This window comes from Ornithorhynchus anatinus, chromosome 16, assembly GCF_004115215.2.
Source record: "Ornithorhynchus anatinus isolate Pmale09 chromosome 16, mOrnAna1.pri.v4, whole genome shotgun sequence".
Taxonomy (NCBI): Eukaryota; Metazoa; Chordata; class Mammalia; order Monotremata; family Ornithorhynchidae; genus Ornithorhynchus; species Ornithorhynchus anatinus.
Window position 1 is genome coordinate 10563921 of NC_041743.1, and position 121896 is coordinate 10685816.

Below are 121896 nucleotides of genomic sequence, written 5' to 3' on the forward strand. Positions count from 1 at the left end.
CTACCAACTTTGTTGTATTATATTCTCCCAAGCACTTAGTACAGTACTCTGCACGTAGTAAGCACTCAATAACGATATTGATAGTGATGATCTACAGACTGGAGTGAAAATCTTTTGGGGCGGGGGTTGGGAAGTGGGCAAAGCAGAGGAGGGGTAGCTTCAGCTGCAGCTCTCTCTGTCTCCCTCTCCCTGTCTCTCTCTCTCTCTCTCTTTCCTTGCTTCCCTCCCAGGTCAGGTCACAGAAAGTTCAACTGAGGGCTGTGTGTTTGGCTCCTCTGCCGAAAGAAACCTCATTCTCGCCTATTTGAATTCTGCCCATGTCCCTGATTATCTGTTTATCCGTTTCTAAAGTATTTATTGCCATATTATTTTAGCATTCACATATCACCCACGGCTGGGACGTAAAAATGTACACAGTCTGGTACAGCATGTGAACTGTTTTAACTTGTTCCTTGGCCTTCTTTTAAATCTCTGAATCCTACAATAAACAATACCCTTAGGAACATTCCACCAGAAAAGGTTTTTTTTCTTTTCTCCTGTTCTTTTATTGTAGCCATGGAGATCCCAAATTTTTGTCACAATGAGCAGAACAGAATAGAATCCTGCACAGCAAGACATATTTTTGAAAACAATAATAATACTTTCTATTTATATAGTTCTTATCTCTGTGCACTCTACAGGGGCCAATCACCTCATATGACCTCATCATTGCAGTCTGGGTAGATAGAGCCCCAGGCAGAACAGGGACTGGATCCAGCCTGATTATCCTTGTTATCTACACCAGCTCTTGGCATATAAAAATAATCATAACAACAATGTTAATGATAGTAATAATAATAATATTTGTTAAGCATTTACTCTGCGCCAAGCACTGTACTAACAGCTGGTGTAGAGACAAAATAATCAGGTCCCACATGGAGGTCACGGTTTCAGCAGGTGGGAGAATCATTTTTATTATCACTTTTAACTCAGGTGAAGTGACTTGCCGAGAACAAACAGCAGGTCCCGATGCTGGATCTAAGATCCACTTTCCCTTCCATCCCCACGCTCCCTCATCTGGGCAGGATGATACCAACTGTCACCAAGATCCTGCCGCCTCGGGGATTAGTGCAGGCGTTGGAGTGTCCCAGCAAGGAGACCTCAGTACTGAAACTGCAGGGTCGAGAACATGCACGAAGGAGGCAGTTATAGTCCTAGTGGTTTGTGAAGTGCCACTCAGTTTCTCTCACCCACGCTAATCATGTTCCCACTGGGGCACAGGGCTGCCATGAGCAAGGAGAGATGCAGCAGGCTGCCAACTGCACATGAAGATCCTTTCCTCCCAATATCTCCATCCACAGCCGAGGTGACCGCAGCATAGTGCCGCTGCTGAGTCAGTCTCATGGATGGGACAGGTCGACCCCACAGGACAACCTGTAGAGAAGCAGCATGGCTTAGTGGATAGAGCACGGGCCTGGAAGTCAGAAGGACCTGAGTTCTAATCTTGGTCTGCTGTGTGACCCTGGACAAATCACTTCACTTCTCTGTGCCTCCGTTACCTCATCTGTAAAAATGGGGATTAAGATTGGGAGCCCTTTGAATGACATGGACTGTGTCCAACCTGATTATCTAGTATCTACCCCAAAGCTTAGTACAGTGGCTGGCACACAATAAGCACTTGACAAAAACCATAAATAAAAACAAAAAAAACTTCTCCCCTTGTTCACCATTGCCAGAGGACAAAGAAATGCAAGTCACCTCTCTCAGGAAAGAATGTGTCAGGGAGGATTTTTAAACTATTATAATCCAATGTATTTATCAACTGCAACATGGGAAGCGGCATGGCTTAGTGGAAAGAGCACAGGCCTGGGAGTCAGAGGACCTAGGTTCTAATCTAAGATGCCAGTTGTCTGCTGTGAGACCTGGCAGGTCATTTAACTTCTCTGTGCTTCAGTTTCCTCAACTATAAATTAGGATTCAATACCTGTTCTTCCTCCTATTTAAGATAGCTTGCAAGTCATGTTTCTCAGGCCACTGGCTCTAGAATCAATTCCCTGCACAGGTTCTCAGTCCTCCAGAAGCTTCATCCATCATTCCCAAAGAGAAACTCCACTGTCATCATCAGCTCTCAAGATGTTTGTGGCAATTTTATTTATTTATTTATTATGGTATTTGTCAAGTGCTTTCTGTGTCTCAAGCACTGTTCTAAGCACTGGAGTAAGTACCAGATAATTAGGTTGGACCCAGTCTATGTCCCACGGTCTTAATCCCCATTTTGCAGATGAGGTACTTGAGCCTATCACACAGCAGGCAAGTAGCAGAGCCAGGATTAGAACCTAGGGCCTCTGACTCCCAGACCTGGGCTCTTTCCACTGGCCATGCTGCTCTTCCAACGTGTGTAATGCAATTTCTTAGTGAATATTTTAGTTACATAAAAGTTCATTTTTTCAGGAAAATTAATATGAAGCTAGGTATTTTAGTAGTCAAAAAACAATTCTTGGTACTTTCGATTCTCAAAAATTGAATACTGATGAAGGTCCATTAAAACACCAGTTTATAATTTTGCATATCATTAGATTATATATATAGATTTGATATCATTTTGAGCTTTTGTTTAATGAATATTTAATTTAGAAACTTATGAAATAATAGGTAATTAGAGTTCTACAAGAACACATATTGACATGTAGTTTAAAAGTAAGAAGAAAGCTTATGAAAGGTGCCCTGTTCTTGGAGTGAGTTTATAATTTAAACACAATGAAAACATTTAAGGCTGCCAATCAACTGTTCATCAGTATCCAAGGTGCATGGAAGATCACACTTTTCCAGTATATATATGCAAAGGAGAAACTAAAAATAACAGATCCCTATTTGGCAGATCTTGTTTAGGTAAAAGTCTCATTATAAAAGTGAGCAAACAGGGAAAAATGACAAAGTAAAGTTTCCCATCTTGGAAAGTGAGAGAAATCCAATAGGTTAGAGTCTGCTTAGTTACAGTGCTCTGCACACAGTAAGCTCTCAATAAATACGATTGATTGAATGAATGAACGCCTAAGTAGAACAGGAGCAGGAAAGGGTAAAGTCCTAGGAGAAATCAAGTCAGGATTCTCCCTTTCCGGAAAGCTTCTGAGAGCAATGTAGGACTTCCTAGTAGGAGCTGGTGAGGGGGAGGTGGGCAAGGAGATGGGCAGGCCATTTTCCCAGGGAAAATATAGCAAAAAATGAAAAACATCTATCCATAATACAAGGTCCCTGTCCATTTTTTCCCGTTGCTATTTGCTCCCCACAAACTGCGCACACATTGCAGCACAGTGAACCTCTGAGGGGTTCCTGGTCTAACCACAGCCACCAGGAATCAGAAGCCCCATGAACAATGCTGTCGCAGAGGCCACTCAGCGCAGCTTTTGGTTGTCGCCTTTTTAAAATAACGTGTGGTGGGAGAAAAGGGCTGAGTGGAACTCAGGGGCCAAAAATGAGCTAAAACAGACAGCGATGGAGAAAGAGGCACAGACACAGAATTGTCACCCAGCTCCTCCGACATCATCAAATTCCTTGGCTGAAAGGAAAGTGAGGTGTTGTGCAGAGCCCATTTCAAAGCCAGCTCTTAATGTCATAAATGAATATTTATAATAAATGGTCATTCCAAAACTATTTTCAATGTTACAATGAAGAAACTAGAAGGAAAGCAATGAGCCTACTCCTCCTGAGTGACAAAACTGTGAATTACACCCTTGCCTGAAAGGAGTCTCAGTTTGCAGAAATTCCCCCTTGTCCCTGAGAAGTCCATTGGGCAAGATTTTTCAGACCATGGGCTAATTTGCCCTGCAGGCTTCTAAGGTGGCCAAGACAACACTCAAGAATACCAGAAAATCTTGTGTCAGATCCTCCTCCTTTTTTTTATGGTTTTTGTTAAGGGCTTACTATGTGCCAAACGCTGGGGTAGATACAAGGTTGTCAGGTAGATTGGACACAGTCCCTGTCCTGAATGGGGCTCACAGTTTTTATCCCCATTTTACAGATGAGGTAACCAAGGCACAAGGAAGTTAAGTGATTTGCCTAAGGTCACACAGCCAACAAGTGGCAGAGCCGGGATTAGAACCCAGGTCCTTCTGACTTCCAGGCCTGTGCTCTATTCACCAGGCCATGTTGCTTCTCAGCACTCCTTCTCACCCCAGCACCAGAGACGGTGAAAACCAGGCTGTTGAGTAAAAGCCAAATGAATAGCCACCTTATTTTTCTACCTCTTTGAGCGTGTCCATTGGCCCTGGCTCGGATCTTTCTTTCCACCCTGTGACCTGTACATGCAGTAGTGAGAGACCTTGCAAAAAGCCCGAAAGCTCTCAACAGATGGTCCCGTTAGTCACAAAATTTAGGAAGGATTAAATGGACTGTTGTTTTCTAGGTCCAGCAACCTGGATTCCTGAAACAGCACAGGCATTTATTGACATTTTTTATATTTCTCTGGTTTTCAGATTAGCCAAGTGAAAAACATTCATTTCTGACTGCCTTGACGCAGAAAACATCTCCTCTGTCTCTGCCCTGAGCCCAGGATAGCCTATTCCTGTCTGCCTGAGAGATGACAGGAGATTGCACTAGCCTCCAGAAACAAGAATACATTCTGTCAGATTCCAGGCAAAGTCACTTAATCAATCAGTCAGTGCCATTAATTGTTTACTGTGTGCAGAGCCCTTTGATAAGCCCAGGGAGAGAATACATAGGTGGGAATTAGACATGGCCCCTGTCCCTCAAGGGGCTCACATCTAAGCACTTGAGCCCTAAGAAAAGGCAACTGTTCCCTGCCTGACTGGTGACCTATGATGGAGTCTGCTTTGTTATCTCTTTTCACCTCTTTCTGTAAAAATCCCTCTGTTTAAAGCCACCCAAGCAAAGCTGGGCATTTTGGTAAAATTCTTTAACAATCTCAAAGAGGAGGAAGAGGAGGAGGAGGAACTCCAAATCTAGGTTTTCTACCATTTTCCTATATAGTGTGGTATTGCTACTTCAGGGAGGGAAGGAAGATGGCTCACATCATTTGTGTTTTTCTCCTCTCTTCTTTGAATGTGATCCCTCAGCTTTGGCATATTTATAGTAAATGTCATTTTCCTTCTTTCTGGCCTTGTCTAGTAGGCCTCCTCTTCACCTTCCTCTGGGTCCCTGACCAAAGCAACTCTGTTCTCGTCCTCCACCGGCTGCTTCCTGCACCTTCCCAGGCCGTTTGCGGGTGGAAAGCGTTACCCAGCAACGCCACCAATTACCGAACTATAAACCCAAGCCGGCCCTGAAGGAGAAACTGAACCCAGGGGAGATCATAGGAAGGAAGAGGAGTAGCTGCTTCTGGCCCATCTTAAAAAAGGCTCTTTTCTCCCCTCCCCCTAACTCTCCTATCTCGGGCCACTGACTCCTCTTTCTCCTCCCTGGGTAAAAATAGCTTCCACTCATGGCTCCTGACAACTGCCATGGAGAACTACATGCGCTACAGTTTATAAGAGATCAAATATTGACCTCTCCCTGACTGGAAAAGCAGCATGGCCTAGTGGATAGAGGACTGGTCTGGGAGTCAGAAGATATTGGGTTCTAGTTCTGGCTCTGCCACTTGTCTGCTTTGTGACCTTGGACCAGTCACTTAACTTCTCTGTGCCTCAGTTACTTCATCTGTAAAATGGGAATTAAGACTGAACCCCATGTGGGTCAGGGACTGTGTTCAACCTGATTAGCTTATATCTACCCCAGTGCTTAGGAAAGGACCTGGCATACAATATTATTATTATTATTATCAGATGCTGTCAAGACGGTTTTGATTCATAGCGATTCTGTGGATACAGTTTCTCCAGAACATCATATTTTCTGCCATAATCCTTAACTTTGCTGATGGCTCTTCCCTTATTATTGTTATGGTTTCTCTATCTAGTTGCTGGTCTGCCTTTTCCACATTTTCCCTATACTTTTCTCCTTTCTTTTAATGGTATTTGTTAAGCATTTATTATAAGCGTAGGAAAAGTCCAGGCATATAATAAGCACTTAACAAATTCCATTAAAAAAAAACCTGCGCCAGCAACCAGATGCTGATTTGGGCTCAAGACTGATTTGGGTCACTTCCGGTTGACCTGGCTGTGGTGTTTGACCGATTTCAGAACCAGACTGCCAGTGGGCATTGTAGGTCCATTGTCAGCTTCCACTGTCGTCTCTTGCCTCTCACGGATCACGAGGGATATGCTTTAGCCTCTGATTTGAAAGAGGAAGAAATGCGAGCACAAGAGCAACCTGAGAAGAGGATAATTGGGCCAGGCCAAAGCGGCAGAAGAGGAATGAAATTTAGGACAGGGGATTGATCAACACTGAGGAATCAGATATGATGGAGCCCTCTGTGCAGAGCACTGTACTAAGCACTTGGGAGAGTACAACACAACAATATAACTATATAACAGAACATTCCCTGCCCACAATGAGCTTAGGGTCTAGTGTACAGTCTAATACAATAGAGAAACTTTTGCTTAACAAAGAATAAAGATAAAGTCATTTATAATATCCAGGAAGATTCTTTTCCTTGGATTGTCACCTTCACTGAAACCAGTCCTGCCTGATTGTACACCCTTTAAGAGCAGACATTGTGTCTACCAACTCTGTTGTAGTGTCCCAAGTTATTAGTAGAGTGCTCTGATTGACTACTGTGTCTGCTGATGCAGTGTTAAGTACCCACTCAAAATGCACTTAATAGTAGACAGATAAAGTAGAACTGGAGTCAAAGATCCACCCTTTTCACATTTGCTGCTATTCCCAGGCCCTGCTCATAATATGTGCAGGTGAGTCCTTTAGGGTGGGACATCTTGGCTGGGATGAATTTGTCTGGCAGAGAAAGTAGTGGCAGGTCTTTCCCTGCACTGTTATTACTTCAATTTGTGAATCTTCAGGGCGTGGGACGGGGCCAGAGGGGAAGGATAAGACTGATTCTGTGATTCAGTGACTAGGGATGACTAGGACGGACAGTGACCTTGAAACTAGGGATAACATGGATGATGGGAAAGACTGAAGCCAGAGCGAATCTTGTGACGTCATTAGTCTTTGCTTTCAGGGAACTGCATCTTTCTATCGAGGATCCATCCATGTGGGAGGAGGGGAATGGCATTCATTCTCTACCGCTCAGTCATCCTGGGAACGAGATTGCTTCATAATTGACACCCTGCTGATTCATAACCATTGCAACATTCAGCTGTACAAGCTTATTGATCAACAAACTGATGTTTAAGGGCTCTTTGGAACAATTTTGAACTGTTTAAGACTCCTGAGAGAAGCAACATGGGGTTGTGCCCTGCCTCAGCTTCACCACTGGCTTACCATGTGACTCTGAGCAAGTTCATAAATTATGTTATTAATTATGGTTTGTATTATTTGCTTACGATGTTCCAGAAGCCAGGCTATCAGGTTATCAGATCAGACACAGTCCTTGTTCCCATGGAACTCCAATCTATTTCATCCTCGTTGAGGATCAGGGAGGTTAAGTGACTTGACCAAGGTCACTGAGCAGATCCATGACGGAACTGGGACTCGAAATCTGGTCTTCTGTCTCTGTCTCCCGTTGCTGTGTTCTTTCCACTAGGTCCCTCTATGTCTCAGTTTCCCCATCAGTAAAATGGGAAATGTTCCCTCCCTGGTGTTGAAATGCCACATGTGGAACCATGGGCAGGCAGTGTTTGCTGGACATATAACAGAAGACAAAGGGGAGCAGCTCTTGAACCCTTGATCTCAGCTCATCATCAGCCTCACAGCACTTAGGTACACATCTGTAATTTATTTTAATATCTGTCTCCCTCTCTAGAATGTAAGCTCCTTCTGGGCAGGGATTCTGTATACCAAGTCCATGGTATTGTAGTCTACCAAACACTTAATACAATGCTCTGCACATTAATCGATTGCTTGATTGATCTACTGCTGGGCTACTTACCCCGGAGTGCATTTTGAACCTTCTTCTCCTTACCCACATCAAGGAAAAGTACAAGTTGAAGGAAGTAACCTCCCCCTTTACTTAATGTTCCTGCCTCCTCCTTGAAGTACCAAGATGGTGTCATTGACATTAGATTGTAAACTCCTAGATGGCAGGAACTTCATCTTTGACCACTATTTATTGTATCTTCCCCAGTTCTTAGTACAATGTCTTGCACAAAGTAGGTGCAGCCACAGAAGCAGCGTGGCTGAGTGGAAAGAGCCCAGGAGTCAGAGGTCATGGCTTCAAATTCTGGATCAGCCGCTTGCCAGCTGTGTGACTTTGGGCCAGTCACTTAACTTCTCTGTGTCTCAGTTACTTCATCTGTAAAATGGGGATTAAAACTGTGAGCCCCACGTGGGACCACCTGATCACCTTGCATCCGCCCAGCGCTTAGAACAGTGCTTTTCATGTAGTAAGCGCTTAACAAATACCACCATTACTATTATTATTATGTTGATGATGATGAAGATGATGATGATGATGATGATGAATGAAGGTGGACAAAGAATTAAGAGCCACGAGACAGTTGAAATTAGAATATTCTAGAAAATGGTTAGCATGACTAAAATTGGAAATATTAACTAGGGTTTGTTTTTGTTTTTAAAGGCTGGCATATTTAAACCAAGGGTGAGGCAGGATATAATGTCTGTTCATGTGCATATAGGTTGTTAAGAACATTTTGTATTATGTATGGAATTGGCATGGCACCTCTATTAAATATTTTAATAAAAATACTTGAAGATTAATGATGGGATGATTAGGGAATACTATGAGTTTTTTATGGTATTTGTTAAGCATTTACTATGTGCCAGGCACTGTACTAAGAGCTGGGGAAGATACAAGATAATCAGGTTGGACATAGTCCATGTCCCACATGAGGCTCACGGTCTTAATCCCCATTTTAAGGTAACTGAGGCACAGAGAAGTGAAGTGACTTGCCCAAGGTCACACAGCAGACAAGTGGCAGAGCTGGGATTAGAACTCGGTCCTTCTGAGTCCCAGCCCGACACCCATTCCACTAGCCCATTCCTCCATGCTGCTGGGTTTCCTGAAAAGGAGAAGGATTATTATTAATCTTAACCCCAGGGAATGTTCGTTTTGCACCAGTCAGGGAATGGATAAGATCATCTTCTTCTTCTTCTGTCTGATCTCTGACTGAACTCTCACAGAGAATATACTTGGCAAGTTGAGGGTTCCCAGTGGAAGAATGAGGGGGCAGGTTGGCAAGAACAAACCACATGGGGAACAAGCTACCACTTTTCTCAGGAACTGTAAGTCAAGATCCTCCACAATGATGCAGGAGGTGTCGAGTTCCACCTATTGTTTCCCTTTGTAAATACTGCCCCTCACCTCACTGGCCTCATACTCCCACAGGCTCACATCACACATCTCTTACATCAGATGTTCTCATGAATAGATTTATATACCAGCGACTATTGCCAATGAATTGCCGATTGATAACTCTCTCCGAGAGTGGCTTGTGCATTATCTCTCTGCTGTCTCTCCTTCTCTCCTCTCCCTCTCTCCCCCTCTTCCTCTTCCCCTCCTTTTCCTCTTTCTCTGCCCACCCCTTCCCTCATACTTACATGTTTATAGTGATTTAATCTCTTCCCTGATGCTCAGAGGATTTTATACACATTTGCATTGATAATCAGAGCACCCTGGTGAGGAAAATGGTACCTTTCATTTTCTTTGTTTTTGAGGTAAGGAGGAAGTGCACAGAAAGGTGTACATTTCTGCAACTTCGCAAAAGAGGCAGGGATATCAAATTATTATTTTTGGTATGGCTCTTGATATTGAATATACATTAAGCGCCCACAAGCCATATACCCTGTTGTATGTACTTTCTAAGCACTTAGCACAGTGCTGTGCACACAGTAAGCACTCAATAAATAAGATTGAATGAATGAATATCCCGAGAGTTTCTGCCCTCAAGAAGCTTCCATTCTTAAAGAGGCTAAGCCAGATCTCAAAACATCCTACACCACTTGGTCCCCTCTCCATCCTAAAACAATAAGGTTTGGGATTTTGCTTTATATGTTTTTCCATTCTTCCTTATTTTCTGGAAAAGGAGAGAGGAATTGGGGGCGGGAGGGGGGAGATGGAGAACAGGGGAGAGAAAAATGAGATATTCAGAGCAGAGGAAGCATGCGAAGGAAAGAAAGAAGAGTGGGAGGATTAAACGGAGGCAAAGAGAAGTGGAGAAAATGTAGAATGGGAGGAGGGGCAGGCAACTGACAGAATAATAAAGCCAATTATAGGTAGTGTTTTGTGGGGAGCCATGCCCCTGAAAGAATTTCTGCTTGTCAGCTCCACCCCAGCTCCTGTGCCCCTACTCACCTGCTGATATTCCAGGTTGAAGTCAGGAGGCAGTCAGTTGAGGTAGGGCTTTGGATCACCAGACTAGCCCTCTCTTTCTCTCTCTTTCCCTCTCTCTCGTTTTCTCTCTCTTTCTCAACTGCTAAGGCTACCAGGGTCCTCTGAAGCCAAACTTCCTGGGCCTTGTAAGCTGGTTCCCTGCATTCAGTTGAGCACATGCCAAGTTCAAGGCCAGAACCAGTATCTCCATATGGCACCCCATTTAGAATTAACCTGGTCTAGTAAACAGAGTACAGGACTGGAAATCAAGAGACCCAGGTTCTAGTCACAGCGCCTCCACCTGCCTGCTGGACGTGTCACTCAACTGTTGCGTTCCTCAGTTTCCTCACCTGCAAAATGGGGATGAAATTCCTGTTCTTTCTCCCTCTTAGACTGTAAGGCCCATGTGGGACAAGGGACTGTGTCTCATTTGATTATCTTGTATCTCTTCTAGTATGTACTATGGCCCATAGTTAGCACTTAATAAATACCATGATTTTTGTAAACATAAGCTATTACCTCAGGGGAGAAACCACATCTCTGTCCTGTACATGCCTTCAAACACTGCCCAGAATTATTCTAATTAATGTTCCTCATTTTCGCTTTAGGACATGAGTGGCAGATTAAAATGAACCTTCCTTAGTTTCAATTTATGGATTAAATTCCAGTAGCAAGTATTTTAAGCTCATTGTGGACAGGAATAGCATCTTCTATCCCTATTGTTCTCTCCCAGATGCTTAGAACAGTGTTCTGCACACAGAAGACACTAAGTAAATATTATTGATTGATTGCTTGATTAATGAATGTATTGGACTATAAAGGGAAATGGATTTCAGTTCCCAGCTTCAGGGTAGATAAAGGAGAAAGAGGGAGATGGGAGCGAGATTGGGAGAGGAAGGGCTTAAGAAGACCCTGATTCCCTGACCGTGAAAGACGAACAAGAGGCAGGAACAGTAACGGAAGTTCCACAATGAGTGAGGAACACATTACTCATGATGCCGCATTCCGGTTTGTGGAAAGAGGTCGAGTGGTGCAGGGAAATAGGGGCTGTGGTCAACTGAGGTTCTCTTCGTGATGGCTAACTCCTGATTTTTCCCCATTCAAAATCCTTTAGTTTTCTAAGAATAAGGAATCATCTCAGCCGTTGGTGTTCAGACATCCGTTGCTGAAAATTGAACATGTCCCAGCGAACTGGTTCCCTCCAGGAAATTGTCAACCACCAAAACCAAAACAGGAAATAGTCTTGATTCGATTCCGGATTTGTACCTCAACAGCTATGCTGCCTTCCTGTCACCCCACCGATCCCACCCTTCAGGCCTTTGCTTTCAGTGCCGCTGACACAAATCACTCACGGCTCACAGTTCATAGTCCAGTTCACGACAGTCAGAATTTCCACTTTCCTTGGAACTGATTTTGTTCTCCTCCCAAGAGGACAAGTGCGTAAAGAGTTATACAACCTGCCTATTCCCTCTGCTCACATTGGGCTTTCTCCCCACAGCCCCCAGGGACCAGATAGAATGTCCAGACCTGAAGGATGCATAAATTGATAGGAATCTCGTCACTCTTCTCCCTAAACTGGATTGCTCTTCTTCTTAGTTCACAGTCCACAGAAAATAGAACGCTTCCACCCAGAGGGACATTTTGACTTGTAATAGCTGAGGTCAGAGACTCCCCCGACAGAGCCACTCCAGGCAGTTGACTTCCCTGAGGAGAGGAAAAATTCACTTGCCCCCTCCTTCTCCATGACATCATTATGTTACCCTGTGCATCCCCGCAGCAAAGCAGAATTCCATCCTATTGAAGTTTGTCCAAACCCCCCAAACCAATTGCATTTCTGCAAGGGGAGGGCAGGAATCCTGTCTACTAACTCTATTTTACTCTCCCAACTGATTAGTCCTGTGCTCTGTCCACAGCAAGTGTTCAATAATCACTATTGATTGACTGACTCCCCCTGACTCTCCACTGCATTCCCCTCCCAGGTCCCTGTTGACACAGGCTTTGCTTCTGACTCAGGAGGGAACTTTCAAATTTATAACTGCAGCCGCCCTCCTGACAGGGTACCTATAAAATGGCTGCCTCCTCCCATCTAAATAATGGTATGTGTGAAGTGCTTACTATGTGCCAAGCCCTGGAGTACATAGAAGATAATCAGATCAGATGCAGTCTTGGGGACTCAGTCTAAAGAGGAGGGAGAATAGCTATTGCAACCCTATTTTACTACTATTACTGATAATAATAATAATAATTGTGGTATTTGTTAAGCACTTACTATGTGTCAAGCAATGTTCTAAGACTTAGGATAGATAGAAGTTAAGCAGGTTGGACACAGTCCCTGTCCCACATAAGGCTCACAGTCTATGTAGGAGGGAAAACAGGCACTGAATTCCATTTTGCAGTTGAGGCACCTGAGGCACAGAGAAGTTAAGTGACTTGCCCACGGTCACACAACAAGTAGGTGGCAGCACTGGGATTAGAACCCAGGTTCTCTAACTCCCAGGCAGCGTGGCTCAGTGGAAAGAGCACGGGCTTTGGAGTCAGGGCTCATGAGTTCAAATCCCAGCTCTGCCACTTGTTGGCTGTGTGACTGTGGGCAAGTCACTTAACTTCTCTGTGCCTCAGTTCCCTCATCTGTAAAATGGGGATTAAGACTGTGAGCCCCACGTGGGACAACCTGATTCCCCTATGTCTACCCCAGCGCTTAGAACAGTGCTCGGCACATAGTAAGCGCTTAACAAATACCAACATTATTATTATTATTATGCTCTTTCCACTAGGCTGTGCTGCTTTGGAAGAAAACGGCCCAGTTTGACATGATTTGTTCCTTTCTGCCAACAAAGGAGGGAGCCAGCCAAACATAGACATTAGTGTCAAGTGTTTATAGCCAATGGTCATCATAACCCCTAGATGGTCCCTTTTAACTTTCAAAGATATTGTATTTCTTCACAGTTCAAATCTTTCTTGGAGTTGTGTATGAGGAAACTCTGAGTGTAATTGGCTCAGTTAGTTCTGAGCCAAATAAGCCTGGATAAAAACTCCAAAAAACTTCTTGAAATGCCTTCTCTCTCATCTTATTTGCTCAGGTTCATGACAAAGCACTTATTCCTAGAAATATCATAGGGGTCAACTGAAGAAAAATGCAAGCAGAGGGCATATGGGAAGGTTGCGAATGCCTTTAAAACTTCTTAGAGCCTATCTTCGCAACCACCTCCACTGAGCATCTTTCCGGAGTTCAAGGCAACCTGGGTCACCAATGAGGGCACTTTCCAAAATAACCAAAAAGTCTGAGTTGTTTTTTCCTTCCCTTCCATATGTGTCTGGGATGCAAAGATGGAGTCTTGTCAAGTCGAACCTGGACCATCATCTCACACAGGAATTACCTGTCTACAAACAGAAGCAGGAGAATGTGTGGGTGAATGTGAATGGCTGTTTTGTGAAGTCTGAACAAAGGCTTTGACTCAGAGTCACTTTCCTCATTCTAGCCTTCTGTTCTCTTCCAGGAGCTTTCCTCACACCACTTCCTCCCTGGACCATGCCTGTGGCCCCTGACCAAATCCTCACATGGACTTCCCCCGCTTGTTCAGTGAAACTTGCCCCTTCCCGAATCAGGAGGAGGAACCCAGATGGCCCCATTATACGGCTGGTAATCAGAAGGTGCCTGGAAATCTGGAAAATAATTTCAAGCAGCAGAAACCATCGGAACCCTCTCGGGAGGACGTGAAATTCATCAGAGGGCCATATCTACCCTTGTTTTTTTCCCAACAGAAGACAAGATCTCTGTGCAGGTAAGGCCATGAGCCCAGAGCAAGGATTTGAAGAAAGTAGAAGGGGGAAGAAATGTTCAAGAGCTCTGGCAAAGGAGCAAGAACTGAGAAGGAAAGTGGCAACACAAAAAGAGAGAAGAGAAGAAAGGGAGAGGTGCCACAGCCCTGGAAATGTGTCTGTCTCTTCTTCCCTCAACTGGTTAGAGGGTGGGAAAAAAAGATGGACCAGAGAGAGCCGAGCTAAGGAGTAAAAAGGCAAAATGAGAGAAAAGAGGGCAGGTAGAAATATGACCCATGGAGAGTTTAATAATTTCCTCCCTGAGAATTAAGCTTTGACACTGCAATACAATAATCCACATTAGTCAAAAAGCACTTGGCAAACATTTAAGGTCAAGTGTGATTTCTGATTGTCTGGGGGTAAGGAGGCAAGATAGACAAAGGAATGTTGGGAAAACTCAGAAGTGATTCAACAAAGTAAGAATGAGATGGTTGCACAGAGTAAGGATGGGTAGGATGGCAGTCAGATGCAGCCACTGCTGGCAATTTACCAGTGGAAAGTGAAGTTACCACTGAGAGGATGCAGTTAAACATAATTAATTATTGTACTTGTTAAGCACTTCCTAGGTGCCAAGCATTTTTATTAAGTGTTGGGGTAGACCCAAGATAATCAAATCAGATGCAGTCCCTGTCCCACATGGGGCTCCTAGCCTAAGTAGGAGGGAGTAGGATTTAATCTCCATTTTACAGATGAGGAAACTGAGGTACAGAAAAATGAGGTGACTTGCTGTCAGGTGGCAGAGCCATGATTAGAACCCAGTGCTCTTTTCACTAGGCGGTCCTAATTCACCTCTGGATATTCTCTCTGGGAGTAGAAGAGCAGTGAGCAATGTGTTGTACATGGGGCTCAAAAAAAGCATCCTGAACTTCAAAGGCAGGGTTGTAGGTACTTAGGTGGGGAAATGTGCTTTACTCATAAACTAATTGTTGTGACTGTTATGAACTTGATTAAATCCTATTTTTTTGCTCTTTAGAAGAGGGGTGTGCCTACTTGATAGGTAAGATGTGAAAAAGGAATCAAACAGCCTAATAGAGTTCAAGAAGCTTCGATGCATTATCAAAAAGCCAAAAAAAAAGGGACCTCTTGCAAAGGGATATTTGGGAGAAGATAAGGGAAAGGATGAATTTATGAAAGTAGAAGTAGGCAGACTAGCCCCCATAGTCTGCTTAACAAATGAGCAGATAGAGTTTGGAAGCAGAAATTACAGGGTGGGTGAATAATAAAGCAAGTGCAGCGAGAAGAAGGAGCTCTCTTGGAACTGATGGGTTAGCAGCAGAATGCTATAAAAAATGTGCTAGTGTGGTGAGCAAAGGATACAATGCAATGTGGGAGGAAGAGAGACTGTGGAGAGCAATGACACATAGTCTTCCTCACAATTTTAAATAAGGGAGAGAAGAGGATATTAGGAGTTGGCCACCACTTACGCTATTGAATGCTAATTACGAGTTCGAGGCAGGAATATTATTACGTGGGTTTGGGCAGGGGTGTTGGTGATACTGTTTGGTGCACAGAGGCACAGGGAAAGACTGAGCAATAATAGATCATTTAGTTCAATTTCAGGAGGTCATGGAACATGCCAAGGACAGGAGGTGAAAAGGCTATCTAATTTCCACTCATCCTTCACTTTCAGAGATGACACTAATGACTATGACATTTACCTATAGTTGTGAATGTGGTAGAAAAGATGGGTGAAGGATTTACTGTGTACACAAGTACATGGCCAGGGAATAAGTTACAATCTTTTGGCAGAGTAAAATATGTGTTTTTGATCAAAGTACATGGAGAAGCAGCATGGACTACTGGAAGGAGCTTGGGCCTGGGAGCCAGAGGACTTCAGTTCTAATCCAGCCCTGCTAACTGCTTGCTCTGTGACCATGGGCAAGTCACTTAACCTCTCTGTGTCTCAGTTTCCTCAACTGTAAAATGGAGATTCATTACCTGTTCTCCCTCCTACTTAGACCACGAGCCCCATGTGGGACAGGGACTGTGTCCGACCTAATTAACTTGTAATAATAATGATGGTTTTTGTTAAGTGCTTATTATGTGCCATGTGCTGTTCTAAACACTGAACCTACCCCAGTACTTACAACAGTGTTTGATACCTAATAAGTGCTTAACAAATGCCATTAAAAAAAAGGTACTGGAAACTGAGAGATCGTGGCCTATCCGCCCACCTCTGGGGATGACACTGGAAGTGATTTGCCCAAATGAAACTCCATGTGGGACAGGGACTTTGTCTGACATGATTAACTCGCATCTATCCCAGTGCTTAAAACAGTGCTTGACATATAATAAGCATTTAACAAATACCATAATTATCATCACTATTATTATTATTATCATGAAATGACTAAAGACAAGACTGCCAGAGAAGAATTTAAGTAGTCTCCTTCTTCCCCACAACCCCAGTTTCCCCGCCAAGCCTCACGTGGCTGGATTCAACACCAGAGCAGCCTCCAGCACTGACTTCCCACAGATGCCAAGGTCAGCTGGTGTTGGTGATTGGTGACTTATTGAAGCCACCGGAAGGCCTCTGACTGAATCTTTAGAGCCCTCAATATTGCCCAATCCCCTGGAGTGGACTAGAAGTGGGAAGCCATTGAGAAAAAGGCATTGGCCCAAGGATAATCTAAAAATAGCAGACCTTTTAATAACAATCCTTGTTCAAGAAAAATTTATATTGAGAAAGTGAAGAGATGACAAAATGAAGCCTTTCCCAGCACTGAAAATAAACTAATATATCCTGGCAGCATTTCATCGGGGCCAGCAGGCCGGGGTGGTGGGGGTCGGGGGAAGGGAGGGGGAAGGTGGGAGGCCCTGGTAAAAACATGGTTCAAAGTTCAAAGGGCCTTTATTCCGCATGCAGTGTCCTACAGCCCACCAAGCAGATCCCCACATTATGGAAAATTAACTCCTTAACTCCCACTATGGGAACACCCGGAGTTAATATCCCTTGTTGGCTTATTAACCAATCTTTCCCCCATTGGATGTGTTTGAAGCGATCCCTTGGTGAGATTTTGGGGTCCCTGGGCGAAGAGGCAGGTGTGGATTCTTGATTAGGAATGGTAAGTTTCAGTTTGATGGCTCTCATTTTTCTCTGCCAAACATTAAAGATTAAAAAGGATTCATCACTATTGAAGCTCCAGACATCACACCCCATTCCAACTGCTGCAGACACAGAAACTCAAATCCTGCTCATAAATAACATTCAGGAAATATCACAGTGTCACAACACTATATGCACATATTCCAGTAAAGCGAAGTGGCAACTGTGTATTTCCACAACATGAAGTGCTGACAATTAGGTGTCTCTAGTATTTTCTCAACTGAGGGGCTCTAATGATGTGCCAGGAAGTTTCAGCAGAAAAGCATCTGGTTTCCCAAATGACTAAGCTCCAAACTGACATCATACTCGAAATTCCAATCTCCCAACTGTGCCCATGATGTAAGTTCAGTGCTCTGGGGCTGAGCACACTAATAATAATAATAATGTTGATATTTGTTAAGCGCTCACTATGTGCAGAGCACTGTTCTAAGCACTGGGGTAGATACAGGGTAATCAGGTTGTCCCACGTGAGGCTCAAAGTCTTAATCCCCATTTTACTGATGAGGTAACTGAGGCACAGAGAAATTAAGTGACTTGGCCACAGTCACACAGCTGACAAGTGGCAGAGCCGGGAGTCGAACCCATGACCTCTGACTCCGAAGCCCAGTCTTTTTCCACTGAGCCACGCTGATTAAGACTGTGGGCTCCTTGTGGGACAGAAACTGTGTCCAACCTGATTAGCTTGTATCTATCCCTCCACTTAAGACAGTGCCTGGCTTGTAACCACTTTGCTTGTAACCGATTTGCTTGTAACCACCCCGACACTTAGAACAGTGCCTGGCACATAGTAATCACTTAATGAATACCATAATTATTATTATTATTGTTAGCAACTGCCACCCAGCTGTCTAGCCCAGGTAGAAGTCCTGAGGTCAGACAGCAACAGCACCAGAGGGTGGAGGAACAGAGGGAAGACAGAGAAAAAAGTAGGCTCCTCCTCAGTCTTCTCTTTAATCTCCTTCTTTCGCCCCTGTTGACTCTCCTTTCTTTTCTTCTTTCCTCTCTTTCCCTATTTCCCTCTCTCCCTTTTCCCTTTTTGTCCTTTCCTCTCTACCTACCTCTCAATTCCCCATACTCCTTTCGGGAGGCTCCACTCCCACCCCCACCCAAACCTAAGATGACCAGATTTCCATTCACTCCTGGGTCCACTTAGCATTGCCTCCACCAGCCTCCAGATACTCTCAGCTGGGCTTTTCTTCTCCAAATAAATGGTGCTCTGTCAGGATCAGGGTGCTCCCTCTCGGGATCTCAGCCCTGCCATCTGACCCAAGGGTAGTATCTAAAACTCCCCTGGCTCCCTCATTCACAAATTCTCCTGGGTGAACTTGAATCCCGGTCCTCCTTTCCCACATCCTTAAGAGCAGACTGGCCTTAAGCCCAACAGCGTTCCAGGAAGGGGAAAACAGGGTGTGCAAGTTTCTGCCCCCACCCCCTTGGGTAACCAGGTGGCTGGGAGGCACGACCCTGCTTTTAGAGAGTAACTCTCTGGAGCCTCTTCAAGGACAGGCACTTCACCCTCCAGCTCCTCTGTCTCTTTTGGAAGCAAAGGATTTTTCTAGAAAGGTTGGAGTTGATTTCCCGGCTCTAGAATGCTAGTGGAACTTGGTTGTCTACAGTGGAACTTGGGAATCTACAGTGGAACTCAGGGGTTTACAGTAGAGGTCAGTGATGAGCAGTGGAGCTCAATGATCTACAGTGGAGCTTGGTCGTTTACAGTGAAGTTTGGTGGGGGGGGGGTTGGGGGTCTACACTAGAACTCATGGAAACTTAGTGGTCTCTAATCCTGAAAAAGATCGCACTTCCCTTCACTTTTCACTGGAAAGGTTCCTTTGACCAGAGTCCTCAATGCACTTTCAGACTTGGTTTTGTAATTTCAAATCTGATTAATATTGAATGCTTCTGGGATCTCCACTCACCACACCTTAATTAGGCTTGCCTTCTTTCTTTGTGATCAACAGTCTACTTTCTACAGGTCATGGTTGTAGAGGCCTGAAAATGTTTTTTCCACAAATGACCGTCAATCAACCAATCAATCAATCATATTTATTTGGTAGTTACTGTGTGCAAAGCACTGTATTAAGCATATGGGAGAACACAATATATTAAACTTGGTAGACATGCTCCCTGGTCACAAGGAGCTTACAATCTAGAAGATGAGATGGACATTAAAATAAATTACAGTTATGTACGTAAGTGCTGTGGGGCTGAGGGTGGGGTCAGTAAAGGGTAAACTTTATGTGCAACGGTGACGGAAGGGAGAGGGAGTAGGGGAAATGCGAGCTTAGTTGGAGAAGGTCTCTTGGAGGAGATGTGATTTTAATAAGGCTTTGAAAGTGGGGAGAATGGTGGTCTGTCAAATATGAAGGGGGAGGGAGTTCCAGGCCAGAGGCAGGACATGGGTGAGGGGATAGAGGCGAGACAGACAAGATTAAGGTACAGGTGAGTAGGTTGGCATTAGAGGAGTGAAGTGAGACCAATGAGGCCCTTGAGACCAATGGTCTTCTTTCTCATTCTTCCTGAGCCTTTCTGGAGTGAGAAAAGAGAACATTCATCCTACAGCTGTTTTCTCCTCCTCATCCTGTCCAACCCATATTTTTTACTCAGTTTTCGATTTATAGTTGCCAAACACAGGTGCAATGACATGATGGGAGGTAGTCCGCATGATATACCTTGAACTGAGGGTATTGGGGATTTGGGTGTCTTCCCCACTAGATTATAAGCATCTATGGACAGGAAAACTTTATGGGTACACATACCAGAAATACACATTCCAGAACAACATTATGACAGAAGATGGGACCTTCGGAAGAGGGTGTGTCCATGGAGCCAAGGATAGGGAACTCATTACTACTCCTAGTTCTGCCACCAACCAGCTTTATTGCTTCAAGAAAGTCACTTCAAAAAAAGACCCTGTCCCTCAGCACCTGAAAAATAAGAATAATTCAACTTGTCACCAGAAAAACATGTGTTTAAAGTGTTACAATCCACCATTAAAGGTACGGTGTTGTTACAAGTGTTAACAGAATTTTTGTGATATTTCTACTGAGGAATTTCACAGTCACTCATCCCTAATGATGCCTTCATCTTTTGCATCTTTTCCTCTATTGAAACAGGTGTCATGCTTCAAAATGAGTTTATTATTTTATTCACATCAATATAATGAATGCCTCTGGTTGCCTCATACTGAAGCGTATCTGCTGACACTATGATTCATGTTTTACTTCCCAGTATGTGCCTGTAAACTAAAGTCGGGTACAGCCTGTTGCACCATTTCTTTACCTCTATTTAAATTGTCAATTACACTAGTTGTTGTGGACGTTGTGTCCTTTATGGAATTACACTCCAAGTCAATAATAAGGGCAAGGCCTCTCCATGCACAACACTAACAAAATCTAGCGGCAGCCTGTCACTTTCACCCTCGCTATAAACATTTAAGAGAAATGTTGAATGGATTAGCAACATTTCTCTGAATTGGAGATGAGACAAGTGAAATGTTCTGTTCCTTTGTACCACCTGCCGCGCCCCTTGCCCCAGCTAATCGATATAATTTGGTATCAAATGTTCATATATAAATTGTTCCCTTTCCCTTTGCTACCTTAGTGCTTATCTAGGTGACTGATTATTGTCAAGTCCCTAAATGGCTTAAAATGCCCCAAAGGTATCAGATTTTCCTCTCTCTCCCATAGACTGTAAACTCGTGTGAGCAGGGAATGTGTCTGTTATACTGTTGCATTGTACTCTCCCAACTGCTTAGTACAGTGCTCTGCACACAGTAAATGTTCAATAATTATGTTTGACTGCCTGACAGAAGACACCAGCCACAAGCCACAGTCTTTTCTCTAATGCTTACCTCCCAGACATCTGAATGAGAAAATCTTCCAGACCTGAGATCCTGACAAATATTCTCCCCACAAACATTAAGCGGAAGAGTTGTGAGAGGCCCATTCTTTAGCTCAAATGGGACTGTTAATTGATTTTTAATTGATTCATTCAATCAATCAATAAATCAATGGTATTTATTGAGTGCTAACTGGGTGCAGAGAACTGTACTCACTTGTTGGGGGAATTCAGCTAACTCACCGATTTCTGATTATCTACCTTTTGGCTAATCTTCCTTATTCTCCCTTTCAGTCACCCAAGTCCAACTTATTTTATTTGACTCCTTGTTGATCATCCATCTTCTTTAATCCAATTGAGAAGTAGATGAAGCTCATCACTGAGTTTCAGGCGTGATACAAGACTACCATAAAGTGGAGGCAGGGGAAAAGATTCAGGATGCCCCAGTAATAGTAATTATTATTATTATGGTATTTATTAAGTGCTTACTATATGCCAAGTACTGTTCTAAGTGCTGGGGTAGATACAAGCTAATCAGATTGTCCCACATGAGGCTCACAGTCTTAATCCCCATTTTACAGGTGAAGTAACTGAGGCACAGAGAAGTTAAGTGATTGCCCAAAGTCACACTGCTGACAAGTGGAGGAGCCGGAATTAGAACCCACATCTTCTGACTCCCAAGCCCATGCTCTTTCCACTCAGCCACGCTGCTTCTATAGTAACAAGCAACATGGCCTAGCAGCGTGGCTCAGTGGAAAGAGCCTGGGCTTGGGAGTCAGAGGTCATGGGTTCGACTCCTGGCTCTGCCACTTGCCAGCTGTGTGACTGTAGGAAAGTCACTTAACTTCTCTGTGCCTCACCTCATCTGTAAAATGGGGATTAACTGTGAGCCTCACGTGGGACAACCTGATTATCCTGTATCTACCCCAGCGCTTAGAACAGTGCTCTGCACATAGTGAGCGCTTAACAAATCCCAACATTATTAAAGAGTGTGAGTCTGGATTTTAATACAGGCTCTGCCACTTTTTTTTAAAGGTATTTGTTAAGTGCTTACTATGTACCAAGTACTGTGCTAAGTGCTAGGGTAGATACAAGATCAGGTTGGGCACAGTCAATGTCCCATAGGGCTCACAGTCTGAGTCAAAGGGAGGAGGATTTAACCCCCATTTTATAGATAAGGCAACTGAGGCACAGAGAAATTGTGACTTACCCAAGGTCACGCAGAAGATAAGTGGTGGAGCCGGGTTAGAACCCAGATCCTCTGACTCCCTGGCCTGTGCTGCTTCTCAAGGTCATACTTGCCTGCTGTGTAACCTTGGACAAGTCACTTAACTACTCTGTGCCTCTTTTTCCTCATCTGTAAAACAGGGATAAAATCCCTGTTCTCCCTTCTATTCTGACTTTGAGCCCTGGGTGGGACAGGGATTGTGTCGGTCCTGATTATCTTGTACCTATCTCAGTGCCTCTCACATAGTAAACGCTTAACAAATATCCTAAGTGTCACTGGGTTACCCGAGGGGACTGTAGAATCTTTCTCAATAAAGGTTTAAAACAAGCATAGAGGGGTAGTTATATATCAGGACTGTTAGATGAAGCTGCACATGGAGGTAGAAGACTGAATTGAATGACCTCTTGAATATTCTCACATCTTTCTGATTCTTTCAAAATGAATGCAGTTTCAGAAATTGAAGGCATTGATATTACTATATGAAAGTCCAAGATGTCAGACTTCTAAGAGACTCTCAAAATGGCAGGGGAAAATTACAGTAAGCTCTTAATAAATACCAGAATGATTGTTATTATTATTGTACAACAAATGCCCAATTACCCAGCTTTGGTGTTTTAGGTTGCAGATTATCCATCACTGCCCTTCCGGCTGAGAGGCAGTTTGTGGGGGATAGTGTTACCCCCAAGCCAAGAGGTTTTCACATGAGAGTCAGGCATTTGTAAGGGAAGCCGGGCTGGGGCCATCTACCCACCTCAACACCATAACTCCTCGGTAAAGGAGTGAGAGACTTGGTGGCAAGCCAGAACCCAAAATCTCAATTTCTATTTTGTGGCTTTCATTGGCAGAGGTTAGGAACCTCTCAGCTAGAGCACACCAATGCACAGAACTGATAAAGTCCAACCCTCAACTGCCAGTTTTCTGCTGTGTGACCTTGGACAAGTCACTTAACTTCTTTGTGCCTCAGTTATCTCACCTGTAAAGTGGAGATTAAGACTATGAGCCCTATGTGGGACAGAGACTGTGTCCAACCTGATTATCGTATATCTACCCCAACACTTAATACAATGTTGGGCACATAGTAAATGCTTAATGAATACCATAAATAAAAACCCCTTAGCCAAAAAGGTGAGCCAAGAGAGCTCCTGGACCTGCCCTCGTCCCTGGACAGTGGATGCAGTGCCCCATCTGCACTGAAAACCTCCAACTTTTGCTGCTCAGTGATCTACAGTGATGTGATCATCCTGAAAACTGAAAATTTACTCGACTTTGTAATTACAAAGCTCCTTTCTTCCAAAGAGCTCAGAGTCATTTCATTTATATACAGCAAAAACTTTGTCACCTAGGATGTCGGAGGAATGGGTGGTGCCGATTAATCAAAAATTCCAGTTAAGAAGCAAAACGACCCCAGAAGTCGGTTTTCAGAGTGATATGGCACTAACTAGGTTTGCCCCATTAGGACTTAAGTCTCTATAGAAGGAGGGACCACCATTAGGCCTCTTTGCAACTGATTCCTCTAGACTGTAAAATCGTTTTGGGCAGGGAATGTGTCTGTTTATTGTTGTACTCTACTCTCCCAAGCACATGGTACAGTGCTTTTCACAGTGTAAGTGCTCAATAAATACGATTGAATGAATTGATTTTTTCCCCTGTCTGGTACTGTACCAATACAGAATGGGATGTTTTTATGCCCCGTATTTGGTTTTGAAATGTTCAGCTTCCCGCTACTTAGGCTTCTGCCACCAAGACCAGTGGTTTGGAAGTGGTGCCTGTGTTTACAAGAACCCAGAAGGGAAACACAGTGGCCCTAGGCAAGGGAGGGGTTCAGGGATTCCCCAAAGACACACTGTAGGTTCTGCAGACTTCCACAAAGACTCTTTCAGTGATTGATTAAGAAAACATTGCATTTTGTAAGATATATGTGTTGCCTTTGGTCTAGCGGAGGGGTGATCAGAGAATTCTTTACTGTTCACAGTGACTACTCAATAGAGTAGTTGTTAGACCTAATTTCTATAGGCCTCTGACTCTCCCTGAGGGGATGGTGAGAAGCTCAGTGTGCTGTCTAGATAGAGGGCACCTACCTTCAGAGTCAGGAGAATATCTGTCTATATGTTAAAAGGTTCATTCTGGCAGGAACCTGAAATTTTCATCTCCATTTCTCTGTATTCTAGTCCATTTCTTGGACTTTGATTTTGGTATGGGTTAAAAAGAAACTCCGATTTTAGAAGTTACCCATATTTAAAGGGGGAAAAAATCTGTCCTACTTTCCAACTTCCCACTGTTTCTAATGCTTTGTTAAATGGTGAAAAGAGTTGAGCGGGAAGATGGATTTTCTGCAGATACAGTGCCACCTAGTGGTGGATTGTTTCTATAATCATTCAATAGTATTTATTGAGCGCTTACTTTGTGCACAGCACTGTACTAAGCGCTTGAAATGTACAATTCGGCAACAGATAGAGACAATCCCTGCCCAATGACGGGCCTACAGTCTAATCGGCTCCCCTGATTAAGATTAGCATTCTTTTGGTTTTGAAAATCCCTTTTAAACTCTTTCAAAGTAATGCTTTTCCAGCTTTTTGTATCAACATTCAGTGGGGAGAAAATAATCCTTGTCTCTTCACCTTTAGAGGAAGAGGAAGAAAACAATTTGTCAGAGTCATACGTATCAAATTACTAATTCCCACCTGTGTTGGAAGATCTGTTGCTGAAAGGGCAGATTTGGATTTGGATTTGGATGCCCCTAGCTCGATCTCCAAGAGTTTTGGAAGTGGTGCTTTATAAGAATTAAATCTGTTCAAAATATTCAGCCTTTCTTGCAGCCCAGAGGACCTACTGCTTCCTGGGCAAATGGTTCTCTGTGTCAGGGGGTGTTGTCCCTCCCCTTTCCCCCTTATCCATCCCCTCTTCCCTTTTCCAAATTTCCCTTTTTGTCCCCTTGTTTGTTGCTGTTTCCATTCCCGGAATTCTCGAGTGCTTAATATAGTGCTCTGCACACAGTAAGTGCTCAATAAGATAGTGGCTAATTGAATGATAGATTATAAACTCACTGTGTGCAAGAAATGTATCTGCCAACTCTGTTGTATTCTCCCAAGTACCTAATACGGTGCTCTATACATAGTAAGAGCTCAATAAATAGCGATGATGATAGTGGTGATGATGGTGGTGATAGCTGAGGTCACTTTAGGACTCTGGCCTCAAGGGAATCCCATCAGGAGGAGAATTAGGCACACTGAGTTGTTCTTCGACACTTTACCAGCTGCATGAGGTAGGGTAAAGGGGTGGCAGGGTCATGGTAGAAGTGATGCCCTACCTCCTGGGAGAATTTGGCTGGGAGGGGGAGACAGGCACAAAAGGCTGTTTCCACGCTCCACTGGGGCGTCAATTCTACCATGACACTACCACCCCAGTGGAGAGTGGAAACAGCCTTTTGTGCCGTCCTGCTCTCCCACTCAAAATCTCCCAGGAGGCCTTTATGAACTGCGTCCCAGAGTCCCTAGTTCAGCAGTTGACTCAACAGGCATCTAAATCCTGTGCCTCAGTTTCCTCATCGTAAAATGGGGCTCCAATACCTATTCTCCCTCCTATGTATGGGACAGGGACTGTCCTCTGGCTTCTTTTTCCTTAGAACTCAGGGGAATTACACTTATGTAAATGATAGAATCACCCTAGTGTTGTTTCATTGCCATCTAGAGGACAGGAGTTGTTTTAAACACTCAGGAGATTAGCCTACTCATTTGGTGTTATAAATTCAGTGCCCTGTTTTGTGTTGAAATACTCAAGATTCGATTACTAAAATTAAAATTGCTCTTTTCAAAGGGAATTTCAATTTCCCAGCAGGTATACTTTAAAGTATTCCTAAAATATATGCTAGAACTGTTTAACTCTAGGTAGAAGAGATTATGTTTTGATAAAAAATGTACTTAATAAATTGGGGTTCTAGTCTGGTACATCACATGCCTATTATTGAGAATACATTCCACTTTTTCAAAGACACACACTTGTGAAAAGTCATATAATCATAGATTTGTGTGGCATTTTATTAATAGTCAGAAAATGGCCTTAGCAACTAGTTCTTTCCAACACAATTCCACCAAGCAGGATTGGAAAATGGTAGGTTGTGCTGGTGTGAGTCGACAGGACAGGTTTGACCTCAAGAGGATTTATTGGTGAGAGGGTGTATACTAGTACAAGCCTTCTGATTGACCCTTGACCTTTTGTGTTTGACACCTGCTGTAGAAAGGCACTGGTGGTCCTGCATTCCTTCCCCTGCACCACCTCCAGCCTTGCCACCAGTATTTCTGGACTCTGAGTAATATCCTGAAATCACTCAGGCTGGAATCCTGGACTGGGAATGAGGAGACTTGGATTTTAGGCCTGGGTCTACCACTCGATCTGTGAAAATTGGGTAAGTCATGCCCCCGATCGGTGCCTCAGTTTCCCCACCTGGGAAAGGGGGGGTAATGGCACCTGCCAATGTCTTCTCACAAGAATATTGTCATGATCAATATATGATTCACGCAAGTGATTTAAGGTAGAAAGTTCTATGGAAATGCAAAGCTTTACTATTAAAGCTCTCATTCATTTGGCATTACCTGAACTTCTTTAACTATGGTTTGTAAGTTCCATAAGGGAAGGAAATAGGGGGAGGCAAAAATAGGCCATGTGCTGGTGCTGACCCATGGGCAAAAAGCGGGGAGGGGGAGGGGAGCAATGTGGCCTAGTGGATAAAGCATGGTCCTGAGAGTCAGAAGGTCCTGGGTTCTAATCCCTTTGATTCATTCATTCAATCGTTTTTATTGAGCACTTACAATGTGCAGAGCACTATACTAAGCACCTGGAATGTACAATTGGGCCAGAGAGAGAGAGAGACAATCCTTGCCCAACAACAGGATCACAGAAGCAGCGTGGCTCAGCGGAAAGAGCCTGGGCTTGGGAGTCAGAGGTCATGAGTTCAAATCCCAGCTCTGCCACTTGTCAGCTGTGTGACTTTGGGCAAGTCACTTAACTTCTCTGTGCCTCAGTTACCCCATCTGTAAAATGGGGATTAACTGTGAGCCTCATGTGGGACAACCCGATTACCCTGTATCTACCCCAGTGCTTAGAACAGTGCTCTGCACATAGTAAGCGCTTAACAAATACCAACATTATTATTATTATTATTATTATTAAACAGGGGAGACAACAAAACAGGTAGTCAGGTGTCAATACCATCAAGATAAAAAGAATAATAGATATATGCACCTTATTAATAGAGTAATAACATACAAATATGCACAAGTGCTGTGGGGAGGGGAAAGAGCTCCTCCACTTGTCTTCTGTGACCTTGGGCAAGTCACTTTCTGTCTCTGTGCCTCAATGGCCTCATCTGTAGAATGGGGATGAAGACTGTGAGCCTCATGTGGGACAACCTGATTACCCTGTAATTACCCCAGCGCTTAGAACAGTGCTCTGCACATAGTAAGCACTTAACAAATACCAACATTATGATGATGATCTGTAGAATGGAGATTAAGACTGTGAGCCCCATGTGGGACAGAGACTGTGTCCAGCCTGATTTACCCTGTACCTACTCCGGCGTTTAGCCCAGGGCGTGGCACATAATAAGCTTTTATTATTATTATTTATTTATTATTTATTATACCAATGAATAGGGGGAGGGCTTTCCTAGGAGGAAAAGCGGATCACTGCACTGGAGTTACAAGAAGACTAAAATGGAAGGCTGGAAGAACAACTCGCGCCGGCGCACTGGGGCCGCCCGGCCGGTTCCAATTGGCAGCGGAGGGGAGGGCGGGGGGGACGGTCATCGTTGGTCTCTCCCGGAAAGATGAGTCAGCAGCGTGTGGGGGGCAAAGGACTACATTTCCCAGCATTCCCGGGGGCGCCACTCACATGACGGTGAGCGGCGGAGCCCAAATTGCAGCCGAAGTTTCCGCTCCGCGGGGCGCGGGCGCGGCCGGGGCCAGGTATGCCCAGCGACCAGGGTGGCGGGGCCGATGGGCAGCACATAGATGGGTCGAGGGTGCCAGGCCGGCCTCGGGACGGTGTGGGAACCGCAGGAGGAAAAGGAGTAAAACGGACGGGATTGGCTAATCCCGGCTCTACCACTCGTCAGCTGTGTGACTTTGGGCAAGTCCTTTCACTGCTCTGGGCCTCAGTGACCTCATCTGTCAAATGGGGATGAAGACTGTGAGCCCCACGTGGGACAACCTGATCACCTTGTACCTCCCCCAGCGCGTAGAACAGGTGCTTGGCACAGAGTAAGCGCTTAGAACAGTGCTTGGCACAGAGTAAGTGCTTACCAAATACCATAATTATTATTATTACTATGTGGCAGGCACTGTACTAAGAGCTGGGGCGGAGCCAGGCAAACTGACTTAATCATAATAATGATGATGGTATTTGTTAAGTGCTCAGTATGTGCAAAGCACTGTTCTAAGCGCTGGGGAGGGAATACAGGGTAATCAGGTTGTCCCACGAGGGACTCAAAGTCTTAATCCCCATTTTCCAGATGAGGTCACTGAGGCACAGAGGAGTGTAGTGATTTGCCCAAAGTCGCCCATCTGACAGGATTAGAACCCATGACCCCTGAGTTGGATTCACCCCCGTCCCATGTGGGCGCACAATCTCTGTGCCATTTCTCCCATCTGTAATTTACTTTGTCTGTCTCTCCCTCTAGACTGTAAACTTCCTATGGGCTGGGATCGTGTAAACCCCCTCTATTGCATTTTACTCTCCCAAGTGCTTAGTAATCTGCTTTGCACACATTTAAGTGTGCAGTACCACCGATTTGATTAAGAGCTAAAGTAATTACAAGGAAACCAAATTCAAACCAGCTCTTTATCTTCAAGTGGACCACAGTCTAAGTAGGGGAGCAGACACACATAAAACAAAAGAATATAATGCCCATCTGGCAGCACAGTAAAATGAAGGCACGGTATCATCATCAGCGGTATGCAGTGATGGCTTACTGCTTGCAGAGCACTGTACATGGAATAGGATTAGTAGACACATTCCCTGCCCACAATGAGCTTACAAGCGTCAATCTATCAGTGGTATTTACTGAGCACTTACTCTTTGCAGAGAACAGTATTAAGTCATTGGGAGAGTACAGTACAATAGGGTTGGTAGACAGATTCCCTGCCCACATCGAGCTTACAGTCTGGAAGACAACAGAACAAGGGACAAGTTACGCTCTTCCATATGTGCTAAAATTTAGACACACGGGGGATCCTGTTGAGTCAGACTCAGAGTGGAGAAACTGAGGCTTTGAGGGAAATCTCGCACTGGCACCAGGGAAGCAGAGGTCATTGGTAGAAGGAGTGATTTTATTTTTTTTAGGAATAATTTCAAAGAGGAGAGGTTGGTGAGTGCTTGGCGAAGAAGCTGGGGTGTTTTTGTGGTGCTGCAGGCTCCCAAGGCAGTGTTGGAGAATGCTTTATGATGGGAAAGATTCATGTTATGGAAGGTCTCAGTGGGCAAGATCCTGTCATCATTGACAGGATCAAGGCTAATCATCATCAATAGTATTTATTGGCTGCCTGCTTACTATGTACAGAAGACTGTACTAAGAGCTTGAAGCTCAAGCAAGGATTGATCAATCATTTACTGTTTGCTTATTGTGAGCAGAGTATGTACTGAGGAGAGTACAATGCAGCAAAGTTGGTAGATATGTTCCGTGCCCACAAGGAGCTTACAGTGTAGATGGGGACAGATATTAAATAAATTATGGATATGTAAAGTGCTGAGGGGTGAAAGGTGGGGTGAATTAAGGGTGCAAATCCAAGTAGAAGGGTGATGCAGAAGGGAGAGTGAGTGGACCATGGAGTCCAAACTAACCACTTCGTCTTGCTGGTACTAGATCCAGCTTTCCTAGCAGTGGAGAGACTTTGTGCCTCAAAATTCTGGAATCATTCAGCAGGAGGTTCAAAGATCCCATTGATTTTAAAATAAATGATTTAAGTGAGTTTACAGGTAACCCGACCTCCTAGATTTAATTTGTTCTGACATGATATCCTGTGACACCGTGGAAAAATCAAACTGAATAGAGTGGGTAATTCCCTCTGCAAAGGCACCAGCTCAGAGCCATGTGATGAAATTCCTCTTTCAAAACTCTCCTAATGGAAAGTACATCCCGCCTCCAAAGTGTAAGAGGTAGAAAGAAAAAAACAAAACTGGAGACCTCTCCCCACCTTGGCCATTTAGACGTATTCCCAGGATTTGAAAATTTCTTATTATTGTAATTATATTTCTTAAGCCTTTACTATGTGGCAAACAGTGTACTATGCACAAGGAAAGCTACAAGTTAATCATTTGTGTTCTTGAAAGGAATAAGGACTGTTAGAATCCCTGCTTGACTGTAAACTCTTTGTGAGCAGGGACCATGTCTACTAACTCTCTGATATATTCCAAGTATAGTGCTCTGCATACAGTAGGCAACCGATGCTATTGCCTTATCTGGGACTCTCCACACTTTCAGGTGGTTCGTTGACATTTTGACTTGTAGTAATAAGCAGCAGATCAATTTTATATCCTTTTGCTTAACATTTTCCTTATGGGTAATTTTCAATAATCTGTTTATGGTGCATTGAAGTGGTATGTCTTATTGCTCTGAACATTTCACTTAATTTCCTGGTTTGAGTGCAACTTAAAAGGGAATTTTAAAAAGGGAACAAGTGGTTACTTCAAATTCCTTAACATATTTTCAAAGAGTTTGGTACTTGTAGGCAGCAACTGTGCCCCTGCAGATGAAATGTGATTAAATCGTCCCCTTGAGCGATGTCCCAGTGAACTCCCAGGAACCCCTCTGCCCTTGATAAGAACTGTAGAGATTTTCCTCCCCTCAAATTCAGGCCATATTTCTTGACCCTCTCCCATTTCCCTCAGATAGAAAGTACCGGATCTGAACCAACCAGGACATTGCATAATAGGCGTGGGTAGAACCATGCTTATCACAGTCCAGGAACTGTAATAGACTGACTTTAGGTAGAATGGTGACTTTGTGAGGTTGCATAATTTTGCTTTTGATGAGGAAGCCTGCTGTAGGGACGTGGGATGGAAAAAGGAGAGGGATGGCCATTGTCCTGGCCAAATTCCATCAGTTCTGTTTAGTTGATCTTCCTATCCCATTTTGATTAGATACCAGATTGTTCCTGACCTGGCCATTCTCCCCCATCACACCCCCACCATTGCGCCATTTCAGATTATCCCAAGTTAGTTTTGTGGGAAAGAAGGGGCCCCTCTGGGAATGTTCCCCAAGCTCTTTTGTTGGCCCCAAACAATCTCTGGTTTACATTCCAGTCTGTGTGACTGATAAAAAGTCATTCCTTCCCTTCACCCTTTTGCTCCTAAGCGATTGCACATACCATACACCTCTGGAATGGTATATAGGGGAGAAGTTGGGGGAGACTGCATGTGAACCAAGCAATCAATGGTATTTATTGAGTGCTTACTATGTGCAGAGCACTGTATTAAACACTTTAGAAGAGTACAGTACCACCGAGTTAGCAGAAATGTTCTCTGCCCATAATGAGCTTCCAGTCTAGAGGGAGAGACAGGCATTAATATAAATAAATAATTTATAATATATTTAATTTAAACATATATTCCTAAGTGCTGTGAGGTTGAGGTTGGGGTGAATATCAAATGTCCAAAGGTCACAGATCCAAGTGCACAGATGATGCAGGCTGGAGAGGAAGTTGGGAAAAATAGGGCTTATAAACGGGGAAGGCATTCTGGAGAAGATGTGACCTTAAATAGTACTTTGAAGGTGGGGAGAGTGGTGGTCTGGAATTTGTGGAGGGGCGGGGAGTTCCAGGCTAGGGGGAGGATTTGGGAAAGGGGTCGATGGCAAGACAGATGAGATCAGGGCACAGTGAACATTAGAGCTGAGCTGTAGTAGGAGATTAGTGAGGTGAGAGAGGAGAGGTCAAGTTGATAGAGTGAATGTAGCAAAGTCCCCTACGATGGACTTTGCCTGAGAGCCCTGTGCTTTATTGGAGTCTCTGAGAAAGAGCTACTAGAGAGTTTCAGGAGAGGACTAAATTTCTTGTTTTCCTGACTTTTCCCAACAGCTCGATGGCTCTCCCAAGAAGGAAGCTTCAAGGTCTCGTTGCTGCGACTATCACTCCAATGACTGAGAATGGGTAAATATAATTTTTAATTAAAGAGGAGTGTGCATTTACTCAGAAGGAATGAGTGTTTATGTGGATTTTCAATCTCTATAGACAGTCTTTAAGCCCAGAAGATTTAGGCAGGCAATTTGGCTAGAAGTATACTTGTTGACTATAAATTCCCTGTGGCCAGGGTTCATGTCTACCAACTCTCTTGTACTTTCCCAAGCACTTAATACAGTGCTCTGCAGACTGTAAGCACTCAATAAGTACCACTTATTCACTGATTGGGAGGTGGGTTCTGTGTTGGAAGGTCTTCCAAGACCCCTTCCTGCCCCACAGCGTTTAATATCCGGCTATTGTGAGAACCTTGTCCTGTTGTGATTCCCAGATGAATCCTGATCAGTAGATGCTGAGGTGGGGAAAGAGGGTCTCGCCTCAGGCTGCCCCCCTCCCCCACATGGGGGCCCTAAAAGCTCAGTTCACTTCAGGCTCCAGAGCAGTTTAAGCAGCCTCTGCCTGTCCCCATGCTTTGATGCTTTTATGCTTTAACCTAAATGCTTTGACCAATGGATTGCCAAACAGTGGGAGAAAGGCTGTGCTGGTCTCCGTGGTACTGCCTTTAAAAATCTAATTTGCTAGGGACTGTTCTAAGACCAAGTCCAGAAGAGTAGATCTGGGGACTCCTTGATGCGGTAGTTTTATCGGTCATAAACAGACACACTCCCATACAGCTGACTTCTTTATTGCAAGCTGAACTGGAGTAGGTGAGATGATTGCCAGATATTCAGGTATAGCTGATAAAAACAATGCGTCTTCTGTGCCATGCACCAGTAAAGCTTTCCCCTTGCCACACTGTTGGATTAGCTCCCCAGAGGGTTAGAATTCTCAGAGCTGTTCTTCCACAGCTCAATCATTAGCATGTAGGAGGTCCTAAGTGAGTAATTAAAGAATGTGCTCAGCCTTTGAGGTGAGTCTACTTTAATTGGGTATTTGTAAAGCGCTTACAATGTGCCAGGCATTGTACTAAGTGCTGGAGTAGATACAAGCTAATCGATTTGGACACCCTCCCTTGTCTCACCTGGGCCTCACAGTCTAAGGGGATTCTCACTCCTTCTAGAGATTGAGAAGCAGCATGGCCTAGTGGATAGAGCATGGACTTGGGAGTCAGAAGGTTCTAATCCCAGCTTCACCACTTGTCTGCAGTGTGACCTTGGACAGTCACTTAATTACTCAGTACCTCAGTTACCTGATCTGTAAAATGGGGATTCAATACCTATTCTCTGTCCAATTTAGACTGTGAACCCTATATGGGACCTGATTATCATGTATCTACGCCAGTGCTTAGTACAATGCCTGGCACGTAGTAAGCACTTAAATACCACAATTATAATTATTATTACTATTAGTAGCTTGTATGGACCCCATCACTTAATACAGTGCCTGGCATATAGTACATGTTTAGCACATATGTAAAATAATGAGATTGGAGTTATATTCTGACTTGGGCTTCCAGTTGTCTTGTTGCACCCTGAACATGGTTGGACCTAGAAAGAACTGCTGCCCTGCTCTACTCTTTCAGTAATGGGGAAGGACTCTGACAAGATACTTCCAATTCTGATGCTGCATGTGTCATCAAGGAGAAATTCTAGAAAATTGATTACTTTTTCAGAGTGTGTCTTGGAGCCGGAACATGGAAGGTTAAGGATTTGGAGAGTGAGGGCACAGAGGGCACAGGGCCAGGAAACATTTAAGACTCACAGCTATATTGTGGCGTCAGCAGAACAGGACATTCTGTTCCAGGGCAGTGGGTCAGTTATTTCCCTAAAACCCTCAGTAGAGAGCAGCTATTTAATGAAATGGTGTCTTCAGCAGGCTATTCTGTCACTGGGGGCATTAAGCTCATTAGTGCCAACAGCTCTGTGGAAAGATTCACGTCTTAAAGTCACTGGGAATTGGAGAGCAGAAAAGGAACAAATTCTGGCTAATGGTCCTTTCACAGTGGAGGGGCAAGGAGGGATTAGGTCATATCAGCAGTCCCTGAGGTTCTCTTTAATATCACTGTGGTCTCCTGTTCATAAACCATCTCAGTGGGCTGCCAAATATCTGGAACTTTGACTCTTTCCAACAAAATCAATCAATCGTATTTATTGAGCACTTACTGTGTGCAGAGCGCTGTACTAACCACTTTGGAGAGTACAACACAACAATGTAACAGAAATTTCCTGCCCACAGCTTACAGTGTAGAGTGGGAGAGAGACATTAATATAAATAAATACATTACAGATATGTCTATAAGTGCTATGGGGCTAGAGGGTGGTGGTGATTAAAGGAAGTAAGTCAGGGTGACACAGAAAGGAGTGGGAAAAGTGGAAATGAGGTCTTAGTCAGGGAAGGCCTCTTGGAGGAGATGTGCCTTCAATAAGGTTTTGAAGGTGGGAAGAGTAATTGTCTGTAGGATATGAAAAGGGAAGGCATTCCAGGCCAGAGGCAGGATGGGGATGAGAGGTGGTCAGCGAGATAGACAAGATCGAGCTACAGTGAATAAGTTAGCATTAGAGGAGTGAGTGGGTAGTTATAGGAGAGTAGTGAGGTGAGGTAGGAGAAGGCAAGGCGACTGCTTTAAAACCGATCGTAAGGAATTTCTGTTTGATGTGGGCATAGACGGGCAACAACAGAAGAGAAACATGGATTTTGTTTTTTCTTGACTTTCCGCCTGAGACAAAGTTCAGTGCATGTAGACATATTGGGAAAATATGTCTGTGAAACAGGATGAAATTCAATGGAGACAGATACGGGGAGTGCACTTGGGGATGAAAAGCAGATCACCATAATATGGGAATGGGGAAAGCTTGGCTAAACACAAGCAAAGGAGAAAATGAACTTGCAGGGCAGGTGTCAGGGGGTGGTGGGTGGGCGGGGGGAGAGGGGGTCATAGTTGACCAGCAACTGCGTATAAGCCATTTTGGAAATGCTACAAACCAAAAAGCCAACGTGATACTGGGATGTATCAGCAGCAGGATTGTAAGACTCAGGAAGTAATCCTGCTGTTCCTTGCACTAGTCAGATCCCTATTAGATCCTGTGCCTACATAACACAAAGGATACAAAGAAGCAAAAATGATTAGAGGGTTAGAAAAGAGGCCCCCTTGGAGAAAGGTTAAAGGACACAGGCTGTTTAGCATACAGAAAGAGAGGAAGGAAATGGTTGAAAGGAAGATGGAGGAAGCAGAGGAGAATTGTAGAGTACTATAAAGGAGCAGGTGGGATCCATGGGGAAAAGGGAGATCACTGTCCCTTCAAATTGACATCTGTGGGATTTGGCTTCCTCTAGAAACCAGCTGAGTGGCAGGGGAAGGTGCCATTGACATTCTGTTTGGGTCACAAATGAACCACAAGTGATTTTTCAAAGTGGTTTCCAGGATACCAAGGTGAAAGGAGCATGCACCAGATGCAATTTTTCTGCTTGCATAGGGACTTCTCATCGTAAACAGGAAACAAATGGCTAACTAACACACTCCTATATCTCCTCTCTTATCTGCCCATCAGATTAACAAACATATAGGGAAACAATGAATTTCATGTCTGGATCCTAATGACTGTTGGTGGAGAGGACAGAGGAAGAAAGATTTTGTTCTAGCTGGTTGAGATTATTTGTGGTTGGACTGCTTGCATCCTACTAATGTTTTTTGAGAAACAGCGTGTCCTAGTGGAAAGAGCACGGGTCTGGGAGTCAGAGGGCCTGGGTCCTAATCCTGGCTCTGCCTCTTGCCTGCTGTGGGACCTTGGGCAAGTTGCTTAACCTCTCTGTGCCTCAGTTTCCTCATGTGAAATGAGGATGTAATACCTGTCCTCTTTCCTACTGAGACTGTGAGCCCCATGTGGGACAGGGACTCTGTTCAACCTGATCATCTTGTATCTACCCCAGCTCTTAATACAGTGCTTGGCACGTAGTAAGGGCTTAACAAATACCACGATCACTATAAAATAATTAATATAGTAAGTATACCTTTAAAGTGAGGGTAAACTTTATGGCGAGAGTTGAAAATATAGCAGTTGCATCATGGAATAGCAGGTCTCAGTGTGATAAGATCAGTAGTTGTCCAGGAAAGAAAATGGCCCTAGTTACAGCTGTGCTGGGCAGCTAGGGAGGGAACAATGCAGTGACTGAGTCAAAAAAGACTTCCTGATGGACAACCCATGGAAATAAGTTTCAGCTGCTCCTTCTGGAGTGGTCTTCCTTCTTCTGAATGAAGCCTTGTAGGCCTAAGGTTTATAATAATAATGATGGTATTTGTTAAGCGCTTACTGTGTGTCAAGCACTGTTCTAAGCGCTGGGCACTGTTCTAAGTGCTCTCAAGACTTCCAGAGGTGTCCAGAGGCATTAGTGAGCCTCCATTCATTCAACTGTATTGAGCACTTATTGTGTGCAGAGCACTGTACTAAACGCTTGGGAAAGTACACTACAACAATAAACAGTGACATTCCCTGCTCACAACAAGCTCACAGTCTAAGTGGGGAAGACAGATATCAATACAAGTAAATAAAATTACAGATATGTACATAAGTGCTATGGGGTTGGGAGGGGGGAAAGAGCAAGGGGATAAATAAAATTACAGATATATAATATCTGTATATATATATACAATATATATAAAACACAATATATAAGTGTTTTGGGGCTGGGAGGGGAGAAGAGCAAAGGGAACGAGTCCTTGGCCCTACCCCTGTGTGGCCATGTAGCCTAGCGGGTAGAGCCTGGGAGTCAGAAGGACCTGGGTTCTACTCCCAGATATTTCACTTGTCTGCTCTATGACCATGGGCTTAACCTAACTAAACTTCTCTGTGCCTTTGTTGTCTTATCTGTAAAATGAGGATTAATACTGTGAGCCCAGTGTCCAACTGTGTAGATTAGCTTGTAGATACCCCAGCGCTTAGTACAGTGCCTGGCTAATAGTAAGCACTTAACAAATACCATTTAAAAATAAGAAAAGGGAGAGACCCAAGTACAGAAATTATTGCGGTATCTCACTGCTCTCCTTTCCTGTCTTGTGACAGAGCTTTTCCCCAACACCATCAAAGTAAATGGCGTTGTCATCTAGGTCCAATGTTATTCAGCTTAGGCACTTGGGAAGTGCAGAATAAAATGACATATTCCCTACCCACAGAGATCTTACACTCTGCTAATCTCTGGTAAAGCTAATATCTTGCAAACTGGCAGAAAGCCCTGTGCCTCATGTGAATGTGAAAGAAGTACAGAGGTGTATGGGAGGGAGATTGAGATTTATAGACAGGTTAGATTTGGCCACATTTATTTAGACACTCCTCCACGCATGTGTGACATTGTCAGGCACAATAGCAGAGGGTCAGCTACCAACACAGACATCCTCGGCACGGAGCAGAGGGAAGGGCAGAAAAAGGAGGTGAAGCAAGAGTGCAGTTACCACTGGCTGGCTGAGCTTCCTGCTCCGAATCTCATAGGAGCCACTGGAGGGTTAAGGACAGAAAATAATCCACTTTAGAGCAACAGTGGCAGGAGAGGGGAAGTGAAACCACTGCCAGAATAGCCAGTGGCTTGTGGACTCCACTCATTCCACTGGAGTCTGCACTGCCCATAGCAGTGACAGCAGCTGCACCTGCTTTTGTTTCGCTTCCCTTCCCCTGTCCCTATGGGTCATCTTCACATGGAGGATCTATGAATTAGTAAGTTTGTGTTTTTGTGTGTGTGTCCTTGCGTGCATGTACATGCTCACTGCCAGTCCCTGGTGAGGGAGCAGGAAGGGAACAATCCACCATGATGCCAACCCACCAGTGCATTCTCTATGATGCTTGGGGCTCCTGAGGGAGCTGAGTCTGTGCTGTCATCTCCTGTAGGCCCCAGAAAATTCAAGTAGGCTATCCATTAATGGGGTCAGAAATGCCTCAGTTGAGCCATGGGACTCCCAGAGAAGCAAGAATACACAGCAGCAAGTTGACAATTTGGCTTGAGGTGGCCATATAAACTGGAGTTTCTTCAAAAAGCTAACCCAGACATATCACAGGCTTATTGTTGAGGTCACACTCTTCAGTTTTCCCCTCATGGGAAGCAACACACTGTTTCTGAATTTCAAAACCAGTCTGGTGGGAACATCCAGTCCCTTTATGCATAATGTGATTTCCTCCTTTATTTCTCATCAGGAAATTTAACTTTTAATTATCTGTCACTAATAGAAAATAGGCTAAACCACTTAAAGAAGTGAAATATTTTGGAAGGTTGTGCGAGTCCTCAAGGAGTATAATAACTTTCACCAGATATGCTGTGGCAGCAGGGCGTGAACGTGGTTTCACACCTTTTCTGGAAGCAAGACGTCTAAATACTCACTTTTTAAATTATTTCAGGGAGTTTTAAGTGCAAACCTCAAATGGTTTGGTTTTCTTTTGAAAAGGAAGAAGGTCTCTTTTTCCTTTAATAGTATCTATATAGGTATATAAAAGGTTCACATGTTCCATATTGGCTGCTGAAGACATAATCTCCCCTATTCTCAGAGAGGACCCAGGAGTCATTCATTGTGAAAGTTTGGGAGCCTGTTTGCCACTGCCAGCAGGCTCTGGGCCCAGGAATCCTGATCCAAAGATATTTTTGTACCTATGGTACAGCTCTGATTTGGGGGTGTCCCCCGACTCCTGCTACTCAAGTCACCCAGGCTTTGTTTTTATAGGTCAGAGCAGGATTGGAGGGATTGTACTCTGAATGATAACTTGCCTTCTCCTCCATCCGTGTTCCCTTTCTTCCTCTCGCTCAGCCCTTCTCCAAGTCTTCCTGGCTCTGGGTTTCCTCCCTGTTGGTTTTAATAGCTCAAAGCATGGGAGGAGGGAAATAGCTGAAAGTGGCTAAGGAACATCCTCTTCCCCTTCAAGTGGGTCATTCCCCATTCCCCCAACCCTAAGATGAGTCTCTCTTACGTTCGTCACACTTGCCACACTTAGGGTGGTAATAATAATAATAATGTTGGTATTTGTTAAGCACTTACTATGTGCAGAGCACTGTTCTAAGCGCTGGGGTAGATACAGGGTAATCATGTTGTCCTATGTGGGGCTCACACTTTTGATCCCCATTTTCCAGATAAGGTAACTAAGGCACTGAGAAGTGAAGTGACTTGCCCAAAGTCACACAGCTGACAAGTGGCAGAGCAGGAATTAGAACCCATGATGTCTGACTCCTAAGCCCAGGCTCTTTCCTGGCCAGAACCTCTGAGTTTATCTGGTGTTTCCAGGCTGAGGTCTCTCTGTGCTTGATTTGCACTCAAAGAATGTACAACAGCCAGGTGCCAGACTCCTTGAAATCTCACTTCTTCTCAGGCAAGTATGACGACTCTAAACCCAGCTCGGCAAGTGGCCCTTTGACCCTTGTGTGGGATGAAGATGGGTAAACTAATTTAGTTTCCTCTATAGTGGTATATAGTAGTATAGGGCTGATTAAAAAATATTTTCATGCTTTGGAATTGTAAAATGATTTTCAAATGTGTTATTATACAGTTGTCCCTCCCTGAGTACTTTTGTTATGGGCCGATTTGCATTGTTTGAGGTGTTTTTTTGGTTTAGAATCTAATCCCTTTTTATTGTGCAGATCTAGGCTCACTTAACAGCTTTTCTTCATTTCAATAGAGGCACCCCAGGGTGAAAGGAGAGAGACCCGAAATGGAGTTAGGAAGTGTCACACTCATGGAAGTGTCCTGGACCCACGATCATCCTGCTTCTCTTTCTTGTCTTGCAGAGAAATCAATATCTCCGTGATTGGTCAATATGTCGATTATCTGGTAAAGGAACAGGGTGTGAAGAACATTTTTGGTAAGTTGCCTTTATTGCTTCTCCTGTAAATCCTCCCACCGGCAGCAGGCCTGCCCTGATCCGTGCCTTCACCGGCTCCGAGTACACAGTCAGCAGGATGCTATGGGACTCTCTGAGGAATATGTGGGTCTTTCTCTCAACTTCAAGATTGGGAGCCGTGGCAAAAATTGTCTTCACAAAGGGTAGTGGATTTATAGACTCTCCTTGAGAGCTGGGATCATGTCTGCCAACATTATTGTTCTCTCCCAAGCACTTACAATAATAAGAATAATAATAATGGTATTTGTTCAGCACTTACTATGTGCCAAGCACTGTTCTAAGCACTAGGTAACACGGTAATCAGGTTGTCCCACATCGGGCTCACAGTCTTAATCCCCATTTTACAGATGAGGTAATTGAGGCACAGAGAAGTGACTTGCCCAAAGTCAAACAGCTGACAAGTGGTGGAGTTGGGATTAGAACCCACAACCTCTGACTCCCAAGCCCAGGCTCTTTCCACTAAGCCTACATCAAGCACTCACTAAGTACTATTGATCGATCTATTGATTCCCAAACACTTAGTACCCTGCTCTGCACAGAGTAGGTGGTCAATAAATACTATTGATGTTTTGGTTGATGTCTGGAGGACCAGGGAAACCAAAGCCTCAAGTCAATGCCCACCCCCCTTCCTCTAGACTGTAAGGTCATTGTGGACAAGAAATTTACCAATTCTGTGTCTACCATCTCTATTGTATTATATTCTTCCAAACTCTAGTACAGTGATCTGCACACAATAAGCACTCAATAAATAAATAATAATAAGCACTCAATAAATACCAATGCTTGATTGATAGATAGCTACACAGCAAAGTTCTCCTCCATCAGGCCTACAGGTGTCTCTCCTTCCTGGGAGACCACTTCAATAATAGAGTCATCCTAACCCAAGACTGGCATTCTGGGTTTGCCCTCTTAGACTAGGGCTAGAGTCTTAAAAGATTTTTCTACACGTCCGAAAAGACTTATATCGACTATCTGTTCCTCTCTTAGATGGACTCCTGGCCTAAATGACAGTATTTGTTAAGCACTTTATGTGCCAGGCATTGTTCTAAGTGCTGGGGAAGATAAAAGGTAATCAGGTTGGACACAGTCCATGGCCCATAGGAGGCTTACAGTCCTAATCCCAATCTTACAGATGAGGTAACTGAGGCACAGTGAAGTTAAATGACTTGCCAGAGGTCATACAGTAGACAAATGACGGAGTCAGGACTAGAACCCAGATCCGTATGACTCTCAGGCCCATGCTGTATCCATTAGGCCATGCTGCTTCTCCAAGAGCTTACTATGTGCAAATCACTGTATTAAGTGCTGGGGTTGATAAAAGAGAAGCCAACAGAACCCAGTCCTTTTCCCACTTGGAGCATGTAGTCTAAGGAGGGAAAGCAGGTATTAAATCCTCATTTTACATTTGAGAAAATTGAGGCTCAGACAAGCTAAGTGACTTGCCCAAGGTCACACAGCAGACAATGATGAGGCTAGGATTAGAGCCTAGGTCTGTAAACTCCCAGGCCCATGCTCTGCTGTAGGAGTTGGTTGGGATTGTGCAGTGTCTGTCTATTTTTCTGCCTGAATTTCTCGTGTGTGCTTGGCAGTGAACGGCACCACGGGAGAAGGTCTATCGCTGACCATTCAGGAGCGGCAGCAGCTTGCGGAGGAGTGGGTGACTCAAGGGAAAAATAAGTGAGTAGCTGGTCCTGGAAGCAAATGACCATTGTCAAAACCTAAATGATGCATCCCTCCCACTCCCAAGATAGCCCAGCTCTGGGTTCCCTTTAATAATAATAGTAATAATAATAATAATTGTGGCATTTATTAAGCGCTTACTACGTGCCAGGCACTGTACTAAACCTTGGGGTGGATACAAACAAATCAGGTTAGGCGCAGTCCGTATCCCACTTGTGGCTCACAGTCTCAACCCCCATTTTATAGATGTGGTAAATGAGGCAACAGAGAAGTGAAGTGACTTGTCCAAGGCCACTCAGAAGACAAGTGGCAGAGCCGGGATTAGAACTCATGACCTCCTGACTCCCAGGCCTGTGCTCTATCCACTATGCCATGCTGCTTCCCCCGACATGCTGACCTTTGGGAAGGGGCAGGCAGCAAGGGGGCAGGATTCCCTTCCTAGAGGGAAAATTTCCTGAGTCTCAAAAGCAGTTCTCCTGACTGAATAAAGGATACCTATTGGCTGTTCCAATCCTACTCCTATGGACCTGACAAGTAACTGCCCTGACTAAGCCTTCATTCCTTTTTGTGCACTCCCTTTTGCATCATCCTGATTTGCTGTCTTTATTTACCCCACCCAACTCTAGCACCACAGCATTTAGGTACTTACCTGTAATGTGTTTCTTTTTATTAATATCTGCCTCCCCCTTCAGACCGTAGCCTCATTGCAGCAGGGATGTGTCTACCAACTCTGTTATATTGTACTCTCCCAAGTGCTCTGTACACAGTAAGCACTCAATAAATATTACTGATTAATTAATTAACTGGTGATTTGGACAGAACCACTTCTCTCCCTTGCCCTGTGTCAGCAGTACAGCAGTACGTCTCGGTTTCTAATGCCCTCTGGGCTCTCCATTCCATTTGCTACTTGTATAGGTAGGTAGGCTTTTCCGAGTCCTCCTTTTGCCACCCCCTGGAGAGCTGTAACAGCCTATTGCTGTGGCTACTTGCCCCACCTCCCCACCCAAGCGTTTTTACTCCAGAAATAACACACGTTTCTTGTGCTCTTTCCTTTTCCTGCTGTTCATTTCCTGCTGTTCATTACATGCCTAACCTCTCTCTGCAGTGATATCTCCTAGTCATAGGCAGAGCATTGCCTGGCTTGGCAGGGAAGACCTGAGGAGTCGATTAATCAATCCTATTTTTTGAGCACATATTGTGTGCAGAGCACTGCCTTAAACACTTGAATGTACAAGTCTTAGCATCACCTCTGGCTTTAAGCTTCAGGATTGTCATGCTACAGTCAGAAATACAGATATTTTTTAGTTGAAAGTATTGTGTCCCACTCCCATTTTTTCCTTCCAATAAAGTGAAAGTAGATTTCCCATTGAAGACAGCCCTTTTCATCCATTTAGACGAGGCATCTCTTAAATAAGCCAGCCTCCAGGAAGCAAGCAATGCAGCAGATACTTTTGTGACCCCTGACCTCAATCTGCTGCAACTGGATTCAAAAGGCCACATTGCAGTCCTTGAACGATGCCACATTCTTCTTGGTTACTGTTAAAACAGTGTTGCAGCTGGCCTCTGTTGTTCTGTCTCATGCAGGTTGGACCAGATCATCATTCACGTAGGAGCATTATGCCTGAAAGAGTCACAAGAGCTGGTATGTACTGATAAAGATGATGGGAAAATGTTTACCTCTCTTTTATCGTCTGGATCCTGTATGTGGTGCAAACTAGAGAAGCAGCATCACCTAGTGGATAGAGCACAGGCTTGGGAATCAGAAGGAACTTGTTCTAATCCTAGCTCTGCCACTTATCTGCTGTTTTGACCTTAAACAAGTCATTCTCTATGCCTCAGTTACCTCGTCTGTAAAATGGAGCTTAAGACTGTGAGCCCCATGTGTCTATCCCAGTGCTTAGAATAGTACCTAGCAATAGGTAAAGTACTTAAAAAATACCATTAAAAATAAGCATTTGGGAGAGTACAGTTGAATCGGTAGGCACAATCACTGCTCTCAAAGAGCTTACAATCTAGGGAGGGAGACAGAGGCTAAAATCAATTTCAAAAAGAAGAAAAAAAAGATATGTATATGAGTTAATACTGCAATAATAGGGTAAATAAATTGCAGTGGGAGGTTGTGAGTACTGATATGCCTATGTGGTATAGAAGTGTTGAATGACTAGTAGATGGGAGAGAAGCATGAGAGATTTAAAATTAATCAGGGAAAGTGTCCAGGAAGAGATGTGATTTCAGAAGAAATGGTAAAATTGTGGTCTGTCAAATTTGAAAGGGGAGGGAGTTCCATGTCTGGGGGGTGAAGAGTGTAGTAAGAGAAATAAAAATGAGGTGGGTTAACTATAGTCAGAATTGGGCTGCTGAATTCAAGAAAAGCATTGGAGACAAACTAAAAATGAACAAAACAAGGCAAAACCCCAAAGCCCTTTCATCAATGATTACAGTAGCAAACCAAAGAGAGTGGCCCAGTGGAAAGAGCATGGACCTGGGAGTCAGAGGACCTGGGCTCTCATTCTGGCTCCACCTTTTGTCTGTTATGTGACCTTGGGCAAGTCGCTTAACTTCTCTGTGCCTCAGTTAATTGTAAAATGGGATTAAATCCTCCTCCCTCTAATTTAGACTGTGACTCCCATGTGGTATTACTTGTACCTACCCCGCCGCTTAGAACAAGTGTGTGACATACAGTAAGTGCTTAACAAATACCATAAAAAGTAGATATCAGGTTCAATTATTTTGCAAGCTATAAAAAGTTCTCATATCAATGACCAGTGATTATTTTTCTTATTAATGATGGATGCAATTCATAGTATGGAAATAAGTGAACCCCTCCAGCCCATGTACATTTCATTTCCATTTTTCTTTACAGGCTCAACATGCAGCAGCAATAGGAGCTGACGGCATTGCTGTAATAGCTCCTTTCTTTCTCAAACCTTCTAACAAAGGTGAGTACAACCCCCCCTCCCACCCACCCAGGCACCAGCTTTTGCCAATCCAACACATTCAACTCCACCACATTGGCTATAGGGAGGAAGGTCTAGTGCACTGGAGACCAGTGGCCGAAGTTTGAAAAGAATCCCTTCCCTGGCATTTGGACAAGGGCCCTGCTTGGAAAGGATTAGATAACCTTTCTCCAAAGTTAAATTGCTTGTGAGATCAATCAATCAATCAGTGGAATGTATTGAGCGCTTAGTGTATGCAAAGCACTGTACTAAACCCTTGGGTGAATACAATATAACAGAGCTGGTAGACACATTCCCTTACTATTTGCCAGGCACTGTACTAAGCCCCGAGGTAGGCAAAGGCTAATCCTTGTCCCATATGGGACTCACAGTCTTAATCCCCATTTTACAGGTGAGGTAATTGGGACACAGAGAAGTGAAGTGACTTGCCCAAGGTCACACATTAGACAAGAGGGAATGAGATCTACAAATGTAATTCCACTGCCAGCCTCTGGAAAGGCTGAAGCTCGAGGCTGCTTTCTTGGGTCCCAGAATACTCTCAGGTCCTTCTTTGCCATTTTGGCTGGTTCTAGAGCAGCTTCTCTCATTCCTCCCCTGTGAACTCCAACTCCTTTTCCGTAAATTGGGGTTAGTAATGCTTATCGTTGTTATAGTACTTTTTAGGCAAAAAGCAGTTTGTTGTGGAAAGAGCATGGGCCTGGGAGTCAGAAGGACCTGAGTTCTAATCCCGTCTCTGCCACTTGCCTGCTGTATGACCTTGGGCAAATCACTTAACTTCTCTTTGCTTATTACCTCCTCTGTAAGGAAGGGATTAAGACTGAGAGCCCCATGTGAAACATGGGCTGTGTCCATCCTGATTAACTTGTATCTACCCCAGTGCCCAGTACCATGCCTGGCACATAGTAAGTGCTTAAAAAATACCATTAAAAAGGGCTTAGTATGTGCAAAACACTATACTAAGCACTGAGTAGATACAAGATAATCAGATTGGATTTAGTCCCTGTCGCACATGGGCTCACAGGCTAAGTAGGAGGGAGTAAGATTTAATCCACATTTTACAGATGAGAGAACTGAGGCACACTTAACTTCTTGCCCAAAGTCACACAGCTGTCAAGTGGCAGAATCAGGATTAGAACCCACGACCTCAACCCAGCCCAGCCCCTGGAAGTCCCTGAAGTCCAAAAATTAGGATATGTTATTTGCATTATTTCCCTGCCTATTTTGGATTTCCAGGAGGGCAGCCATCTTGCGCTTCCTCCAAACATCTTGTAGGCACTGTCGGAGGCAGAATCCAAGACTGGACCATGGGTCTGACCCAGTAATGGTTTTGCTCATGTTGTTGTATTTTCAGATGCCCTGATTGCTTTCTTGAAGGAAGTGGCTGCTGCTGCCCCAACTGTGCCATTTTACTACTACCACATTCCTCCTCTGACAGGGATTAAAAGTGAGTGTTATTTGTTTTTTGTGCCTCTTGCTCCATCTCCACCCACTAAGCCCCACAAAAGAAATCCTCCTTTCAAGCATGAATGACACCTGACCCCGACTGTCCTCTACAAAATAATTGGGCTACTGAGACCCCAGAGCAAGAAATCTGGGATTCCTCCCTCCCTCCTTCCCCTGCACCTAATTCAGGGAATTTGTTCTTTCACAATATGGTAGAAGGCGTGAGGGTAGCCATTTTTGGGAGTCCTTACTTATGTGTTCTTCCCTCTCACTACTTTCAGAAGTACTACTATCCTACACATGATTTCTAGTTCTACAAGCCAGGCTCATTAGTTGATGGTTTAAAAAATTTCAAGACACAGTCTCCTTCAACCTCCAGTCCATTGTTATCACAGGCATCTTATCTCTCTGAAAAAATAAAGAGGGTCTAAAGGTCTGTTTCTCTTTTGGATCTTCGATAAGGCAGACTTGGGGGGGTGTCCTTTTTATAGTTTTTGTTAAGCACTTACTATGTGCCGAGCACTGTTCTAAGCACACAGGGTTATCACGTTGTATACAGTCACCCTTCTGCATGGGGCTCACTTTCTAGGCAGGAGGGCATAGGATTTCATTCCCATTTTACAGATGAGGCACGGAAAGGGTAAGTGACTTGCCCAAGGTCACACAGCCGACAAGTGGCAGAGTTGGGATTAAAACCCAGGTCCTCTGGCTCCCAGGCCTTTGTTCTTTCCACTAGGCCATGCTGCTTCTGATCTGATAGGGTCCTAAGGCAAAGGCACTTGAGAATCCAGTCTTATGTCTCACATCCTCTTACCAGCTGCCACTGCTGCTGCAAAAACCATGTCCAGCTGAGAGAATGCCCTAGACACAATCAGTACTATTTATTGAACACTCACAGTTTTCAAAGCACTGTACTAAGCACTTGAGAGAGTACAGTAAGGTTGGTGGGGACACAAACATTAACTTAGTAATAGTGGTATTTTTTAAGCGCTGACTCTGAGCCAGGCATTGTTCTGATCACTGGGGTAAATATAAGATATTTGGGTTGGACACAGTCCCTGGCTCACAATAGGACTCACAGTCTTAATCCCCATTTTACAGATGAGGGAACTGAGGCACAGAGAAGTGAAGTGATTTGCCCAAGGTCACACAGAGTGGCGGAGCTGGTATTAGAATCATGTCTTTCTGTCTCCCAGGCCTGTGCTCTATCCCCTGGGCCACACTGCTTCTCATAAATTACAGATTGGGAAGCAGTAGAGTATCAACATATGTGCATAAGTGCTTTGGGGGGTGGGATTAATATTAAAGTGCTTAGGGAGTACTGACCCAAGTGGAAAGGTGATACATGTGATGGGGAGGTGAGAGCTTACTCAGGGAAGACTTACTGGAGGAGATGTGATTTTAATAGGACTTTGAAGATGGAGAGAATAGTGGTCTGCTGAATATGAAGAGGGGAAGGAGATCCAAGCACAGGATGGAGTGCATCAACAGGTCGACAGTAAAAGAGACGAGACTGGGTACTGAAGTTGGTTGGTGTTAGAAGATCAAAGTGTTCAGGCTGTGTTGTGTAGTGGAAGAGAAGTGAGAATAGATAGTGAATAGGGAGTGCCAATTTCCCCTTCTCTGACTTCTCCCACTCCGATCAACTGACAGTATTTACTAAACATAACTGTGTGCAGAGCACTGTACTAAGCACTTGGGAGAATGCAATAGTCTAGAATCCTGCCCTCAAGGACCTTACAGCTTACACTCATCTGTTTACTTTCCACCCTTTAATTATAGCTTTAGGCTGCCCCTAAATAGATGGAATTTATTTATTGAGCATTTACTGTGTGCAGAATGCCTGGGAAAGTAGAATGCATCAGGAAGATGTATAAAGTAAGGTCGTTACCACCTTGGGCAGCCATCGTTAATGAAAGATTATTGTTTTGAGCAGTCTGTGCTGAGGAACTGCTGAATGGGATTCAGGCCCAGATCCCCACCTTCCAGGGCCTCAAGTTCAGCGACACTAATCTCTTGGACTTCGGACAGTGTGTGGACCAAAATGGCTCCCGACAATTTGATCTCCTCTTTGGGGTGGATGAGGTAAGGGTAGCCCCCTGTGATTCCCAACGGAATAGGGAGTCCCCCAAGGACAAACCAGCCCCAAGAGAATGGACAAAGTCTTTCTATGGAGGCTTCCATTGTTTTAATGGAAAGAAATGAACGCTATTTCTCTTTTCCTTAACAGCAACTGCTGAGTGCTCTGATAATGGGGGCAACTGGGGCAGTGGGCAGGTAAGTGGTTCATCCTCTACTCCCCACGGACTGTACCTGAGTTATTTTCTTACGAAGCCATATACCAGTCTAGTTTACTTGTGCATGCCCGACACTGAAAAGGAGGCCTCTCTGACTTGTAGTTAGTATGTTCCCATCTCAGCTGATAATTTGAGGTTCAGAGCTGAGTCAGAACTGAATAATTCAAATATTTTTTTATTGCGCACAAGCAGTGGGTTAGACTCAGCAAATGTCCGAGTTCTTCTAATTGTGACCTGCCCTTGGTTTATCACATGACTCTGGATCTTTAACTCCCAGTATCTCCTGATGGGGGAGAGCTTCCTCACAGGCTATTGTTTTCACCTCCCATCTGGACCAACTCCTCCCAGGTAATCAGGCTAGAACATCTCTGGCTCACATGATTTAAGGACACTTCTCAAGTCTTGAAGAACATTTCATCAGACCAAGCAATTAGTCCCTTTTCGGCCTCTGCTCCAGATGATTACGCAGAATTGTTGTGCCAAATTCTCTGCCGGGAAAGGAATAGTCGTTGAGGATCTAAGGGCCATTATCTAAGCCATTGTGTCAGGTTTAGCTGTAGTAGTTTTGTGACAAACAGCACCAGGAGTATTTGTCAGGGTTCTTCTCCCCACACCTCACCTCTCTCCCCATTCCCAAAGCAACTCCCAAGTGCTTAGTTCAGTGCTCTGGACACAGTAAGTGCTGAATAAATACAACTGAATAAACGACTGACTGGTCTGATGTATATTTACTTTCAAGGCAGGTGGAGGGCCACTCTAGAGCACTGAAATTTTTTTCTTCTAGGAAGCTTTGGGTTTTATTCTTTGCAACTGCAGAAGCAAAGATGTCAATGCCTGCAAGTTGTCACTGAGCTGTTGTTTTCTTGGCAGCACCTACAACTACCTGGGCAAGAGGACAAACCAGATGTTGGAAGCTTTTGAGCGTCAGGATCTTCCTCTAGCCTTGAAGTATCAGGTACCGCAGTTTCTTCTACTCCCCCTTTCCTGTGCAGGACTTTCCCCTGGGCCCTGCTAGATTGCCCCTGGACCCCTCCTTCCCTCTCTCATTTAGCTTCCTGACTTAAACATACATTTGCACCTCTCTTGCCTCTTCAAACATCCTCTAAACCCTTTTTTCTCTTTTCTCATTTACAAAGGGACTTGACATTTTTCTATTGGATGGAGGTATCCATGCTTTTTACTAGTCCTTCTCCACTAATCTCACTCTTTCTTTCAGCCCACTCATCAACTGGGTTACCTTTTTCTTTCCTCCCTTCATTATCCCGTAACAGTAGTCAGGCCCTTCTGCTCTAGATATAGGGAAGAAGGAGCATGACATTAGGGGACAGTTATATCCAGTGTCCAGGCTTTCCCTCTAATGAGACAGCTCTAAGGCAGGCCAATAAAAGTCACAGTGAGTAAGGCAGAAGTCACTCCTTATTAAATGTGGGCATGGAGGGGACCTGAAGAGGGTTTAGCGACTGGCAGTGGGCCGCAGAAGCAAAGTTCCTGGTTTGCAGCAGCACGATCCCCCTCTCTTCTTTCGACAGTTGTCACCATTCTGATTGTGGATTTCTCTCCTTGTCCCCTCCTTTCTCTAGTTTAATATCCAGAGATTTATCAACTTTGTAGTCAAACTAGGTAAGTACAACATTTTTCTCTCATTTCTTTGATTAAGAAGGTTTGAGTAAACTTTAGTACTGAGAGGCATCTCTCTCTCTCTCTCGCTTTCTTTGTATACACACACACAAACACACACACACATTTACAGATATAGCTATCTATCTGTATACGTGGAAGAGTGGAAAGAGCACAGGCCTAGGAGTCAGGAGACCTAGATTCAAATGCTGGCTGTCACTTGCCTGCTGTGTGACCTTAGGCAATTTACTTAACTGCACTGTGCCTCAGTTTCCTTATCTGTAAAATGAGATAAAATACTTGTTCTCCCTGGCCTTCAGACAGTAAGCCCCAAGTGGGTCAGGGACTGTCTGACCAGTGCTAAGAACAATGCTTGGCATATAGTAAGCACTTAACAGTACCACCTGAATGTAGTAAATTTTAATCTTTTAAAAACCACCGAATCCTTTTAAATCGTTTTGTCATTTCATTGAACTCTGGGGCCCCTGGTATTTGCTGTATCTTTGTAGGGAATTTTTAAAAAAAGATCACAGTGAAGAAAAATTTCACACACACACACACACACACACACACACACACATATATATTTTTTAATGAGATTGCTGAATCATCTTCAAGTAATTGCTTGCCAAAAGTAAGATATGTCCCCAAAATGAATTTCCGGGCTCAAAAAATATGCCATTATCAAATTTATTATGAGGAAATACTGGGAGCCTCTTGTGGAACATCACTTGACAGCTGCTGTTTTAAGGAATATTCTGCTCCTGCTGTTGCCTGGCACTAAATGGTTAACAACCGAGTGAGGAAAGTGATATTGAAGAAGAGTGGCAGGGGACAGTATTTCAAGGAATCAATCAATAAGGATTTCTAGGACACACCCACCCCTTCTGTCCCTCCTTCATTCATTCAATCATTTTTATTGAGCGCTTACTGTATGTGGAGCACTGTACTAAGTGCTTGGAATGTACAATTCTGTCCCTCCTTATGGGCTCAGGACCTAATCTTTTACCTATCAGCCCAAACCATTTATTGAAAGCTCAGAGCATTAGACTAGATGCCGTAGAGACTTCAAAGAAAGCAGGCAGCGTTCAAAGAAAGCAGGCAGCGGGCTCCCATTCCTCATGGAGTTTAGAATCTAAGGTATTATGCACTGTTTTACAAGGGCCGTGTCTTCTTCATGTCCTGTGGGGACGATGAATTTTTAAAAGTTTACTTTTTTTCAATTTCAGGTTCCCAACCCACATTTGGTCAAGCTCAACCAACCAATCAGTAGAATTCATTGAGAACTTTCTGTGTATTGTAGCTGGTATTTTACTGTGATTGTAGCTGGTATTTTATTGTGATTTGTGCCCATTCCACATTGCATTATTTTGCATTTTGTTGTTACTCAGCCTTCTCGATCCTATTCATCAAAGGCAGAGGCAAAATCCCATTACTTTAAAGACAAAGGCAAAATCCCCATCATTTTTCATGGTGGCAGAGCCAAGAAGTACCTCAGCGATAAAGTGGAAAGGGCTTACAGATTGCAAGCATTGCCAGGGCTTACTGGAATTGCCAGAGGTAATATTAGTGGCACCCATGGAGGCAATGAACTGTACTATGCATTTGGACAAGGACACAACAGTAGGATGAAACATGTTCCCTGTCACGCTTTTTTTTAATGGTATTTGCTAATCACTTACTAAGTGCCAGGCACTGTTCTAAGCGCTGAGGTAGATACAAAGAAATCAGGTTGGCCACAATCCATGCCCCATATGGAGCTCACAGTCAAACAGCAGACGCGGACAGACAGAACTGGAATTAGAACCCAGATCCTTCCGACTCCCAAGCCCATGCTCTTTCCACTTGGCCATGCTGCTTCTCATGGGAGAGACAGACATGACAACTAGAGTAATCAGACAGTGGGTTGTCCTCTCCACAGAGGCCTCACCCTTTGGTTACTATCCTTGAGGCATCTGCAGGCTCACGGTGGTTTGGCCTTGGAGAGTAGCTCCGTGATGACTGACGGGTGAGTCACCCCTCCTTCTCTCTTCTCCCCCTTCTAGGTTTTGGGATCGCACAGACCAAAGCGATCATGACTCTGGTTTCCGGCATTCCAATGGGACCCCCACGTCTCCCCCTGCAGAGCGCCTCCCAGGAGTTTACCGACAAAGCCGAAGAGAAGCTCAAGAGCCTGGAGAGCTCTTTCCTCTTCTGACCAGTCCCGGCAGGGACATGGAAGCCTGAAGCCAGAACTCCTGACTCACTCCTGGGCCAGGACTCAAATCACCCTGTTGCATTTCTCAGGAACTTTTCTATGAGGCTGGACTCAACCCTGTCTTAGCAACATGAGTCCTGCAAGCGGTCACTTTTTTCCTGAGTGAGGGATGGTGCAATTCTCCTATGCCACTTGTTTGCCCTTCACCCCAAGACTCCTTGGGGAGTTCCCCTCTCTAGCAGGCAAGGCTCTGACTGCCTGAAGGGCCAAGTGGAGAAGTGATTTCTTCCATCTGCCTCAGGAGCAATCTACGCATATCTAAATAGGAGGAATTTTCCCTCACTGGTCTTCCTTTCTTTAATCCTGTTCCCCATTTCTGGAGTCTTCCAGGCAGAAATGGCTCTCAGCTAAATAGTGCCTTAGGTTATACTTCCTTCTGCTCAGCTTCCGTGGTAGCTGCTATACATGACTGCTGTGGTTGGCGTGAAGTCGGGGGGCTGAGTTTTAATTAAGCTTTTTCAGGGGAGAGATCGTGTCTTCCAATTCCACTGTGCTGTCCCAAATGTTCAGTTTTAGGTGCAGAGCACATAGTAGGTGCCTAAATTGACTAAGCGGTAGAGTTCACAGGGGAAAAGAAATCCCCAGCAGCCTGTTGTTGGAGAGGGGGAGAAACCCTGGGATCTGAAGCTCAGGGGGGTCAGTGGGGCTGGAGGATGGGCAGATGCAGAGACCAAAGGGTCTCTCTCTCTCTCTCTCTTACACACACACACACATGTACCACTCCTCCCCCCACCGCCCCCCAGCCTGAATCTCCCCTGGCTGTTCCCTCCTGCCCCAGGCTCCATCTTGGCAGTCACCTAGGTCTCCTGCCCTAAATCCAGCCTTCTGGCCATTTGCTGGGAGCATCTGCTTGCTTTCCCTAAATTGAAGTTACCTCTAGCTAAATTTCCAAATTCCCACCTTTCTTAGGTCTTTTCTTTAGAATAAGATGTTGACTCCCTCTCAGCCAACTTTTTCACAGCTGTTTTTATGACTTCCATTTCTCCAAACCTTCACTCCATGCCTCAGCCTTCTGTAAACACTTCAGTGAGTGTTTTCTAGAAAGCCAAGGACTAGTCAATCCCCAATTGTGTAGGTCTGATAATCCACTTGGGTCTCTTTTTTCCTCCTCCTCCTTTTCCTCCCTCCTCCTTATCCTTTCCACACTTTGTTGCTCATTAGCACCTCCACCAGAGGGTAGTTAATAAAATGAGATGAGATTAAACCAGCTAGTCTATTTTGTTCCTTCTTATCTGCTCCCTGGTCAAAGGTTTGGGGAAGTATGTGTGAATGCTATTTAAAATTTGCAAATCCATTCTATATCTGCTCCCAGTAAGCATGGATAACATTTGACTGAACTCCTTTCCTAGAAATGTAAGCCACTTTTCTCAGATTCCAGTGCAGACTCCTGCCTTTGGGAATAGGGCTCTGAACCAGGAATTTAGCCATAATCTTAGATACTGTATTCTCATGAGACTACTTACTGTTTTTCTAAATTATAATTCTAAGGAGGGCCAGAAGAAAGGCTTCTAGGGCTCCTACTCTTGGGGTGGTATCGCACTCTTGGTGACATTAGAATATTGTTTTTCCCTCCTTTGGAAATGCTTCACTTTGAGAAGCGTGATGCTTGACAGGTTGTTAACTGAGTTTGAGTTAACTTAATCCTTTCAGAGAATTGTTAAATTGGAGAGAAGAAGGTGTCTGAGTACCTAACTCTATAGGTTGGAAATGAAACATTTTCTACTATTTGGTCAGTGGTACTTGAACTCTGTGTGGACCTCTAATTCTTCTTTCACTTTCATTTTTTAAGAAAACACACAAAGAGAAAGGTAAAATATAGGAATTCACTGTCCTTTGTAAAAGCTTGGACTCTTACATCTAAACTCACTTTAATGTTTAAATTGGAATCACTTTTCCCTACACCCAACCTGAGAATAGAAGTCAATTGGGGGAATTGAAAGCAGAATGGCCCTGGGAATCAGAAGGACCTGTTCCACCACTTGCCTGCTGTGTGACTTTGGGAAAGTCACTTAAGTTCTCTGTGCCTCAGTTTGCACAACTGCAAAATGGGGATTTTTAATAACTATTTTCCCTCCTACTCGGACTATGAGCCCCATAGGTGACAGGGACTGTGTCTGACCTGATTAACTTGTCAGTCAGTCAGTATCTGTCCCAGTGCTTAGAACAGTCCTTGACACAGAATAAGAACCTAATACCATTTAAAAAAAAAAATTAAACATGATAGTATGGTCCTGCTGCTTTGGTCACCAATGCTGACTCTCAGCTGGAGACTCCTGGTCTGAAATGTTATTTGTATTTATCTTTCATTTATTCAGTAGGATTTATTGAGGAGTTGCTGTGTGCAGGGCACAAAATTAGGTCCTTGAGAGCATACAATAGTATTAAAAGACACAATCTTTGGGCCATAGGAGTTTACAATCTAATAAAGGAGTTGCACCATATTATATATGTCAATTAATAGTACTTATCGAGTATCTAGTGTTCAGAGTGTTCTGCTAAGCTTGGGAGAACCCTCGAGGAAGATACAATCTAACAAGGGAGAAGCAGTGAGGCCTAGAGGACAGAGGACCTGAGGGGCAGAAGGGCTTGGGTTCTTACTCAGTCTTCACCACTTGTCTGCTGTGTGACCTTGGGGCAAGTTACTTCAGTTCTCTGTGCTTCAGTTCCCTCATCTGTGAAAAGGGGATTTGGACTCTGAGTCCCATGTGGCCACTTGTCTGCTGTGTGACCTTGGGCAAGTCACTTCACTGTGCCTCAATTTCCTCATCTGTAAAATGGGGATTAAGACTGAGCACCCCACAGGGGATAACCTGATTACCTTGTATCTACCCCAGTGCTTAGAACAGTGCTTGGCAAATAGTAAGCACTTCACAAATGCCGTCATTATTATTACTATGTGGGACAGGGCCTGGGTCCAAACTGACTAGTTTGTATTCATTCATTCAATCAATTTATTGAGTACTTACTATGTGAAGAGCACTGTACTAAGCACTTGGAATGTACAATTTGGCAACAGATAGACAGTCCCTGCCCAACAAGGGGCTCACAGTCTAAACTAACTCCCTTCCCTTCTTCAAAGCCCTACTGAGAGCTCACCTTCTCCAGGAGGCCTTCCCAGGCAGAGCCCCTCCTTTCCCTCTGCCCCTCCTCTCCTCCCCATTCCCACTACTCCCTCCCTCTGCTCTTCCTCCGTCCCCTCCCCACAGCACTGTGCATATTTGTATATATTATTTATTATTCTATTTATTTTGTTAATGATGTGCATATATCTATGCTTCTATTTATCTTGATATTTACGCCAGACTACTTGTTTTGTTTTGCTTTGTTGTCTGTCTCCCCCATTTAGACTGTGAGCCTGTTATTGGGCAGAGACTGTCTCCATCTGTTGCCGAATTGTACATTTCAAGCGCTTAGTAGAGTGCTCTGCACATAGTAAGTGCTCAATAAATACTATTGAATGAATGAATGAGACAGACAACAAAACAAGTTGGCGTCAATATGAAGATAAATAGGATCATAGATATAGACACATCATTAACAAAATAGAGTAATAATATATACAAATTTTCCAGCCCCGCTAGAGAAGCAGCGGGGCTCAGTGGAAAGAGCCTGGATTTTGGAGTCAGAGGTCATGGGTTCGACTCCCGGCTCTGCCACTTGTCAGCTGTGTGACTGTGGGCAAGTCACTTCACTTCTCTGTGCTTCAGTTACCTCATCTGTAAAATGGGGATTGACTGTGAGCCTCACGTGGGACAACCTGATGACACTGGATCTCCCCCAGCGCTTAGAACAGTGCTCTTGCACATAGTAAGCGCTTAACAAATACCAACATTATTATATATACAAATAATCTAATTCTCTTCCCCTCTTCAAATCCCTGCTTAAAACTCACCTCCTCCAAGAGGCCTTCCCAGACCGAGCTCCCCCCTTTTTCCCTCTGCTCCCTCTACCCCCCCCTTCACCTCTCTGCAGCTAAACCCTCTTCTCCCCCCTTTCCCTCTCCTCCTCCCCCTCTCCCTTGCCATCCCCTCAGCACTGTACTCATCCGCTCGATTGTATATATATCACCCTATTTATTTTGTTTAATGAGATGTACATCACCCTGATTCTATTTAGTTGCCATTGTTTTTATGAGCTGTTCTTCCCCTCGACTCTATTTATTGCCATTGTTCTTGTCTGCCCGCCTCCCCCGATTAGACTGCAAGGCCGTCAAAGGGCAGGGACTGTCTCTATCTGTTGCCGACTTGTCCATTCCAAGCGCTTAGTACAGTGCTCTGCACATAGTAAGCGCTCAATAAATACTCTTGAATGAATGAATGAATATGCCCAAGTGCCCCTGCGCTTAGTACAGAGCCCGGCACATAGTAAGGTCTTAACAAGTGCCATACAAAAGCAGGAGGCCGACAGGCCCAAGGCTTTCACCGAACAATACGACCATTGAGAGCCAAACAATGGGAGGGTAAAGAGAGAAAATGAAATCCCCTCTAGTCTGCAAACACCTTGTGATTAGGAAACGTGTCTTCCTACTCTGATCCCCCAAGCGCTTAGTACGGGGTTCGGCACACAAGGGGCGTTCAATAAATCATCTTTATATGATTGATACAGGAATATAAAAGTGGGCGTGGCGCACGCCTGGGCGCCCCCCCCCCCGTTGCCTCGGCGACTTCCGTTGCCTTCGGCGCATGCGCGCTGCGCTAGCGCCCCTCGAGCCGGAGCGCCCCGTCCAGCGCCATTTCGAGGCGGGAGCGGATCGCGAGCCGCTGCTCCGGCTGGTCCCTTCGCTGTCTCGCCCATCGGCCCGATCGCCCCGAGCCCCGGACGCCGTGAGAGGGTAGAGTACGGGGACGGGGGTCGACGTGGGGCGGGGACCTTCTGCGGGGAAGGGGGTTCAAGATCTGCCGTTTCATGGCCGTCGTCCCCATACGCATCCGGCCCTTTACCTGTCGATGCCCAGCGCATTTGGCGGCAGTGGGCCGCGGGAAGCGGTGGGGGGGGGGGGGGGGGAAGGTACCCGTATGTTTGTGCGCGCGCCTCGCGCTGAGGCGCATGCGCTGTGGGGCCGCGAGCCTTCCCTTTGCCGGGGGGGGGGGAGGCTAGGAAGAAAGAGAAGTGAGCATGCGCGCCGGTCCCCCGCGCGGCCTCTCTTCCCTCCCACCATTTTCTGGGGACCGTTCGCCGCCCTTTTGGAGCTCCCTTCTGAGGAGAAATCGAAGGGGCCGGCGGCCATCCAGGTCGGTGGAGGGCCGCGATCGGTCGGTTTCTTTTGGTTCTGTCGGGGGGCCGCGGCCTCGGGGTGGAGGCCGCGGCCTCGGGGTGGGGGCCGCGTTGGGGCCGGGCCTCTTGTCGTCGCCTCAGGGGAGCGCGGGCGGCGTCTAACGGCGCAGGTCCTTCCCCCCAAAAGGGACTGAGGGCCTATTTTCCCTTCGAGGGACCCTCCCCCTCCCCCCGAAAATCCCCACCCGCAGGCCACGTGCCTCCCTCTCCCCCAACTGCTTCAGACGCCACCATGGCGCTGGGTTTCGATGGCGCCTCCGGCATCGGTGGACAATAATGGCTTCCCAACCACCACCGTCGCAACCCGCGGGCCTCACACCCGCCCCTGCTCTTTTGAACACCCGCCCCGCCTGGGTTTCTCCTACACGCAGGACGGAGCCATCTTCAATAGCCTAAGGCCCAAAAGCCGTTGGGGTTTTCCTGGGGAGCGTTCATTCTTCCCGCGCAGCTCTTGGCCTTATATTTTTTTTTCCCCTCTGTTTAACTCATTTTTTCCCCCCCTTTCTTTAGACCTTAAAAAGGAGGCGTCATGGGTGACGTGAAAAACTTCCTGTATGCCTGGTGCGGGAAAAGGAAGGTGACCCCAACCTATGAAATAAGAGCGGTGGGGAACAAGAACAGGCAGAAGTTCATGTGTGAGGTATGACAAGAGGGCGGCTCTCATTTGTAGGGGGGGAGTGGGCATTTTTGGTCAAGGAAGGGAAACTATATGACAGTTTTTATCTGGCTCTTAAAGCCAGCTTTGAATTTTGTGAGCACGCAAAATTCAATTCTTCATTAATAGCGAAGTAAAATTAGTGCAGAGGCTGACATATAGTAAGTGCTTAACCAGTACCATTAAAAAAACAGAAACAAAAAACAAAACTCTTCAAACCTCAGAAAGCCCCAGAACATCTTGGGATTTCTGTGACGCATCCTTTCTTGAGACTAGAAAAGTAATGTGAACTAGTGGAGAACCTGGGTTCTAACCCTGGCTCTGCTTGTCTGCTGTGTGACCTTGGGTAGGTAACTTCTCTGTGCCTCAGTTCTTCATGGAGTTGAAATACAGCTCTTTCTTTTCCCTCAGCGTGAACTCCAGGTGTGACCTGTATCCAACCTGATTATCTTGAATCTGTCCTAGCTCTTAGTACAGTAATGGCAAGTAAACAACACTTGATACGTAGTACAGTTATTATTCAGTTGAGTCCCTTCATTTCGTCCTTTATTTATTGAGGCCTACAATTTGTAGGGTTGGAAAGGACCTCTTCTAATGGACAGTACTTAAAATGCCCAAGATGAAAAGGTGTTGCTCCTAGTTTTAAAGTCATTTTTAATGTATTTGTTAAGCCCTTAGTATGTCAGACACTGTTTTAAGTGCTGGGGTAGGTACAAGTTGATCAGGTTGGACACAGACCCTGTCCCCTGTAGGGCTCATAGACTAAATCAGAGGGAGGATTTTACAGATGAGGCAAAGAGAAGTTAAGTGACTCACCCAAGGTCACAAAGCAGACAACTAGCAGGGCCAGGATTAGAACCCAGGCCCTCTGACACTCAGACCATGTTGCTTCTCTGCAAGTCTTCTAAGGTAGAGAATATCTCAATCATTCAGTAATATGTTTTGATGTCTTACTATACTAGTCTGAAATAAAACAATCACTGCAATTTAAGCCCTTTTCCTTTTGTGCTGTTCTCGTTGAACATGGAGAGCAGCCAGTCATCTTTATGGGTAGTTATTGGCAAAGCACCAAGTGTGAATATTCAAGTGCAACTCTTATTTAAAATTGAGATTCAATACAGAAATATTCTCTAGGTCTAATGTAGAAGCTGCATTTTAGCTTAACTAATTTCTTTCAAAATTCTGCAATATTGATCATACTTTGTGCCATTTTTCAAAAAACTGAAATTTCAAGTATCTAGGATGGAGAAGGTGACCGTCCCATAGTCAATTCCCGAGCCAGTACTCAAGTGTAGAAAAGATCAAATTACTTGGTAACAAGTAGGTAGGGTGGAAAAATCACGTGGCTGGCACAGGCATATGGATGGATGGCTTTGGCTCCTGGCAGTGTCACCAGGTTGTCAAGCTGTTTCAGGAGCCAACACTATGAACTAGCTGCTGCTTCCAAAACAATTTGACAGTCAAATGCACGGCCAAGAACCCAAGTTCGGCATACTGGGGTGCCTGCGGGAGACTGGTTTGTCTTCACCTCTGTTGTTTCCAGGAGAGCAGAATAGGGGTATTGGGTATAGTCATGGAAGTACATTTGGCTCTTGCCGCATACATCCTCATTCAATAATGAAGTCATGGGGATACTTCGAGCAGAGACCAAAGTGGTTACCCTTCCCACTTACTAAGGGAGCTCACGTTTTCATGCTCAGGACCAGGTTTTGGCCCTAGTGGGCTGCAAGGAGAGAGAATCTATGACTTCCAGTAGGTTATTGTTTTGCTCAGCTGCTTTATTGAGCCAGAATGCCTCAGTCTACCCAGATGCATTATATAAGCTGTTCTAATTGTTTTCAACATTTGTAGGGTAGGGTGGGTGCTTCCATAATCCATATTTAACATGCTGGTTCTGTTTTTCATGGTGGTTGCAGGTTCGAGTGGAAGGATTCAACTATACTGGCATGGGCAATTCTACAAATAAAAAAGATGCGCAGAGTAATGCTGCCAGAGACTTTGTCAATTACCTGGTCCGGGTCAATGAAGTCAAGAGTGAAGAAGTGCCAGCTATGGGGGTAAGTGCTTCTGATCGAATAATCAGTTGTGGTGGAGAAGAGGTTATTCTGGTCAGTGGCATCTGCTCTGTGAGAGTGAGGGGGCCAATCAATTATATTTGTACCCCAGCTTTTTAGGAAAGGTGGGTAGCCATAGGTTTTGTCAATCCTGCACTTTCTGAGTCAGAAGTAGGACTAAGATGTCGAGTCAACATTTTGCCATTTGCCGTCAGATTACCACTCCCTGGCTCAGCCCCAGAGTTTATTGGAAGTGACCGTTCACCTGTGTTGCCCCCAGTATGCCCAGATGGCAGGGTTCCAGAGCCATGGCTACACAACAGTACCAAGTAGCACTGCCCAACTGCTGCACCTCTTTCAATCTCAGAGCCACTGTGGCCTGAGTTGGCAGAGAACTGGCTCAGTTGGCCTCGCTTGGGCCTGGCTGGTGGTGGCAGAAGATGGCAGTGACATATGCAGCAGGTGAAGTTCCCCCTTCTCTTCAAATTGAGGGATCCCTTTAGCAATCACCCAGTGGTACTTATTCAGCACTTACTGTGTGCCAAACACTGTACTAAGTGCTTGGGAAAGTACAGTACAGCAGAGTTGGTAGACGAGATCCCTGCGTTATTTCTTCCTTCCCATCCCCCTCAAGTCTCGCCCCTTGTATAACACATTCAAAAATGAAAAGTTGGCACCCCTGCGGGCTTAACTGCATGGACCTGTCCAGCTGGGTGTTTCCCCTCCTAGGTACGCATCCTGAGAACCAAATTCGATCTGATGTGGTGGCAGCCTCCTTTCAGATATTTTGTCTAATAATAATAATGTTGGTATTTGTTAAGCGCTTACTATGTGCCGAGCACTGTTCTAAGCGCTGGGGTAGACATAGGGGAATCAGGTTGTCCCACTTGGGGCTCACAGTCTTAATCCCCATTTTACAGATGAGGGAACTGAGGCACAGAGTTTTGACACTCCTCTCCTATCTTTATTTCGACGGTAGTACTTGTTCAGTGCCCCCTAGACTGAAAGCTCGTTGTGGGTAGGGAGCGTGTCTACCTGCTGTTTTGTACTGTACTTTCCCCAAAATTTAATACAGTGCTCTACACACAGTAAACAGTAAATACCATTGATTGGTTTGTAGTGAGGGCTGTAGAATTGGCACTGCCAGTGACAGGAGATGTGATACAGTAATCACTTATTCTTAAAAAGGGGTCGAAAGAGTTTATTGCTCATAGACTGTCTTCTGCAGGTGGCACCACCAACTACTGAAACACCTGATGCAGCAGCAGCTGCCACCGCCGCAGCTACAGCAGGAACAGGTAGCGGTGGAGATTTCCCAACTGCCTCGGGAGGACCCCTGCCTCCACATCTGGCCATTAAAGAAGGTAAGAGTTCTAAGTCTTATGTTTAACTTGGATTTTTTTTTTTCAACATCCTCCCTTCTTTTCTACTCTCCTTCCACACACTCACTCACTCTCTCTCTCATATGTAGAAAGAAAATGACTTAAGGGAAAATGAGACCAAGACAGAGATGGGGAGCTCGAGGACATTTTGGCACTTCCCACCATTAGGCTACAGAAAGATTACGGTTTTATCTTTTGTTCTGTTTACTAGAGGGAGGTTTGACTGCTGAGGGTGGAGATTCTGACTATGACGGTGGTGGTGCTGATGGCACGTGGGATCGCGGAGCCAATTTGAAGGATTACTACACGAGGAAGGAGGAGCAAGAAGCCCAAGCGGTAAGACTGGGCCCCAGGTATCCTTGAATGAAAGTCACATCAGGGCTTTAAGATGCTTGAAAGATAACTTTGGTCCCTTAAATAGCGATCTTTTATCTGTAGAAAAAACTGGCTAATGCTTTATGAACCCCTTGAGATCTGGGAATCTTCTCCAAGATCTTATAGTACCAAACAGTAAATGACAAACTGGATTAGCTAGTCGTTCTTGATGTTCTGAAGTAGCAACATTTTCTTGACTGCTATTTTAGAGATAAGGGCCACACTGGTAAAAAGTTTCTGCCACATGGTTCCCACACAGCAGTTACAAGCTGTTGAGACCAATTGTAGAAACTTGGCCGAAGGTTGCCGGGGACTAATCTCTCTGTAGCAGTTTTTAATAAAAGCCACTACCCAATTCTGCCTGCAGCAGTGGCGGAAGCTATCCCTCCTTTTGTTCCCGTTAGAGGATCGGGTTCACACACTTCAATTTAGAGGGAAGGACTTGGAATTTCAACTATGTCGATATTTTAAAAACATGCAGAACTGAAGAGGCACATTTTAATTCAGATCACTTTTTCAATCATTAGACTCTAGAGTCAGAAGAAGTGGATTTAAATGCTGGGCTTCACGGAAACTGGACGTTGGAGAATGCTAAGGCTCGGCTGAACCAATTTTTTCAAAAGGAAAAAGTCCAGGGAGAATATAAATACACCCAAGTGGGTCCAGATCACAACAGGTTTGCTTGTTTCACTCCTTTCTTATTTGCTAATGAATATCTTCATTCCCAAAGGTTGCCCAATTGGTCTTCGTTGGCATTTAAACTCTTTGCCCTGTTGTTAAAGTTTAGGGACTTAGGTGATGAAGGAAAGCCTCCTACCTGCCTTTCACATAATTGGTATTTTCTAATTACAGGTGAAATCTAGAGTGGTGAAATGTACACAAGTGTGCATGGTTCTCATTTGGGATAGGGTGGACTGGAGCATGACGTCCCCTGCAGGTCCAGAATCCACTGAGGCAGAGCAGCCTTGTCCTGCTCGGGCCTGGCCTGGCCCGGCCAGCCAGAAGGTCCTGGGACTGCTTCTCCTGCCCGTTCACTCCTTCATTTAGAAGTTGTCACTTTGTGAACAGTGAAACCAAGCACAACTCTGGTTGTCTGGTTTATAATACAAGATCAAGGAAAGCCGCATTTCCTGAGCCGGTGCCGGGATAGCTGAATTGCCACCCAAAAGCACACCATCGGGGGGAGCCATGGAGGAGTCCCCTGGGGGTCTCTTAGGATAGAGCTCTGCAAGGATCTGGCCCTGACCTGGGGGCTGCACCCTGATCCGGGTGCCAGGCACCTTCGGATGTGGCTGGGAAAGGGTAGGATTTCCTGACACTTCACTAAGCGTACACAGGGTGATGCTGCTTCATGCATCCATTGAACTCCAGTGTAGTCATGCAGGTTAGTGATGGTATTCCTTAACCATTCACTACATACCGGACACCTGTGCCGAGCACTGTAGTAATCAGACAGTTCAGTCCCACCTGGAGGACCAGAGGTACCTTTTCCAAGGTCCCACAGCTAGCCACTGACAGAACAGAGATTAGAACCCAGGTCTCCTAAATCCCCTGTCCCACACTCTTTTCACTAGGCCATGCTGCATAATACACCATCTGTATGTCAGATGGTGAGGGCGTGTGTGAAGTGTATACCCAGAACTGTCCTGTCTTATATTCCCTCTGTAGGAATGAGATCGAACTGTACTGAGATAACCAAAACCAGAGGGGAGTTGAATCAGATACAAGACTCATCAATATGTGAGTCGTGTGTTCAGCACCTACTGTTAGTAGAGTGCTGCACTAGGGTCTTGGGAGAACACATCAAAAAGAATCAATCACTAATTATTTAATGAGCTCTTACTGTGTGCAGAGCACTATACTAAGCACTTGGGAGAAAACTGTACAACAGAGTGGATAGATACGTTCTCTGCTCACAAGGAGCTTACAGTCTAGCAGGGAAGACCCAGACAGTTTACAGACAGGAGGAAAATTGGAGATGAAGTTGAGATGAGCGTTTTAAGATCAGTCTTACCGAATTGGTTTGGACCAAGCTAGGCCCTGGTGTTTTCAGCCTATGTGACGTTCTCCCAAAGCACTTTCCAGGCTAAATGACCCTGTCCTTGTCTATGATCCCCTGGCTGGAGACACCTCATCAGAGATAATGTTCCCAGGATTAGGGAATGGACTTGGGTCCATCACACAGTCTCCAGTTAAACAGAGATTGCACCCCAGTCAATCGGATGGACAGCTGATGATTCTAGTGACTAGATTCAAAGGGAGGTTCTGTTTTAATTAGTTTTAAGGGTCATTAAAGTTGAGGGGGATTTGCTAGGATTTTGAACAGTTTTTGGCAGCTGGTCTGTCACTTGTAATGTTCTTATTAGAATAGGATTTCACCTGCAAAAACCATTCCTTAAGGAAATTTGCAGCACGGTACACTATGGAGTGCTTATGGTTGGCATTCTGCTGTTACTGGAACTCATCCATGGCTCCCTATTAATTAAAGGCTTTTTTCCCCCAAATTCCTGCTTTGTTTATTACTGGACCTATGACTCAAGTTCACTTAAAAAACCTGGGGGTTGTATTCCGTCAATGTGTATGTTTGTTACGCGTTCCTGACATGTAGAAATAGCTGTGAAATTGTAAACCCGAGGGAGGTGGCTCTGGTGGTGACAGTATGTTTTTCAGCCTGCTTGCTGATCTTCCAGAGAGCATTCCAGGGTGTAGTAATTATTACTCCCAGGAAGGCTCGTTTGGATTAAACTTCCGGGGAGGAGCAGCATGTGGTGGGTGGGGGGGGAAGGTCAAGGTAAAAAAAAAATTACTTTCCTTAAATTATTTAAAACAATGATTAAATTATTCTGAATTATTAAAATGAATAATTCAGAAAGCATCTTACCCCGGCAAAGCAAACTAAATTTAATTTTATGTGATGAGACTCACAAAAGAGGGGCAAAAAAATATCTAGAGGTCACGGAACCCCCCACTATGTTTTGCCAAACTCAATTAAATTTGAAGTACGCTTTACAGGTGCCAGAAGGAAGAACAAAAAAAAAAAGCTCTCTGCAGGATCTAAAGGAGAGAGATGAGTCTTGATATTTTTCAAACTCTTTTTCTTCTCCGGGTAAATTTTCCTAAGGATCCCAAATGAGCTTAGCACCTGATATTATATAATTATGAATGGCAGTTAATTTGAAGTGGAACCAGAACTAGATCCCTCAATGGGTCTCTGGTGTCCACCGCCCTGGAACCGAAGAGTTCTGGGAAGAATTGGTGTAGGAGGTAAAAACATTCTGGGGGATTCACCTCAATCTGGAAAGCAGTGCTGCTTGTTTTCCATATTCAAACTTGCAGCAGACAGCGACACCAGAGGTCTGTGCTCATTTACACATGTGCTGCTGCTTAGGCCGAACTAAGCAATCACATGGGAGACTATTGTAAATTGATTTCTGGTGTCACTGTTCCCCTAGGTGGAGGAGAATGAGGTTGAGTGCTGACTATAAGCCTGGCTGAGAAACATACTGGCATCGGTGTCATTTATGAAAGGGTGGATGTTGTGCCCCTGAGTCAGTGGCCTTTGACCATGAAGCCGCTGTGCCTGAAGGTCAGTTCGCAAGTGGTGCAGGAAGGACTTTGCCATTGGTTTTAAAGCCTCACTTGACCTCTTTTGTCCACAGCAGAAAGGCCAAGCTAGTTCCTACCTGAGGGGGAGTCTGTCTGTAGCAGGGGAAGGATCACCAGGCACAGAGTTCAAAGGGGAATCTGTTTCCCTAAAGCCTAGAGAAATGCCCTTAGGACATCCTAGGGCATAAAAACTTGGCTTTTATTTTCAATCCCAGAACTCTGATTTAAATTAATGGAATGTTGTTGTTGGGCAACATGATTTGCGTGCACCCCAGGACTACTGCAGGCAGATTCCAGAGCCCCAAAATGTTTGTGCCAAGGAGTCACTGCTGTTCAGCTGCTTTGTGTGCGTTTTGTCTCTACAAGCGGGTCTAGCTACAGTCAATAATAAGCTGTATTAGACGAGGAGTCTTGTTGAAAGAACCATCGGCTTCATTGGTGGAAGCATTGTCAAGTCTGCTTGGACATTCTTAATTCCTTGGCCCTAGGCCAGGAATTGCACTGGCTGTATAGACATCCATGCTTTGGGTCTGCAAGGAAACATGGGCAGAATACAAACCCTCGTTTAGAACAATTGGCTCTTCAGATGCAGAACAATTACCTTGTGCTGTGTTTATTATATTGTTTTAGGTTTGTCCTAGGGATGAACGGGAGTAAATTATTGCCCGGTGGGTTTTCACGAGATTTGACTGAGCAGTTGGAAATTCTGGCAGTTTGGGATTGTCTCTGTCCAGGTGTTCCTAGCAATGGAATCACTTACCGTGCTTGTGTATGTGTTGTTGCAGGAGCTTTATTGCGGAAATGACTGTGTACGTCAAGCAGCTGGGTCGAAGTAAGTGTTCCCCTTTCTCCACTTCTCTGTCTCGCTGGTTCAAGTTATATGGGCAAAATTTAATTTGGATGAGTCTTGTTAGAACTCTAGACTCCGTCCTCTGTATTTACGTGGCTGTCAGCTACCAGGCGTGGGTCTAAGTCTCTACTTCCCACCTTAAATCAATATAAAAACTCGTTTCAAAAAACATAGAAAAGAGTAAGTCAGTCATGATCTACATTTTCAGTTTTGGAAAATAAGGAAGTATTTTTTCAGAAATTGACTAGCAACACTTCCCAGGGGAAGTGGACTTTAAAACCCAGGTCAGCAGCAAGTTGGCCTGAAAGCTTCCCCAGAAAACTGTTCATCAGTTAAAGTGTGTTAACTGGGTTTTGAGACAAAGATCTCTTGCCTTAAGATGTAATATGTGGGGGGGGAGGGGCGTGACTTAGATAACAATGATTTCAAAAGTGAAGCGTACAAATTTTATTTTTGAGAGGGTTGAGATTCACATTTCAAAAATCAAACGTGTTGAATGTGCTGAAATAGCAATCCACTTACTACAATTATTGGAGTTTATTTTACAGTAATGAATTTCTGATCAATTTTGCATGTGAAACCCTCTGATAATTAAGGAAGAGAAACCACAAAAATCAAATTTTTAATCATTGCTCTCTGAAAAACTTGATTGGCTTTAGCACTGTATATATCAGTTTCTAATTCAGGTGTGAGTTTATAAAGGATAAAAATCAAATTTTTAATCATTGCTCTCTGAAAAACTTGATTGGCTTTAGCACTGTATATATCAGTTTCTAATTCAGGTGTGAGTCTATAAAGGATAAAAATCTACCTGAAAGAAAAGTCCCCGAACCCCAACCAAAGCTTTCTGAATCTTGATCTGTTTGGGTCAGTTAAAAGCTGTTAGAGATAGCACAGACATTTTTATTTTCATTTTTTCCTGTGTATTGCTATTGATTTCCTTGAGTATGTCTGAACAACACACAGTCTGGCTTTTCCAGTCCCCCCTTCTCTGTTTGGAATAGGAAATGCTATAGTTTCAGACCTTGAGCCCATTGCAACATGTCCAGTTTTCCCATTGTCCTCAGAGGGAAAATCCACAAAAAGATGCTTTCTCTTCCCTGTTATGATCTTCACGTTCCCTCTCTAGAGAAGACTTTTGAATGATTTTTCCCTTTCCTTAAAAAAAGGGCGTCTTTTTTGTTTGTTTTTTAGCTTTACATCCATGACTCATCCTCTGGCAGTTTGCTAACAGGAGCGGGGGGGAGAGGCAAAAATGAATTTTGGGATTTTGTCCGATTTTATTTATGTTAAAGTCGAAACAGCATGGCTCAGTGGAAAGAGCCACGGGCTTTGGGAGTCAGGATGTGAGTTTGAATCTCTGCTCCACCACTTATCTGCCACTTATCTGCTGTGTGACCTTGGGCAAGTCACTTCACTTCCCTGTGCCTACCTCACCTGAAAATGGGGATTAAGACTGTGAGTCCCACGTGGAGTACCTGATTACCTTGTAACTACCCCAGCGCTTAGAACAGTGCTCGGCACATAGTAAGCGCTTAAGAAATACCTTTATTATTATTGTAGAGATTTTGTATATTCTTAGCTCTTTTGACCTGCGTCTTCTGGTTGAAAAATGGTCTCCAGCAGCAGCAGCCAGTGCTGCCATTAGCACAGGTTATCGAAATTTGGCTGACGTATTCTCTTCTAATGTCACAAGTGATCCTAAAGTTCTTTTAAAATCATTCCTCTCTCTCCAAATGGTACTTTAACATGATAAAATTCCCAAATTACATTTGTACATGCCTCCAGGCTGAGGTTGGTGGTTAACAGTTTTAAAAGGGAAAAACAATTCAATTTATCTTGCCTATATTGAAGGCCTGGACAGAAACGAATGAAGTCCAGTAAGGATAAGTGCAGGAAGGGTACACTTGGTGAGGTAAAACACACCGTACACAACTCCCAAATGGGAAAGTATGAAAGTATGGCTGAGAAGTATAAAAAGATCATGAATTGGCGATGCGGTGCAATCACCTATAAAATACAGAATGTACAGTGTGGAAGCCTAGAGATAATCCCATAGTTATGCCTAGATCTTATTTGAGTCCTGTTTTCAAATCTGGGCTTCATGACTAGAGAAGAATGTTGAAAACTTAAAAAAAATTTTAAAAACCCACAAATGAAACTTAGAACCACAAAAGCGAGTGACAGTTTAAAGAATAAGATCCATGGGGAGTAGTTTAAAGTAACTGGCATTATTCTCCTAGAGAAGAGAGGCTGAAGGGTGGCTTAGTGGTGATTTTTAAAGTAATTTTTAAAGCTTTAATGGAATAATGGGAAGTTGGTTCCCTCTTTACCGATGACTGGGGAATGCACTTTGACTAGAGCATTCTGGGCTTTAGATTTCCTGACAGACGTTAGTCAACATTGAGTTGAGGTTGTGAGACAGCCTGAGATGGGTTAGGTGTGGACTTGATTGAAGGCAGTGGTGTGAAGCAAGGGACCTAAGGTACTTTGTAGTCCTTATGATTCCATAACTCTTTATGGAAGGAAGTGCTCTGCTCCTCAGGTGATGATGTATTATTATGCTTTGTTTTATGAGGTCCGTCTTGATAATGGAGTTGATTTCCAAGTATGGTCTTGTGCCTGTTTGGTGCCTTTTGGTAATGCTGATTGCACATTCTGGTGAATCTTACTACCATAATAATTGTGTTTTGCAGGAATCTTTGCCCGTGAGCATGGATCGAACAAAAAGTTAGCAGCACAATCTTGTGCACTGTCCCTGGTCAGACAGTTCTACCATCTTGGGGTAATTGAACCTTACTCTGGACTGACAAAGAAGAAGGAAGGAGAGTCGGTGAGTCCCGGCAGAAGATGACGTTTTTCTTGCCTATGCCTTAGTTTCAGAACAACACAGCAGGCTGTTGGAGGCAGAATTTGGCTGGTTTAATTAATTCTAGGTTCCCATTAGAACTAATGCTAGGTGTCTTGGACCAGTCAGGTTCCTGAACGTAACTGCTCAGGAAGAGACACTCCAGTGTTCAGTTTTTTCAGCATGAATTCATTGATATTAATGAGCAGAATCAAATCAATCAATCGTGTTTTGAGCATCTACTGTTCACAGACCACTCTATTAAACACTTGGTAGAGTGGACTAGAGGTAGAAAACGTGATCTTTGCTCAAAAGGAGCTGGGATCCTTCAACTAATCTAATAAGGTAGCATAAGCCTGGAATACTTACTGACACAGTATGCTTCGCCTTCAACTCCCAAAGCAAATCTTCCCACAAAAGAAACCATAGCACATAAAACCTGTACCTGAGTTCTCTCTGCTCAGTCCCTCTAACTCCCTTCTGTTCTTTCAAGTTCCTGTTGTTCTGTTTTTTGAGTTTTGTGTTGTTGTTTTTAAATAGTATTTGTTAAGCACTTTGTGCCAGGCACTGAACGAAGTGCTGGGTTAGGTACAGGCTAATCAGACTGCACACACGGACACAGTCCATGTCCCACATATGGCTTACAGTATTAATCCCCACTTCACAGGTGAGGTAACTGAGGCACAGAGAAGTTAAATGACTTTCCAAGATTACACAGCAGATAAGTGGCAGAGCGGAGATTAGAACCCAGGACTTCCGGTCCTGGATAGAGATCCAGTAGACCATGCTCCTTTTCTGTTCCTCCTGTGCCATGACTTCCCAACAACTGAGCTCCTTTGCTTTTGCCCTTCCAAGACATGAGGAGAGATTCTTAGTCCCCATTTTGGGTCATAGCTGTTACTTTCTAAACTGGTTATCTAGGATAATCATCAATGAAAAGGCAGATCTTTGACTGGAGGGGTGGCCTTTTTTTTTATTGTGGAAGTGCGCAGAGTCTCCTGTGATGTGGCACCTTTGAAATGCCATCCACCGGCAGAGGGAGGTGGTAGGGTGTCAACCTGTCTGGCCCATGGATTGGTTAGGATATGGGGGTTGGAAGCAAAGTGGTGACTTATAGAGACCCTGCTACCCTGCCGTGTTTCCCCTGGTCCCTGCCACTTCCTCACTCACAAGTTTTTACTCAGGACATGATATTCTGAAGGGCAGGTCCACATTCCCTTGTGGAAACCCATTCGTGTAGTGCATGACCAATACTATATGTATCCTAGGTATTGTATGCCATCTGCCCTCCTGATTATTTTACTGCACAGAACCAAATGTTTAATCTGATGGAATCCATTCTGAACTGCAGCTCTTCGTATTTCTCAATGAGAGGTTTCAAAGGAAGCCAGGCCCTGAAACCTCTCCTCCCTCCCCTCCTCCTACCCCCACACGAGCTTCCAGTGGCCGTTAGCCATATGTACATCAGGCCAGCTCCCTCACTTAAGTGCCACAGCTTTGTTTAGCTGCCTAGCAGCCCTCCAGTGGCTATATCTGAGAGTCCACGCTCCCCATTGAGCCCTCAGGGCTAGGTCTAACTAGCACTTGATTGGTTTTCTTTATTTACCATGGTTGTGACTGCATTGCCAACTCCACAGGTGGAACCTTATACCGTGAACCTGTCTAACGACTTAGAGCATCAGCTGCAGAATGTCGTACAGGAACTTTGCCTGGAGATCTTGCCACCAGTAAGTGAGAGTACCCATGGCTTTCCCTAGCATCTTACTCCAATCTCATTGGAGCAGTCGTGTTCACCATAATGGGGTTCGTCTTCTTTTTCCGAACCTGTAGCCTGAAGATCCCAGTTTTCCAGTTACCCTCAACATGGGCAAACTGGCCCAGTTTGAACCATCCCAACGGCAGAGTCAGACTGGAGTTGTCCCGTGGTCGCCACCTCAGTCGAACTGGAATCCATGGACCAGTAGCAACATTGATGAGGGTCCCTTGGCCTACGTGAGTACAATATAATGTCTCAGATCATTTTTCTGTGGTTCTTGGATCCTGTGAATATTTTTGAACACTTCTTTATATGAAAAGGGGGCATCTAGAGCCCTGAAATGAAGGTATAAATTGCTGTTCTGTCCCCCATACCTCCAACCTTTGTTCTTCAGGCTACCCCAGAGCAGATAAGTGCAGACCTGAAAAATGAACTCATGTACCAGCTCGAACAGGATCGTGATCTAAAAGCGGTAAGCCTTTGAATGGGTTTAGATAGTTTGGTTTTAGGCCATCCACCTACTAAGGGAGATAAGCAATTTCCTAGAAGTTGTGCTCACTTTGCTTGGAATGACTGCCTTTTGTGAGATGGCCATCCTGGCACATTCCAGTATAAACCAGATAGAGGCCTCCCTGGAGTTTCAGTGGTGTGTCAGAAATGAATAGCTTAGACTTTTTTGTGTGAATGAAAATCAATAGTCTATTTTGCCTAGTGGGGTATGAAACAGGTGCAAGAAATTTACTATTGGCAGCATGCTTTGTGGGCTGGAGAAGACCTGGACAGGAACTTTACTTTTCTCCTTCGTCCCTCCCACTCAGAGTTTGGACTGCACACCATACCAAAGCGACACCCAGATCCCATTTCTAGCCCTGGGTTGGGCTTGAGGGAGCTCCCCTGCCTCCTCTCTAAGCGTTAGAAACAGGATAACAGAATGCTGAGGTCCTGAGTATAGCACTAGCGTTCGATGCAATTTATTTAAGACCACCTCAAGTAATTCCAAGTAGGCATGGGGTGGTTGTAATAACTGTCCTCCCAGTCCCGTTTCCTTCCCCCGTTTGGGTCTGAAGGAGGCAACTGACCCCAGGGACAGAAACAAACCCCAAAATTCTCATTCTCCTGCAGGCTTTAGGCTCTTGAAGGAGAAGAGTTTACTTAGCCCACCTACCTCTTGGAACAAAGGGAGCAAGAGATTTCTCAAAAAGATCCCTCCTTCCCCAGACCTCAGCTCAAGATTGAAGCAGGACTGTGACATCCAATCCGAACGGGATTGGGATTTGGTACTGGGGTGGGGAGTGTTCCTCCATCTGTCCCCTGCCCCCAAACTCCTGCCTTCTAATGGGATGGCACTGAACCTCCAAGGGAATTGAGGGTATGTCAGCCCTTCTCAAGTAACCGAGCATCGCTGGTGTCAGTTCATAGTCCGATGGCCCTTATGCTTTTCAGATTTTGGAAGAGAGGGAGATGCTGCCGGTGAAGAAGTTTGAGAAAGAAATCTTGGAAGCCATCCATCACAATTCTGTTGTCATTATCCGTGGTGCTACTGGATGTGGTAAAACCACTCAAGTTCCTCAGTTCATTCTGGATGAATGCATCTGGAACAATCGAGCCGCAGAGTGTAACATTGTGGTTACTCAGGTGAGAAGAGTGGACAAGCCAGGGATCTGTGCTTGGGGTGTGGCTGGTCTAAAGAAACACACTGGAAGCCAATGGCTAAGCATTGCTTGTACTGATAAGTCTAGCACTTTCTCCTCAACTGAACTTAGGCAAGGTCTCAGAGCGGGGGTCAGCGGTCTTTTTGCAGAACAGTGAAATCAAGGCAGTTGTTGTTCTAAGAACCATGCAATTTACATCCTCCTGCCCCCTTCCACTCTATGTGGCTACTTGATAGCTGCCAGCAAGGATGGGACAGGGAGGAGAAGGGTGGAAGGTGGAGAGGGGGCTACTTTAGCTCTGTCTAATAAACCAATGAAGACTTTTAGGGGAGCAGCATGGATGTCGCACCCTTTGCAGCTCCAGCCCGAGGAGGCTGGTGGGGAGGGTGGGAGGACTACCTATTAGGCTAGTATTAGTGCACGACTTTTGTCTCTGAACTCTTGCTGTTTTTTGTTTCACTTTAGCCTAGGAGAATCAGTGCAGTTTCGGTCGCAGAGCGAGTAGCATATGAGCGAGGAGAAGAGCCTGGAAAAAGCTGTGGCTACAGTGTGCGATTTGAGTCTGTCCTTCCCCGTCCTCATGCCAGTGTGATGTTCTGCACTGTCGGTCAGTTCCGCTCTTGAGTTCTGGTTCAGTTTCATTGGTGACCTAAGTTTTGGCAGTTGTGTAGAAAGCCTGGCCCAGTGTGGAGTTTCTCTGAGAAGTAGTTTGTCCTGCAAATTATTTTTTGGTCAGCTCTTTCATTTATGAGAGGGAAGGTGGCATTCCTAGGTTTAATCACTTGGAAAGAAAAATCCACAACAGTAGGCTATAGTCTAGTAGAATTATGGAGTTAAGATAGGTGCTTTAAAAACTGCTCTCGTGTTGTTCTTTATTTAAGCTGATGTTGTTTTCACTTGTTTGGGGAGGATTCAGAAGTTAGGTGTCATGTATTTTAAATGCTTTTAGCAGCCCATTTCTGTATCTGATTTGTTTTCCAAGGGGTGCTCCTAAGGAAACTGGAAGCTGGCATTCGTGGAATTAGTCACGTAATCGTAGATGAAATCCATGAAAGAGACATAAATGTGAGTAACTTCTGCATGCCTTAATTATCATATGACCTGTCACTGTGTGTATAGCATAAGGGTAAGGGTTCATCTGGTTTCTGCCTCTACTCTTCCCCCCCACCTCCGTCCTAATTAGAATAAATATCTGATACATACTTGTGCAAATTGAAAACGATTCAAAGTTCTGTGTCATTTTGAATTGATCTTTTCCTCCTCCCTTTGACTGTAATGTCCCAAATTGAGTTTGGAGCATGCTAACAAGTGAGTTCCGGGAGGCAGCAGCTTCACTTAATGTGGTTACTAAAATCCTACTTACAGTCCCTCCTCTCTTTACTGTAACAACCTTTTTAAAGTTTGTCTTAGCTCAGGGAGTTTAGTCAGAAAACTTGTTGGCAGGCCTCATGATGATTGAGACATTTGGTGTGTTTTTCCAATGGGTAATTTTTCTGCATTATTAAAAATTTAATTGAGGCCCCTAAAACTTGTCTTCAATGGAATGTCCTATTTACTGTGGTGTTCAGTACTGAAAGAAGCAGTTTGTCCTAATGGAAAGGGCACTGACTCGGGAGTCCAAAGTACCTGGGTTCTAATCACAGCTCTGCCACTTACCTGCTGCGTGATCCTGGGCAAATCACTAATCTGCCTCGGTTCCCTCATCTGCAAAATGGGGATTCAGTACCTGTTCTTTACCTAGATTGTGAGCCCTGTGTAGGACCTGGTTCAGCGCTTAAGCGCTTAAATACTGTCATTATTTTTTTACCTTAAAGAGGTGTACTGTACACCTCTTTAGTCTTTCAAATGTCACATGACATTCTTTGTGCTGGCTTTCAAAGCTAACTTTTTAATGTCCTTTAAGGTGTTTGTAGCGCCCTTTTTAAGTTTTTCAAAACGTAGTGATTGCCTGTTTGAGTTACCAGAAACTCATGCATCACAGTTTACCCCTAGAACACGTGGAGGTAATTAATACTACATAAAACAGGTGCCTTGTGAGCTGTTAGAATTTGGGGTGCTCTAGTGCAAGTATGGCCTTTCTCCTCCATGTAGTATTTGGGCTTCAGAATTAGCTGACCTCCTTTCTGTTTTGTTTTGCCGCAGACCGACTTCCTTTTGGTGGTGCTGCGGGATGTGGTGCAAGCTTACCCCGAGGTGCGCATTGTTCTCATGTCTGCCACCATCGACACTAGCATGTTCTGCGAATATTTCTTCAACTGTCCCATCATTGAAGTCTATGGCCGGACCTACCCTGTTCAAGGTAACCTCATTCTTGAACAGTGTGTTCCATCACCTGCTGATTCTGGTGTTCAGAACATCTGCAGGCGACAGAGCAGTTTAAAATTCTGCTCTAGGCAACGTGTTAAATAGATCAAGTTGTCATCATGTGTCATCTCCAGTGGGGAAGTGGTTTATTACCCCACAATAAATTGGTGTTCTTTGCTGTTGAGGAGGATTTGATAAGAGTAATTTTCACAAAGGAATGATATTCTTGTCCTTTTTGCCAGTTACATTGATGAATATTAGATCATCCTGTTTGGTTCCTTGTTTATGTCCCGCAAATGGGAATGTCGAACTGAAAGTTTTGTTTGTCTGGCCCCCTTAGAACAGTTCAATTTGAATACCTGTTAGTTGGTCTTATCACTTCAATAATTGCTTTGTCCCTGGCAGAGTATTTTCTGGAAGACTGTATTCAGATGACCCAGTTCATTCCTCCACCAAGGGACAAGAAGAAAAAGGACAAGGATGATGACGGTGGTGAGGATGACGATGTAAGTAGATTTACGAAAGGAGTGGTAGTAGGCCAAGAACTTGCAGCATGATTTTAAAAAGCGTCCTGTTAGTCTTGCAGAAGGTATCCGAAAAGTGCCACATCCTGCAAAATGTTACCCCACCCTCAGGTTTTCATAACAGCTCCCTCTACCTCCCCATTTGGCAGGGTCTTACCAGGTGCTGTTGATGCACCTGGTGATGGTGGTCTGAGTAACCATCCCAAATACAATTCTAATTCCCATATGAATTTCCAGCCCACTTTGTTTCAAACTGAGGCCTGAGGTCATTAGAAGAAGCTGAAAAGTTGAGTTGGTTTGGCAAAGATACTGGCAGAAGATGGAAAGAGAAGGGGAGAAATAGAAAAATAAAATTTAGGCAGTAAAATATGCTGAAGGGAAAATAACCAGAGGACAGGTGTTAAATCAGAGAGTGTAGTTAGCCCAAGAGTTGAGAAACAGGGTGTAATCTAGGAGTGACATGAATGGCAAGTTTATCGTTTGCAGTGCCCCACAAAAAAAAACCTGTGCAAAAAGACTCCTTCCCAGAACAGTTAACCTGGAAATCATTCTCCCTGTTATTTTCAAGGTAAGGCCTCCTCAAATGACTCTCTGGTGCCAGAAGTATTTGAACAAATTGAAATGGAAAACGATGACTGCAGGTGATAGAACGGATGTATGTCCAGTTCACGGCTCAAAGGGCACACACGCTGCTTCCTGTGAGGGGGACCATGGCCCGCAGGGGTCAGCTGGCTGTAGCGGGGTTGGGGGGACAAGGCACCCCCACCCCTACCTCTTCAGGTAGCTTCGGCCGAGCTCCTTCCTCTGAATTGAAGGGGATGGTGATGCCAGACTTTGGTTTGGACTTTGAGGCCACTAGCCTTAATGGGAAACAACATTAGAAGAGGAGAAAATGTCACCATTGCTTGCCATCTCTCTATGCTGTTGCTGCTGCTGCTGCTGCTGCTGCTGCTTCCGCCGCCGCCTCTTCCACTCTCCTTGCCCTCTGGGAAGCTCCATCTTCTAACCTTGGCTCTGCAAAAAATTTGTAGAGAGAATCCCATTCTCTACGTTGTTTCCTTTGTCGTATTTAATGGAATATTCATCATTTTACACATATTTTACTAGTAAAGTGCTACTTGTGTACAAATGTTTGACTGATGATTAATGAGCTTAATTACTATCTTGAAAAGCTTATGTCAGTGGTATTTACGGAGTCTTTACAGTGTGCTGAGCACTGTACTAATCACTTGGGAGAGTACAGTACAACAGAGTTGGTGGACACATTGACTGCCCACAACAATCTAGAGGGGACAGAAGAGAAATAACGATTAGAAATGCTATAAGAGGAATTCAGAGAGAGAATCTTTGCTAATTATCAAGAAGAGCATTGAGACAAAGGAAGGACTCTTTGATGTTTGTCCATAGGAAGTACTTCTAGTTTAATCACAACCCAGCCACATTTGAAGAATCTGAATGTTGTAATGGGGAAAATTCAGCATTGGGCCTTGGGTGTAGATCGTATAGTTTAAAAAGGTTTTCCTCTCTTCTGAACTTCTCTGATAACACTGGTCTGTCCCAACATTTGGATAGCAAAATCAGAAAGCTGGTATTTGATGGTAGGGTTGATTCTGCACCTGATGATGATGAGTATTAAATTGACTGACTGTAGTGATGAGTGAAGGAGAATAATGAGCTTAAAGTGTGTCTTGGCTTTTCTTGAAGGCAAATTGTAACCTGATCTGCAGTGATGATTATGGCCCAGAAACCAAGCGTTGCATGGCTCAGCTGAATGAGAAAGAAACTCCGTTTGAGCTCATTGAGGCGTTGCTAAAATACATTGAGACCCTGAACGTTCCTGGAGCTGTACTGGTCTTCCTTCCAGGCTGGAATCTGATTTACACCATGCAGAAACACCTAGAAATGAACCCACACTTCGGTATGACTCTTTTGATTTTCACTTGCTCAGAGAAGGGGGAAGGTTGAGCTGAACTCATAGGATGGGAATTTGCGGTGAAGTTCAAGGTGTGGAGGGCTGCAGACTAGTGATTATAGAAAGGTGTACAAAAGTTGGGGAACCAAAGTCTGTTGTGCAAAATATAACCCTTCTCCCTTTTGGTGTTCATGTCGTAGGGAGTCACCGATACCGGATATTGCCTCTGCATTCACAGATTCCTCGGGAGGAACAGCGCAAAGTTTTTGATTCGGTGCCAGCTGGAGTGACCAAGGTAGAAATTGAGCCAAAGAATGGGAGCGAGGGAGAGGAACTGATGTGCTGAATCCGCCTTAGAAACAAGTCCAGGAAATTGCCTAGGCTGCCCTGCCGTAAGGAGAGCTCCAGGAGAAAAATAGAATTAATCTCTTGACAGTTCGTCAGAAGCGGCGTGGCTTAGTGGATAGAGCATGGGCCCGGGAGTCAAGGAACTGGGTTCTAATTCCGGCTTTGCCACTTGTTTCCTGTGTGACCTTGGGCGAGTCATTTAACTTTGCTCTGTCCCGGTTACTTCATCTATAAATTGGGGGTTAAAACTGTCAGCCCTTTAGCCCTATGAGGGACAGGGGACTCTGTCCAACCCAATTATCTTGCAACAAGTACAATTATTGTCATCTCATATCTATCCCAGTGCTTAGTACTGTCCCTGGCTATTATAATAATAGGCATAATTTATTTGCCTCAAGAAAATGGAATAGGCTAGCAGTTCTCTTTTTCCACAGTACTGATATTCGAAATATAAATCTGCCAGCTCTGAAATAATATTATGCTGTTGTTTCTTACACTTTCCCATAGGTTATTTTGTCTACCAACATTGCCGAGACCAGCATTACCATTAACGATGTTGTTTATGTGCTCGACTCCTGCAAGTGAGTTTTTTCTCTGAACGTTGCGTTTTGGTTAGAAAACACATTAAGGGGGAACCCCATGTTACCCATCTGCCGTTGTTTGTTTCCAGCCTTTCTCAGGCTTCTGGAACTCTCGTCATTATTGATCACCTTTAGAGTACCTATACATGGAGTTATTCAGTGACTCTTCCAACATGAACTGATAGCAAAAATCATCATTAGTTTTTACTGAGAGTGTCCTATAAGCAGGGCACTGTGACACATACAGAAGAGAAAGATAAAATGGCTGGCCTCGAGAGGTTTACAATCTTAATGGCAGAGGCAGGCCGAACAGATTACAAACATGGAAGAAATGGCTAATGGTGAAGAAGAACCAGATAAAGTAGACGAAATTCAGTGCTATGCCCATTAAGTGTTAAGACTTTTGAAGGGATGATAAGACCAGAGAGTTGAGGATTCATCTGAGATTCTGTTTTAGGAGGGCTTTGAAAGTGAGGAGGATTGTGATTCAGGGCGGTAGTTCCTGTGATAGTGGTTACACAGTGGATTAGAAATGACTGATTTTGGAAGAGGTATGAGTGTGAATTTGGGGTTTAACAAGAGAAGAACGTTTAGAGATATGGAGTCCCCATAAAATCAGTGGTTAGGAATGTGATGCAGAGAGAAATTGGTGGCCATGGGAGTTTTTCAGAAGGCAGGGCACTTAGATGGGGATTAGGATGCAGTTCAGTTTGGAGATCTGCCCAAGAAAGTATAGTGATGCCTTCCTGTTTTATGAAGCACCTACTACTGCAAGCATGATTTTGGTCGTTTGTGTTTGACATTCGTTTACTGTGTCTACATAGGCAGAAGGTGAAATTGTTCACTGCTCACAACAACATGACCAACTATGCTACAGTCTGGGCATCCAAAACCAACCTGGAGCAGCGGAAAGGCCGAGCTGGTCGTGTGCGGCCTGGATTCTGTTTCCATCTCTGCAGCCGAGCTCGCTTTGACAGGTGAGACAGTTATCACCAGTAACGCCGTAATCTAATGCCATCTTTGGACAGAGCACTGATCTAGATAAAAACCCCAGAATAATCAGACCATAGGAGATCATAAGGACACAAGTAGTGACCCACTGGGTCAGACCAGGGTCCCCACCAGCCCTGCCAGAGGACACTTGGAGGAACAGAGAAGTGGTTGACCTCCTTGGTGTCTCTTCTCGTGATTATGGGTACACCATCTAATGTGCTTTTGGTTCTAATTGGCCTTGAATCTAGTTATCCCTTAAGTCATCTCACATCCCTGTTACTTGCAAGAATCTGTTGGGACCCTCTTGCCCATCAATCTTCCTCAGCTTCTTTTAGCAGCAAATTCCAAATGCTTAGCCCCAGGCATGACTGGAATTTGGGTAGAAAGGTGGCCCTTGATAGTTCTCCACAGTGACTGAGGGGGCAGTTGGAAGTGGCTTGGAACCAGCCCAAGTGCCCACTTACAGTTAGCCTCATACCCGTGAGGCTTGGACCAAAAAAGCAGTGAATGGAATAATACCAGTAATAGTAATTGGCATTTGTTCGTGCTTACTGTGTATCAAGCACTGTGGTAGATCTCGTATTGTGCAATACAGTCAGATGAGACACCAGCCCTATCTCATATAGAGCTCTCAGTCTAGGGATGGGAGAGAATAAGCATGTAACCTTCAAGTGACAGTTAAGGAAAGTGAGTCCCAGAGATATTAGTGACTTGCTCCAGATCACACAGCAAGTCTCTTGGCTCCTGTTCCTGTGCCCTTGCCCCTAGGCTACACTATTGATTTTTGTTTTCCTCTACAGTGAGGTGGGGTGATTCATCAAATGAGCGGAGTGGGATGAGCAAGACATGGAAATTGTGGTTCTTATTTGCTTGATTGCTTTAAAACCAGCCTAAGACTAGGATTAGTTGGATAGCAGAGGGTCCAATATCCACTCTGCCTTTAGTGACTGCTGAGTGCAGTGCAGAGTCATAAGTCCTTGGGAGTACAACTGAAGAAAAACACGCACTTCCTGCCTGTGCTGAAGGAGCTGTAGTCTGTTCCCAAGGCAAAAGAATGGCTGTCCTTGAGGTGATATAGGAGGGTGGGGTGAATGTACAAGAATGACCAAAAAAACCAACAACTTTCTGTTCATTAACACCAGGCTTGAAACCCACATGACTCCTGAAATGTTCCGAACACCGCTGCACGAAATTGCTTTGAGCATCAAGCTTTTGCGCCTGGGAGGAATTGGTCAGTTCCTGGCCAAAGCCATTGAGCCACCACCACTGGATGCTGTGATTGAAGCGGAACACACTCTCAGAGGTATCACTTCCCTCGCTTACTGATTGTGCCCACTGCACCTTGTATGCCAGCTTCCACCTTCCATTGAAGCAGCGTGGCCTAGTGGCTAGGGCCTGGGCGTCATAAGGTTGTGGGTTTTAATCCCGGCTCTGCCACCCATAGGGATTGTGGGATCTTGGGCAAGTCCCTTCACTTCTCTGGGCCTCAGCTCCCTCATCTGTCAAATGGAGGTTAAGACCGAGCCCCACGTGGGACAGGGACTGAGTCCAACCCGATTTACCTGTACCCACCCCAGCACTTAGTAAAGTACTTGGCACAAAGTAAGAGCTTAACAGACACCACATTTATTATTATTAGGCCCTACACACCTGAAAAGTCTGTCACTGGCAGGAGTCGTTGAAAGCTTACTGTGCATAGTTCTGTACCTGCGTCACAGGTGAGGGCAGTGGAAGTTGAAGATAATTTCCACACCCAAAGACCTTCTGAACTATCAATCAGTGGTATGTATTTAATGCTTCCTGGGTGCTGAGCACAGTACGAAGCACCTGGGATGGGAGAGTACCATACAACAGGATTGCCAGATAGGTTCCCTGCCCACAATAAGCTTGCAGTCTAGAGGATAAAAGACATTGATATAAATAGATAATTTACTTGGTACTGAAATTGTCAGGATACTTAAAATTTGGATAGTTAAGTCTTCAAAAAAATTAAAAATCCAAACCAGCCTTTATCTGTTAAAAAAAAACAAAAAACAAAGGGGGAGTGATTCAGAGCACCAGTTTTCCAGTGACGCCAGGCCGCAGGGCTGGGAGGGGTGGTGGCACCACCTGCTTACAGGTGGCCCCCAAGGCTCACTGAACTGTTTTTTGTGCTTATGGGGCATTTACTCTGGGGATTATGTTGAGATTTCTGATTTACTGAATAGTTGAATGGGTAAGTAGTTTTTGCTGACTTCAGGAAACATTTCCATATAAGAAGATCTTGTTGCTAATGAGAAGTTGAAAACAGGTTTTGTTGGCACAGTCAATTGTACTGACAGTTTTGCCCCGTAAGGAAAGATCACCATTTCGAATTAGGTTGCTCAGAAAGCTTGACTCACACTTAACTCATGACTCAGAAGGCAGAGTTTTGTAGCCTTTGGCTACAGAACGGTAACTTAGGCAATCTATTCACTGAGTTGTCTTTTTTTCATCGCTCCCAGAGCTTGATGCACTGGATACCAATGATGAGTTGACACCTCTGGGAAGAATCCTGGCTAAACTCCCCATCGAACCTCGCCTGGGCAAGATGATGATCATGGGCTGCATTTTCTAGTAAGTCTAGGGCAATAGGTCATATGGGCTACCACCTTTTGCTCCTTAGGAAAACTGGAGTAGAATGGGGTGGTGGGGGGCTCCGGCAGTTGGGATGGGACATGATTGAATATTCATGATTAAAGACAAATGCCATCTTTGGGAAAAGAGAACGGAATATTCATGAAGAAGAAAGAAGAATGAATGAGTCTTGGTGGAACCTGAATTATTTATGAGTAGCAGGAAGGGCAGACCTTTCTCATAAAATGGGTGAGCTTATACCCATGGCGATTTGAATGTTTGCTATTCCAGAGAAAGAGGTGGGAGGAGGTACCATGAGGAAAGGGTGAATATTGAGCAGAAAGGAGAATGGCACGAGGTTTGAATTTGTAGCATGCAGTGAATCTTAATAAGGTAGGGTAGATAGGCCTGTAAAGATGGTATGTGGCTCACTGTGGGAGCGAATTGTTGCTACTGGCCTTTGACTTCATTAAAAGAGGTCTCTGCGGTCACGTTCACAGCTAATAAAATTTCACTTTGTACTTTGGCCAAGAAATAGCTGTGTTTGTTGTTGTTGGTTCTGCGTCAGCTCCTGGCAATACGGCTGGTGAGGTCTACCATAGAGGGGTTCTCTGATTTGTTTCAGTGTCGGGGACGCTGTGTGCACCATCTCTGCTGCCACCTGTTTCCCAGAACCCTTCATCAATGAGGGCAAACGACTTGGTTACGTCCACCGGAATTTTGCCGGGAGCAGATTTTCGGATCACGTGGCCCTACTGTCGGTGTTCCAAGCCTGGGATGATGCCAGGTACATTTGGAGAAAGTAGCTCGTATTTGGAGATCTAGGAGGGTCATTTTTCATCGCACTATTCACCTGTGTTTACCTTGTCTCTCTCCTTTTTAGAATGGGTGGGGAAGAGGCAGAGATACGCTTCTGTGAGCACAAAAGGCTTAACATGGCTACACTCAGAATGACTTGGGAGGCCAAAGTCCAACTCAAGGAAATTCTGATTAATTCTGGCTTCCCAGAAGGTAAGCCTCGCCCTCTTTTAAGAGTTCCGTGAGTAAAGCATCGGGTTATCGGTTCCCCAAGTCCTTTGCCTGCACAGCCCAAACTAGCTTGCCCTGTCCTTTGGTATTGAAAGAAACCCAAAGATGAGCTACAGGTGTTGGTTCTACTGCCAGGTGACTGTCAGTCATGACAGTTGTTGGGCTCCAGATTCGCTGTGGTGGCTAAATCAGCCTCACTAGCTGGTTTACACAATTTCCACTTTGCTTCTAGACAGTCAGTGGTACTTGAGTGCTTACTGTTCTCAGCCTCTGCCTCTGCTGTTGCCACCACCTGTAATCCGGAGATCAAAGGAGCTGGGCCCTTACTGGCAATGGCAGGGCTGTGGGGGATAGATAGGTGCCCCCTTATCTCCTCATACTCCTCTCCCTGCCTCCTGAGTGCTCCCACACTCCCAGCCATAAATCAGTGCTAAGGACCCTAAAACCCACAGTAGCCTCATCTGAGAGTGAAATTCGGGAAAGTTGCTAGACCCTTCAACTGCTGAGTCGGAGAGGAGAAATTGCTTGAAACAGGACAGAAGTGAGTTAGAGTGCGAGGATGTTTTCACTTAAAAAATATAAATGAAAAATAGAGCAGCCAGGTCTAAAGTTTGTAACATCTTTCCTATGAGGCATGATGCAAATTAATCCCTTTTTTGATGGGTGAAAAGTGCCAGGTTTTAGCATTTCAAACCTAGGTGGAGGTACACAGATACACTTAAGATACCTTAAGTCAAAAGGGTTTTTGTTTCACACGACGTGGGTATTCAACCTGGCAGTATCTGGCTCCTTTCAGAATTTCCTCCGTGGAAAACTGGCTCTGATCTTGGAAAAACCCCCCCTTGTTCTTGGGGAAGAGAAGGGTTGGCCTTTCCAGTCACTGTACTACAAGAGCAGTGGAAAACTTATTTAATTTTTAAACTTACGCGTTCTGAAGAATTCTTTCTTCATCCTCCTTGATCTGGGGGCAGAAGTCTTGAGAACAAATGAAATTTGAGATTGGACCAGAAAAAATGTTAGGGGCCGCTCAGAGTAATTTGGATGTTTTTATTGTCATCTTCGCTCTATCCCAGACTGTTTGCTGACCCAAGTATTCAACAACACCGGACCAGACAATAACTTGGATGTTGTGATTTCCCTGCTGGCTTTTGGGGTGTACCCTAATGTCTGCTACCACAAAGAAAAGAGGAAGATTCTTACGACCGAGGGGCGCAATGCACTTATTCACAAGTCATCTGTCAACTGCCCCTTCAGCAGTCAGGACATGAAGTACCCATCTCCTTTCTTCGTATTTGGAGAAAAGGTGAGACCTGCACTTTCCCAGCCCTGTTGGGGGGTAGGGGGGAGCCCTTGATTTTTAGCTTTCAGGTTTTTGTCTGTATCCTCAGACCGTGAACTGGTTAACATCTGGTCTGAAAGTCGTTTCATTCCTTTTCTGTCTGCAGATTCGCACACGGGCCATCTCTGCCAAAAGCATGACTTTAGTGAGTCCCCTGCAGCTGCTGCTCTTTGCCTCCAAGAAAGTTGTATCCGATGGGGAGATTATGGTATTGGATGACTGGTACGGATTTTCAAATCATACTGAACTCCAGCCTGGATGGGAATGTAGGGAGTGGTGAAAGCCAGCTGCTCGTGAAGCTTAAGCTAAGGAAAATGGATCAGAAATTGGCTGAAGGGAACAAACTGAACACAGAGCATTCTCCCTGCTGGGAATAGCTTAGGTCATTTGATGGCAACGAATAAGTTTTCCTGAAATGTGAATAAGTTGCGGTGGGGATGGACTAAACTCCAGGAATTATTTCTATATAGCAAGTTAGAAGATAGTTATCACAATCCTTGAGCTTTTATATAGTTATCATCCGTATACAAAGCACTGTACCAGCAGCTTAATAGAAGCAGCAGCTACAGCCAATATCCGCTACTCTTGAGCTGCTCCTAGGGTTGGTCCAGCTGCCTGGGCTAGTCAAAACTGTAGGATTGGGGTTCTGGTTCTGGCCTGGACGTCTCTCAACTTGAGACCTTCCCTGTCAGAGAGCCCTAGGCTCTGCAACCCAGTCCAGGTTGTGGGGGAGTGGGTCAGTGAGTTAGCCCCTGCTGTTGCGCTTCAGCGACAAACAGGCCGTTACATTGCAACATGCCTACCGATTCTGTTGCACTCTGCCGAGCGCTTACTACAGTGCTCTGCACCCTTTATTACCAGCTTTCCCCTCCAGGAAATGTTTGTCCTCCTTGGTGAGATCCTGCCCTTAGAGGCGTAGAGAATCCAACTTTGTAGTTCTTTACTAAAGATTTTCAACCCTGTCATAATTGGCCAGAGAAAGAAGAATCTGGCTGCTCTTTATCACTGGTTACTCTGCTCTTTAGTTTTGTTGTTGGTTTTTTAAAATAGTGTTAAGTGTTTACTAATGTGCCAGACACTGTTACTTAAACCCTGAGGTAGACCCAAGATAATCAGGTTGGGCAGAGTTTTAATTGCCATTTTGAAGATGTTAACTGAGGCACAGAGATGGTAAAATGACTTAACCCATGTCACAGAGCAGGCAAGTGGCAGAGCTGGGGCTAGAACCCAGGTCCTCTCCAGGTCTGCTGTTTCTCAGAGTTGCCTTGATTTATGGTAATAGGTAGCCTGTCCCAGTAGGGAGTGATGAGGGAATGCAACTCCATCTCAGCAATGCATTGAACAGAAGCACAAGCTTTCAGGTGTCCCGCAATCTCTAAATGTCCCCCGTCTTTCCTCCGCTTTAGGATCAAGCTGCAGATGTCTCACAATGCTGCTGCCTGTATCACTGCCCTCCGGGCAGCCATGGAAGCCCTGGTGGTTGAAGTAACCAAAGAACCTGAAATCATCAGCCAGTTGGACCCTGCGAACGAGCGAATGCTCAATATGATCCGCCAGATTTCCAGGCCCGCCGCAGCAGGCATCAACCTCATGGTTGGCAGCGCAAGGTGAGCTCCTTAATAATAATGATGATGAGCATGGTACTTACTAAGCACTTAGTATGTTCTAAGTGCTGAGATAGATACAAGTTAATCAGGTTGGACACAGTCCCTGGCCCACATGGGGCTCACATTCTTAATCCCTATTGTACAGATAAGGTAAATGAGGCTCAGAGAAATGAAGTGACCTGCCCAAGGTCACACAGCAGACATGTGGCAGAACCAGGATTAGAATCCAGGTCCTTCTGACTCCCAGGCCTGGGCTCTGTCCACCAAGCCAGGCTGCTCCCTACCTGCCTACCTCTGCCTTCCTATCACACTTCAATCAGTCTGCTTAGGAGGCAGTAAGCCTATTTTTAAAGGCAAATTCATCAGCTTCTAAACCCAAGTAGTTTTATAGGCAGTCAAGAAAGGAGAGCTTATGTGAACTGGTATTTTTGCTCCTGAATTAATATCGAAGGTGCTGAGCAAGAGTCAAATTGCTGCTCCCTCTGTAGCCAAGCGTTAGGCTAGATCTGCTTGAGGTTGCCAGGTGGCTGAGCAAGAATTTGAAGCACGCATTCCTTTTGCACTCTTTTAATGTCTTGTAGCCTCTACTTCAGGGCCACAGAAGGAAATGCAAACCAGTTTGGGGAGATTCAGAAGCAAGATGAGAGGCTTGATAGAAAAGGCAGTTCTAAGCGTAGTGGAGAAGCCTGCCCAGGATGTTCATTTAGGAGGCTTATTCTAGTCTCTTTTCAATACGTCCTCACCCTTAGAGCTGAGAATCAAAGTCAGTTTGTTGCTGGGCTTTAAGCCCCACCAAACCTACTTTTAAGGCACAAGGCTATAAAGGCTAATGGGGATACAGCTGTTCTACTAGAGAAGCAGCGTGGCTCACTGGAAAGAGCACGGGCTTTGGAGTCAGAGGTCATGGGTTCAAACCCCGGCTCTGCCACTTGCCAGCTGTGTGACTTTGGGCAAGTCACTTAACTTCTCGGTGCCTCAGTTCCCTCATCTGTAAAATGGGGATTAAGACTGTGAGCCCCACGTGGGACAACCTGATTCCCCTGTGTCTACCCCAGCGCTTAGAACAGTGCTCGGCACATAGTAAGCGCTTAACAAATACCAACATTATTATTATTATTATTACTTCCCAACTTGACCAGATTTAAAACAGTTGGATTTCCTTAAAGGAATTCCTTTATGTTGTGAGGAGGGTGATGGTGGGAGTTACAGGGATCGTTCATTTGTAGCATTAGGTAAAATACTTTTTAAAACCCTGATATCCAAACAATCTTAAACATTGAATCTTTCCTTTGGTAGGTATGGTGATGGCCCTCGCCCACCCAAAATGGCTCGCTACGACAACGGAGGCGGATACAGAGGGAGCCAGGGCGGTTCTGGCTATCGAGGTGGAGGCTATGGCGGGGGAGGCTACGGCAGCGGTGGTTACGGTGGGGGAGGCTATAGGGGTGGCTATAATTCCTATCGAGGAGGTTATCAAAGTGGAGGGTACAGAGGGTCAGGCGGAGGTTACAATAGAGGGGGGTCTGGAGGCGGCTATGGAGGAGGCGGCTATGGAGGAGGAGGCGGCTATGGAGGAGGTGGCTATGGAGGCGGCGGCTATGGAGGAGGAGGAGGCTATGGAGGAGGAAACTTTGGAGGAGGAAACTATGGAGGAGGAAACTTTGGAGGAGGGAACTTTGGAGGAGGGAACTTTGGGGGCTACAGAGGTTTCAGAGGAGCTGGAGGATTCCAAGGAGGGAACAGAGGGGGCTATGGGGAAGGATTTGGGGGGCAAGGAAGGGGAAGAGGAGGTTATTAAAAGAAGTGGTTATTTTAGAATCCATACTCCCATCTTCAGATAGTCCTAAACTATGCATGATGTTTTTTTCCAATAAATTGTCAGTAAGTCAAGCCTATTTTTCACTTCCTGTAGCTTTGTCATTGTAGGTTAAAGAAAAATAGATGTACCAGTGATTTTTGTTTACATGATGTAAGATACTGATCTACTTCAGTAACACAGCTACTTTGTTCTTAATTTGTTTTTGAAATTAATTTGATATGTAAAATAAAGCAAAAGGTAAGGGTTCTGTGTGATTAGCTAATCTTTTGTGTTTACCCCTTAGACTTAATTATCAATCTTGAATGTCATTAAAAATCTAAGAACTGTCAGCCAACCCTTAGACAACTGTAGAGAACGGTGACAAGGATGTGAGCGGTGGCTTGAAACAAAACTGATTATATTTCTTCTGCAGCAATCCTTGGTCATCTAGCAGTAGGTGGTTCAGTTAGGTCTGTGTACCTCCCTGAGGAGAGAGTGGGGGGCTGCATCCCTACATGTCCAGGGGCAAGACTCCTCTTTTTCACTTTAGGTGCAAAAAAAGACAAAAATCCATGATGAAACTGTTCATCTTTAGAAAATGATTTGATTTTTTTTTATGACCTTTTTTTTTTCCAGGCTCCAGGCTTGTAAAAGTTGTAACTGAAAGGCCTGGCCTTACTAACAAACATTTAACATCATGAACACCAAAGGAATGGGCCTGGGCTCCCCAGTCACACTACTTGCTTCCCCTAGGTGTAAGTGAGCTAACTTGCCCTTTTCAGAAGAGCCTGAGAGGTAAAGGAGTAGAGGATGGGGGAGGCAGAGGAAGGATAAACGACTCACCCTTGCTTCCTCTTCCTCCAATCCCAACTTTATTCTAATAAACACAATCACTCAGGAGGGTTTTTCACATGAATACCTCCCCTATGGTACTCTCTAACAAACTGAGGCTGGGATTACAAGATGAATGTTTAATTTAGAACCATTTGCTGCTTTTGAATTGGCATTCATACATACATAAGACCTTCGTCCCAAAAGAAGAAGGAAAAAAACAAACCCCCAAACCCAGGACTTGAGACAGCTAAGATCTTGCTCACATCTCTAAGCAACTGCTTTAGCCTTCTTTCTCATCCCAAACACTTCAGGTGGGCTATTGAAAGATGGTCAGAGATTATTTCCTTCTAAATGGGACCTAGGTATCAAAAACTCTTAATACATTTAATCTTGTCTACTACCTCCTTGAAGGTGACCTCCAAAATTAAATTCCAAGATAGGATATGTTAAATCATTCTTTAAGACAGTTAACTAAGTTTCATACTTTAAACTCAACCTTAATTACAACGCACACAAAGTCCCTGAACATTGTCTATTTAAACAAATGCCTTGACTATGGATCCTCGATGTTAAACCTGTTTGTTTTAACTTGTAACTATTCTAATATCTCCCTTCAGATTTGCTTCTATTGTGTTGTTATTCATTTCCAAGCTGAGGTTTTGCATTATTTTAGAAAGCATATCATCTTTTTTGTCTCCTGCAGCAGCATCTTTGTTAAGAGTTTCTTCTGCTTCAATAAAAAGCTGGCCAGTTGGCTGAAGGATGCTCACTCCATAGCCATTGTTATTATGAATGTGATTGTTATTCATCTTGAGTTTGGGGGCTGGAAGAACCTGTTGGGGTATTGAAATTAGTTTTTAGTTAGTTTTTTTCCTATGGCTTTTTAAATTTCAAAAAGAGGTAACCTTGAAGACACACCCTGTTGGTAAATGTATTCACAGAGTAGTGGAACTGTCCTAAGGCTCAAAAAAGTGGCTGTATCCACAAGTGTTAGTGGATCTCGTACCCACTCCCTTGTTCATAAAAACCCAGCCTTGCACCTGTTGACCCTCTGCCATTTGGCCTGAGCATTGCTCAGGTGACAGTGGATGTGCTCAAGCTGGAAGGGATGCTAATAGCAACAGAGCCCCTGAACTTTCAAATGCTACCGCCACTGAGCCTCACTTTCTAGCAAGTGTTCTTCCTCCCTGTGTGTAAAAGAAATTTCCAAAGTCAAAAAGCTCAACAATAATATTTTAACCTAGGACTGGTCTATTGCAGTATCCAGATGTGTAAATTTAGACCTGAAAAAGTTTTCCAGCCTAAAATGCATCCTTTAACACCACAACCTGAAGTTACATTGATTATGAGTTGCATGAAACTTTATAAAAGAGACTTGGAATAACTAAAAGCTACATTGCTTATGAGTTGCATGAAACTTTAAATGTTAATCATAACAAAAGAGACTTGGAATTACTAAGTGCCTTAATGATAAAGGTAATTGACAATGCCATTCTAAAATGGATACAAGTCTGATTTTTAAAAGAAAAAATTGAGGCACACTTCTAAACTGTAAAGAAGTGTAAAAACCAGTGGCCAAACCAACTGTAAGAGTTCAGTTGGGAATTTAGGCAGCCCATGCTTTCCAATGGGAAAGCAAAGAAAAGGACTATCCTTACCCAATTTCTTCAGTTCAAGTTTGGGTACTTAGCCACTTTCAGGTAATATGGCATTTAAGTGCATGCTCTGTGCTAAACACTGAGGTGAATGCAAGATGTGAGGTTAATAATATTGAGTCTCCATTTTACAGGTGAGGAAACTGAGGCACTGAGAAATTGAGTTGCTCAAGTATATGGCAGAGCTGTTCTAACTCCAAGCCCAACCTCTTTACACTAGGCCACTCTGCTTCCTGGGATCCTTGTTCTCAAGGAGTTTACCATCTAGTGGGGGAGACCAACAAACGACGGTGAACCAAAAGGGGATCTGTACATGTAATACAATATGTAAAATACAGACATAGGTGCTACAGGAGGTGGTGAATTCGTGCATGCTCAAGTGCTGTAGAAGTAATGGGGAATAGAACCTGAGGACAGTGAGGATAAAATTAGGTAAAGCACTTTGGAAAAGAAAGCATACAAATTTAAGATATTACTACCAAAGAGTCACATACCCTAACACTTGGCTCCTAGAACTGCCAGGTAACCAGCATTGAGGTAATGTTGCTGGGAGGGCATGGGGGTTTACAGCTGCTGTCTTGCCCTCAGCCTCTTATAATCTGACTCTATGTGTGTCCTCCCCCCCCCCCAATCCTCTTTGACTGATCGGCCAAAAAGAGCTCTAAATCAAGTGGGAGAATTGATGTTATTTCAGCACAAGTATTCAGCGCCTCTTCTGTGTGCTAAAAAAAAAAAATGGTTCCAGTTTCCAAGGGAATACTGCACTCCCAAGTGTGGCAAAAGCAGATGTCCTAGGGGGCAGAGGAAATCTCAAGTATGTCCTTAATTCTAAATTTTAAAAAATCCAAAAGATTGCATTCTAGGAGATTTTGGCCAAATACTACTCCCAGAGGAGGAAAAAAGGAATCTGGGGCAAAGCCTGAAACACCTTTGGCCTATAGAAAAGTCTACCAAGCTCAAAAAGACCTCGCTGGCCTCCAATTGGTCTAGACATTCGTTGGCAGAAACAATTCATACAAAATGGAACATTTGTTCTCATTGTTGAATTGCAGCATCCTATAAATGCATCTATCTTCAGTATCTATACACATGTCCCAGAATTAGGAAAAAATAAATGACTGTACCTTTATATTAATTCCCCCTAATGTGCTTTTTGAAATGTCACAGGTTCTGAGGTTATTGCAGTGATGAATTTCATTTCTCTCCAAAAGGGCTGTGCTGCCAGGAGACAGTTCAACACCGGCACCCTATAAAATTTAAAAATACATATAAGAAATCCAAAAATATTCCATTTTTTTAAAATGAGGCTAATACTATGACAGTCGATGTAAATTAGCAGATCCTTGTATCAACAAAAAGCCTTTTAAGAATCAGGGAGCACAACTGCTGACAGGATCACCCTGGGAAACAATCTGACTATTCATAAAAATCAAAATCACACAGCCAGAAGAAACTTGGGGTGGGCATTTGGGCCACCTCAAGGAGAACCGGTTAATAAGAATCAATGCTATTAACAGGATTCTAGAGAAGGGATGCTACTACCTCCATTGGGGAACCCACTCTAATGCTTGAGAAGAATCAGTTAATAGCAAATGTAAACTTCTACAGCTGTAATTTCCTTTTGTTCATACTCAGAAGTGACAGTGAAAAATTGGTTGCCCCCATCTAATATACTCGAAGATTATGCGTTGCCACTCATTTATTTTCCCAATTCCTTGTCCTTTTCTTGATGGTATTTGTTCAATCAACTGTATTTACTGAGTGCACTATACTAAAAGCTTGCAAGAGAACAGAATTAACATACATGCTCCCTGCCCATTTAAGCACTTACTACATTGCCAGGCATTGCACTAAGCACTGGCGTAGATATGAGATAATCAGGTTGGATACAGTCTTATCTCCATTTTACAGATGAGGTATGAGGCCCAGAGAAAAAGTGAAATGACTTGCCCAGGGTCACACAACAGACAAGGGGCAGAGCCGGAGTTAGAGCCCAGGGCCTCTGACTCCCAGTCCCGTGCTCTTTTCACTAGGCCCCTTTGCTGCTTTGTCTTAACATTTTCTAGTCCCTTACTCATCTGAGGCATTGGTTTCTGAACCTTTTCCAAGTTCTTTATGTTCTTATGCCTTTTTGGGACTTTAAGCAAAACCCTCTTAATGTTCTGACTAGTGCTAAGTATAAATGACAGCATCACCCAACAATTCCTAGATAATATACTCCTACTCGTACACCTCCATGTCAGGCTTAATTTAAATGAAGGCCCTACATTTTCCATGTTCAGCTTTTGAATCCACTGATCCTTTGAGTCCTTTCTGGCCCTTCTTCACCAGCCAGCCCATCCCCATTTTGTATTACCCTCCACATGATCCTGTTGAACAACAATGTTTCTTTCCTATCCATTTTATCAAAGTTGTATAAATATTAAAACAATGCAAACAGATTCCTAGGCAACATTATTCTGGGAAAGTCTAGAAAAATTAAGTACCTGTGCACCAATTATTTCACTATCTGTAATAGTCACAGAAGCCCCTGTGAGTACACACACGCCTGTTCCTTCACATTTCAATAAACAGTCTTCTAGAGTCATATGACCAGATTCCACAACTACAATGCCATCAACAGTCCCTTGTTGCACCAAAGAAAGATGCATTAGTTTCACATTTTTTGCCTTGGACACCACAAAACTGTCATATGATGGCTCTGAAGTGATCACAATCTCCTCTCTCTTTCCAATCCCTAATTTATAAGAGGGAGAAAAAAAGAAATGCAGGTAAATTACTGAAATAATTTAAAATATCTGAACTTTACTGTTAGAAAAACATTTTCACTTTTCGAATCTCTCAAAAAACATCCAGTAGCTAATTGTTAACCACCTTCTAAAGTGATATTTTTTTCCAAATCTGTTTTCCTTCCTATTTGTTTCTGGAGGAAACCAACTGAGAAAATTCTGACAAAGGGCAGGCACCCACCAAAAAAACTTGAGATAACATTTCCTTGCTTAAATTCGTTATAATTTTATTATTGTTACAAATTTCCAGTGCTATTTGAACAAGCTAATAGAATTTATATTAGTGACTTTTAAAATATATTTAAATTTTGTACAGATTTAAATTGGTTTGGGTTTTAAATCCTGGGAACACATTAATACCCTTTGCATAATTTCCTTAAGGGAAATCATAGTTCATTTCGCCCTCCTTCACTTAACACTTCACTTAATTGTGGAACCAATTAGGAACATTAATTGATAATTTCAGTGATTATAAAGCATGGTTCAATTTAGTAGTCCAATGCAGAGCAGTCTAAAATAGTAGCTCATATATTACTAACCCTTAATAATGATGTCTTCAGTTAATAAGGCGAGACTTGGAGCTTGGTATTCTCCTGGAAAAATGACCACTGTATCTCCACTGTAACAGGCAGCCAGTGCAAACTCTAAATCATCATGATGCTGCTGAAGTGAATCAGAGGATAAATCCTTCATCTGCAAAAAAAAATAATTACAGCAAGAGGTTCAGGACACACATACACGCTTTTCGATTATTAATTTGTGAAATCGGATATGAAGGGAGTTCCAGCCAGGATGTGGGCAAGGGATCAGCGCTGAGGTAGAGGAGCAAAGTGTGCAGGCAGAGTTGTTTTAGATAAGGTAGAAGGGTGAGCTGACTGAATCCTCTAAAGCCATTGGTAAGGATTTCTGGAGGTGGATGGGCTTCAACTGTGCGTGTTTTTAGAAAAATGATCCAGCCGGCAGGGTGAAGTAAGGACTGGCGTAGGGAAAGACAGGAGGCAGGGAGGCCAGGGAGAAGGGTGATGGAGTAGTGGGATATAAGTCCTTGGGTCAATGTGATAGCAGTTTAAATGGAGAGGAAAGATTTTAGAGATGTCAAAGGTAGAACCGAATATGTGGGCTGAATTCATTCATTCATTCAGTTGTATTTATTGAGTGCAAAACACTGTACTAAGCGTTTGAATGGGGGACTAACTCTCAGGTTCCTCTCGAACTAACCTACTCACTGCATTCTGCCTCTACTGCTGTCACCACTTGCTCACTCCCGTATCCCTGCCCAAAACTCCATCCCACTTCAAATCCAACAGTTCATAGCTCTCCATCTACAAAGCCTTCAGAAATTAAATTTTCTCTAGGAGGCCTTCCACAGTTGTAATTTCTAAGATGCCCAGGTTATTACTTCCTAGGTGCCACCTCGGCATTTTGTACTCACAACTTGCATTGCACTATGGACGTATCTTACATGCCCTACTATAAAGGCATTTAACTCCTGTATATATTGTTCTTATCCCCTTTTCCTACTGTCTGTAAACTACTTAAATATCTGCCTCCTCCACTAGATTATAAATTCCTTCAAGGCAAGCATCAGGTCTATTTATTCTATTGTATTCTCCCAAGTACTTAACCATCCTCTAGATACAGAAGGTACTCAAAAAATACTGCTGCTTGTCTGAACTTTTACTCCAAAGAAAATTTTACATTGGCTTAAAATTCTCATTCCTCACCATTTCTGTAGTGTTAGACTTTGCTACTACGTGAGTTACAGTTTTCCCAAATTCTCTTTTTCCTTTCTTTCGCCTTAAAATTCTTGGGAAAAATGGTCCATGAACTCTGTGATTTAAAAATTTAGAAAGTTAGTTTTAAGGAATACTTTTTGGAAAAAATATATAAGTCCATATCCCAGGAAATCCCAAAACATCACATGCTCCTAGAAGGAGCACTACTATTATTTTTTTTAAAGCCTAAACAAAATAACTTTTAAGATCATTTCTTTGAATAATCATGTTCACAATACATACATCTTAAGCTACTAATATTTTGTAAAGACTTCCACCTATGTTTTCCAAGGGACCTATCTAGAAGTCATTAGTCAAGAGAAAAATCCCTGGTTGTAAAATCCTACTTAACATTTTTTTTCAAAGGATTCTTCTACCCCAAAGTCCACCACAATTAACACAACATCCCAAAATCTAGATCCTAAGAGCCTGAGATTTACCGAATGTTCTAGTCTTTAAACCAGAGTTGATTAAAAAAAAGAAGTGTTTCAGAGGAAAGGAGCCCTGGCTAGTTAGGTGGCTGGTGATGGTGTATTGGGCCTGTAGTTCCCAAACCCCAGGGCCAAGGACTGTCTTCCAGGGCCTGCAAACAACCCTCCAAGGCACCGACCCATTCCCAAGACTATTATCCAGGAAATCATCCTAACAGCTCTGCAGAGTTCCCAAGGTGGCATGCAGGTAAAACGCAGTCCCCCAGAACAACTCCTACATCCTGACCAGCCCAGGGTACCCTGAAGATACCGTGGAGTTTGGAGCCCCCACTTAAAGTGACAAGGTAAGTGAGCACTCCCACTAATCCTGGCAATCTTGTCACACAAGTGGGGGCACACAAACTTTTTTTTTTGGTGGGGGTGGGTGGAGGGGAGGAGGAGACATGTGGCCCATGAGACAGAGACTATTTGAAACCCTAGCCTGAAAAATCAGGTTATATAATAATAATACCCATTCTTTATTCTCCAAACTCCAAACCCTGACTACTGGCAAGAAACAACTGAAAAAAGGGGCTGTTTGGATTAGAGAGTTGCTGGAGATAACTGAAAATGGAATGTAGTGCCAAAGGGTCTCTATAACCAAGCCTCCCCTGAAACTTTTTCCAGGCTCCTGAGGACTAAATGTAGATCACCAAGGTGATCATCTCACATGGTCTTCAATAAATGAATCTCATTCTAAAAGGGAACAACCTAGAGAAAATACATTAAAATGAGGAGTTTTTAATAATATGTTTAAAGAAGCCACAATTCCTATTTAGAAACTTTCATTTCAGTATGGAAGCTAAAAGTTAATAATAGAATAATAAGCTAACCAAAGACCTGGCTTTTCAATGAGAAGATCAATGCAATCTGGCCTAGTCATATGAACCAATCTGATCCATCCAGTAAAGAAATCAGAAAACCAGTTGTTGTTTTTTTTAAATCAACTGCATTAGTTGCATTATTGATTTATTCATTATTTATCAATGACAGGGTGCACCCTTTTTATTTTCCAGCATCTCTTTTTTTTTATGCCCATCAGCTATGAAGGTTTTTAATCTTCCTCAAATAGGATACTATTTATAAAACTCTGAGTGCATTTTAAACAATTGGCCAATTGAATTAAAAGCAATAATTTGTTGAAAGGGAAGCAGGGTGGCCTAATGGGAAAAGCCTGGGCCTGGGAGTCAGAGGATCTGGGTTCTAATTCCAGCTCAGCCATTTACCTGCTGTGTGTTTGGACAAGTCACGACTTCTTTGTGTCTCAGTCCCCTTCTCTGCAGAATGTTCCCTTGTATATTCTCCCTCCTTATTTATGCTGTGAACACCATTCGGTACCTAATTATCATATCTACCCCAGCACTTAGTACAGTGCTTGGCACAGAGTAAGCACTTACAAATGCCACAATTATCATTTTACATTATCATCATCAAGTTCAAAAGAAAGATACCTGAGGCGTAAATCCTCCCACATTTTCAACAGTCCACACAGCATTACTATTTCATAATATTTTTTCCAGCACTCAACAGCTTCTGCTGCTGATGGCTCTTCACTAATACTGCACTGATACTCGATGAGTTCCACACGTTTATTTTTGTACTTTTCCAGAGTTTTTTTAAAACGCTGTGCAATTGGCCCAGGAATTGTTCCATCCTGAATATCACACCACCTGAAAATATACATATAAAAATTAGAAATTCAATTCTTAAGTATTATGAGTAATTTGTTAAAAAAAAGTACTTACAAGTTAATTCTTTCTTCAATCAGAGCAGTATAGTCTTCACAACTTTCTTCATCATCCCAGTCTCGCCAAAGGAAGTCGTAGAAAAACCTAAGGTAACCCACAGTTGCAGAGTGAAAGTTAGAAAAATTTAGGAAGTCCAAACTTTGGCAGTGAGATTAGTTTTTAAGTAAAAGCATTATAACATTCTACAGGGGAATTGCAGATAAGAATTAAAGTGTAAGATTCTATTCTTAACATCCCCTGAACCATAACATCTGTGAAAATACCACCTATGTCATTTCTTAGCAATTTGATTGCCCAAAGCCTCCAACTATATATTTCTTCTGAATATTTAAAATAGTAAAACTATCAGGATTCCAAAAGATTTAACAATGCTCTTAGTATGCCACTTGTCTCCAAATGAGCAAATATCAATTCACCAGTGATTTAGATTCCACTCTCTACCTAAGGTTGTCATCTTGCTCACAGAATTCTAGGAAACTGCAGAGTTCATAAATTCAAACCATATTCTCCATGATTAAAATCACTGCAAAAATAACACAGGAAATATTCTATATCTACTTTAAAACAATATTAAGTTACATTTGTCCCTGTTGTAGATATTATAAAACATGAAAATGTTCAATCAGTAGGAAATCTTTTTTTCTTTTTAAATACGAAACTATAAGCCAGAACACTAATAAAACATACTACCACCTGATGCATTAAATTGGAATGGGTAGGAAGAACTAATAACAATATCAGGTAGAAAAAAATTCTCAGACTGTTTAAAAAATTATCTTCAAGGTTGTTTAGAACTGTGGTTGTGCTCATTCCCACAGAAAGGTTTTAAATAGGGTGATACATTCTTCTTTCCCCCTAATTTTTTTTAATACATCAAACTTTAGAAAATCTGTGTAAAACATTTTTATTTTAGCAATTATAATTGGAGCACAGAAAATGAAAAACTCATGAAAATAAAAGAAAATCTACATGTTTATATTCACAATTATGGACAGTGTTGTCATATGTAAAATATTCTTATTTTTACAAATCAAGACCTTAGTAACATTTTCTCCTACTACTCCATATAACACCTGCCATTTCCAAATGTCCTAAATAAAAACGTATGTGAAAATGAGCTGAGTGGACCCACTTAGTGTTACAGAACGAATAAACCTTAGTTAGAATTTAAGTATCATCAGCCCTTTGAACACTACCATCTTAAAAGCTAGTAAATCCTGGTGTTGCTTTTGTGAATAGCAAAACAAAGTCCAGATACCTTACAGTTTCCAAAGCAAGGGCAATTTCATAAACGTCATCATCTTGCCCTTCAATAGGGTAGACTTCCAACAGAGGTACACTGTGCTCCAGTTCTTCCAAAGTCTCATCAATCAAGTCTCTTGGAATGTTTGCAATGTTGGATGAAAGGGGCTCAACAACAGATACCTGAACTTTGAAACACGATGTTGAGCCTTGAAATGGTTTGCAAGTTGCCTGAAAAAAAGAAATCACAGGACAGATACAAAGAATAGTAAAAAAAAAGTACAAATTCTCTTGGAACTATCTACAGGATGGCTTAATTTCCAAATAGAACGGAAGTGGTAACTGTGCCTCAAGATGAAGTAAAATACACTCAGCTCTCCTATATATACACACCATAGGGGATAAGTTCCTGACAAACCCACATTAATGAAAACCTGCTCCAACTGGTGTCACACGCATGCAAACAGCCATTTCTTCCAATTTTCCATCACATTTAATTCAAATACTCATGCACTCTCTAATCCCCCACAGCATTATATCCAAAATGCATAATGAAACTCTGTATGATGAAAGAAGTGAATGAACTCAGGGTTCTTATGTCAGAAAGGACTGTATACCCTAATGCATAAACTGAATATAAACTCAATCTTGCCATTTATAATTCCTCTAGCCTCAAACCCATTTAATCAATGAGTTCATAAAACTGGCACTCAAGTGCTATACCTGAGAGGGAGCCCTTAATTGGATTTATGAAAAAAAAGTCTACTACATGAAACAATGAGGCTCCCAAAGGAAATCAGGCATTAATGTGTTTTCCAGATCAAAAAATTTGACCAAAGTACTAGAAATATATTTTAAAACAGTGATCAAAAAGCCCAAGAGAATTACCTGATCAAATAGCAATATAAATATGTATTAACAATTAAAGATGTATAATTTTGTGCATACATACATACATAGTTTACTTTTCAAAATGTTATCTTTTCTATCCCATTCAACAAAAGAGGCACCTTGTGCTACCAGTGATCTGCCATTACTCATAGAAAATATATGTCTAAAACACAACTGAAGTGGACTATAATCACTCTCTATTCAAGCCAAAAGTATTAAAAACGTGTGGACAGGGAATGCATCTGTTTATTATTGTATTGTACTCTCCCAGTGCTTAGTACAGTGCCCTGCGCACAGTAAGCATTCAATAGATATGATTGAATAGCAAGTGATTAACCAAGTTTAAAGGTCTATCTTGAGAGATTACAGTAATACTGGCATTAAACAGCACTATCCCAAAAGAGTGCTAAATGAAGAACACTGGAACAGGGATGGCTGTGGTTCGTTATCGGAACTTAAAGTGCTGTATAAATATTTTGGAAGAGAGGCACAATCTAGTAAATTATAGAATAGCAAAATGTATAAGTAAATGTACTTTTAGGCAAATTTAAAAACATCGACCCATATTCCTGTAGATAAATTTCCTATATCAAAAGTTGGTAATCCCAGTTGCCAGGGTCACCTAGGACCACAGTGCAAAGAAAAAGAGAAAGGCACATTTTATTCAAAGGCTTTTGGGGTCCATTTCACTCTTTCCAAATACAAATATAGAGTTTGAAAAAGTCCTATCTGAATGTTATTTGGAATGACGGTCAAGTGAGAATTACTTGCCTCAACCAATACTCCAACAAAAGGTATAGAAGCTTCTTCATATTTCACGAAGAACAACTCTGGATTAGATTTCCAGACTCCAAACCATTTGTCTACTGAGTTTAATTTCGCTTTCAGGTATTTATTCATGGCCTCATCAGCATCTTCAGCCTAAGAGAAAAGAGTTTATTTGAAGTACGGCTTTGCAACTGAATACTTTTCCATTCTAGCAACATCTTAGACAAGGGGAGAGATTCCATTTTCTTTAGAGGTTAAATGTCACCCCTTGAAACATATCACCATGCATTTAAAGCAAAGGGAATACTTATCCCTGTATTAAAAACACATCAGAAATGGGACCCTCAACCCCCATAATTCATAGAGAAGCGGCATGGCTTGGTGGAAAGAGCATGGGCATGGGAGTCAGAGGATGTGGGTTCTAATCCCAGCTCTGCTGTGTGACCTTAGGAGAGTCCCTTAACTTCTCTGTGCCTCAGGTGCCTCACCTGTAAAAATGGGGATTGAAAGTGTGAGCCCCACGTGGGACAACCTGATTACCGTGCATCTACCCCAGCGCTTAGAACAGCCCCATAGTAAGCGCTTGGCAAATAATAATAATGGCATTTATTAAGCGCTTACTATGTGCAAATCACTGCTCTAAGTGCTAGGGGGATACAAGGTGATCAGGCTGTCCCACATGGGGCTCACAGTCTTAATCCCCATTTTACAGATGAGGTCACTGAGGCACAGAGAAGTGAAGTGACTTGCCCAAGGTGACACAGCTGACAAGTGGCGGAGCCGGGATTAGAACCCACATCCTCTAACTCCCATGCCCAGGATCTTTCCACTGAACCACGCTGCTTCTCTATGAAGTATGGGGGTTGCGGGTCCCACTTCTGATGTGTTTTTAATACAGGGATAAGCATTCCCTTTGCTTTAAATGCATGCTGCTTCCCAATACCATCATGATTAAAGAACTGGTGGACAGAGCACGGGTTTGGGAGTCAGAGGAGCTGGGTTCTAACCCGAGACTCTGCCTCTTGTCTGCTGTGTGACTTTGGGCAAGTCGCTTCACTTCTCTGGGCCTCAGTGACCGCATCTGTAAAGTGGGGGTTAAGATTGTGAAGCCCGTCGGGGGGAGGTGGACTGTGGAGCTTGGATCCCCCGATTAGACTGTTAACCCGTCATTGGGCAGGGATTGCCTCTATCTGTTGCCAAATTGTCCATTCCAAGCGCTTAGTACAGTGCTCTGCACATAGTGCTCAATAAATACTATTCACCTCCTCACCGTCCCCCGTTCACGCCTACCCCGCTGTCGACCTCTGGCCCAAGTCCTACCTCTGGCCTGGAATGCCCTTCCTCCTCACCTCTGCCCACAAGAAAGTTAGCTTTCTTCCCCTCTTCAAAGCCCTACTGAGAGCTCACCTCCTCCAAAAGGCCTTCCCAGACTGAGCTTCCCTTTTTCCCTCTGCTCCCTCTCTGCCCCCCCACACCTCTCCTCAGCTAAGCCCCTTTCCCCCCTTTCCCTCTGATCCTTCCCCTCCCCTCAGCACTGTGCTCATTTGTATATATTTTTATTACCCTAATTATTTTGTTAATGAGGTGTCCATCCCCTTGATTCTATTTATCGTGATTAAGTTGTCTTGTGTTTTGTCTGTCTGTCTCCCCTGAATAGACTGTGAGCCCGTCACTGGGCTGGGATTGTCTCTGTTGCCCAATTGTCCATTCCAAGGGCTCAGTCCAGCGCTCTGCCCATCGTAAGCGCTCAATAAACAGAGAAGCAACGTGGCTCAGTGGCAAGAGCCCGGGCTTGGGAGTCAGAGGTCCTGGGTTCGAATCCCGACCCTGCCACTTAATAATAATAATAATAATGTTGGTATTTGTTAAGCGCTTACTATGTGCCGAGCACTGTTCTAAGCGCTGGGGTAGACATAGGGGAATCAAGTTGTCCCACGTGGGGCTCACAGTCTTCATCCCCATTTTACAGATGAGGGAACTGAGGCACAGAGAAGTTAAGTGACTTGCCCACAGTCACACAGCCGACAAGTGGCAGAGCTGGGATTCGAACTCATGAGCCCTGATTCCAAAGCCCGTGCTCTTTCCACTGAACCACACTGCTTCTCTACTGTGGGCCAGTCACTTCACTTCACCTCAGTCACCTCATCTGTAAAATAGGGATTAACTGTGAGCCTCACGTGGGACCACCCGATGACCCTGGGATCTACCCCAGCGCTTAGAACAGTGCTCCGCACATAGCAAGCGCTTAACAAATACCAACATTATTATGGTTCAGTGGAAAGAGCACGGGCTTTGGAGTCAGAGATCATGGGTCCGAATCCCAGCTCTGCCACTTGTCAGCTGTGTGACTGTGGGCACATCACTTAACTTCTCTGGGCCTCAGTTCCCTCATCTGTAAAATGGGGATTAACTGTGAGTCTCACGAGGGACAACCTGATGACCCTGGATCTCCCCCAGCGCTTAGAACAGTGCTCTGCACATAGTAAGCGCTTAACAAATACCAACATTACTATTATTGTTACGACTGAATGAATGAACCTGGCCAGCAGGCAGCTCGGGCCCCGCCCACCTTGCAGCCCTGCAGGATCTGGTCGCAGTAGAGCGCCACCTTCTGGCTGCGGCCCGCGGTGCCCCGCGAGGGCGCGTACAGCGGCGGCAGCGGCCTGGCTTTCTGCCGGTCCTCCGATGGCCGCTCCCCCTCTTCCACCTCCTCCTCCTCCTCGTCCTCCTCCTCGTCGCCGCCATCCGACGGGAGCAGCTGCAGCCGCCGCCGGGCCGCTTGGGCCATTCCCGGCCGGAGGGCGAAGACCGCCGACGGCCGGGGGTTGTGAGGCAAAGGCGCGGCCGCCTCCTCCTCCGCCGGCCAGTCCTTCTCCTCCTCCGCCGGCCAGTCCTTCCCCTCCTCCACCTCCTCCGGCTTCTCGGCCCTGTCGCCGCTCCCCGCCGCCTCGACGCCTACCCCGGACATGTCGACCGTCGCCGCCGCTACCGTCCCCCAGCCCGACGGCAGCCGTTAACGGCCTTTCACCTCCCCCGCGTGGAGGGAACCAAGGCCCCCCCCCCCCCGCACCCGCGGCAGGCCACGTGACTCGGCCGGGCCGCCCTTTCCCAGAGGCCTTCACGGCTTGGCCGTTTAGTCTGTGAACCCGTTACTGGGCAGGGAGGGCCCCTATTCGTTGCCCCGTTGTCCCATTCCCAGCGCTTAGTACAGTGCTCTGCATAGAGTAAGCGCTCAAATACTACTGAATGAATGATGGCACCGATCGGCCAGAGCCTGTGACCGTGCACGGTAGGGAGACCTGGGTGCAAAGCTTCCAGAAGGTGATTAACCACCTAGATGTAACAGGGAAAATCCTCAGCTGAGGGTCCGGAAGGGCTTGAATCCAACATCTGTCAATTTGGTTTCCCTCCCCACATACATCCTCAGCTGAGGGGCCGGGAGGCCTTGAATCCAACATTTGCCCATTTGGTTTCCCTCCCCACATACCCAGTGTCCCTAGGTGACAATTCCAAGGGGGTCGTCCATAAATTAACTCTAAATTGCTCATTCAGTAGTTGGGACTGTTCACCAACTGTGCACAGCATTGGGAGCATTCTATAATGTGAAAGATATCACTCCTTGGCCTTCTAAAACTGCTTGTCTCCCTAGGTGGTGCAAGCTTATTATTTTTGACCTCATGGTTTTTTGAGTTGGATGCCGACCTTGTTCATTCCAGATCGCCAACAAGACCGAGAATGGACCACAAAGAGCCAAGGGGCTCCACCTTCGGATGTTTCAACCAATTTGCCAGCCTACCACTCTCATCGTACTTGGTAAGACTCCCCTTATTTTTTCCCCCATACTCACAGCAAGCTAGAACCTATTCCCAGACCTTCCAGCTGGAGCCAAAAGAGCAGGTTCCAACAGTTTATGAAACACTTGATCATCTGGGCTAAAGGATTTCCAAAATTATTTTCATAAGAGTAGTGGAAACTGAGTAGAGCTCAGAATAAACAAATGATTGTGTGACAGAGTGCATTAAAACCTTTATGCTCAGGTCTGAAGGGTTAAAGATTTTGAAATAATAGTGCAGCATACTTGCACATCATCTCCAACTAAAGCACATGCAAGGGTTACAAAGTTTTTGGGCCCGGTTTTGACACACCTGATGCTTGCAATCCTTTCCTTTGAGTTTGGTCAACTTTCTGTTCCAAATAAAACACACTGGAGAAGAACACACCAAAATGATGACTGGAATTGCTTTCCAGTTGGAAAACCTTCTGTTTACAATCTAGCAAGGAAATAAATTGGTTGTACTGACGGCACTAGAGCTGTGGAAACAGCACATTGGGAAAACACCTGCCATTCCTCATTCTTATTTGTAAGAACACTGTGTTACTATGTGTTGTTTACTATGAAGAAAATATTAGCTGTCTGTCACAATTACATAGTTCAGGGAATAATTGCAGTACCGATCATGTTTTTATCCAGTTTTACACATTCAAGCCCGCCCTTCAGTTGGAAAAACCAGATGTTACTAAAAACTAGTTATGGTCATAAGGACTCCCATCTTTCAAAAATAAGGACTTCCCATAGTGTTCCCCGAAAAATTGTTTATTGTGAGCCTGAAATCTTTGTCCCCAGGCATAAGGTAACCAAAATTACTTGTCCATCTGATGAATCTGCTGCCAATCAGGAGGTCTGTGGTCTAAGTAGAGAGGAACTGGACCCATGGTCTTGACCTCTCAGTGGCTTTAGTTCATGCCCTTTCCCTGGAAATCATCTCACCTGGTTTCACCTGGTTCTCCTCTCCCATTGACTTCTTCTCAATCTCTTTTACTTGCTGGTTTTTTTTTCCTCCTTTCATCCCTCACTATGGTTTTTCTTTAAAGGCTCCATTTTGGGTCCCTTACTTTTGTTGCTGTATAGTCTGTCCCTTGGAAAGTTCACCTGCTTGCACAGATACCCCCGCCTCTATGTGTATAAATCCTAAGTCTCCTTAGTCTTAACCACTCTCTTGCTAGACAGTTTCATATTTCTTCTCGCCTCCAAGACATCCCCACATGGAAAGCCTGTCAATTCCTTAAATTGAACATGTCTAAAACTGAATGGTTTATCTTCTCTCCCAAACCCAATCCTTCTCCTAACTTCTCCATCTTTGTTGAAAAACACCACCAGCCTCCTTATTCCCAAAGCTTACAACCTTGATGTCATCTTCCCAAGGGCGGATTAAATCAATGAATAGCATTTATTGAGTGCTTACTGTGTGGAGAATGCTAAATGCTTGGGAGAGTAGTTTAACTGACTTGGTAGACACGTTCCTTGCCCACAGTGAGCTTAAAGTCTAGAGGGGGAGACAGATGTTAATATAAATTATAGAATTTATAGATATGTATGTAAATGCTCTGGAGTTGAGGGTGGGGTGAATACCAAATGTCCAGTAATTCTAGATCCAAGGGCACAGACAATGCAGAAGGGAGAGGGAGCCAGGAAAAAGTGGTTTTAATTGGGGAAGGCCTCTTGGAAAAGATGTGACTTTAGGAGGAGATGTGAGGAGGCAATATACTGTTATATCCTGCCGGTTTTTCATAGTATTTTCAGATTCACCCATTCCACTCAAATCACCATATCCCAATTAGATAATAATAATAATAATAACAATTATGGTATTTGTTAAGGACTTATTATGTGCCAGGCACTGAACTAAGCCCTGGATAAATATGGTATCTATTAAGCATTTACTATGTGTCAGGCTCTGTTATAAACCCTGGGGTAGATACAAGATAATTGGGTTGGACACAGTATCTGTCCCGCACAGCACTCACGGTCTTAATCCTCATTTTATAGATGAGGTAACTGAGGCACAGAGAAGTTAAGTGACTTGCCCAAGGTCACACAGCAGACAAGTGGCAAAGCCAGGACTAGTCCACCCCATACACTCCGCTCCTCTGTCGCTCACCTCCTCACCGTCCCCCGTTCACACCTATCCCGCCGTCGACCTCTGGCCCACGTCCTGCCGCTGTCCTGGAATGCACTCCCTCCTCACCTCCACCAAACTAACTCTCTTTCCCTCTTCAAACCCCTACTGAGAGCTCAACTCCTCCAAGAGGCCTTCCCAGTCTGAGCTATCCTCTTTTCCCTCTGCTCCTCCTCCCTTTCCCCCTTCCCCTCAGCACTGTGTCATTTGTATGTATTTATTACCCTATTTATGTTGTTAATGAGGTGTGCATCCCGTTGATTCTATTTATCGTGATAATGTCTTGTTTTTTGTTTTGTTCTGTTTTGCTCTGCCATCTGTCTCCCCCAATTAGACTGTGAGCCTGTCATTGGGCAGGGATGTCTCTATCTGTTGCCCAATTGTACATTCCAAGCGCTTAGTACAGTGCTCTGCACATAGTAAGCGCTCAGTAAGTACCATTGAATGAATGAATAATAATTATGGTATTTAAGTGCTTACTGTGTGCCAAGCACTGTTCTAAGCTCTGGGGTAGATACAAGGTAATCAGGGTGTCCCAAGTGGGGCTCACAGTCTTAATCCCCATTTTACAGATGAGGTAACTGAGACATGGAGAAGTTAAGTGGCTTTCTTAAGGCCACACAGCGACAAGTGGCAGAGCTAGGATTAGAACCCACATCCTCTGACTCCCAAGCCCGTGTTCTTTCCACAAAGCCACGATGCTACCACCTTTATTGATTGTAATTTCTCAGGTGCTTAGTACAGAGCTCTGCCCACAGTAAGCATTCAATAAAACCATTGTTTGATTACTAGGGTTGGTTTTTGCCTCTAAATTCCCAGGTTTAAAAATAGGTTGTCTGATGGAGCCTTAATGCAAACTCAAGCTGATGATTTATTTATTTCCAAGGAATTTAATTTTGACTACACTCTTCCCCACCTCCCTCTTCTTAAGCGTAAGTTTGATGGGAGGTAGGAAGGCTTAGCCTTCTTTCTAAAGAGTCAATGTCTCTCCTTAGATTGGCCAGGGGAGGTCACTAGAGAATGGCTGATTAAATGCCATATCCCCAGTGGATTGGGTGGTGCTTCTAACATTCTTCTATCCCAGGCAAGCCTGTGAAAGTACAGGCCCCAAATCAGAATCCAGTTAATGGCTCTGTGCTGTTGCCCAGCCAGGGCAAGCCCAGGCATATTTCTTTAACGTCTCCTGCTTTTTTGTTCTACTAAATTCTCAATGGTTAACAGTTTCTCTGTCATCTATCTCTTATTTACACTACCTTTTGCTTTTAGGGTACATAAGGTTTTTCTTTTCTTCTGGATACACTACAAAAAGAAAAAAAAGAATCACTGTTTGAGATACTTCAATAGGCGTAGAGGGGTAGGGGGACATAAACATCTGTGACCAAAAACCAAACAGAGTCTGGCTGGAATTTCCTCTCTCAGCAAACAGAAGCTATCTAACTTCAAGGTGTCCTTGCCATGAGATGTTTGGAAAAGGAACACAGTTCTGGTTTTTTTTTTTTAAAAAAAGGTATTGGATTGATAGTCTTGATATCTGGACAACAGCTGACACCTCAAACTGAAGTCAGTCATACTTATTGAGCACTGACTGTGGGCAGAGCACTGGACTAAGTGCTTGGGAGAGTACGCTGTAACAGTATAACAGAGCTGGTAGACACATTCTCTGCCCACAACCAGTTTACAGTCTAGAGGGGGAGAACATGTCTAGACCGAACTTCTCACCTTCCCATCCGAATCCTGTCCTCACCTAGACTTTCCCATCATTGTAGACACCACCGCCATCCTCTCCATCTCACATGCCCTTAACCTTGGTATTATCCTTGACTCATCTCTTTCATTCAATCTCTACTCTCTACTATGCTTACCTACTTGGGAATGCCTATAGATATGTAAGATATATGCTTACACATGTGATTTGGGGTCACCATTTCTGTAGTTCTTCCTTAGTCCTCAAAGTGCAGTGTTCAGGTAAACTTGGCATGGAAGAGACCCTCAGTCACAGTGGTAGTGGCAGCAGCCTGGCAGCAGCAGTGTAATCTTTGGAATTTTAATCTTCACCTGCTCCTGCCAGCACAGTCCTGCTTCTGGCTTAACTTCTGACAGGAGGTGAGAACTCTGGAGCACCCAAAAAAGTGAAGCAGCAACACAGTAAATAGCAAAGAAACTTTAGCTGCTGTAGCAGCCACCACCATCATCATCATTGTGGCCACTCGGCCAAAAGCTGCAGAACAGAGGCTGCAATAGGGACTTGGGCCTTGCCCCTTTTTTCAGGCACATGGCCATAGTAGTAGAAGCAGGCGTTTTGTTTTCTTTACTACTGTGGTATTTGTTAAGCACTTACTGCGTGCCAGGCACTCTACTAGATACAAGCTAATCCAGTTGGACAACAGTCAATATCCTACATGGGGCTCACAGTCTTAATCCCCATTTTACAGATGAAGGAACTGAAACACAGAGAAATTAAGTGATTTGCCCAAGGTTGCACAGCATACAAGTGGTAGAGCCGGGCTTTCTTATCTGCTCCTGTCTCGGTTCCTCTAATTGAAACCATCTCTGAGAACACACCCTTCAGTAAATGCAGTACATGTGAGTATCGGTGTCAAATTACTGGACACTACCGCACAAACTCTAGAGTAGGCGCTTGGGGAACATAAAAATATTAAGATGCGACCCCACCCATAAGGGGTTTACAAGTTCATTCAGTCATATTTAACAAGTGCTTACTTGTGTGTAAAACACTATACTAAGCTTTTGGGAGAGTACACTTTAACAGTAAACAGACACATTCCCTGCCCCCAACAAGCTTAAAGTCTAGTTTGTGTGTGTATATGTGTGCATGTAAATGAGAAAGAGGCTGGGTGACTGGAAGGTGTTTCTGAGTTTGGTGGTGTATCCCTCTCTCCCTCCATCTACGCATTAATTCCTTCATTCGATCATATTAAGTGCTTACTATGTGCAGAGCACTATACTGAATGCTTGGGGAAGTACAATACAAGAGCACACTGTGACACTGCCCACCCACAATGAGCTCACAATCTAGAGGAGGGTAGAGAGACATCAATAAATAAAATTACAGATATATACATAAGTTCTGTGGGGCTGGAAGGTGGGGGAAGAGCAAAGGGAGCAAGTCGGGGCAACGCAGAAGAGAGTGGGAGATGAGGAAAAGTGGGGTTACTCCTTAACCTGAGCCAAGTTTAGGCAATTCTACCAGTTGACTCAGAAGATTTAGACTCCAAAATCTAGGACACACCACTCTGCAGATCCAAAGTTTTATTAAACAGTTTGTTTCCAAACAGTAGAAATTCAAAAATCTATTTCCTTTGGAATTCCTCTTCAACTACAGATTTATCTGATTTTTTTTAAATGATAAACATCTTTTCCCACAGAACCTTCTTCAAGTGTCAACTCCTTAGTTGTAGACTCCTAGAATTCCACTAAGAAGTGAACTGTTGTTGACTGAGAGATCCAGAAGTACTGATTCTGGGACCTCTGCCAAACAGGGGTTAGCCAAAGGTACTTAGCCCCTGGGGGAACCTAATGTGAACAAGCACTTGTTCAAGGCAGCCATCTCATTTCTGGGTCTATACTGCTAGAGGGAACATACCTAAGACTCAGAAAGGGAGAAATAAGCTAAAATTTAGATAAGGAACTGTTTGACTTAAACATTGCTTCCCTATACCTAACTCTTTGATCGTGAAGGGGTGAGTAAGAGGAAAAATACTTCCTGGCAGCAGCACGAAAGTCTTTGGCTCAAAATGCCTGAACACTCAAATCACTGGTCACCTACAGAGAGCATAGACATTGCCAGTGTGGCTGCCCAGCTGAGAATCCTTCAATGGGACAATGGAAGCTGTTTAGTTGAGACACTGAATGATGGTCTGAAAACCTACTTTCCAAAACAGACCTCAAGTGGCCTTTGTTTGACTTTTGATTAACCTAAGGATGATTTTTTTTTTTGAGCCAAGAAACAAATGTGTACACTTTCTGAAGATGAACGTAATTTAGCAAAGAGGTTCCCTTCTGACTCCCTTACTGGCATGATGTGATCTCCCAAGTTGGCATCGGGACCCAGGTCAATCAGTCGATCAACCAGTGGTATTTCTTGAGCCCTTACTGTGGCTGTACTGTACCGAGCACTGTACTAAGCGTTCAAATTAGGAGCCCCTCCCTCCACATCACTGTGAACTCTAGATTGGGGGTAGGAAGGGAAGGATGCTCCTAGCCCTTTAGGAACAGGGACTATGTCTAATTCTCATCCTTGTCTTTTTCCCCCTGCATCTAATACAGTTTGGGTTTTTTTGCACACAGATGCTCAATAAATACTGTTTCTGGGGTAGCGTTACCCCATTTCCCAGCCTTGGCATGGGCCAGAGAAGGAGAAAGGAAGCTGGTAAGTGACAACTTTTCTTCCTAGCTCATGCTGCTTCACCCCTGCCCTTCTCCCTCATCCCTCCTCTCACCATCCACATTTGGAATATTTGAGTCACCAGCCAGCCCTTCCCCAGACTTCATTTATACACTCATGATTCCACATGACCCAGTTTATTATAGGCCTCTTCAGTAACATTCCCCTCTTCAACTAATTCTGGGAAACTAAACTTGAAAAAGGGATTAAGTTTGGATCTAACTACTGTTCAACGCTGGTCCTAGTGGGTGCTCAATTTTTTCTCAGCAACCCATTTAAGAAGTAATCTTAAATTCATATGAAGGACTTGGGAAAAATAAATTTTTATCTTTGTATTTTAAATTATATTGCAGTAGAAAAACAGTCATCTCTAAATCATTTGGTAATAGCAAGAAGCTATATACTAAGGCTTGCCACATAAAACTTTCAAGTGTAAGGGTGCTCCTGGAATACTGAGTTATCAGTGAGAAATACCATTATGATATTGCATAACTCATGAGATAACCAAGAAGTTCAATTATGAAAGCTTTGGCTTCTGGAACAGTTCTGTACTGACAAAAGCCTGGTGATTATCAACAGAGAACCTCAATGGCATCTGAAAAACCTGAAATCATGCAGCTCATATTCACTATAAACTCCTGCCTATATCTGAATTTGATCGATACAGAAAGAGACCTCATACTAAATTTCTGCTGTAGTACTAAGATTAAGTCAGAAATCATGATCTGGTTTTCAGGGGTAAGTCTGTGTTGGTAGGAGAATGTTCAATCAGGCAAAAGATAACAGTTGAGGAAAAAATGTTGGAATGGAATCAAAATGTACAGTGGTGGCATAAACAGGATTCTCACACATCCTTAAATATACAACAATATCATCAGCCTCATCAGAAGTTCTGCATGCCCAGAGTTTACAATGGTGTACAAAGATCAGGGCCCAAGAGAGATAGGCAGGGAAAAATGAATATATCTTAGAAGTCCTCAGAGACCAAATAATGCCAAATAATGGCTACAATGGATTGTTGATTCAGGGTGGATCTGATCCAATTCAGTATGAGGCTTCACTTCACCATCAAAGGCAGCCTAAAATGTGACCTTAGGCAAGTCACTTAACTTCTCTTTACCTCAGTTTCCTCAACTGCAGTATGTATGGCCTAGAGGAAGGACCACAGGCCCTTGGGTCAGAGGACTTGGGTTCTAATCCCAACTCTACCACTTGTCTGCTGTGTGACCTTGGGAAAGTCACTTAACTTCCCTGTGCTTCAGTTACCTTATTTGTAAAATGGGGAAACACTGATAGCCCCATAGGGGACATGAATTATGTCCAACCTGATTATCTTATATCTGCCCCAGTGCTTAATACAGTGCCTGGCACATAGTAATTGCTTATAACAGATATCATTAAAGAAAACTGCAAAATGAGGATTCAGTTCCCCCTCTTATTAGACAGTGAGCCCGTGTCGGACAGGGACTGTGTCTAACCTGAGTATCTTGTATCCCCAACACTTAGAAAAATGTTCAATGCTGGTAGTAAGCGCTAAAAATCATTAAAAGGAAAGTCTTCTTTTTCCACTACATTATCAAAAAGGGTTCTGTTTGTATAAAACAAACTTTACTTAAGCAGAAACTGCAAATTAATTTAGATGGGAGATAAAATTTTCTTCCCTTCCTGTTTGGAGAGAAGGACTTCTGTCTTTTCTGTGGGGTTATAATAGCTCTAATGGAGGAAAATAAGGCTTTACCTTGAATCACCAGGCTATTAGAAACTGATTGTTTGTTAACTCCTTTTAGGGTTTGATGTTTAACTTCTCCATAGCAAACATTTGCAGGCCGCAGGAGTAACATATTATAGGTTTAAAATGCCATTTTAGCAGGTTAAGTAAAGGTGAGCTAGGATGGTAAAACTGCCTGTTTGATGAATGCTGGGTTTTAGGGGCTCAAATTAAAAACTGTAAGGTGAATTAATAGAATTAATCTCAAGAGCGTCAGTCTCTAGCAAGTTAATGTTAAGCAGGAAAAAGTTTCTTTAAACTAGGTCAAATTTCAGTATATTATCGTGATTTATGGACCTCAAAAAACTATGAAAAAAAGGGATTGATCCACTTTAAGTACATTACATCTTGGTTTCTTGTTAATTTCCTAGACTAGAAATTCAAAGACATTTCGGCTCACAGGTGGTGCTCTGGAAATAATTACCTGAATAGAGATTAACACCTCTCCACTAGTTAATGGCTCAGCCTTTTCCTATTGTCTGCTGGCAAAGGGGCTATTCATTCTTAGGGCTACCACCCACCTACCCGGCCAAACAAAGAGGCCCTTGGTGCCGCCTCGCTCACAACTCTGAGAAATGAGAGGGATTGCCTCACTTCCTCATGGTTGGACCATTGAATAAGAGTTATGCAGCCCTATTAGGAAGTTGGAGTGGAATTTTCAAAAAGGCCACGGTGGGTAGGTTTGAGAGATCCTCACTTGGATAACACCCTCCTTACAAAGATGCAGAAACAGAGAAGGTTGGGGGCAGTTGGTCTGTGAACCTATTAGGAAAATGGCACCAATTCATTCATTCAATGGTATTTATTGACTGATAGAAATCCAAGTCCCCTGGAGGTGAGCTGAACACCTCAAAGACAATCCAGATTGCTAGTAACACTCTTTTGTGGTATTATTCATGAGTTTCTTCCAATTCCCATTTGTTAATGGATTATCCTCTTTAGCACTATAGACAAAAATGTTACAAACATTTGCATTTTCTGATTTGAATAGAAGCGGAACCAAATTGACGTCTGGCTTCAAGAGGCCCAGAAGTTAGTAATACTTATCAAAGTCAGTGTAAGGAGCAAACATCTCTACATGATATGGAAAGATGAGCAAAACCATAAGATTAAGATTCCTCATTGAGAAGTTTGAAATAACTCACAAAAGTACCATCTTCATGGGGACATTGGTTACCACTGACCCTTTGTGTTTCCATATAGTATTCCCCCAGGTGCTTTGACCTGGCCTTCCAACTTCACCTATCCAGCATTGGGTTGATAAAATCCCAACTGGGCCTTTCAACCTGTTAGCTACTCCCAAATCCTGTCCCATTTTCTCCTTTCTCTAAATTCCCCTCCCTTCTTATCCCCATACTCAAAAAGAAAAAGCTTACCCCTGTATCTATTTCTTTCTGTCCTAGTTTCCACTCAACCTCCAAACTACTTATCTTTTCATCCTTCTTAGAGCTGGGTAGTAGAGGGCATTGAAGAAACATTGTCATGAAGTTGTATTAGAAACAGAGGCAATAGAGAACATTGTATCATGAATTCCTTGAATATGGATCATATTTAAAGGACTTACTCAGTGCCCTCTTTAGAAACATATAAGCAAAGTGGTCTCTTCTGGAGTTGAATTTGTTCCTTAACTCAAAAAGAACTACAGTTGTGCTGGAACTGGAGAGCTAAAGGAGAATCCTTATATCAGAAAGATAGACCCAAGAAATTTGCTTTTCTCTTCCCAAAGGATTGGTTAAAAGTCTTAATCTGAATTAAAATTATGTAATGATCAGAGAGTGATTGGCTTCCTTGGAGATTAAATTCTAAAACACTGGACAGATCCAGCTATGTGAATAAGCTATCTATCCCTTGGGTCCAACACCACACAGTAAAAAGTCTTCGCTAATGGTGGTGTAAATTAATAATCTGGCAAAGGCATTACTGGGCCAAGAGGGTGCCACTTACTAACTCCTCCAATACTCTGAAAATCCTAAAACCCAAGAACTGGAAACAATCTCCCGAGTTCTCATATTACTCCTAAATTATAATATTAATTATAGTACTTGTTAAGCACTTACTATGTGTCAAGTCCTATTCTAAATGCCGGAGTGGACCCAAGATAATCAGATTGCACACAATCCCTGTCTCACATGGGGCTCACAGTCTAAGTAGGAGGAAGTATGATTTAAACCCCATTTTACAGATGAGGAAACTGAGGCACAAAGACATTACGTGTCAAGCCCCAAATCATGCAGCAGAACCATGACAGAACTGGGATTAGAACCCAGGTGTTCTGATTGCTGGGTCTGTGAACTTTCCATGAGGCCATACCTAAACCAGCCTATGCCTAAACCAATGTACTACACTTAAACCACCCCAGACTCAGTGTTTCCCTCTTTCCAAAAACCTCCGAGAGTCATCAGTCATCAATGGTATTTTTAGTGTTACTGTACTGAGTGCTTGGGAGAGTACAATACAACAGAGTGGATAGACAATTTTCCTACCCACCATGTTTTTACAGTCAGAATAAGTAAATGCATTAAGAGAAACCAGACCACATCACATTTAGAATTAAGTCCTATGGGTTTTAATGCTAGATTTAGAGAAAACCTGCTGGCCTTAACCCCAGTGATAAGACAGATATTTATTTAGGTAAAACAAAAATTATTTAGGTAATCACATGTGGAAAATGGATTTTTGAGTTAATTTTGGATTATTTTCTGGGCCTATTTCATTAATTGGTATTCCTGTTTTTCTACCCTGTCTTTTCATTATCTGAACTAACTTTAAAAAATTGGAGTTTATAAGGACTAAGGAATTGTATTTTTTTAATTCTAAAAACTCCTTAACTCTTCATCTTGGCCTCTCCTCCTGACCCCCAAAATCATATGTTTGATTGTGCTAGCCAGAATCAAGCTTAGGGAGATTTCTACTATTGGGTCAGTGGGTGAAGGCAGTAAAAGTGCTTGCTTAAGGACAGAGGAGGCATATGAGGTGTTAAAGGGAACAAGAAGTTGAGAAGTTCAGATATTTGCCCCACTCAGGGCACCCTGTCTCCCTCTCCTCCATTAATGGTATTTACACTACTATATAGTTGTAGGTTGAAAAGAACTGTCAGGCTTGTACATTAATCCAAGTCAAAAAAATATCTGGGCATGGTCCTGATGCTAACTGTGCAGTTGTATGAAAATTATCCTACTAGGCAGCTGAAATGATACTGACAGGTTAATTTTGGTTCCATAAGAAACACAGGCTATCAGATCAACAGAGAGCAGTTTTATGACTGAGTTTTCTATAGGAAGAACTGGAGAAGCAATGTGGCCTAGTGAAAAGAACATGGGCCTAGGAGAGAATGGTGGGTTCTAAGCCCGACTCTGCCAACCATTTGCTGTGTGATTTTGGCCAAGTCACATAACTTCTCTATGCCTCAGTTCCTTCAACTGTAAAATAGGTATTCAAAAACCTGTTCTCACTCCTACTTAGTCTGTGAGCTTCGTGTGGGACAGGGACTGTGTCCAACCTGATTAACTATATCTACCCCAGCATTTAGAACAGTGCTGGACACATAGTAAACACTTAACAAATACCATAAAAAAAGAAAATTTTCAACTTCAAAACTCCCGAGATTACCATAACAAATTTACAGTTTTCAACACAATTTAGAAGAATAAACCTTATGCCATCAGGAAGTGGTGGGACCATTATCCTAAGGGTTTTTACTGCTCCTCCTTGGCTCAAGCCCCCACCCACAAACCCAGGCCACCAACTGGTGCTAGGGGACCTCACTGGACCCACCCAAAATCAACATATCCCCTTGCAAACATGAGAAGAGGATGATTAACTGAGTGTTAATAGAATCACTATAGGACCCATGCCAGGGTTTCAGGTAACAATTCCCAAACAAGTTAACCCAATTCCTGTTACTCTCCAAGACTTTGCCCAGGAAACAGCATTATCCCATGGCTACTGACCATTTAGAGTCTGGTTGCTGGCCTGGAAAGTCACCAGAGCCGTTGAACAGGTAACGCAGATCTTAATCCCCCTCATCGACCTGTACAGAGGCAAGTGGCACTGGTGTGGAGACAGGGAGGGTAGAGTCCTTCTAGCCAGCGAGTCTGCTTCAGAATCAGTTAGAGGAATTCTCCAGGTGAAACTGGTTCAGGGTCACAGAGTCAAGAAGTCTCCAGGTGATGCCATTTCAGCCACTAGATTTCAGCCAGACCCCCATTAGGAGAGTGTATTAAAAATGAACTTGCTTTCCTTTATTTACTTCAAGTTCTTTTGTTTCATTTTGAAAGTTAGTGACTAGACATAGACTAAATATACTCAGCTGTGGTTTTTAAAAACAAAATGCTTAACCTTTTTTGGAAAGAAGTATTTAAAACCTGAAAAATTCAGTCCCCTGCATATTTTCTCTTCTTTTTTAATAACATGGAGCCATTAACTCAGAAAATTATTCTTAAAAATAACTTTTTAACAGGAAAAACATCCAGCAGCAATAAGTAGGGTTATAGCAGAAGTTTGTATTCTTTTGGATCAGAGCTCTTTCCAAAGGAATAATGTTGGTATTTGTTAAGCACTTACTATGTGCCGAGCACTGTTCTAAGCGCTGGGGTAGACACAGGGGAATCAGGTTGTCCCACGTGGGGCTCACAGTCTTAATCCCCATTTTACAGATGAGGTAACTGAGACACCGAGAAGTTAAGTGACTTGCCCAAGTCACACAGCTGACAAGTAGCCGAGCCGGGATTCGAACTCATGACCTCTGACTCCAAAGCCTGTGCTCTTTCCACTGAGCCATGCTGCTTTATAGCACTTCATTAACTCTTTCAGACTAGGACAGCAAGGACATATTTAAAGTATTCAAGGGTAGGAATTTAGAGGAAGAGTTAAAATAACTCAGATAATATCATGCAGATAGGAAATTTCTAAAGTGACCTAACATAAGGGAATGTAACTTTGGGATTTCTGAAGAACTTTTATTTTCTAAAGTCCCTTATATTGGCCATCTCTACATCCCTATAAAATAAGGACTTATTACCCCCCAATTTACAGGTGAAGAAACGAGGCATAGAGCATTTAAGTGAATTGCCAATCTTACACCATAGACTCATAGGAGAGCTGGGATTTAAACCCTGGTCTCATAATTCCCAGAGCCATGCTCTTTCCTCACACCAGATTGGGTCCCAAGAGGGTTGGGGTGAGGGGTGGACAGAGAATGCTAGTCTCCATATTCACTGACCTCAGAACAAAACTGCAATAGCAATTTAGGTTTCATTTCTGGAGCTTTATGAGTATGAAACATGAAATATTTCATCACAGGTGGTCATACTGATGTCTTTTAAGATTTTTAGTAGTAACAATAGTATTTATTGAGCATTCACTATGTACAGAACACTGTACTAAATATTGAGAGGGAATACACAGTTGATAATTAAACCCAGTCCCTGTCTCTCATGGGACCCATAATCTAAAACAAGGACAGGGCAAGCCATTTCTAGCAAACTTGAGGATTCAGGGAAACAAATTGGAAGAACCACTCAATGTCACTTCTATTCCTTTGATTCTTTATTTGCTTAGGGTATACTCTGTACTTGTGTTGCAGCTGTCCCCAATTCTTAAACTTGGATCTCTGACCTTTGGGCACCTCTAGCACCTATATTAGTACATATCTGTAAGTCATATATTATAAATTAAGCATTTATATTAATGTGGGCTTCCCCCTCTAGATTGTAAGCTCACTGTGGGCAGGGAACATGTCTACCAACTCTCCTGTATTGTATTCCTCCAAGTTCTTAGTATGGTGCTCTGCACACAAGAAGCACTCAAGAAATACTATTGATTGATTGTTTGACTGATTGATTAAATTCCTGCTGGCCTCTGCTCTGTGTTTCCACTGGACAGAGGAGAAAGATAATGCTTTGGCTCTTAACCCTCTAGAGCTGGTTTTGGAAACCCCCCTCTATACCAAAGGTGAGCAATTATTTTGGCTAGAAGGAGGGTTTTTTCACAATTTTTGCAGTCTGTAGAAGGCGGTGCACACACAGTTCTGGCTGTCAGGAAGAGAGCAAGAGAGGGGTTGTAAGCCCCTTAAAAATACTCACTTCCTTGCCTAGTACCTCCTAATTGACCTGGAGCCAGAAACTGCTTCACAATCCCCAGAGCCAATGGCATGAAGGAGTCACAGATTGTACCTCCCTTCAGTCTCTGAAACCAGTCAGAGCCACTGTTGGGGAGAGTGAATGTGCTTTGTGAAGAAATTGGTCCCCCTGTTAGGGCCCATGGACCTTATTTTGTCCGCTCTTGCTCTCCTCAATCACACCCTCAACTGAATGGGAATACATACGAGAGAATAGGTTGATTCCCTGTCTCTGTTTCCTTACATCCATCCAAGGTGGGGAGAAGGAGCTGAGGGCATCAGGAGCTAAGGAAATACACCTTGCTCTCTGCTGCCTCAATCAGTGGTATTGATTGATCACATACTATGTGCAGAACACTTTACTAAGCTCTTGGAAAAGTACAGTAAAAAGATGAAAGCTTTTGGTTTATTATAAATTTCTCAGTCAGCATATACTGACTGAGATGGGTGAGTTTTCAGATTCTTATCAAAAGTCAGAGTTTATGTATGCAAAAGGCTCATAGCTGCATAAATCAGGGCATAGCAAGGTTTGGTCACTACCTAAGTGGTTTTGGCTGTAATCTGTCTTGTTCTGCTGGTGGAGCCTCTCTATAGACTGGTGCAGATAGAAGAATGAAAGGAATGTTTCTGCAGAAGGGCTTATGTCCATGGCCCCTGCTAGGAAGATTAAACTTGCATACATCAACGTGACATGAAAATCCCCCCAAGCAGAAACATCATGGGTTTAACTTCTTTTTTTTAATGGTATTTGTTAAGCACTTACTATGTGACAGGCACTGTTCTGAGTCCTGGGGTAAATACAAGTTTATCAGGTTGGAAACAGTCCCTGTTGCATATGGGGCTCACAGTTTAAGAGGGAGTAGGATTTAATTTCCATTTTACAGTTAAGGAAACTAAAGCACAGAGAAGTTAAGTGATTTACCCAAGGTCCCACAGCAAACAGTTGGCAGACCCGGCTTTAGACCGCAGGTCCTCTGACTTCCAGGCCCATGTTCCTTCCACAAGGCCATGCTACTTCTCAAGCTGCTGCTTAAGTAAATAAGGACAGTGCAAAAGCCAGGGGGGCAACTGACCAAAAAGCAAAGTTCAAAGGTGGGAGTGGCCTATTCATTCCTATTCAGGAGGTTCTTGAACCACATCCTCATCACATAACTGGGCACTAATGCTCTCTTTTAGCTGTACATTATCTCACCTGTTTAAATCATTTTTTGGAAAAGCAACCCAGGCTGGAGAAGCAGCATGGCCTAGTGGAAAGAACCTGGGCATGGGAATCAGAGAAGCTAAATTCTCACTCCTCCTTTGCCACTTGCCTCAATCTTGTATCTACCTCAGGACTTAGTGCTTGGCACATAATAAGTGCTTAGCAAATACCATAAAAAAAGACACAGGGCTAGAAATGAGAATGATTATTTTTCAGAGCATTCCTGATTGAATCCCTGTTAAATCATTTGCATCCAGTTAAAATATTTTGTATTTTGGTAGAGTTAGGTGGTACCAAAACGTTTTCCTCATCCTTTGCCAATCTTCCATCCAATTTCCATCTCTGACAAAGGCCAAAAGCTATGGTTCCAAGCTACCTAGATTGTGCTCCCCCTATTCTGGGTTTCTTGAAACAAGTTGCTAAAAACCTGTTGCTCTCCTGGCCTCCCAGATAATGAGTGGGAGGGGAACACACATTTTTTCCTGCCTCATAATGGCCAAGTGCCTGAATCCAGGCCAGGTCTTAGAGATATTTTCCATACATTCCCAGGGTTTCATTTTAGGAATTTCACATCCTTAAGACCTCATCCTGAAAGCTCAACTTGTTTTACAGTCCATGAGGTGTCCTTATGTAATTGTTCTAAAATATTCCTAAGCATTTTGATTTTTAACCTCCACCCCTACAACATCTGTATATCCTTTACACTGATGTTTCTCTTATCTGTAGTTTATTTGAATGTCTGCCTCTCCTCCTAGATTGTAAACTATGCAAGAGCAGGGATCATGCCTATCAATTCCATTGTGCACTCTTAAACATTTAGAATAGTACCCTGCACTCAGTAAGCACTCAATAAATGCTGTTGATTATTGATCCATAGATTGATAAACCACTTTAAGGGCATATTCTGTTCTATTTAAATATCTCATTTATTTTGCAGATACACATGGTTAAATCTACAAAAGCTGACTGTGGGAGTGAGATTTCAATAAGCCCATGCATGAAGCTTACTGTGTTTTCATAACCCTCTTCGCTTTATCCATGGGAGTACATTCATTTCCAGTTCTCATGAAATCTTGTGCTGTGCGTCAGTGTGCATTAAGCAGTTAAAATGAGTGATTTATTTTCATTACTGACCTCTGGTCAGCCCGGAGTGTTGTTGCTTATGGGAGGCCTGTTTTCAGCAGATATCAGTTATAGAAAATTTCCAACTTAGTTTATTAAATCTCTGCAAGGATGTGCTAGATCCCAAGACTGTATTTGGAACAAATCAAAGTCATTAGCATTAAATGGATTCCCAGCTTTGGGAATCCTTTCTACCTTATTTAAGAAAAGAATCAAGTCCTATCTCTAACTTCTCAGAATCTAAAGTACTTTTAAATTTTAAAGTTCTGAGAGGCCCTTCTTTCCTTCAGGCTTCTTTCAGTTCCCATTTCTGATTTCAGATATGTGCTCTTCTGACATAATTTGCAAAGTTAACTAAGCTAACCAGGTAATATGTTAATAAGATCGAAGTTGCACCCACTCTATGAGAACTGGATTCTGATCATAATCTTCCCAGCACAGAAAACAGGCTAAATTTAGCTGTTGATAAATCATATGTAATATTTATAAATTATGCATGTTACTGGAACTTGCAAAATCATATCTAAGGAATTAGGCAATTTAAAAAAATGTAAAAGCTCTTCTCTGTCTAGTTTTCCAAACATCCAAAATAAAAACAAATGCTTTGGAATACTTTTCAGTCCTTTTTGTGATACACTGTCACTTCTGCCACCTCAAGCACTTATCATTACTTAATAGTCTGATTTTTATTATTCTCAGAGACATTGAGTTGTGTGACCTTGGGGAAGTCACTTAACTTCTCTGTGCGTCAGTTTTCTCATCTGTAGAAGGGAGATTAAATACCCCTGTTCCTTTCTACTTAGACTGTGAGCCCCATGTGAGACGGGGCCCGTGTCCGACCTGATTATCTTGTCTCTACCACAAAGCTTTGTATAAGGCTTGGCATATAAAGCTAAGACAAGATTCAAGAGACTTGGATGATATGTATATATCAGATATTTATTTATATTAATGTCTGTCTCCCCCTCTAGACTGTGAGCTCGTTGTGTGCAGGGAATATGTCTGTTTTGGTATCATACTCTCCCAAGCGCTTAGTACAGTGCTTTGCACACAGTAAGCGCTCAATAAATATAATTAAATGAATGAATGGTACATAGTGTCAAATACCACAATTTTTTATATTATTGTTCTCCTTTTAAAA

At 43.8% G+C, this 121896-nt stretch overlaps 3 protein-coding genes and 1 long non-coding RNA gene across 7 annotated transcripts; 2 read left to right on the forward strand and 2 right to left on the reverse strand.

The window, feature by feature from the left end:
* The first annotated feature begins 28191 nt into the window (after positions 1 to 28191).
* Positions 28192 to 53737, forward strand: NPL (N-acetylneuraminate pyruvate lyase). Its single transcript, XM_001515923.4, has 12 exons — positions 28192 to 28268; positions 32376 to 32447; positions 40167 to 40240; positions 41869 to 41956; positions 43544 to 43601; positions 44823 to 44898; positions 46268 to 46360; positions 48296 to 48444; positions 48590 to 48636; positions 49527 to 49611; positions 50237 to 50276; positions 52319 to 53737. Exons 1-12 carry the CDS (start codon positions 28195 to 28197, stop codon positions 52468 to 52470), a joined length of 1008 nt encoding a protein of 335 aa, XP_001515973.2. The 5' UTR covers positions 28192 to 28194; the 3' UTR covers positions 52471 to 53737.
* Positions 53738 to 57274: 3537 nt separating this feature from the next.
* Positions 57275 to 89601, forward strand: DHX9 (DExH-box helicase 9). 4 transcript variants are annotated; one of them, XM_029081537.2, is made up of 29 exons: positions 57275 to 57361; positions 58315 to 58444; positions 60376 to 60516; positions 61742 to 61877; positions 62107 to 62231; positions 62798 to 62946; positions 66662 to 66708; positions 69423 to 69559; positions 71212 to 71301; positions 71405 to 71566; positions 71725 to 71802; positions 72774 to 72965; positions 73448 to 73589; positions 73965 to 74047; positions 75125 to 75281; positions 75692 to 75792; positions 76379 to 76465; positions 77515 to 77728; positions 77923 to 78017; positions 78578 to 78651; positions 79476 to 79628; positions 80787 to 80947; positions 82128 to 82239; positions 82865 to 83026; positions 83123 to 83250; positions 84342 to 84571; positions 84714 to 84829; positions 86014 to 86214; positions 87511 to 89601. In XM_029081537.2, the coding sequence occupies exons 2-29, from the start codon at positions 58334 to 58336 to the stop codon at positions 88010 to 88012; spliced, it is 4086 nt and encodes a 1361-aa protein (XP_028937370.1). In that variant the 5' UTR covers positions 57275 to 57361; positions 58315 to 58333; the 3' UTR covers positions 88013 to 89601. The 4 variants fall into 4 exon arrangements, with proteins under 4 accessions (XP_028937370.1, XP_007667155.1, XP_028937371.1 ...); XM_029081538.2 differs by lacking the exon at positions 57275 to 57361 and adding an exon at positions 57666 to 57761; XM_007668965.4 differs by lacking the exon at positions 76379 to 76465.
* On the reverse strand, positions 88969 to 103194 carry SHCBP1L (SHC binding and spindle associated 1 like). The gene is made up of 10 exons (XM_001515950.4): positions 102754 to 103194; positions 100188 to 100337; positions 98542 to 98756; positions 97281 to 97367; positions 96987 to 97205; positions 95015 to 95120; positions 93830 to 93983; positions 92988 to 93238; positions 91626 to 91748; positions 88969 to 89679 (listed from the first exon to the last, which is right to left on the reverse strand). Exons 1-10 carry the CDS (start codon positions 103150 to 103152, stop codon positions 89431 to 89433), a joined length of 1953 nt encoding a protein of 650 aa, XP_001516000.3. The 5' UTR covers positions 103153 to 103194; the 3' UTR covers positions 88969 to 89430.
* Positions 103195 to 106992: 3798 nt separating this feature from the next.
* LOC114817183 lies at positions 106993 to 116435 on the reverse strand. The gene is made up of 3 exons (XR_003765020.2): positions 116265 to 116435; positions 108045 to 108253; positions 106993 to 107440 (listed from the first exon to the last, which is right to left on the reverse strand). It is a non-coding gene; the product is annotated as an uncharacterized LOC114817183 (long non-coding RNA).
* Positions 116436 to 121896: the final 5461 nt, after the last annotated feature.

What these genes read in the sequence shown, in the direction of transcription:
- NPL (XM_001515923.4), top strand. Translation starts at nt 28,195, where the DNA reads ATGACGGTGAGCGGCGGAGCCCAAATTGCAGCCGAAGTTTCCGCTCCG. An exon ending in TCCTCTTTGGGGTGGATGAG is followed by an intron (nt 48,445 to 48,589) that starts GTAAGGGTAGCC and finishes TTTCCTTAACAG; the next exon opens with CAACTGCTGAGTGCTCTGAT. An exon ending in CTCTAGCCTTGAAGTATCAG is followed by an intron (nt 49,612 to 50,236) that starts GTACCGCAGTTT and finishes TCCTTTCTCTAG; the next exon opens with TTTAATATCCAGAGATTTAT.
- DHX9 (XM_029081537.2), top strand. Translation starts at nt 58,334, where the DNA reads ATGGGTGACGTGAAAAACTTCCTGTATGCCTGGTGCGGGAAAAGGAAG. An exon ending in AAGAAGTGCCAGCTATGGGG is followed by an intron (nt 60,517 to 61,741) that starts GTAAGTGCTTCT and finishes TGTCTTCTGCAG; the next exon opens with GTGGCACCACCAACTACTGA. An exon ending in AGCCGAGCTCGCTTTGACAG is followed by an intron (nt 79,629 to 80,786) that starts GTGAGACAGTTA and finishes CATTAACACCAG; the next exon opens with GCTTGAAACCCACATGACTC.
- SHCBP1L (XM_001515950.4), bottom strand. Translation starts at nt 103,152, where the DNA reads ATGTCCGGGGTAGGCGTCGAGGCGGCGGGGAGCGGCGACAGGGCCGAG. An exon ending in AGATCCTGCAGGGCTGCAAG is followed by an intron (nt 100,338 to 102,753) that starts GTGGGCGGGGCC and finishes CTTTTCTCTTAG; the next exon opens with GCTGAAGATGCTGATGAGGC. An exon ending in ATTGAAGAAAGAATTAACTT is followed by an intron (nt 97,206 to 97,280) that starts GTAAGTACTTTT and finishes GTATATTTTCAG; the next exon opens with GTGGTGTGATATTCAGGATG.